The 144179-nt window shown below is 40.5% G+C and overlaps 1 protein-coding gene across 1 annotated transcript; it reads right to left on the bottom strand.

Annotated features, from left to right (window-relative positions):
• Nucleotides 1–42605: 42605 nt before the first annotated feature.
• On the bottom strand, nucleotides 42606–115438 carry ubtd2 (ubiquitin domain containing 2). Its single transcript, XM_059990194.1, has 3 exons — nucleotides 115258–115438; nucleotides 65459–65695; nucleotides 42606–45675 (listed from the first exon to the last, which is right to left on the bottom strand). Exons 1-3 carry the CDS (start codon nucleotides 115325–115327, stop codon nucleotides 45278–45280), a joined length of 705 nt encoding a protein of 234 aa, XP_059846177.1. The 5' UTR covers nucleotides 115328–115438; the 3' UTR covers nucleotides 42606–45277.
• Between the last annotated feature and the right edge of the window lie 28741 nt (nucleotides 115439–144179).

The raw sequence follows: 144179 nt of genomic DNA, 5'->3' as shown, positions 1-144179 counted from the left end.
AAATCAAGGAGCTTCAGAAAGTTGCAGGCATTTGGCTTTTATGAGGATAAAGACCTAGAATCTACCCTCTGTGCATTAAGGTTAATGCATGAACTTCAGATGGGAGACAAAAAGCTGCTTGTAAAAGTAATACAATGACCAAAGCCCAGCTGGATGAATGGAAGGCCAAAATAAAGGAATCAATGGAGATATGAAAACAGAGGAGTCATCAGATGATGTTATGGATGAGGAAACTTTGAGGAGAAATCCTCCACAGCAAGTAAATGGCCTAAATGGGACAATTTAAAATTTACTATGCAGTGGATATCTGTATATAGTAGTCACATTATTATAATATACTGTGTATATAGTTGAGATGAATTCTCTGTTGAGTTGTCGCTAACAGCTAAGCAGGGAGGAGTGTTATGCATTTAATATTTCAGCAATATTTCATTGATCTTGTATATAGTTTGATTAAGCATTCTTGTTCATTTAAATAATTCATCACGGGTTATATATAAAAATAGCACATGTCATCATGCTACCATGTGATATGTACACACCTCACTTAAAGTAATCACAGAGTTAGACCCACATTTCTGACTCCCATGTCTTCCTTTGAATTAGCTTAATGTTTTGAAGTTGGAAAACAAAGCATGGGTTTGATGATTTTGAGGATTGATAGATTTTTAAACACATTAGGATGATGAAGTATCCATGCTGTGATTGTAGATTTCAGCTGTTGTAGGACTAAGCAGGAATACTTGGCGATTCACATTGGAGCTGCATGCAAGGAGTTGGCACTCATCAGCACCATCTTAGGGAGAGAGGGAGAGAGAGAAGAGGGAAGGAGGGAGAAGACAGGATGAAGTGAGAATAAGAAGAGGGAAGGAAATAGAGAAAACAGAGGAAGAAAACTCGAGGAAATACAGATGGAAGAAATGAGTGGAGAGAGAAGGTGTTTGAGAATGAAAGGTAGCATAATTTGATGGTCTGAACTGATTGCACAACCTATAGACTCACTTTCAAGGACTCTACAACTCATGTTCTCAGTATTATTTAACCGTCTACCTATCTATTTATTCTTTTTCCTATTATTTGTTCTGTATTTGCAGTTTGTCTTCTTTTGCACATGTCAGTATTTGTGTGTAATTTTTCATAGATTGTATTGCATTTCTTTGTTCTACTGTGAAACCCTGCAAGAAAATGAATCTCAGGGCAATATGTGTGATATATATGTAATTAGATAGTAAATTTACTTTGAAATTTGAACTTTGACCCTGCTCACTCTCTCAGAACTGGTGCTGCTGTCTGCATTAATCTCTCTCTGTCTCTCATTTTACTCCTTTATGCTTACTCTCTTTGTCGCTTCCCCAATTTTTCTGTCTTTAACACTATCTCTATTTTCTTTATCCTTTGCCATACTTACAGTTCTTGGAGGTTATTGTTGTGTTTTGCAACTCCAAAACATAAAACAAATTGAAAGAATGCATGGAATCAGGAGTTCTGTGTTTTTAGTTCTCTCATTTTTATTTTAAGTAAGGCGTACACTTATGATACGGTGGAGTATTAACATATGCCATTCATGTACTTTTACATATAATCTGTAATGAATCATAAAAACAAAGATTGCTTAATCAAACAATATTAATCAAATACCATTGAAATTCTAAATACTCAACACTTCCCCCTGCTTAGCTAAAACTCCAACTCAATATGAAGTTAATCTCAATATATTATACATATATACACATACACACACACACACACACACACAAATACTATATAATACAACTACTATATAGACATCTAAAGCTTAGTAACTGCTAAACTGTTCCATCCAGGGTTAAGCATTTAACCACTGTGGATGATTTCTTACTCTTCTGGAATAATGTCTTTCTTGACAGGGTGGATGGGGGAGGTCACTCTGCCTGGCAGGTGAGACTTGTGGCTGTGAAACAATCTCAGGTTTGGGGGCCTCCTCTGTGATGATTGTAGGAGTTAACTCTGGGACTGCAGCAAGTTCTTCTGACAGCTCCGGACACTTGTTTTTCTCTCTAATAATTGACTCTGCTCTCCTCTTCAACTCATCAATATGTCATCTCCACATGTCATCAGGTACAAAGTTCACTGTGTAGGAAAGTGGTCCTGTTTTATCCTTAATCTTTCCAAGTACCCACTTTTGATCACCTCTGTAGTCCCCTGCCAGGACACTCTGTCCAGGAGTTAAAAAATGAAATTCCTTGTTTGAGGAGCCTTCAATTAGTCTCAGCTGTTTATCCATCATACTGCTTCTAAGACTGTGGCGGAGAAGATCTGAGTGTGAACATAAGGGATGACTCAGGAACATTATTGCTGGTGAGTTTTTGGTGTGGTGTGTGCTGCATTGTGATATACAAGGCCGAGATGAATGGATTTCTGATTCAGTTCCAGTGTAGTGGGTTCTGCTGACACTGCTCGTTCTTTAGACTCTGGATAAACATTTCCACAAGCCATTTGTAGCTAGGTAGTATGATGCAGAAGTGATGTACCTTTTTCCATTATTTTCAGGAATGACTAAAACTATTCCACAACAAACTGGGGTCCTATGTCACTGGCTAGGTGTTCTGGAACACCAGTCCTTTGTCACTGGCTAGGTGTTCTGGAATACCAGTCCTTTGTCACTGGCTAGGTGTTCTGGAACACCAGTCCTTTGTCACTGACTAGGTGTTCTGGAACACCAGTCCTCTGTCATTGGCTAGGTGTTCTGGAACACCAGTCCTTTGTCATGGGCTAGGTGTCCTGGAACACCAGTCCCTTGTCACTGGCTAGGTGTTCTGGAACACCAGTCCTTGAGAAGAGGCTTCTTAACACATTAACAGTGTATGAGGCTGTAGTGGAGGCTATTGTGATCACTTCTGGCCTCTTTGTAACTGCATTCACAACCACCGAGAAATTTGTGCCAATGAATTGTCTGGCAAATCTACATGAATCCTTTGCCAGGGCATTGCAGGCCATTTCTGTGGATGGAGAGGCACTGCTTTTGGCTTCTTCTGAACATTTTGGGATCCTGAACAGTGGATTGCAAGTTGTTCCATTTGCTGATCTATCCCAGGCCACTAGACAGAGCCTCAAGCCATCACATTCATTTTGACCATGCTTGGATGACCAGCATGTAGCTCCTCCAACACTTTAGCTCTCTACTTGAATGCTAGAACAACTCTCGATCCCCATTTAAGGCTATCTCTCTTTGGGAAAATTCATCCTGGTGCTGGTCAGAATGGGGGATCTGGAATTTTTGCAGCATGTTCCAGTCATTCTGAGTGGCCACATAGACCTGAGAGAGTGGGAAGGGTTTGATTCTGGTTTCCTTCTGGATCATCTCTGCAGTAACAGGGAGACTTTCAATTTGATTTAGGGAGAATAAGTCACGGGGAGTGTCTATTTTGTAAATTTTTCAGGTATTTTCTTTTCCAAGGGTAAACGGGACAATCCATCAGCATTTCTATGATTAGTTGTCCTGAATTTGATCTTGTAATTGTGTCCTCCAAGGAACGAAGACCATCCCTGCATTCATGCTGCTGCTGTTGGTGGAACATACTTCTGTGAATTGAAAATGGACACCAGCGGTATCAGTATTGAGGGCACTGGTTGAAATGTTTTACACCACAAACCACACTCAAGGCCTCACTGTCAATGTGTGCATAACTTTTCTCTGCAGCATTAAGGAAACATGATACAAAGGCTCTGGTCCTTCACTTCCATCACTCATAACATGTGACATGAGGCATGGCATCACAGGGAAGCTTCAGTGGACAACGCGGATCATGAGGTCTGTGGACAGAGTTTGACATCACCATTTTCTTTACATTTTGAAAGCTACCTAATGCTGATATTTTCTTCCATGCCTGTAGTAATGAGTTCAAGGGGTAATGCACTGTGGTCAGGTTTGGCATGAACCTGTTATAGTAATCCTAAAAAAGGACCACAATTGTGGTACATCCTTTGGCCTTGGGGCACTCACCACTACCCAAATTTTCTCAGTACAATTATGTAAATCTTGCGCATCAATAGTGTGAATGCAGTAAGTGATACTTGGTTGAAACCACACACAGTGGTTGAGTTGCGCTCTGAGCCAAAAATCTTCGAATATTTTTGACACTGTATTGAGATTTTGGAGAAGTTCCTTGTCATCCTTACTGATAACAATTATGTCAGGGGCCAGGGCAACCTTGCAAGACCTGGACAACAGCTTTTTGCCAGAATGCAAGTTCAAAGGTTTATTTGCCATCAAGGTATTTATTCAGTATACAACACTGAGATTCTTCTTCTCCAGATAGCCATGAAACAAAGAAAAACCATGGCAGTCAGTTTAGAGAGAACCAACAAATCCACACTACCCCGCATGAAAAATGAACGGTAACACGATCATCAATTCCCCCCCCCCCAAAACCCCTCCCCCACACAAAACGCAACAAGAACATTGGCCCCCAAACTACCTCTCCCCGTACTGAAATTAACAAAAACACAAATAGACCATCAACCTCCAAACCATCATCCCCCACCCCTCCACCCCCTCACATGAAATGTAACATGAACACTGGGCCCCAAATTCCCCTCTCCTTGCACAAATAAACTAACAAAAATGCAACAGTTATATTGACCCCTTAGACCACTCCCCCACTCTGCACAAAAAAAAGAGAAAGAATGGGTGAAAACACAGAATATTAAAACATAACTCTGAAAAAGTCCATAGTCCATAGGCACAGATGCTACTCCAAAATTGAACTTATTATAGCATTGAAGTCCTTTCTGTGTGTCAATGTTGAGAAAGATTTTGGATTCTTCTATTTCTATCTCTAGGTAGGCCTCAGCTAAGTCCACTTTGCAAAAATGTTTTCCTCTAGAAAGGTTTGCAAAGATATGGTCTATCCTGAACAGAGAATACTGATCTACTTTCAGTACTGGGTTGATGATGATATTAAAATCACCACAAATCCTTACAGACCCATTCTTCTTGGCTACTGAGACTATTGGTGTTGCCTATGGGCTCCACTCAAACTTGCAAAATGTTTCTTCAGCCTCCATGTGATCCAGCTCACTGTCTACTTTATCATGGATGACATAAGGAACAGGACAGGTTTGCAAAACTTGGGTGTGTCATTTTAACTTAACTCCATTTTATTATTGATAAGTTTGCATTTTCCGGTGCCATCCTTGAACACTGCTGAGGCCTTATCCAGTACCTTTCTCAATTTGCTTTCAGTTGAATCTGTTACAGGGATTGTGGCATACAAATGGTGGATGGATCTCTATTTAAGTTGTAGTTGTCTCAGCCATTCATGACCCCACTACGCTGGCCATCCTGCTTTTAACACTTCCAAGCCCAATGTGGATTGTTGGTTATTGTATTTCACTGTTACAAGTGTCATTTCCACAGCCCTACACCATCATCATCCTCAGACACCACACTCAGGATGGAGGAGTACCATCTCATATTCTCTCTGGGTAGGCTCCAACCTCATGGCATTAAGATCAATTTCTCTAACTTCGAGTAATTTCTTCCCTTTTCCTTCTCTCTTTTTGCTATTCCCCATTCTAATTCCCGCTCACCCCTTCTCTTCACCTGCCTATCACCACCCCCGGTGCCTCTTCTCCTTCCCTTTCTGTCATGGCCCACTGACCTCTCCATTCAGATTACTTCTTCTTCAGCCCTTTATCTATTCCACCTACCATTTCTCAGCTTCTTATTTCATCCCAACCTCCCCACCCATCCCACCTACCTTCCCTCTCACCTGGTTTCACCTATCACCTGTCACTTACTTCTTCTGCTGCTCACCCCCAGCTTCTTATTCTGGCTTTTGCCCCTTCCTTTCCAGACCTGATGAAAGGTCTTGGCCCAAAACATCAACTGATTATTCTCCTCCATAGATGCTGCCTGAGTTCCTTTAGTAGTTTGTGTCTGTTGCTGAAGATTTCCAGCACCTACAGAATCTCATGGTTAAAATATTGTACATGAGCTGAGACGTTTAACTGTCAACATACTGGCTGAGTTAGAATTGTACTCAGTCAAGTTTAAATGGAAGTTCTTTTCAGCAAGGTCACTGCAAGGGGAACTGGAGTCTTGGCTGTTCTTTTTCTGTACTTGATATCTCATTCTCAGCTGTTGGCAATAAGGAAAGAAAATTTCAGTTCACTCTGCAGATCTTAAATGACATTTCTTGGCATAAGTGATTTGCTGCATCTGCATTTACTGTTCTGCATTTGTTAAATATACTTTGTTACATGCAGAACAAAGCTGAGGGTGAAGCAACAAATTCACCATGATGCAGCAGCTGAGGGTGAGGTGGAAGATGGGATGTCTAGACCAATGCCATCTATGTACAGCAATGCAGGCTCTTACCAGGTTGTATTGATGCACCATAGAAAGTACTCTGTCTAATCACAAAACAATTTGGTACAACAACTGTTCAGCATGTGACCACAAGAAACTGCAGAGAGTTGTAGGCACAGCTCAGCTCATTTTGGAAACTAAATTTCCCTCCATGGACTCTATCTTTCTGACTTCCTCAGTAAAGCATCCAGCATAATCAAAAACTCTACCTACCCTGGACATTTTCTCTTCTCCTGTCTCTCATTGGGCAGAAGATTAAAAATCCTGAAAGCATGTACCACCAGGATCAAGGTCAGCTTCTATCCCACCTCTTGTACAACAAGATGGTCTCTTGGCCCCAAGATCTACATCATTTTGACATTGCATTTTATTGTGTACCTGCACTGCACTTCTTCAACAGCTTTTACACTTTATCTGTGTTGTTATTGTTTTACCATATTCTAGCTCAATGCACCGTGAAATGATTTGACCTGTATGAACAGGATGCAAGACAAACTTTTACAATATCAACACTAATACCAATATCTGTACATAGCAACCTGCTCTCCCCACTGTCTTTCCCTTCCAATGATATCTCCCACGGGCACATCCCCACCTTTTCCCAATTGTAATAATGGGGGTCATTGTTCCCTTTCCATGACAACCACAGTGACAGTCTTCATAAGAGTTTTAAAAAGATTAACTGTAAATCTGGTAAAATAATGCTAAAATTATATTGTCAGATGTAAGGAAATACTGCAGCATTGTTGTAGTCATTAATACCATCACTTGAATCACAAGAACAGAGTTTAAAATGTTCTGTCTTTTACAACTGTGCAGAATAATTCAAAAGGAACTAAGCTGTTACATTAATGCTGAGCATCACATCTTTGAAAGATAAAAAAAGGAAAATCAATCTACTGTTGTTGAAAACATAAACTGCATTCAAAAAGGTTCTGGATAACAGACTGCAACTCTAGCTACATTATCAAGCTTTTCTTTTCAGCCCCAGATGCAGAAGAGATGTACTGCATGTTTAGCCTTTATTTTCATTAATCTATCTTTAAAGGTGGGCTGGCCGGTGGTGTAGTGGCATCAGCACTGGACTTCAAGGCGGATGGTCCTGAGTTCAAATCTGGCCGGGTCAAATCTGGACAGCAACAGTATCTGCGTGGAAGAAGGGCTTGGTAATCTACTTCCGTATCTTGCCATGAAAAGCCTAAGGACAACTGCATTATCCGTAAGGTCACCATGAGTTGATGACGACCTAATGGCACTCAACAACTACAACAACATCTTTCAAGGTGCAGAGTAGAGTGAGAAAACTTATGGTTTTGGGACAACCGAACAGTTGTTTAAGAATATAGGAACATAAGAAACAGCAGTACCTGCTCCACTATTCAATAAAATCATGGCTGATCTGACCATGGACTCATCTCACCTTCCCGACTTTTGCCCATAATCATTAATTCCTCTACTATGCAAAAAATCTACCCAAACTTGTTTTAAAAATATTTACTGAGGTAGCCTCCACTGCTTCATTGGGCAGAGAATTCCACAGGTTCACCACTCTCTGGAAAAGCAGTTCCTCTTCATCTCCATCCTAAATTTACTCCCCTGAATCTTGAGGCAATGTCCCATAGTTCTAGTCTCATCTACCATCGGAAACAACTTTCATGCCTCTGTCTTCTCTATCGCTTTTGAAATTTTATAAGCCTTTTGCAATTGTACATGCTTCTATAAGATCTCTTCTCATTCTTCTGAATTCCAGTGAATACAGTCCCTGGCAACTCAAATTCTCCTCATCTCTGGAATCAACCTGGCAAACGTCCTCTTCACCACCTCCAAAGCCAGTATATCCTTTCTCAAATAAGGAGACCAGAACTGCATGCAGTACTCCAGGTGCAGCCTTATCAGCACACTGTACATTTGCAGCATAACCTCCCTGCTCTTAAATTCAAGCTCTCGAACAATGAAGGCCAACATTCCATTTGCCTTCTTGATAGCCTGCTGCACCTGTAAACCAACCTTCTGTGATTCATGTACAAGCGCCCCCAAGCTGTTCTGATTAGTAGCATGCTGCAAAATTTTATGATTTAAGAACAGTAATAATTGAATCTTCCATTTTTCCTTTCAATGAGGATTACCTCGCATTTACCAACATTGTACTCCATCTGCCAGACCTTTGCCCACTCAGTTAGCCTATCTATATCTACCTGCAGACTCTCTGTATCCTCTGCACAATTTGCTTTCCTACTCAATTTAGTGTCATCAGTAAACTTAGATATACTACACTTGGTCCCCTCTGTCAGATCATTAATGTATATCGCAAATATTTACAGGCCCAGAACCAACCCCTGCGGCACACTGCTCACCAACCAGTATCATGTATCTCAACTCTCTGCTTTCTATTGGTTAACTAATCCTCTACCCATGCTAATACATCACTGCCAACTCTATGAATCCTTATATTATGGATAAATCTTTTATGTGGCACCTTATCGAACACCTTCTAGAAACCCAAGTAAATAACATCCATCTGTTTCCCTCTATCCACTGCACTCACTATATCCTCAAAAAACTCCAGTAAGCTTGTCAAACAGGACCTGCCTTTGCTGAATCTATGCTGCACTTGCCTGGTGGATTCATTTCTTTCCAGATGCCTTGCTATTTAGAAACATAGAAAACCTACAGCACAATACAAGCCCTTCAGCCCACAATGCTGTGACAAACATGTACTTACTTAGAAATTCCCTAGTGTTACCCATAACCCTCTATTGTTCTAAGTTCCATGTACCTATCCAGGAGTCTCTTAAAAGACACTATCTTATCCACCTCCACCACTGTTGCCAGCAGTCCATTTTATTAATTCACCACTTCCTGCATAAAAAAACTGTGCCCTCTTGTGTTAGCCATCTCAGCCCTGGGAACAAGCCTCTGACTATCCACACAATCAATGCCTCTCATCATCTTGTACACCTCTATCAGGTCACCTCTCTTTTTTTAATGATTTCTTCTTTAATGACAGCTTCAAGCATTCTCCCAACTACAGATGTTAAACTAACTGGCCTATAGTTACCTGCCTTTTGCCTACATCCTATTTTGAACAGTGACATGACATTCATCTTCTTCCAGTCCTCTGGGACCTGCCCAGATACCAGAGAATTTTTGTAAAATATCACCAAAGCCTCTACTAAAACCTGCACCATTTCCTGGGGACTTTACTATATTTAGGCCCTCAAGTTTGCTCAGCACTACCTCTTTAGTGAAAGTTATTGTGTCAAGGACTTCACCTCCCATTACATTCATATTATCTCTCTTTGGTATGTTAGACATGTCCTCCACTGTAAAGACTGACACAAAATAGTCATTCAAAGCCTCGGTCGTTTCATTATTACCCAAGATCAATTCCCTCTTCTTGACCTCCAAGGGAACTCCGTTCACTTTAGCCACCTTTTCCCGCTTTATAAACTTTTACTCTCCATTTTTATATTTTTTGCTAGTTTTTTTTTATAATCTATATTCCCTTCATTTATTGCTCACTTAGTGGTTCTCTGTTCCTTTTAAAAGTTTTGCAGTCTTCCAGTTTCCCACTACGCCTGGTGATTTTGTATGCATGAGCTTTTAGTTTGATGCCTTCCTTTATTTCATTAGTTACCCAAGGCTGGCTCTCCCCACCCTTAATGTCCTTGTTTTTAACTGGAATATACTTCTGTTGGGCTCCGTGAAAAATCTCTTTGAAAGTCTTCCACTGGTCCTCAACTGTCCCACTACACAAGCCTGCATTCCCAGTCTACCCTCCTCCCTCATTCCATTGTAGTCTCCCTTGTTCAGGCAGAATGCACCAGCTTTAGATCGAACTATTCCACCCTCCTTTTTTATGAGAAACTCAGTCATTCTGTGAACACTCTTTGCAAAAGGATCCTTAACTACAAAATCACTGATTTTACCTGTCTCATTGCACAGGACCAGAACTAAGATAAAGCATTCCTCTGTAGGTTCAGTAACATGTTCTATGAAATCTTCCTCAAGACTGCTTTGACCAACTTGATTCGCCCAATCTATGCACAAGTTAATGTCCCCCACAATAACTGCTGTTCTGTTCTGGTATGCCTCAGATATTTCTCTGTTTATTGCCTGTGCCACTGTGATGTTATTATTTGGTGGCCTATAGATGACACCCACCAGTGATTTTTTTTTCCCCTTTACTATTCCTAATATGGTTTCACTGTACATATTAAACAAATTGGGGAGAAAACACACCCTTGTCCAATGCCCCTCCAGATTTTCATAAATTGACTCACTTCTCCATCTATTCTTACAGCAGCAGTTTGTTCTCAGTACAGATTTCTGATTAGGCAGAGGTCTAAAATAAGAGACATCTTGGGAATCAAAGTTGGTGGTGAAAACATCAATAATTTCAGATATGTGGATGACACTGTGTTAATTGCAAATACGGAGGAAGAACTACAAAATTTAATTGATGAAGAAAGTTGTTGAAGAAAGTGCAAAAATGGGTCTATCTATTAATTTCAAAAAGACAGAATGTATGGTGATATCCAAAAAGAAGGAGAATCCAGTCTGCAGGCCGAGAATAAACGGGGAAGACATAAAATAAGTACAGAACTTTTGCTGCTTAGGAAACTGGGTGACATCAGATGGCAGGTGCCACATGGACATCAAAAGAAGAATAGGGATGGCAAATGATGCCTTTACGAGAATGAAGAGTATACCGACCAATACTAAACTAGGCATGACAACCCGCCTCAGAGTACTGAAATGTTACGTTTATCCAGTTATAGACAATAGACAATAGGTGCAGAAGTAGACCATTCGGCCCTTTGAGCCTGCACCACCATTCTGAGATCATGGCTGATCATCTACTATCAATACCCGGTTCCTGCCTTGTCCCCATATCCCTTGATTCCCCTATCCATAAGATACCTATCTTGCTCCTTCTTGAAAGCATCCAGAGAATTGGCCTCCACTGCCTTCTGAGGCAGTGCATTCCACACCACCACAACTCTCTGGGAGAAAAAGTTTTTCCTTAACTCTGTCCTAAATGACCTACCCCTTATTCTCAAACCATGCCCTCTGGTCCTGGACTCTCCCAACATCTGGAACATATTTCCTGCCTCTATCTTGTCCAATCCCTTAATAATCTTATATGTTGCAATCAGATCCCCTCTCATTTTCCTTAATTCCAGTGTGTACAAGCCCAGTCTCTCTAACCTCTCTGCGTAAGACAGTCCGGACATCCCAGGAATTAACCTTATGAATCCACGCTGCACTTCCTCTACAGCCAGGATGTCCTTCCTTAACCCTGGAGACCAAAACTGTACACAATTATGTTATATGGCTCAGAATGTTGGACAATATCTAGTACAGTAATATGAGGAAATGAATTGAAGCGGCAGAGATGTGGTTTTTGAGGACGATGCAAAGAATATCATGGACCAAACAAATATCCAACAAGGTTGTCATGAACAGAGCAAGCACAAAAAGAGAAATAATGTATGTGTAACGTTCTCCTTCGCAGCACAGTATGAGATCACGAAAAGGCAACGTGACTTCATTGGACATGTGATTAGGAAAGAGAAGTTAGAACGCATGGTAATTATGGAAAAGATTGAAGGGAAGAAAGCAAGAGGAAGGCAAAGACAAATGATGATGGAGACAGCAGCCAGAGAACTGGAAATGAATACCAATGTATTGATCCACTTGAACCGAAACAGGAGTGTGTAGGCCGTGGCAGTCAAAGCTCAAACTGGCATGGCACCTGATGATGATGATAATGACTATTCCTAATCTCTACCCAGCTGGATTCAATATTCTGCTCCTTGGATCGTCTCTCACTATCACCTTGATCTCATTCTTAATTAAGATCTCCCTGACCTTCCTGCCTATCCTTCTATATTACCTGATATTCTTGGATATTTACCTTCCAATCCTCTCTACCCTGCAACCATGTTTCTATATTGGCCACTAAATCATACCCCTTTATACTGATTTGTGCCACTAGTTCATTGATCTTGTTACAAATACTAGGGCGTTCCGATGGATTGCCCTTACTCATTGTGCTTTTAAAACCTAATAATATTTGTCTCTTTTGCATTGACTTCCTTGCACTCCACTGTTACTTCTCTCTATTTTAACCTTTGATTTTACTTTAGCTTTATCTACACTTTTCACTTCTACTTTATCCATACTTCTTCAGTCTGTTGAACTCACCCCCTGGTATTTAGTTTGAAGCCCTATCCACAGCCTAGTTATGTGATTCGCCAGGATCCAGGTCCCATCATGGTTCAGGTGGAGCCTTTCCCAGTGGAAGAGTTCCCTCCTTCACCAATACTGGTGCCAATTTCTATTGAATTCAAACCCACTTCTCCCACACCAATTCTTGAGCCACACATTTAACTCACTGATCTTCTTGACCTTGTGCCAATTTGCACGTGGCTCCAGTAGTAATCCGGAGATTATCATCTTTTTGGTTCTACTTTTTATTTTGTCCCGAGCTACTGCTCAAATTGCCTCAGCAGAACCCCTTTCCTCATTCTACCTATGTTGTTGATACTCACATGGACCACAGAAACTGGATCTTCCCCTTCTCACTGTAAATTCCTCAGCAGGTAAGATAAGATGTCTCGAACCCAGGGACCAGGCAGGCACTACAGGATGCTCTATCCCTGCATCGGAGAACTCTATCTATTCCCCTGACCATACTATCCCCAATTACAACTACAGTTCTCTTGTCTCCCTCCTATTGAATGGCTCCCTCAACTACGGTGCCACAGTTAGGTTGCTCGTCCTTCCTACAGCACGCACTCCCATCCGCACAGGGAGCAAAAATCTCAGACCTGTTGGACATGCTCAAGGACTGAGGCTCCTCCAGCCCTGTCTCTTGGATCCCACTACCCACCTCACTCGCAGTCACACCCTCTTGTCCCTGACCACAGACCAAATACGAGGCAGCTAATCTAATGGGTGTGACTGTCTCCTGAAACAGAGCATCCAGGAAACTCTCCCCCTCCCGGATGAGTCGCAGTGTTTGAAGCTCAGATTCCAGGTTATTAACACTGAGCCCAAGTTCCTCGAGCAGCCAACAGTTGCTGCTCATGTAGTAATCACATTCAAGTTAGAAATTCACCTCCACTTTCAAGTTTATAAGACATAGAACATAGAAATTTACAGCATAGTACAAGCCCTTTAGCCACAATGTTGTGCTGGGCATGTAATTTATTCTAAAATTTCCCTACTGCATAGCCCTCTATATTTCTCAGCTCCATGTACCTTTCTAAGTGTCTCTTAAAAGACCCTATTGTATCTGCTTCCACCACTGCCACTGGCAATGAATTCCATGTGCCCAACACTCTGTGTGATAAACTTAACTCTGACCTTCCCTCAATACCCATTTCCAAGCACCTTACCACTACACCTCCTTACGTTAGCCATTTCAGCCTAGTGAAAAAGTCTCTGGCTATCCACACGATCAATGTCTCTCATCATGTTATACATATCTATCAGGTCATATCTCATCCTCCGTTGCTCAAAGGGGAAAAGGCCAAGAATACTCAACCTATTCCCATAAGGTATGCCTCCAATCCAGGCACCATCCTTGTAAATTGCCTCTCTGTGGTACTCTCTCTATATTACTCATATCCTTCCTGTAGTGAGGTGACCAGAACTGAACACAACACTCCAAGTGGGGTCTGACCAAAGTCTTATATAGCTATAACATTACCTCACAGCTCTTGAACTCAACCCCATAGCTGATGAATGCCAACACATCGTATGCCTTTGTTGCAACCCTGTCAACCTGCACAGCAACTTTAAATGTTCTATCGACACAGACCCCAAGATCTCTCAGATCCTCCACACTGCCAAGAGTCTTACCATTGAGATTATATTCTGTTTTCAAATTGGACCTATCAAAATGAACCACTTCACACTTAACTGGGTTGAAGTCTATCTGCCACTTCTCTGCCCAGTTCTGCATCCTATCAATGTCCCGCTGTAAACTCTGACAACCCTCCAGACTATTCACAACACCCCCAAGTTTTGTGTCATTAGGAAACTTACTAATCCACCCTTCTACTTCTTCGTCCAGGTCACTTATAAAAATCACAAAGAGGAGGGGCCCCAGAAAAGATCCCTGCAGAACACCACTGGTCGCCAACCTCCATGTAGAATACAAATCATCTACAACCACCCTTTGCCTTCCCTGGGCAAGCCAGTTCTGGATCCAGAAAGCAAGCTCTCCTTGGATCCCATGCTTCCCTTTAACTTCTGAAGAAGCCTCGCATGGGGAACCTTATCAAATGCCTCACTGAAATCCATATACACTACATCCTCTGCTCTACCTCCATCAATGTGTTTTGTTACTTCCTGAAAGAATTCAATCAGGCTCGTAAGGCAAGAACTGCACTTGACAAAGCCATGCTGACTATCCCTAATCAGATTATGTCTCTTCAAATGCTCTTAAAACCTGCCTCTCAGGATCTTCTCCAAAAACTTGCCTACCACTGAAGTCAGACTCACTGGTCTATAATTTCCTGGGTTACCTCTACTCCCTTTCTTGAACAAGGGAACAACATTTGCAACCACCAGTCCTCCGATACTTCTCCTGTCCCTATTGATGATGCAAAGATCATCGCAAAAGGCTCAGCAATCTCCTCCCTCGCTTCCCACAGTAAACTGAGGCATCTCATCCAGTCCCAGTGACTTTTCTAACATAATGCTTTTCAAAGCTCCAGCTCTTTCTTAAGGTCTATATGCTCAAGCGTCTTAGTCACAATTGCCAAGGTCTTTTTCCCTGGTGATTACTGAAATAAAGTATTTATAAGTACCTCTGCTACCTCCTCTGACTCCATGCACACATTTCCGCTATCGCACCCGACTGGTCCTATTCTCACATGACTCATCCTCTTACTCTTCAACATACTTGTAGAATGTTTTGGGGCTTTCCTTAATCCTGCTCATGGCCTCTTCTGGCTGTCCTAATTCCATTTTTAAGCTCCTTCCTAGCAACCTTGTAATTTTCTAGAGCTCTAACAGTACCTAGTTTTTTCAACCTTTCGTAAGCTTTTCTTTTCTTCTTAACTAGATTTTCTACATTCTTTGTACACCATGGTTCTTTAACTCTACCATCCTTTCCCTGCCTCAATGGAACATACAATTGCAAAACTCCATGCAAATTTCTACCATGCATTTCCCTGAGAACATCTGCTCCCAAGTTCCTGCCTAATAACATCTTATTTCCCCCTACCCCAATTAAATGTTTTCCTAAATTGTTTGCTCATATCCCTCTCCAGGGCAATGATCTAAGAGATAGAGTTGTGATCACTACCTCCAAAATGCTCTCCGGCCGAAAGATCTGACACATGACCAGGTTCATTTCCCAATACCAGATCAAGTACAGTCTCTCCTCTAGTTGGCTTATCTACATATTGTGTCAGGAAATCTTTCTGAACACACCTAGCCATCTCCACTCCATCTAAACTCCTTGCACTAAGGGCATAGGAGCTGAATTAAGCCATTCAGCCCAGTGAGTCTGCTCCACATTTGCATCATGACTGATCCCAGATCCCACTCAACCCCTTACACCTGCCTTAAATATACACACCCACTTGGCCTCCACTGTAGTCTGTGGCAGAGCATTCCACAGATTTATTACAGGCTAAAAAAAAAATTCCTCCTTACCTCAATTTTGCCTTCTTGTTTTGGATACCCCCCATCTCCTTTTATCTCCTTTTGGAAGACAGTCTGCTTTACCCCTTTGAACTAAGGCTGACCAAGCGTGCTATTCTTTGGAATTAATTGCATATTATTTATAACAAATTTCTCTCACTTATTTGCAAATTCATAAAATGTTCAAATCCTGCTATAAATTATTTGTATCCAATTTCATCTTTATATCAAATACAAAGTGAATTGAAATAATTTTCTTCAGAACTTATTTGACATGGAAATAATATTAAATTATCATGATCCTTATTCATTTAAGAAATTGAATTTTTGAGTGTTTTATGTCCAAGAACTTTGGGTTTATGGCTCTTGCAAACATTACTTGCCATAAATTTCTGTAATGGTTTAGCATTTGAAAAGAAAGGACATGAAAGGATATGGAGAAATGTTATGGAAGATGAAAACTAACTTTCATTGCATTATCATCAGCACAGGAATGCTGGGCAGACTGGGCAATCATCCTGTGGTTTAATGAAAAGCTATATTTTCCGTCCAAAATGGAAAACAATGGAATGACCAAAGTTAAAATAAGGTAATGGTTTAGTTTTTGTGAAAATATCTCTATAAGGTTCGGGTCAAAAACAATTAAGATGGCTGAGGAACCGGACCTACATTTATTAATGAACGCAATCTGAATGCCTGGAATGATTTGAGACCTCTTATTTTCCAGTAGTCCATTGCAAATTTCTCCAAACCTCCTGTGATAATTTAAAAAATAAAATTGCTTGAAGCAGTATCATATACAATGAAACAATAAGAATCATTACAATGAAATCACTTCATAAATGCATTTATGAAATCTGTATGGAATTTGTACAAGAGAAACAGAATATGAAAGCATACACCCTGCATTTGGATTAACTATTCTCACATCTGGGAACAAAAAATGATCACAAATAATTTAATCTGTCCTCCCTTTGGCTGGTATTCTTGTGTAAATACTTCTCATGGGAATAAAAGTCAGAAATGATAATCCCACTCCAAATTCATTTTACTTGTTCACTAAAGGAATCAGGAACAGATAAAAATACTCATCCTGCCCCACAGATGCAACCACATAACTTAGTGCAGATAAGGAAACTAATGCAGGAATACTTCCAGGTTTAAATATAGCTTCTAATTATAACCATATAACAATCACAGCAGGAAAACAGGCCATCTTGGCCCTCCTAGTCCATGCTGAACTCTTAATCTCACCTAGTCCCACCTACCCGCTCTTAGCCCATAACCCTCCACTCCTTTCCTGTCCATATACCTATCCAATTTTACCTTAAATGACACAACTGAACTGGCCTCTACTACTTCTGCAGGAAGCTCATTCCACACAGCTATCACTCTCTGAGTAAAGAAATACCCCCTCATGTTTCCCTTAAACTTCTGCCCCCTAACTCTCAAATCATGTCCTCTCGTTTGAATCTCCCCTACTCTCAATGGAAACAGCCTATTCACGTCAACTCTATCTATCCCTCTCAAAATTTTAAATACCTCGATCAAATCCCCCTCAACCTTCTACGCTCCAATGAATAGAGACCTAACTTGTTCAACCTTTCTCTGTAACTTAAGTGCTGAAACCCAGGTAACATCCTAGTAAATCGTCTCTGCACTCTCTAATTTATTGATATCCTTCCTATAATTCGTTGACCAGAACTGTACACAATATTCCAAATTTGGCCTTACCAATGCCTTGTACAATTTTAACATTACATCCCAACTTCTGTACTCAATGCTCTGATTTATAAAGGCCAGCGTTCCAAAAGCCTTCTTCACCACCCTATCTACATGAGACTCCACCTTCAGGGAACTATGCACTGTTATTCCTAGATCTCTCTGTTCCACTGCATTCCTCAATGCCCTACCATATACCCTATATGTTCTATTTGGATTATTCCTGCAAAAATGTAGAACCTCACACTTCTCAGCATTAAACTCCATCTGCCAATGTTCAGCCCATTCTTCCAACCGGCATAAATCTCCCTGCAAGCTTTGAAAACACACCTCATTATCCACAACACCTCCTACCTTAGCATCATCGGCATACTTACTAATCCAATTTACCACCCCATCATCCAGATCATTTATGTATATTACAAACAACATTGGGCCCAAAACAGATCCCTGAGGCACCCCACTAGTCACTGGCCTCCATCCTGATAAACAATTATCCACCACTACTCTCTGGCATCTCCCATCTAGCCACTGTTGAATCCATTTCATTACTCCAGCATTAATACCTAACGACTGAACCTTCTTAACTAACCTTCCATGTGGAACTTTGTCAAAGGCCTTGCTGAAGTCCATATAGACTACATCCACTGCCTTACCCTCGTCAACATTCCTCGTAACTTCTTCAAAAAATTCAATAAGGTTTGTCAAACATGACCTTCCACGCACAAATCCATGCTGGCTACTCCTAATCAGATCCTGTCTATCCAGATAATTATTAATACTATCTCTAAGAATACTTTCCATTAATTTACCCACCACTGATGTCAAACTGACAGGTCTATAATTGCTAGGCTTACTTCTAGAACCCTTTTTAAACAATGGAACCACATGAGCAATACGCCAATCCTCCTGCACAATCCCTGTTTCTAATGACATCTTAAAGATCTCCGTCAGAGCTCCTGCTATCTCTACACAAACTTCCCTCAAGGTCCTGGGGAATATCCTGTCAGGACCTGGAGATTTATCCACTTTTAAATTTCTTAAAAGCGCTAGTACTTCCACCTCTTTAATTGTCATAGGTTCCATAACTTCCTTACTTGTTTCCCACACCTTACACAATTTAATAACCTTCTCCTTAGTGAATACCGAAGAGAAGAAATCATTCAAAATCTCTCCCATCTCCCTCGGCTCCACACATAGCTGACCACCCTGATTCTCTAAGGGAACAATTTTATCCCTCACTATCCTCTTGCTTTTACTATAACTGTAGAAACCTTTCGGATTTACTTTCACCTTATTTGCCAAACCAATCTCGTAACTTCTTTTAGCTTTTCTAATCTCTTTCTTAAGATTCCTTTCACATTCTTTATACTCCTTGAGCAATTCCTTTACTCCATGCTCCCTATATCTATTGTAGACATCCCTCTTTTTCCGAACCAAGTTTCTAATATCCCTTGAAAACCATGGTGCTTTCAAACCTTTAACCTTTCCTTTCAACCTAACAGGAACATTAAGATTCTGTACCCTCATAATTTCACCCTTAAATGACCTCCATTTCTCTATTACATCCTTCCCATAAAACAACTTGACCCAATCTACTCTCTCTAAATCCCTTCGCATCTCCTCAAAGTTAGCCTTTTTCCAATCAAAAATCTCAACTCTAGGTCCAGTCCTGTCCTTCTCCATAATTATATTGAAGCTAATGCTATTGTGATCACTGGACCCGAAGTGCTCCCCAACACATACATCTGTCAGCTGACCTATCGAATTCCCTAACAGGAGATCCAATACTGCCCCATCTCTAGTCGGTACTTCTATGTATTGTTGCAAAAAACTATCCTGCACACATTTCACAAACTCTAAACCATCCAGCCCTTTTACAGAATGAGCTTCCCAATCTACGTGTGGAAAATTAAAATCTCCCACAATCACCACCTTGTGTTTACTACTTCTGCTATCTCCTTACACATTTGCTCTTCCAACTCACGCTCCCCATTAGGTCGCCTATAATACACTCCTATCAGTGTTACTACACCTTTCCCATTCCTCAATTCCACCCAAATAGTCTCCCTAGAGGAGCTCTCTAATCTATCCTTCCAAAGCACCGCCATAAGATTTTCTCAGACAAGCAATGCAACACCTCCTCCTCTGGCCCCTCCTACTCTATCACACCTGAAGCAACTAAATCCAGGAATATCTAGTTGCCAATCACACCCTTCCTGCAACCATGTTTCACTAATAGCTACAACATCATAATTCCAAGTAGCAATCCACGCTTTAAGCTCATCCATCTTTCTTACAATGCTCCTAGCATTAAAATAGATACATTTAAAATACTCTCCACCTCCTACTCTCTTTTCATCCCTAACAATGCATTCAAATTTATTATCCTTTTCTTTCTTCTCCCCTACATCTTCGGGCTGAGCGCATCCCTTCTCCATCACCTGCCTTTCCTCCCTCACACACTGTCTATTTACTTGCTCTACTGGTGAACTAACCTCCTCTCCCATAGTTTCTTCAAATTGATTCCTGCCCCCCCCCCCCATCTTACTAGTTTAAAGTCTGCCCTGTAGCCCTAGCAAACCTCCCCGGTAGGATATTGGTCCCCCCAGGATTCAAGTGTAACCTGTCCTTCTTGAACAGGTCATGCCTGCCCCAGAAGACTTACCTTCCAATGATTTACTTGATTTATGTGATTTTCACTGAAGGTGTACAGTAATACACAGCAGCTTTTTTTGTGTAGAACTGGTTAGCTTTCATGGGTGACAAAAGATTACAAATATGTAATGACACTAGCAGATGCGTAATAAAGAGAGCAATGAAATATAATCTTTTAGGATCATTATCAGTAACACAAGACAAATACTGCAAATATCTGAGCTCTTCCACAACCCAGTCTTAAAATAGTAATCTACAGTGAATGTCAGAACCATGTAAAGGATGTCTGGACTAGAAATAGCAACCCCTTTCTAACATGCTATTCCATTACATTTACACTCCAGAATCTACTGGACAACGTGGAAATTTGCCCAGGTTACTCTTGTCCACACAAAAGAGAACTGATTCAGTATAGTAATTTGCCGTTTACAATAAAAGTGATGAGAAGTTTGAACAGTAGTGCCTTCCAGAGGTGCCGAGTCACCAATAACCAGCTCACTGATGCTCTGTGTAGCTTCACCTATATTCTGAATCAGATTATCACTGCCTTGTATGATGTGAAGTTTCTTACGTATGTGGCAAATACATTAAATTCCTTGAGATTATCAAGTGAATAGAGCATGGAACATAGGATGAGGGGAGATTTGATAGAGGTGTACAAGTTATGAAGGGTATAGATCAGGTATATGCAAGCAGGCTTTTCCCACTGAAGTTGCGTGAGACCAGAACTAGAGGTCATAGATTAAAAGTGAAAGGTGAAATGCTTAATGGAACCTGAGGGCGAGCTTCTTCACTCAGAGGATAGTGAGAATGTGGAGTGAACTGCCAGTGGAAGGATTGGATACAGGTTTGATTTAAGAGAAATTTGGATTGGTACATGGATGGGAGGGCTATGATCAGGTTGACGGGACTAGGCAGAATTACAATGTGGCACAGATCAGATGGGCCAAAGGACCAGTTTCTGTACTGAAGTGTTCTATGACTCTACAACATAAAATAGTACAGCACAGTTTGACCCTCTGGCCCATGACAATTTGCTGATTTATATAAACTTACTCCCAGATCAATCTTGACCGTTCCTCTTACACAGTCCGTACTCCTCCATTTTCCTTACATCCATGTGCCTCTCTGAGGGTTTTGTCAATGTTTCTATTGTACCAACCTCTACCACACACCTCTAGGCACTTGCCTCTCTCCGTGTTTTAAAAAAATCACCTCTGACAAACCCCCCCAAAGCTTTCTTCCATCCACCTTAAAAAAGATATCCTTAGGTACTGGCCGTTGCTGCCCTGGGTGAAAGGTGATGGCTGTCCACTCCATTTATGCCTTTTATCCTTTATACACTTCTGTCAAATCATCTCTTATCACCCTTTGATCCAAAGAGAGAGTCGTAGCTTACTCAACCTTTCCTCATAAGACGTGTTCACTAATCTAGGCAGTATCCTATTAAAGCTCCTGTGCACCCCCACTAAAGCTCTCATATCCTTCCTATAATGAGACGGCCAGAACTGAACACAATGCCGTGTATGGTCTAAACTGAGTTTTACAGAGATGCAACATTACCTCGTGGCTCCTGAACTCAATCCCCTAACTAATGAAGGCCAACACACCTATACCTTATCCACTTATCAACTTGCGTGGCAACTTTGAGGGATCTATGGACCTGGACCCTAAGATCCTCTGTTCTTTCACCGATAAGAATCTTCCATTGACCTCGTATTCCATCTTCAGAAGTTTGATCTTCCATTCCTCTGCCCAATACTACATCCCTAATCAAGCTCAAGTTTAATTGTTCAACCATGAATACAACCAAATGAAACAGTGTTACTCTGGGGCCAAGGTGCAAAACACATTACCCACAGTCATTCACAGCACAAGGCACATACAGCACACATACAATAGGAGTAAAATACAGTCACACAAAAACAATCGTCCAAATACATGAGTCAGTTCATGAATGTTGCAGTGGTATGCAGTTGAACACAAAACAGTTTGTCTTCTGCCGACTGAACAGAGGGGCCGGCACCAAGTTCATCATGGATGTCGGTCCACACTGCCTCCAGGACTCCAGTGGAACGCCTGACTCTGATCCCTCTCCTGGGCGGCTGCAGACAGGTGACACTACAGCTTGAGGTCCAGACCTTACCATAGTCAAGGGCACACAATTCTTCTCCCGTCCAAACCGGCCGTTCACCAATAAACCAATGAATTGTACTTGTAGCATTCCACACCACCAACATACCCAACGGGGTCTTGCGATCACAAGGAAAGTCACTGAGATGATCACTCGCTATTGGACTGCACACAGCCTCTGCACAGTGGCTCAGATGCCTAATTGATGGAGGCCAAAGCATGAGCCGTGACACTCCCAGCTCTGTCCGTTTATCTGCCAATGAGTAATTTGCTGTGGGATTGACCTGAAGTATTTTAAATTCTTAATGTCCAGGAGGATCTTGCAATTGTAACAAATACATTAAAAAAAAGACAATATCACCTTTGGTTGACCCCACAGAAGCCGCTGCATCCGAAAGCATCGTCACCTTAGTGGAAATTAAATAATTAACTGATAGCAATCTTCTACTCTATCCACAATACTTCCAACCTTTGTGTCATCTGCAAACTTACTCCACCTCTCCACATCCAAGGTCATTTATAAAAGTCACAAAAAGTGAAATCCCTGGAACAGATCCCTGCGGAATACCAATAGTACCACACCTATCTGCCACACATAGCTATACAAGTCCTCGGAGTGCTGTGTTCAGTCCTGGTCACCTCACTACAGGAAGGGTGTGGATACTATAGAGAGAGTGCAGAGAGATTTACAAGGATGTTGCCTGGATTGGAGGGCGTACCTTATGAGAGTAGGTTGAATGTATTTGGCCTTTTCTCCTTGGAGCAATGGAGGATGAGAGGTGATTTGATCGAGGTGATGAGAGGCATTGATTGTGTGGAGAGCCAGAGGCTTTTCCCCAGGGCTGAAATGGCTAACATGAGGAGGCATAGTTTTAAGGTGCTTGGAAATAAGTACTGAGGGAATGTTAGGGGTAAGTTTTTCACACAAAGAGTGGTGGGTGTGTGGAATGCACTGCCGGCAGTGGCGGTGGAAACAGATACGATAGGGTCTTTTAAGAGCCTCTTAGATAGGTACATGCAGCTTAGGAAAATCGAGGGCTATGCGATAGGGAAATTCTAGGTAGTCTCTAGAGTAGGTTACATGGTCAGCACAACATTGTGGGCTGAAGGGCCTGTAATGTGCTGTAAACTTCTGTGTTCTGTGTTCTTCTGTAGGCACGCCAGTTCTGAATCCAGGCAGCCAAGTCCTCAGTGCAACAAATGGAATAATGAGGCCCCACGTTGGTCACCCCCAGATATCAGGACAGTTATAATCCAAAAGTGGACCAAACATGGATACCAAGACATATAGAACAGCAGCAGGATCTTGCATTACATATTTATAGATCCCAGAAGGAAGGAAGACTCATAAGTAAGATGGTTAAGAAGGAATATCTAATTTTTGTGTTTAGCCGTTGAGGTACTGAATTTAAGGGCAGGGAGGGGACACCAGAACTATCTGAGCCACGGATAGAATACTGTATCTAGTTCTGGCAACAACAAAACAGGAAATATGTGGTGGAAAGTGATATATATGAGGAGAGACCACTCGGATTAAGCCGGCAGGTGGTGTAATGGCATCAGCATTGGACTTCAAGATAAGTGGTCCCAAGTTCGAATCTGGCCAATTGCAACTGTGCTGTGTTGAGTGTCAAGCTAGCAACTCAGCCTCGTAAAAAATTGTTCCCCGCTGGACTCCCAGGATTGAGGCATTCTCTTGTGGAAAAGAGATACTGAAGACAGTTGCCATATTGTGAAATCATGAAAGACGTACTGCAGGGTGAACAGAAGATAGTATTTCTTATTTCAGTCCATCCTTTCCATTGCAACACGGTATGCAACAATAGTCCTCAACAATTATGCACTGATTAGAGTAGAACACTGTAGCACAGAAAACAGGTTAGTCGGCCCATCTAATAAGGCACAGGAGCAGAATTAGGCAATTCAGCCCATCGAATCTGCTACAGCATTCCATCATGACTGATTCCAGACCCCACTCAACCCCATCAGCTGCCTTCTTGCCTTTTCCTTTGATGTTCTGAGTGATCAGAAAATGATCAACTTCTGCCTTAAATATACCCATGGAATTGACCTCCACTGCAGTCTGGCAGAGGCAGAGCATTCCACAGATTTATGATTGTCTGGCAAAAAAAATGCCTCCTTACTGTTCTAAAAGGTACCTCTTCTACTAGAGGGCTATGCCCTCTAGTTCTGGATACCCCCTACCGTAGGAAACAGCCTCTCCACATCCACCCAATCTCTGCTGAGCTATTATTTTGTCTAGTCCCATTGACTCACACCTAGATCGTAGCCCTCCATATCCCTCCCATTCAGGTACTGTCATAAGTCAGGTGTTGAATCAGGACCCAGCTGCAGGGCACAGACACTGGAGTCCCGGAAACAGGACGAGACGGAACCCGAGGACAGGATGGGATGCTGTCTAGGCAAGGGAAGCAGGACCGGGATGAGGAGCCTGGGGTGGACTCCGAGCCCGAGACTGGACAAGGACCCAGAACCAGGATCATGCCTCAGGCTCAGACCCCCAAACCCAGGCGAGGACGTGACGAGGCTTGGCTAGGGACATGGGGACTTGAGGCTTGGGTCGAGGCTGGAGGCTGCAGGCGTGGGTCGAGGCTGGAGGCTGCAGGCGTGGGTCGAGGCTGGAGGCTGCAGGCGTGGGTCGAGGCTGGAGGCTGGAGGCTTGGGTCGAGGCTGGAGGCTGCAGGCGTGGGTCGAGGCTGCAGGCGTGGGTCGAGGCTGCAGGCGTGGGTCGAGGCTGCAGGCGTGGGTCGAGGCTGGAGGCTGGAGGCTGGAGGCTTGGGTCGAGGCTGGAGGCTGCAGGCTTGGGTCGAGGCTGGAGGCTGGAGGCTGCAGGCTTGGGTCGAGGCTGGAGGCTGCAGGCTTGGGTCGAGGCTGGAGGCTGCAGGCTTGGGTCGAGGCTGGAGGCTGCAGGCTTGGGTCGAGGCTGGAGGCTGCAGGCTTGGGTCGAGGCTGGAGGCTGGAGGCTGCAGGCTTGGGTCGAGGCTGGAGGCTGGAGGCTGCAGGCTTGGGTCGAGGCTGGAGGCTGGAGGCTTGGGTCGAGGCTGGAGGCGTGGGTCGAGGCTGGAGGTTGCAGGCGTGGGTCGAGGCTGGAGGTTGCAGGCATGGGTCGAGGCTGGAGGCTTGGGTCGAGGCTGGAGGCTGCAGGCTTGGGCCGAGGCTGGAGGCGTGGGTCGAGGCTCGAGGCTGGAGGCTGCAGGCTTGGGTCGAGGCTGGAGGCTGGAGGCTGCAGGCTTGGGTCGAGGCTGGAGGCTGGAGGCTGCAGGCTTGGGTCGAGGCTGCAGGTGTGGGTCGAGGCTCGAGGCTGCAGGCGTGGGTCGAGGCTCGAGGCTGGAGGCTTGGGTCGAGGCTGGAGGCTGGAGGCGTGGGTCGAGGCTGGAGGCTGGAGGCGTGGGTCGAGGCTGCAGGCTTGGGTCGAGGCTGGAGGCTGGAGGCTGGAGGCATGGGTCGAGGCTGGAGGCTTGGGTCGAGGCTGGAGGCTGCAGGCGTGGGTCGAGGCTGCAGGCGTGGGTCGAGGCTGCAGGCGTGGGTCGAGGCTGCAGGCGTGGGTCGAGGCTTGGGTCGAGGCTGGAGGCTGCAGGCTTGGGTCGAGGCTGGAGGCTGGAGGCTGCAGGCTTGGGTCGAGGCTGGAGGCTGCAGGCTTGGGTCGAGGCTGGAGGCTGCAGGCTTGGGTCGAGGCTGGAGGCTGCAGGCTTGGGTCGAGGCTGGAGGCTGCAGGCTTGGGTCGAGGCTGGAGGCTGCAGGCTTGGGTCGAGGCTGGAGGCTGCAGGCTTGGGTCGAGGCTGGAGGCTGCAGGCTTGGGTCGAGGCTGGAGGCTGCAGGCTTGGGTCGAGGCTGGAGGCTGCAGGCTTGGGTCGAGGCTGGAGGCTGGAGGCTGCAGGCTTGGGTCGAGGCTGGAGGCTGGAGGCTGCAGGCTTGGGTCGAGGCTGGAGGCTGGAGGCTGCAGGCTTGGGTCGAGGCTGGAGGCGTGGGTCGAGGCTGCAGGCGTGGGTCGAGGCTGGAGGCTGGAGGCGTGGGTCGAGGCTGCAGGCTTGGGTCGAGGCTGGAGGCTGGAGGCTGGAGGCGTGGGTCGAGGCTGGAGGCTTGGGTCGAGGCTGGAGGCTGCAGGCGTGGGTCGAGGCTGGAGGCTGCAGGCGTGGGTCGAGGCTCGAGGCTGCAGGCGTGGGTCGAGGCTCGAGGCTGCAGGCGTGGGTCGAGGCTCGAGGCTGCAGGCGTGGGTCGAGGCTCGAGGCTGCAGGCGTGGGTCGAGGCTCGAGGCTGCAGGCGTGGGTCGAGGCTCGAGGCTGGAGGCTTGGGTCGAGGCTGGAGGCTGGAGGCGTGGGTCGAGGCTGGAGGCTGGAGGCGTGGGTCGAGGCTGCAGGCTTGGGTCGAGGCTGGAGGCTGGAGGCTGGAGGCGTTGGTCGAGGCTGGAGGCTGCAGGCTTGGGTCGAGGCTGGAGGCTGCAGGCGTGGGTCGAGGCTGGAGGCTGCAGGCTTGGGTCGAGGCTGGAGGCTGCAGGCGTGGGTCGAGGCTCGAGGCTGGAGGCGTGGGTCGAGGCTCGAGGCTGGAGGCGTGGGTCGAGGCTGGAGGCTGGAGGCTTGGGTCGAGGCTGGAGGCTGGAGGCTTGGGTCGAGGCTGGAGGCTGGAGGCATGGGTCGAGGCTAAAGGCTGCAGGCGTGGGTCAAGGCTGGAGGCATGGGTCGAGGCTGGAGGCTGGGGTCGAGGCTGGAGGCTGGGGTCGAGGCTGGAGGCTGGGGTCGAGGCTGGAGGCTGGAGGCTTGGGTCGAGGCTGGAGGCTGCAGACTTGGGTCGAGGCTGGAGGCTGGAGGCTTGGGTCGAGGCTGGAGGCTGGAGGCTTGGGTCGAGGCTGGAGGCTGGAGGCGTGGGTCGAGCCTGGAGGCTGGAGGCGTGGGTCGAGCCTGGAGGCTGCAGGCGTGGGTCGAGGCTCGAGGCTGGATGCGTGGGTCGAGGCTCGAGGCTGGAGGCGTGGGTCGAGGCTCGAGGCTGGAGGCGTGGGTCGAGGCTGGAGGCTGGAGGCGTGGGTCGAGGCTCGAGGCTGCGGGCTTGGGTCGAGGCTGGAGGCTGGAGGCTTGGGTCGAGGCTGGAGGCTGGAGGCATGGGTCGAGGCTAAAGGCTGCAGGCGTGGGTCAAGGCTGGAGGCGTGGGTCGAGGCTGGAGGCTGGGGTCGAGGCTGGAGGCTGGGGTCGAGGCTGGAGGCTGGGGTCGAGGCTGGAGGCTGGGGTCGAGGCTGGAGGCTGGGGTCGAGGCTGGAGGCTGGAGGCTTGGGTCGAGGCTGGAGGCTGCAGACTTGGGTCGAGGCTGGAGGCTGGAGGCTTGGGTCGAGGCTGGAGGCTGGAGGCTTGGGTCGAGGCTGGAGGCTGGAGGCTTGGGTCGAGGCTGGAGGCTGGAGGCGTGGGTCGAGCCTGGAGGCTGGAGGCGTGGGTCGAGCCTGGAGGCTGCAGGCGTGGGTCGAGGCTCGAGGCTGGATGCGTGGGTCGAGCCTGGAGGCTGGAGGCGTGGGTCGAGGCTGGAGGCTGCAGGCTTGGGCCGAGGCTGGAGGCGTGGGTCGAGGCTCGAGGCTGGAGGCTGCAGGCTTGGGTCGAGGCTGGAGGCTGGAGGCTGCAGGCTTGGGTCGAGGCTGCAGGCGTGGGTCGAGGCTCGAGGCTGCAGGCTTGGGTCGAAGCTGGAGGCTGCAGGTGTGGGTCGAGGCTCGAGGCTGCAGGCGTGGGTCGAGGCTGGAGGCTGCAGGCGTGGGTCGAGGCTTGAGGCTGGAGGCTGCAGGCTTGGGTCGAGGCTGGAGGCTGGAGGCTGGAGGCTGGAGGCTGGAGGCGTGGGTCGAGGCTTGAGGCTGCAGGCGTGGGTCGAGGCTGGAGGCTGCAGGCGTGGGTCGATGCTCGAGGCTGGAGGCGTGGGTCGAGGCTGGAGGCTTGGGTCGAGGCTGCAGGCGTGGGTCGAGGCTGGAGGCTGGAGGCTGCAGGCGTGGGTCGAGGCTGGAGGCTGGAGGCTTGGGTCGAGGCTGGAGGCTGCAGGCGTGGGTCGAGGCTCGAGGCTGGAGGCTTGGGTCGAGGCTGGAGGCGTGGGTCGAGGTTGGAGGCTGCAGGCGTGGGTCGAGGCTGGAGGCTGCAGGCTTGGGTCAAGGCTCGAGGCTGGAGGCTTGGGTCGAGGCTCGAGGCTGGAGGTTTGGGTCGAGGCTCGAGGCTGGAGGCTTGGGTCGAGGCTCGAGGTTGCAGGCTTGGGTCGAGGCTCGAGGCTGGAGGCTTGGGTCGAGGCTCGAGGCTCGAGGCTTGGGTCCTGGAGTTTGGGGAACTCAGTGGCTGGAGGTAGGGGCTGACTAGGAACTGTACATCAACATGGAGCCGGGACTTATCCTCCAACAAGCTGGGGCTCATCTATCACTCCACACCAAGGTGGGGCAGGACCATCTGGCGGGTAATGGCAGAACGGCCTGACTTACCCGACGGAGGCAAAGACAAGACAAGACAGATCCCCCCACAGGGCAACGGCAGAACGGCTGGACTTTCCCCACGTGGGCAAGGACTAGAAGAGACAAACACCAAGGAACGACAGACAGCTCTATCTCTGCATCGGGGCTGCTCCGAGTAGCCATTACGGCCGGCAGCCTTGGCTGACTACAGAAACAACCAGATCCCTACCTGGCTCGGAGTGGCTGACGGCCACCCAGCTGGCCGGGAAACAGCTGAATCCCTACCACAATGGCCGCTCCAACTGCTACCAGCAAGTCTCCCAGAAGCCATGATTCTCCAAAGCGGCCCCAAGGATGGCAAGAGTCCATTCTAGCCTTCCACCAGCCATCTGTGCCATGAGCTGCTTGACAAGACAACCCCCAACCACACTCAATGCCAGGACCACTTATTCCAATATAAGCCTCAGGTGTTTCTGGTTGTCCAACCGCAGCAAGGGACCGCCGGAAAACCTGGAGTCCGCGGACTGGACCACGGACTTCGGAATGAACCACCACATGTACTTATCCAAACATCCAATAAATAAAAACATACTACCAGACGAGACATGCGCAGGCATCATCCCTGATTAAGATGGCAGAGTTTGGCATAAAAATGTTGGTTATAATCAATACCTGTACCCGACAAATGATTAATTCACAAGTATGTCACAAATACTTGTGGTTGCACTTAACTCCCTCCCTTTTGTCTCAGTCTTGACCAAAGCATAGAGACAGCAACACTCCCTGCTTTCCATTGCCCATGTTCTGGGAAAAGGGATTACAGTTAGACGGAGGCAGCAAAGTATCAAGTTACAGCTTGCGAGCCGCAGTGACTGTGTTGGATTTTAGTTTGAGAGCTTTGGTCTAGCATTTATTAGTTTCCTTTTGTTCTGTACAGTTCTTAACAAAGCTCAGTGAACTGTTCATTCTGCTGCTATGTCTCTCCCTCTGCACTTCGACCTTTACTGTACACCATGTCAAAATGTTGAAACTGAACCTGCATCGACCACTTCTCACCATCCTCTGAGTGAAGAGGATCCCTCTCATGTACTCCTTAAGTATTTTATCTTTCATCCTTAACCCATGACCTCTAGTTCTCATCTTACCCAACCTTAGTGGAAAAAAGCCTGCTTGCATTTACCCTATCTACACCACTCACATTTAACACCTCTATCAAATCTCCCCTCATTTCTCCCATGCTCTTGGGAATAAAGTCCTAACCTATTCAACCTTTCCCTAAAACTCAGGTGCTGAAATCCCAGCAACACTCTTGAAATTTTTCTCGGTGTTCTCAATATTATTGCTATCTTTCCTGTAGGTATGGTGACCAGACTGAACATGATACTCCAAATTAGGCCTCACCAATATCTCATATAACTTCAGCATAACATCTCAACTCCAATACCCAATATTTTGAATGTGAAATTTATTAGTTTTATTTCAGAGTTCACTGTTTGGCAGTACCACAAGGGTTAACTACAAAGGGATTGCTTATAATGTATTAATTATCCATTTACATCTTGTTTGAAAACAGTTGTGACAATTAAGAGGCAGTTACTAATTGAGATTTCCTGATCTTCAAAAATTCCTGTTCTTTATCTTGAGTTATGGAACAGCTCTAGCAACACTTCATGACTCATCCTCAGAACTGCTCCAGTGTCATTCTGAGGCTGTACTGACCAGTAAGACGTCCTATTTTTCAGATGCAATAGAGAGCCTATGGTAGTATTTTAAAGTGCTGGGGAGTTATCCAAGTGATCTGCTGAATCACTACTGCTGACAAAACCATACATTGCTGATGGTGAAAAGGTTGCATGTAATTCTGCATAGCATTTCTGTTTCCTTTGTTACAATGACCACATTTCATGGAAAAAGTACTTTATTGGTTGTAGTATACTTTTGGATATCCTGTAAGGTACAAATCTTTCTTTAGTGTTATTGCACACTGCCTCTAGGCAACAAGTATTTAAAGCAAGGCATCCGATATGAGCTGTGAGCGTTGTGCCTCGGAACTGAAGGAACACTCGGTGAATACATGGTGAAGAGGAACTATAGAATATATATGTATTATTTGTTACAAGTCCAAGGGATTATTTCAACTCACAAATCCAAAGTTTGCTTGTCTTGATTGGTTTAATACTATGCCCCTTATACTCAGAGAAAGGGATAATTAATAGAATTAAATAACTTGTCTACTCATTAAACTCTTCAATGTATAATTACTTGATATGATCATTTGGTCCTTTCCTGAAATATTAAGCACAACTTCTTACAATGCAGTTGGATTTTGTGCACAGAGCTTGAGTGGGATTATAGATGGGAGTATATATATATTTTCTAAAAATTCAAGTCACAGCTAGAATTTCCAGTATATTGAGATGTAATTGTAAGCATCTTCAATGCACAACCTATCATGCAGCTTTTGAAGATATTTTCTAACTTATATAACTGTCAAGAATGCTATACCTGTCACATGACATCAAGAGATTTTACAGCAATAAAGTTTGAACATCTTGTAAACATCCAACTTAAAAACGCTAATGTATCAGGTTATGCTATCATTGAAGATGGAGCTGTTTCTTGAGTGCCTCCTCCTGTTAGCTGTTCAATTATTCAACACCATTAATGACTCAGCACGGCAGGATTGAACTGCTTTGACCTGACAAATTGGTTTTGTGATTACTTAGGCTCTATTACATATTGCTTTGTTTTCTGGTTAGTATACATATGTTCAGCTTTTCCCATGTTGCTGTCATTTTTTTTGTGTGTCTAGTGTCCTTCTCCCAGCATACTCTACTCTGCTGAGTAAATGAGTGTTGCTCCCTTACCTTGTTAGGAACGGCAGAGTGAACTGCATGTTGGAACATAAGGCTACAAATTGTTGTGGTGTATGGATGGCCAAATTTGATCTGCTTGATCTGTTCTGAATTAATCCCATAATCCCATTTCACATGATAGTTGTGCCATAAGAGCATAGATGATCAGTTTAGATTTCTCATCACAGGGCAGCACACCATTTCCCAACTGCTACAGAGAAGAAACACGTATTACTTACTAATTATACACTCCACATGCTCAATATATTTAGCTGTGAGTTTTTATTTGACTTGCGAACAAACAGGTACTTTTCTGGCAAAGATGGGAAGCCTTCAAGTGTGAAATTTGAGAGTACGTTCCTGTCAAAGCTCAATGTACATTTATTATCAAAGTATGCGTACTACATAGAACCTTGAGATTCATCTCCTTACAGAGAGCCAAACTAGAGAAAAAACCCAATAAAACCCATTAAAAAGGAAGACTGCCAAACATCCAATGTACAAAAGAAAAGAACAAATTGAGCAAACAATAAAAAAAGAAGCAATTAACATTCGGAACTAAAGTCCATGAAAGTGAGTTCACAGCCTTAAAGACCGTAACCGTTGCAGCCGGTCCTGAAGCCCATTAGTTGCAGGCCACAGCCTCTGTTCGGTGCAGAGATGAGTAAACCTCACTCTCTGGCCCCAACACCCTGAACTTTTCAATCTGGCACAGCGCTTAAATCGGCCAAACATCAGCTCGTTACTCACTCTTGGTTCCTGGCCCTGCCGCTTTGATATGCTCTCAGGTCCGGATCGCACCGCCATGATTTGGTCCACATCTGACTTTTCCAATCTGGACCAGCACTTAATTTGGTCAAACATCGACTTGTTCCTTGCTCTTAAGGTCGGGCCCTGGCACCTTGATTCTGCCTCGCCTCAGGTCTGCTACTTCGAATCGGCTCTAAGTCCACTCCAGCAACGGGCAAAGATTGGCTCAATCCCCACTCTCAGGCATGTGGCCTTCTGCCCCGATTTGGCCAGTACATACCATGCTGCACCTTTGAGCCTTCAGCTTACACTGTAAAATTGCCAGGTCATACAGGCAGCTCAAAATCTCAACTCTGAAAGGGAGTTGATTGCAGGCTATTGATTGCAGTGATTGTTGTCTGGAAGAAGTGTGTTTAATGGAATAGTTAGTAGATTTTTCTGCCAGTAAGGCATCTCTGAGTTTCACCAGCACCATCGTAAATGGATCTATAATTAGTCCTAAACTAGTCAGAATAAAAGGCAAGAATAATATGCTTAGGGAAACCTTCATTTTCAAGAGATAGTCAAGTCTGAAAAGGAGGTGCATGGCAGGAGTAGGCAAGAAGGAGCAAATGAGGTAGTTGAAGAGTATAAGAAATGCAAGAGAATACAGGAGGAAATCAGGGTGGCTAAAAATAAAAGGCACAAGGTTGCTCTAGCAGACAAGGTGAAGTAGAATCCCAAGGGCTTCTGCTGATATACTAAGAGCATAAACATATTAAGGGAAAAAGTTGGTCCTCTGGATAATCAGACTGGTATTCTATGTATAGAATCCAAAGAGAAGGGGGAGATTTTAAATTGATTTTTTTTCCATATGTATTTGTTCAGGAGACAGACACAGTCTGTAGTAGTGAGGCAAAGCAGCAGTGAGATTACAGAGGAGATGATGTTTGTTGTCTTGATGCAAATTAGGGTGGATAAAACCCCAGCCCTCAGATCCTGCCAGAGGATTGGAGGACAGCTAATGTTGTTCTGTTGTTTAAGAAAGGCTCTAAGAATAAACCAAGAAATTATAAGGCTGGTGGACCTGACATCAGCAGAGATTCTAAGGGACCGCATATACAAGTATTTGGACAGACAGGGACTGATTAGGGATAGTTAACATGGCTTTGTGTATGGTAAGTCATGTCTAACCAATCTGACAGAGTTTTTTGAGGAAGTTACCAGGAAAATTGATGAAGGCAAGGCAGTGTATGCTGTCTACATATACTTTAGCATGGCCTTTAACAAGTTCTTGCATGGGAGGTTGGTCAAAAAGATTCAGTCACTTGGCACTCAATACGAGGTAGTAAATTGGATTGGACTGAACATTGGCTTTGTGGAAGAAGCCATAGAATGGCTGTAGATGGTTGGCTCTCTGACTGGGGGCCTGTGGCTAGCAGAGTTCCACAGGCAGTGGTGCTGAGTTCAGAGTTGTATGTCATCTATATTAATGATCTGTAAAATAATGTGGTTAACTGGATCAGCAAATTTGCAGATGGAAGTGCTATGCTTGGAGGTGTAGTGGATAGTGCGGAAGACTATCAAAGCTTGCAGTGGAATCTAGACCAGTTGGAAAAATGGTCTGAAAAGGGCAGATGGAATTTAATCCAGACAAGTGTGAGGTGTCACACATGGAGAACCCACCCGAATAGGTCTTACACAGTGAGCAGTAGGGCACTGAGCAGTGTGATAGAACAGAGGGATCTGGGAATACATATGAATAATTCCTTTAATGTGTCATTCCAGGCAGAGAGAGTCACAAAGAAAACTTTTGGCACCTTGGCCTTCATAAATCAAAGTACTGAATACAGGACACAAAATGCTGGCAGAACTCAGCAGAGAAGAACGCCCTTAACTCCTGGTGGAGCCATCGGGGCGTCGTCATGACAAGCTTTCTGCACTGATCTTTTTGGTGATGGCTCATCATGTGGCGTTTCTGTAGCGTTCTCCAGTTTTTTTTTTTTACGAGGTCAAGTTGCTGGCTCGACGCTCAACCCAGCACGGATGGAAAGCGTGCAAGGGAGCCGGCTGCATTCGGAGTCCGGCGCTGATGCCACTACGCCACAAGCCGGCCTCTTAGAATGCCAGCATTTTGTGTTTTTATTTATTTCCAGCATCTGCAGATTCACTCGTGTTGCTATTGAATTTGGGAGTTGGGATGTTATGTTGAAGTTGTGGAAGATGTTGATGAGGATCAAATTGCAGTACTGTGTGCAGTTTTGGTCACCCACGCACAGGAAAGATGTCAATGATATTGAAAGAGTGTAGAGAAAATTGATAAGCATGTTACCAGGACTTGAGGCCCTGAGTCATAGGGAAAGGTTGAGTAGATTAGGAATTTATTTGCTGGAGTGTATTCTATGACTATGTCTCTATTGCATCCCTTGACACCATTTTGGGCCAAAGTTTTTTAAAGTTATCTACTAAACTAAATTATATTAAACTAATATCTGCTGAAACACTATTATTGAAACATCTGGAAGAAACTGAGCAAGATTATATCTTGTGAATGATTCAAAAAAATGAAATGGAATCCGATGATTTACAAAAGTGAAGCTAATATTTTAAAATATTTGATTCAAAGATTAAAAGTACATTTATTATCAAAGTATGTATGCAGTATACAACCCAAAGTTTGTCTTCCCCACAGGCAACACACAAACAAGAAAAACACCTAAAGAAAACCATGGAACTCGTTCAAAGAATAACATCAACCCCCTCTGCCCCAGTGTGAAAACCAAAAAAACAAATCATGCCATTGGCAGTAAAAAGCAAGCAAAAAGCACAGCATATAAAACACAATATCAGTAGAGTCCAGGCTTATTCAGTTCAGCTCAGTTTGTTATCTAACAGGACATCCAGATCAAAATTGCCTAAATTAGCAACAAAGAAAAAGGAACAACCAGAAACACATCATAACGTGAACTACAAAATCCAATCCACAAACCACATCGATTAAACCTTGCCCAAGTCCCAGAACTCCAGCACCATCCTCTGACAGCATCGAGGGAGAGAGACCATTCAGACACATTGGAAGACCAGTGAGTGAGAGGGAGAAAGAGAGACCATCACACACAGACACCGTCCTCCGGCAGCAGCGAGCGAGAGGCTGGTAGATGGCTCTGAACACTTCCTCACCTCCACACTCACCTTGATGATCTCAGTCTTCCGTAGTGCATTACTCAGTGAGCTGTCTTCAGGCTCCTTGGCTTCAAAGCTATGTGTCTTGCTCAAAGCTTCGGGGAGAGCAAAGCGCCAAATAGGCCCGAAAACACACCATCAAAATGTAGATCCTAGGCTCCAACTGTAGCTGACCCACTTTTGAAAGAACGAGAAGGCATAAAAGAAGTGAAAGAAGTAGTTTTGTGAATCGTCTGGAGGATGTCGCTGTTAATTGCATTGTTCACCGGCGCCATCTCCTTGTTGCATTTCTTATGGATTCATAAGGAAAATTGAAACCCCTTTTCAATTTTAAAAAACAAATTCTCTTCTTTCCCTCTCCTGATGGCATTGGTGCTTATTGCTCCAGACACAGGAATTCCTCCATCTGTGCTCATCACAATTTTCAGGTAAATTCATTTACCAGACGGTGCCCCCATTTGGACAAAGTGATACTGCAGCTTATATTTTTTACTAACTGATCAGAGATTTATTTATTTAATTCAGTCATACAGTTCCTTAATTTCTAACTTTAATATATAACAAGTTTATTTCCAAGTTCCTTGCAACAAGATTTTTGTTTTGTAAACACTCCTTCAGGAAAGGGTGAACAGGACTTGTGCAGAGAATTCAGCCAGGGATGTTATTAGAACCCTTACTTTTCACAGTACATTGTGTAGAGTTTAGGAGCCATTCTTTCTTTCATAATGGGAACTCTAAACAGCTCACTTGTGCTGTATGGCATAACCATCATATGAAATGAGATTAATTCAGAACAGGACAAGCAGATCAAATTTGGACATCCATACACATTAAGCCTTCAGCAACAATAAAATTATATTGTACAGCAATTTGTAACTTTGTGTCCTAATATTTAATTCACTCTGCCATTACTAACAAGGCAAGGAAACAATACTATATAGCTATATGAGCTATTAAGAGCACACACCCAGCTTCCTCCTTTGTCAAATGACAGATATCTTCCAGTACAAGAAGACATTACCTGAGGTGGAGTTCACACTTCTGCCAACACAGCTTCTGGATGTCAAAGTAATTCATCATTCAACAAATGGCTAGGATCGCTAAGCATCTTCAGTGTAGCAATGAACTTGCTCTCCTCTCTGAGGGCAACATTCAGAATCCCTTCATTGGTACTTGATCATTGCTTTTCACTCATTTGCTAGCGAGCATAGAGTGGTACTTGGGAGGCAAACAGCAACCAGTGAGATAGAACTATATATAAGAATGTCAGAAACAGGTGAAGCGCATTGAAGGCAAAATCCGAGACACACAAGGAGAATTTAGTTGAATTTTAATGCAAGGTTGGATGCTTTAGCTTATAAATTTAGTTTGGAATGATTTTGTTAGCTTTAATTTTGGCATTATGGACAAGCAGACATTGAGATAGTCTGAGGGAAAACAAAGTGTATAATTGTTGGTGAATAAAGAATTTGGGTTGTACTTATTGGAATTGGATTTAGGATTGCTCATTTCTAGGCAATAATCCTCTCTAAAAACTTCTCAAATTTGAGGCTTTGAAATACCATAAGAGCATAAGGTATAGGAGCAGAGTTAACCCATTCAGCCCATCAGGTTTACTCCACCATTTCATCATGGCTGATCCAGTTATCCTCTCAGCCCCAATCTCTCACTTTCTCCTTGTATCCCCTTATACCCTGCAAAATCAATAATCTATCAACCTTTTCTTAAATATACATAAAGACTTGGCCTCCACACCTACCTGTGTCAAAGAATTCCCCAAGTTTACCACTCTCTGGCCAAAGAAATACCTCCTCATCTCCATTCCAAAAGGACGCCCGTCTATTCTGAGGCTGTGTCCTCTATCTTCGACAATCTCATTATGGGAAACATCCTCTTCACATCCACTCTATCAAGGCCTTTCACCATTCGATAGGTTTCAACTAGGCCACTCCTCATTCTTCTGAATTCTAGCGAAAACAGGCCCAGAGCCAAACACTCTTCACCTGATAAGCCTTTCAATCCTGGAATTATTTTCATGAACCTTTTAACCCGCTCCAATGTCTGCATATCCTTTCTAAAATAAGGGGACCAAAACTGCTCACAATACTCTAAGTGAGGCCTCACAGGTGTCTTGTAAAGCCTTAACATTACATCCTTGCTTTTATATTCTAGTCCATAAGACCCAGAAGCGATGGAAGCAGAAGTAGGCCATTCAGCCCATCGATTCTGCTCTGCCATTCAATCATGGGCTGATCCAATTCTTCCAGTCATCCCGACTCCCCTGCCTTCACCCAACACCCTGTGATGCCCTGACTAATCAAGAATTTGTCTATCTCTGCCTTAAACACACCCAATGACTTGGCCTCCACAGCTGCTCGTGGCAACAAATTCCACAGATTTACCAGCCTCTGACTAAAAGAATTTCTCCGCATCTCAGTTCCAAATGGACGTCCTTCAATCCTGAAGTTGTGCCCTCTTGTCCTAGAATCCCCTACCATGGGAAATAACTTTGCCATATCTGATCTGTTCAGGCTTTTTAACATAAGTAATGTTTCTTTGAGATCTTCCTCCCCGCCCCCCCCCCCCCCAATTCTCCTGAACTCTGGAGAATACAGCCCAAGAGCTACCAGACGTTTCCCATACGGTAACCCTTTTATTCCTGGAATTATTCTTGTGAATCTTCTCTGAACCCTCTCCAATGTCAGTATATCCTTTCTAAAATAAGGAGTTCTTAGGCACTCGTGAGACCAGAGTCCTCTCAGTAGGGTCCTCTCGACATGAATGCTAACATTGCATTCACCTTCCTCATCACTGACTTAACCTGCAAGTTAAACTTCAGGGAATCCTGCAGGACTCCTAGGTCAGTTTGGAGTTTTCTATTTAGAAAGCAGTCTATGTTCTTATTTCTATTACCAAAGTACATGAATATACACTTCCCGACCACTAACTTGTCCATTCTCATCTAAATCCTTTTGTAGCCCCTCTGCTTCCTCAACACTACCTACCCCCTCCACTTATCTTTGTATTGTCCACACTTGGTCACAAAACTATCAATTCCGTCATTGACATATAACGTAAAAAGCAGTCCCAACACAGATCTATGTGGACCATGAATAACCAGCAGCCAACCAAAAAACACTCCCTTTAATCCCACTCTTTGCCTCCTGCCAATATTCTGTCCATGCTAGTATATTTCCTGTAATACCATGTTAAGCAGCTTCATGCATGGCACCTTGTCAAAGGCCTTCTGAAAACACTACACAAGACCTACGGAGTCTCCCTTATAGAAGCATAGAACATTACAGCACAGAAACAGGCCTTTTGGCCTTTCTTGGCTGTGTCGAACCATCTTTCTGCCTAGTCCCACTGGACCATATCCCTCCATACACCTCTCATCCATGTACCTGTCCAAGTTTTTCTTAAATGTTAAAAGTGAGCCCGCATTTAAAACTTCATTTGGCAGCTCATTCCACACACCCACCACTCTCTGTGTGAAGAACCTCCCTATGTTCCCTTTAAACTTCTCCCCCTGCACCCTTAACCCATGTCCTCTTGTTTTTTTTCTCCCCTCGCCTCAGTGGAAAAAAGCCTGATTGCATTCACTCTATCTATAACCATCATAATTTTATATACCTCTATCAAGTCTCCCCTCATTCTTCTACGCTCCAGGGAATAAAATCCTAACCTATTCAACCTTTCTCTGTAACTCAGTTTCTCAAGTCCCGGCAACATCCTTGTAAACCTTCTCTGCACTCTTTCAACCTTATTAATATCCTTCTTGTAATTTGGTTACCAAATTATCTACCCTGTTTATTATTTCTTCAAAGAATTCCAACAAATTTGTCAGGCAAGATTTTCCCTTGAGGAAACAATATTGACTACAGCCTATTTTTATCATGTGCCTTCAAGTACACAGAGGCCTCATCCTTAATAATCGACTCCAAGATCTTCCTGACCTGAGGTCAGACTAACTGGCCTTCTCTCTCTCCCTTCTTGAACAGTGGAATGATAATCACAATTTTCTAGTCTTCTGGAAATACACACAGTAACTAATTCCATATAAACTAGTCAAGAGCTATATAATGATAGAAATTAGTCAGGGGCTAATTAATTATATGATGCAGGAAGGGAGTCCCTACTGTTGTTAAAGGTCAGATCCTTTGTACAAGTTCAACAACTTAGCTGAAACCATGTGTTAAACGCAAGTTCTGCAGTACTGGTGGCTCTGAATTGTATTATAAACTAAGTATCACCATCGCCAGTAAACACCACACGTACAAGAGCTATTTGGAATTTCATGGTCAGCTTGACAACATTTAGCAATGGTACACAAACCACATATCAAATTATTTTATTAAATTTATTTTGTTGTTCTTGCACATTTACTTATGAATCATTTGTTAATTTGTTTGTTAACTTGCGCTTGCCATCATCACGTAATATACTGTGCTGCTATTTATCCTGGAGTTTATACCCTGTGTATCAGCTGGAGCTTGAAGAAAACTGTTGCTGAAGCACCCAAACATTAGGGGCTCCACAGTTGAATTTTATAACTTGAGCATCAACTCCAATTTAGAGCAAGCACATACCAAAATAATTTCTGGCAAAGAGAAGCCTAGGAAGATGTACCACACTGCTTCAGGGTCTCAGCCTGAAACATTAACTACTTATTCATTTCCACTCTCAGTTCCTCCAGCATCTTGTGAGAGACACTACTAAATTTTACATTAAGACATTAGGCAATAAACAGTTAAATTATTGTTTTAAGACTTAAGATATTACACACACAAATATCAGTGTAACCTTAATTGAAGAAAAAAATAAATACAGAGCTGAATATAAATCCTTGGAACCTTCAAATTCACTTCAATGATGATGAAGTACAGTCACTGCTACAAGACAAAACATGTGGACAGAAAGCTTACAGAGGAAATAAAAGGATATATAGGAAATCTTTTTGGCAGTACATATTAAGAATCAATGTTAGAACACATTATTGCCTTACTGCTCAGTGAGTCTTTGCCTCTAACTTTACATTGAAATAATGGCCAACTCCAGTGATTTTATGATATTATTTAAACATGTGAACTTTAATACCACCAAAAAGGATTTGCTTGCTAATACATACACCAGCATCTCTTCCAGTTTGACATCAAGCCAGGTATTGAAAGGAAATAGAGGTCTAGTACAACAATCATAGATGCTGCAAAACAACCTTTTGTGAGGTATTAGTATTTCTAAAAGATTCCCTAGTACTGATTTTAAAATTAGGTGGCCCGTACGAGAGTATAACATTTGAAAATTTGCATTTTCAGCTTTGTATATTTAATTTACCGATACAGTTCCTTCCTTCCTTATAGACAGTGGTGGGAATTGAACCCAGGTTGCTAGCCACACTACTGCGGCATCCACACAAAGTATAAAAATAGCAGGTATAAAAGTAGGCATAAAAATAACAAGTAGTGACCATAATCTTGCAAAATGAAGTATGTTTGCAAAGTGATGATCAATACCTGTTATTTTCATGACTACTTCTGGGAAAGTAACCTCAGATTCATCCCATCAGGACTGGGTGATTTAGTCACAGTACAGCAGGTCTCTCTGATACCATTTCTATCAATTTTTAGCCTGAACAGTTTCTTAACTACATCTTTCTCACATTTTACATCAGTCTTTTATCAAAACATTCATTATCTTAGCCCATGCCTTCTGTCTCAATAAGTAGAATATCTTTACCAGTTCCCAATTACTATGCCTACCTTTTCTTACAACTCCTTTACTGGCATATGTCTATTAATAAAGTTGCTGGATTTTCTACCTTTGCCACCTTTTTTGCTTTGGCACTTAGTCCCTTTTATGCTTCCTCTCTGACCTTTCTACAATGGACTTCAAACCAGAGAATTAAGGACAATTTTGCTCCTCAACTGGAAGTTGAGATATTACATAATATTTCATGGTCTGAAAATAGTCACAGCTCCTGCAACTGTCCTCTACATTTACCGTATAGCAATTGTAAAGTTTACTTTCCTGCAAATTTCACAGATTGCTTTTTCAGATACTCCTTATTGGTATGGCCTTCAGGTTTTTTTCATTAATATGCTTAACTTTCATTAGCATTTGTTAAACTGCTACAACATGCCTGCTTGTATTTGTAATTTTGTAATTGTCATTTTATGTATTCAATTTTGTTTAGGTAGGGAAGCTGACATAAGAAATGACATTGTTCTCTCATGATCCATATTATGAAAGGGTTTATTGTAAGAGGGTATTATCATACTTGTAAATTTGCTATCAACAAATCAATTTTTTAAAAATTACTCAATAAGTTCTCACCTATATCCATTAACCGATTGACAAAGGAAATTATTTCCCTAGTTTGTCTGCAATCACTAAATATCAACATCTGCCCAACCGTTAAAATACTTCAAGCAAACTGCCAAACCAATGCAATAATGCCCCAGCGCATGTAACTTTAGGTCCCAGTTCAGTCAAATATGTTAAGTTTATTCATTGTAAATGTATTCCACAAAGTTTGTCTTCATGGAGCTACCACAGCAATCTTCACGTAATTCATCATAAAGTCATAAGCATATAAAGCAATTTATTTGTACGAGTTGATAACTAATATCACAAAGACATGAAATTTATATTTCTCCATTTTTGGTGGGGGTTGCTGAAGGGCGATGGAACAAGTTAGAGGTGTGGGTGGCAGTGATGCCTGTGCATCATATATTCACCAATTCCCTGACTAATCAGGTAAACAGCAGAAACCCTGCCAGTTTGAATTTCTTGACAAGGTGGAGGCTATAGTTGAACTGATAAGGCAAAGTAAATAAAATGTTCGGATGCTGAAATTTACAGAATAATTTAACACAAACAATAAAAAGGGAAGTTACAGTTTATTATAATAGTTGTTCTTTTTCTTAACCCAAAGCAGAAAACCTTTAAAAGGATTAAGATGAAAAGCTGATTACAAGAGCATTCCTTAGGATAATCAAATAACTGAGAAAGAGTTGGAGTTTAACTGCAATTCAGAAAACTGACTGATGGGCTCCAATTACAAATATTTGGTTTATTTGTGCATTATAAAACATCCATTACCAAACATTCACTGGTCTTTTATGACAAATAATCATTTATTACAATGTACAGATCTTACAACAATGTACTGCACATTAATAGCACAAACTGCATTGGAAAGTGTATAAAGTATCAGAGGACACTGCCCCAACGTCATCTGTGAAAATTCAAATGTACAGATACAAAACATAAAAAACTACTGTTCCTTAAAGAGGAAACAGCAAATGCCTGCAGCATGGAAGTTTGAAAATGATTGAAACTTCATTATATTAAGACTTATCTTGCAACTTTGTATGGAAGATATAAAACCAATTCAATAGCCCAAGTCTTATGAACTACAAAAGAAATGCTTAAAACATTTCAATATATAAAAAACAGTGACTCTGATGTACAGCAGTTAGTTGTGCTTTATCAAGGGATAATTACCATGTTTGCTCCAGTTCACATAATATACTATGCTATAAAGCATTAAGGTCAAGAAAATAAATACTACAAAGAAAGACTGAAATAATGTGTTTAGCAACAGCTTTTGGTCAGTGAGACTGAAACTTTTAGATGATTAGTTTGGGAAATGAGAAGTGGGACCTGCAAGAAGTAGTATGCAAGGTAAATCAATTATTAGATTTTACGTTTGTTCCAGACAATCCCCAATATAACAGACAAATGTTACTCATAATATTTAATGCTTTGGATGACAAAATGACAATGCATAAATGAAAACCAACTATATTTGCTTATGTTCTGCATTACAACATTCCTCGTACAAATTAGAAATCTAATACCAAATTATTAAACCTCTAAATAGAACACAAGGCTCAACAATTAATAGTAGCCCAATCTACCTTTCAGCTGGACAGTTATGCACAAAGTAAAACCCCTACTTTTCAATAGCTCAGGCACAATATTGGTGTATGCGTATATATAATCTGATCCCAAAGGAACATTCTTTTTTATTGAAATTACATAATGTGCTTACTGAGAATATTATTCTAAAGGCCCCCAAATTAGCAATAAAAACAAAGAAACATGCATGAAATATATCAAATATAATATAAAAGATCCTTTGGAAGTAAATATATGGCATCACAACTTCCCACTCCTAAAAATAATACTAACTCTGAAATTGCCAAATATTTAATTCATGTGTCAAAAATATTTACCTCAATGATTTTCTGAAATTAAACTAACTTCTATTTTCTAAAAATACAAAAATCATTTATAGCTTTAAACTATATATAGCAGAGAAATTAAATAAATGAAAAAGTATTTCATCTTAAAGGTTGAATGAAAACTATTGAATCTCTTTTACATCTATCACAGGATACAAAAGAAATTGAACAAAAGATATTTTACTATTGGCCAAATCTAGGTTACAACTGCGGTTGCTTCAGCTTAAAATTATACACTGCAGTTCTTGGAATGCTTTAAAAGTTCAGCTCGCTAATAAAGTTCAAAGTAAGCAGCCCACAGAATGTTGCCGCAGTTCTCTGGCACAATCACTATACATTACTAGCTTTCAAAAAAGTTACTAAAATTCAAAACTAAAGTTAGCAAGTAACAAGTATATGGCTGCCAATTAGTTGATCGAGTAGAATGACTAATTAGCTGTGGACTAAGTGAAGGTTCTTTTCCTCCTCCATCATTTGTACACCGACAATGCTGCTTTACAGAAACAGACACACAAGACTGTTAGTAGACCATTTGACCTTTGCTGTCATCTACAGTTCCAATCCATTATGATCAAATCCATGCAGATGCACATATGAAGAGTCATCAACAGTAGGAGAGGGGAGAAATCTCTACAATGGAAAGAAAATCTGAGTTTTTACCCTCTTGACTAATTGTAATGTTTTAAACGTCCCCCCCACTTAATCATGCAACTCAGCAGCAACTGACGCAAAACTATTTCTAGTACCAAATAAGAACTTTAGCTTTTCTACATCAATAAATTAGTTTACCACTGATCAAGATGGATAATTCTCCACACTAATGCATGCTGAAAATTAAAAAAATGTTCATAATTTAACTCCAAATGATTCAGTCTCACTGACATTATTCCTGAAGGAAAACCTAATGTCAAGATTGTATATAGTCTTATGATTTGACAGTATGTGTGCATTATTTAAAATCAGCTACTTATGATTTCTAATAAAAATCCAACATATTGTAGGAAAGTAATGCAGAAAATGATGGCCACACATTTACAGCTAGATTTGTTTCATTGGACAACTAACTGAAAGAAATCTATCTGGGTCAGATATGCATTCAACAAAGTCTTCCAATAAAAAACAAATCCTGGAAGATTCTCAATGAACTGGAGCCTCTCCTGAGTCACTTTCTCAGTATAAACTGCTGTGTTCTACATTTCAGTGGATCAACAGGATCATCATTCTGGAAGTCCTCAAACAGGGATGTGTCGCAGGTGATATTAAATGAATGTTCTAGCGTAGAAAGAAACAGTCAAAGAATTCGAAGGGGTCAATTTTCCACAGGAGTAGGAGTCTGCAAAGGTTGGCTGATGATGACCTGCACCACATAGTCCTTGGGGATTTTCAGCTCCTCAAGTTTCATTTTGTCTGTCAATGGTCGGCCAGAAAAGAACCATCTCTGGCTGGAGGGCTCTACTCCCTCTGCTGTGTGCAAACGTCGCTTCATGTGATAGACTGTATCTGTACTGCGGACAACAAGCTTCAAGTCTTTCCCCGTGGAAAGCCGCAGCCGTAGCTGACATTCTTGTCCAGAATTTGGTGATGGTTCTGGTATGTCCAGAGTCTCCAAGTCACTCTTCTCTTCAATCATGTTGATTGGAGGTGCAAGGCAATAAACTGGAAGTTGATATCGATTTCCAAGTTCATCATAACATTCTGTAAGAACTCCTGTGTGTGCAAACAAGAAGAAAAAAATCAGTCGTGTCACAGACCCGAGGACATTTTTGTGCAAGTAAGCATTAAAACCAAGGAACTAAAGCTATTCTCCTAAGCAGTTTTTCCAAAGTAGAAAGCTGAAATAAATAATGGGATACTGGGAAGAAACTTCCATTTAAGAGATACCCATCTGGGAATTCAATTGTAGAATGCTCTATTTTTTCCAGTATAAAGCAAGTGAAAATGTTTTCCTTATGTAGTGAAATAGGTCAATGTCTAATTCTGCATTGTCTGCAAGAATTTCCAGAATAACAGGGTTCATGGGGTGATGTTATACCCTGTGCAATAAATCATGTAGATCTACTTCATCTTGAACATTTCTGCATCACTACAAGCCTCTCCCAGCACTACTATTCTTGCTTCATTGTAGTAATTAATCTACTGCCCTCGTTAACTTAATTCTAATCACCCAGGCACACCATCTTAATCCCTACACCTCCCAATCCCTTTGATTTACCCTCCTACAGAGGAAGTCCTGTTTCTCCCACTTCGTGGCCCTTCCATGCCCCAAATCTCAAACAGCTTCATCCTTCATCATCACCTTTTATGTCCTATCACCTTTAGTCTTCAGCTGCAATCCTGGCTTTTCTCACTGATCCCCGACTGTTTCCCTGCCCCTCAGAACACAAGGTTCTCGCCTAATGATTCCTTCCAAAACCCCATGGCCTACAACAAAGGCCTGATATTTCTTTCTCACAAGTCTTCAGCGCAGACAAAGATTCAGCCAAGGATCCCATGAAACAAACCTAACATCATGTTAAATGAAGTACACTTTGACATATCAAACCACATATTACAAAACCCAAGTTATTAAAATTTGTTGAAAATATTGTGGGCAAGTATCTGATTTACATGTTAATCCAGGCATTATGGTCAGAACAATATTAACCACAAAAGAAGCAGGAAATACCAGTTCATACATATGCAGAGGAAAGAATGGTTTTGATACAAAATATTAACCATCCTCTCTTCCCCGCCTATATGCCACCCCAACAGCTGACTCATGTGCAGTATAACAAATGCATTTTAGTCTTACTGCAGAAGTTAAGTAAGCACTGTCATACTTCTGAAAATCATTTCAATTGTTTAAAATCATATAATCATTCCTTAATCAAATTTTGGATACAACATTAAGAATTTGTAATTGAGGGTCAATCATGTCTCTCAAATATTTTCAGCAATTCAAAATGAAGAAGCAAGTTCAAATTTACACTATGAAAATATTTTTTAAAAAGCCCAACTTGGAGATATTGGGACAACTCACTGCCATTAACCACTTTGATATAGCTATGCATGGCAAACATTTCCAAATTCTACAGATGACATTGCAAGGAGAATAAGAATAGCCTTCATGCCTACTGCAATGGTACATGGGAGTTAAAAATAAAGATGGAGAAGTGTAAAGTGTTACATTATGCTGACAGTGACAAAATACAATTTCAATTAAATGGTAGAATTCTAAAAGAGGATCAGAAACAAAAATACTTCTGTGAATTTGCAGAAAAATTTAAAAGGCTGCAGCCAAGTTAAGAATGCAGTTAAAGAACAGGGGATCCTAATTTTTCTAATAACTGGGAGCACGAATACAAGGAAGCTATGAAGGCAATAGAGACAGCAAAGAAAAACATATACAAGAATAGTTTCCAAGTTGAGGGATTTGTGTTATGAAGGCACACAGGAGAGAATGGAATGGTTAGGTTTGCTTTCCTTAGGGCAAAAAGAGGAGAATTTATGATAAGTAAAATCTTGATGGGTTAAAGAGGAAAATTAGAGGGCAACAGGTCCTAATATGGAAATAACTAAAGGTCACATTTAAAATGATTTGCAAACCATCCAGGAGTGATGCGAGAAATTTTATTTTACAGTAGTGAATAGTTATTATATGGAATAATCTGTCTTTGTGCTATGGAAATAGATTCAATTGTAGCTTTCAAAGCAAAGATGGGAAGGTAAAAATTGGAAGGAACGAAAAAATTGCAGAGCAACGTGGAAAGAGCAGGCAATGCCACTTATTGGATTTCACTCTAAGAGACCAGCAGATCTGACTCTCTGATACTACGTAGAAGGAAAAGCTTAACAAAAAATTATGTAACACATTATTTTGAAAAATTCAAGGTTAGGTAATAAAGAGAACTAAAGCAAAAAGAGATTAAGAAAAAACAGAATTCAATTTCACTTTAAATAGTTTAAACCTAAGTTTAGTGATCATTCAACCATGAATACCCATGAGTAGAGCCAATGGAAACAGTGTTCCTCTAGGGCCAAGGTGCAAAACACAGCATCAGTCATACACAACAGCAGGCACATACAAGATAGCAAATAAACATAGTCACACAAAAAAATATTTAACTCAAGTCCCTGACTGATATGTCCTGTAAATTGATGGGTGCATAGGTTCTTGGCAGTCCACAGATGAATAGACGTACATAGTCCAGCTTGTCATTCCACTGACTGGAGGGCATCACCGATGGAAGGGGCCACCGCCTCTGATGTCTCTTTTCCTGGGCTGCTACAACAGGCAAACCCACAGCTTGAGGCCTAGTCCTCACTACACAGAGGCCATACAACTCTGCTTCATCGGTCTCACCAATAAGCAAGGGAAATGGACTTGCAGCATTTTACATATCAATGCCCACAACAGAAACATTCAAAGCAATCACTTGCATTTAGAGTGCACCCATCACTTTTGCGTACCAACTCAGATGCCTTCCTGTGGCAGGCAGCAACATGGTCTGCACCAAATCCAGCTCCTCCACCAACGAACAGTTCTTAAGGAAATACATGTTATGGATTCAAAACTATTTGAATGATTACTGAACTAGATTATAAAATGACATCTTTCCTCCTCAATCTTTTATTTGTTACTGCTCAGATTAACAAACCTATCAATCAATAAAATCTATTTGCAACTTTTGCAAGTTGTTGCATTCAGAGCAACAGCTTTTTGAATATTGATGTGCAGTTAGTAACTTGTTTGGCCATTTACTATTTACAGGTATAATAAAGGAAGCAGACTCTAGCAGAGTGGCCATTCAAGGGAGTGGCTGTGTTTGAAGTATTGATTTAGATTCTACTGTGGTTTAGATTGAGGCCGAGCAGGAAGGTGCAGGTGACGGGTTCCTTAGAATTATTCTTTCTGTTAGAACAGTTGGGATGTCAGTTAGGGCAGTGGTCTGCTCCTCCTGCAGGCTGTCGGAGATCAGAAAGACTGCTAGTGTTCCTGATGACTTTACCTAGAGTACAAGGACCCAGCTGCAGCTTTTGACTGACACGTGAAGGAACTAGAGATGGAGTTAGACATACACTGAATTGCCCAAGATGCTGAAAGCATCACAGACAAGAGTTTTAGTAAGGTTAAGGTGATGACCCCCAAGACTGCAAATAGTTGTGTAAGGGGAAAAGACAGTGTTGGATCCCTCTATGGCTACTCTATGTCCCTTAGGATACTAGAATGATCCATCAAGGCACAATAACAGTAGCCACATTAGTGGCACTCAGCAGGAAAGCTAGAAAGAGATAGAGCAAAAGCAGAGGTTGTGGTCCACACTGGCACCAAAGACCTGGGTAGAGGTGAGGATAAAGGTCCTATGCAATGAGTACAGGGAGTTCAGAGGAGGCCGAAAAGCAGAACCTTGAAAGTAGTGATCTGTAGATAACTCTCAGTGCCATGAGCTCATCAGGGCAGGAATAGAAAGATAGAACAGATAATGTGTGGCTGACGAACTGGTGCAGGGGGCAGGGTTCTTGCATCATTGTAACCTCTTCTGGGGCAAGGGTAATCTGCATTACAGCAACGGATTACACCTTAACGGGAGGGGAACCAATGCCCTGGTTAGGAAGTTCACTCATGCCACTCAGGGGTGAGGTTTAAACTAGCTTGACAGGTGAAATGGGAAACAGTGTACCAGGTCAGAAATGAAAGCGAGTCATGTCTTACTAGCTTGATTGAGTTGTGCTTTGTTTTTTTAAAGGTGACAAAAGTAACTAATGATGGTAGAGCTGTTAATGTTATCTATATGTCAAGGCCTTTAACAAGGTACCGCTTGAGAGACTCATCCAAAAGATTAAGATGTATGGAATCTACGGTGATTTAGGCTGTTTGGTTTCAGAATTGGCTGGCCCACAGAATACGGAAGGTAGTTTTTGGTGGTGGCGTGGTTAGTGTACAAAACTGCAAGCATGTTAGCAGGATATAGATCAGTTGTAGATATGAGCTGAGAAATGGCAGATGACATTTAACACAGTCAAATGTGAACTGCTGCACTTTGAAGATGTAAAGTAACAGTACATTGTTTATGGTAATTCCCCTAAGAGTGTTGAACTGCAGACGGATCTTTGGATCCAAATAACTCCCTAAAAATGGCTACACTTTCAGTGGTAAAAGTGGCACATGGTTTTATTAATCAAGGAACTGAAGCAGAAAACTCAGTAAGTTATGTTGCAGCTTCATAAAAGCCTAGTTAGACCACAAATGGAGTACTGAATTAAATTCTAGTTGCACAATTATAGGAAGGATAGAGGCTTTGGAGAGGGTGCAGATGTTTACCAGAATGATGCTTGCTATAAGGAGGGGTAGCACAAATTTAGATTGTTTTCTCTGGAGAGGCAGAGGGGAGATCTGAGAGAAGGTTGTTAAATTCCTAGAGGCACAGACACACAGCCAGTATCATTTTCCCTTGTCCCAGGTTTGGAATGTCGAATACCAGAGGGCATGCAATTGCGGTTAAGAAGGGCAAGCTCAAAGGAGATGTGTGGGGCTGTTTTTTAAAAAATAGTTGCACACACAAAAACTGGTGGGTGCCTAAATGCACTGTCAGGTGTGGTGGTGCAGGAAAATATGGAGTTATCCGTCATATAGATAGCACATGACATGCAGAAAATGGAAGGATATTACACTGTGTAGGTGAAGGGCCTGTTTGCGCTGTACGACTCCACGCATCTTAAATAAAAGAAAAAGTACTGGAAACAGTCAAAAGGTCAGGCAGAATCTGTGAAAGAGAAACACAGTTAATGCTTTGGTCAGTACACGGAACTGATGTAACACAGATTTGGCTGTCACAAGGGCAGGAATGGCTGCTGGGTGTTCCAGGGTTTAAATGTTTCAAAAAGGGTCAGGGAAGGAGGAAAAGAGGTGGGGGAGTAGCATTGCTAATCAGGGATAGTATCATAGCTGCAGAAAGGGTGGACGTTGTGGAGAGATTATCTACCGAGTCAGTGTGGGTGGAAGTCAGAAACAGGAAGAAGTAATCACTACTGAGACTATTCTATAGAATGTCCAATAGCAACAGAGACACTGAGGTGCATATTAGGGGGCAGATTTTGGAAAGGTGCAAAAATAACAGGATTACTGTTGTTGATGGCTTCAACTTCCCTAATATTGATTGGCAACTCCATAATGCAAAGTGTTTTGATGAGGCAGAATTTGTTAAATGTGTCCAGGAAGGATTCCTGACATAATATATAGACAGGCCACTAGAGGAGAGGGCATACTGTATCCGGTACTAGGCAATGGAATTGGACAAGTGACTGATCTCTCAGTGGGTGAGTGTTTCACAGACAGCGAACACAACACATAGGATCACATGGCAAGGGGAAGTATTTATGGGAGGAGGGAGGACAAATTATGATGCAATTGGCATGAACTTGGGAGCATAACTTGGGAATGGATGTACTCAGGGCAATGCACAATGGAAATGTGCAGGTTGTTTAGGAAGTACCTGCATGGAGTTATTGTAGGTTTGTCCCATTGAGGCAAAGAAAGGATGGCAGGGTGAAGGAACCATGGTTGACAAGAGGTGGAATATCTAGTTAAGAGGAAGTAAAAAAGCATACTTCAAAGTTAGGATGCAAAGATCAGACAGGTAGCCAAGAAGGTGCTTAAGAATGGACATAATAGGTCAGAAGGGGGCATGAGAAGGACTTGGTGAGTAGGATTAAGAAAAACCCCAAAGCATTCTACATGTATGTGAAAAACAGGAGGATGACTAACATGAGGTTAGGTCCGATCAAGGATAAAGGAAGAAACATGCTTGGAGTCAGAAGGTTATTAATAAATACTTTGCTTCAGTATTCACCAGTGAGAGGGTCCTTGATAAATGTGAAGTTAGTGCAGAACAGGCTGATATGCTGAAACATGCCAACATTAAGACAGAGGATGTGCTGGGACTTTTGAAAAATATTAGGAGAGACAAGTCCCTGGGGCTGGATGGAATATACCCCACATTATGATGGAAAACAAGGGACAGTGCAAAAGGTTGTTGCATGTTACAACAGGACATTGATAGGCTGTAGAGTTGGGTTGAGAAATAGCAGATGGAGTTTAAATAATGAAGTGATTCATTTTGAACTTGAAGACAGAATACAGGGTAATGGCAGGATTCTTAACAGTGTGGAAGAACAGAGGGATCTTGTTGTTCACATCCATAGATCTCTGAAAGTTGCAGTACAAATGTAGGTAAGAAGGCATATGGGTGTGTTGACCTTCATTGCTTGGGGCATTGAGTTCAAGAGCTGCAAGGTAATGTTGTAGCTCTATAAAACTGATTAGACCACATTTGGTCACCTCATGATAGGAAGGATGTGGAAGATTTAAAGAGGGTGCAGAGAAGATTTACCAGTATGCCACTTCAATTATAGAGAATACTGAATGAGTTTAGATTGAGAAAGCTAGGGCTATATTCTTTGGAGCGAAGGAAGTCAAGAGGTTCAAAGATAAAAAAATCTGCAGATGCTGGAAATCCAACCAACACACACAAAATGCTGGACAAACTCAGCAGGACAGGCAGGACCTGAAATGTCGACTGTACTCTTTTCCATAGATGCTACTTGGCCTGCTGAGTTTCTCCAGCATTTTGTGTGAAGATGAGAGGTTATTTTACAGGGTGGAAATAGGTAAATATAAGGTGATATAACTTTAAGATGTTTCTTGGAAATTATAGGGGATATCAGAGATGAGACCTTTTACTTAGTGGCAGGAGGGTGGAACTGTCAGAGATGGTGGTAGAGAGAGATACATTAGGGACATTTGTGAGATTCTTAGATAGACTTATGGATGAAAGAAAAATGGATGATTGATCAGAGTAGGTTAAAAGGTTGGCACAACACTGTGGACTGAAAGACTCATACTTTGCTGTAAAGATCTATGTTCTATATTCAATACAAAAATGAGTATTAATCTAGACTCCCTCTTTGGCACTTGTTCCACAGAAAGGATACATTCAAGTACTGCTTTTGAGCTATTGCCTCTACTACCCTTTGAGGTGAGTTCCACACCTCCTATCCTCTGGATGAAAAAGATAATTATCATTACTTTTGTAATTCTTTTATCATTTGCTTTAAATCCATGCATCCTGAGTTCTGGCTTCCTTGTTTAAGGAAATAGATCCTTATTTACTTCCTTTTGGCTCCACCATAATTCAATTAAGTCTCCCCTCTGCTGCTTCTGTTCCAAAGAGAATAATCTCATCTTATCCAATTATTCCTTATTTGGTAATATTTTTCAGTCTTGACAACATTTTTACAAATCTCTCCATCCTTACCAGTGAAACCTCTTTTTCTGTACTGTGCTGTGCAGAACATGGCGCTCCTAAGAATTTGCTTACCACTGTCAACAAGGTTACTTACTAATAGTTATCCTGTTTTTGCACATCATGGATTTTAAGTAAAATTCATGCACAAGCAGTCCTACAATCTTCAACCACCACTCCTGTAGCCAAGGATGACTGAAAAATAATTGTCAGAGCCTCTGTAATTGCCTCCTTTGCTTCTTTTAATGCCCTGCTGCAATGAAACTGAATGGTTTGCTGAAATTTGTAAACAAAAATTGTGGGTATAAAAGTGCTTTTGGATATTTTGAGTGCAGTTTTGAAGTACTTTTGCTTAATCATGCTGAAAATGAACAATTCGTAACAGATGTCTTGCCCTGAACTGGAATTTTTTTTGCACTCAATTTGAAGAACCAATTATTTTAAATAGCAATCCCTGTACATCTCAAGACCAGAAAATTAATTCCTTTTGTCTTCATATCAATTATTATGAACTTTATAAACAAAAAAATTAAAGATGAGCTTTATTTGCCACTTGTATATCAAAACATAGTGAAATGCATCATTTGCATCAAATCAAATCAGCAAGGATTGTGCTGCGCATCTAATGCCAACATAACTTAGTAACCTTAACCCATACGTCTTTGGAATGTGGGAAGAAACTGGAGCACACTGACAAAACTCTCAGTTACAAGGAGAACATACAAGCTTCTCTTGGACAGATGCAGGAATTGAACCTTCCTCTTACAGCTGGCACAGTAAACCATTGCACTAACCCCTATGCCAATGTAGTGGGCCATTTGGGACAAAATATCTGCTAGCTTGGGATTAGGTATTGTAGGTATTCGGCAGTCTGAATTACCCATCTGCTTCAGGCAGGTTTCAGTTACACCTGTGCCTAAGAAGAATCTGGTAATATGCCTCAATGACTATTGTCCAGGAGCACTTGCATCCACAGGGATGAAGTATTTTGAGAAGTTGTTGATGAACTATATCAATTCTTACCCAAGAAGAAACTTGGATTGGCTCCAATTTGCCTATTAGAGCGACAGGTCCACAACAGGATGCTTTTTATCAACAACATTTTGGCATTCAATACCAATATCCCCTCAAAACTAATCAATAAGCTTCAAGTCCTTAGCCTCAATACCTCATTGTGCAAGTGGATCATCGAGTTCTTCGCTTGCAGGCTCCAGTCAGATCAGATTGGCAACATCTCTTCCACGATCTCCATCAGCACAGGTGCACCAAAAGGCTGTGTGCTTAGCCCCCTGCTCTACTCGCTTTAGACTGAGACTAAGTACAGCTCTAAATCCCATACTCAAGTTTACTGACACCACCATCGTAGGCCAAATCAAAGGTGATGATGGATCAGCATGCAGGAGGGGGATTGAAAATTTGGCTGAGTGGTGCCATAACAACAATCTCTTACTCAATGTCAGCAAGATCAAGAAGCTGATTTGACTTCAGGAAAAGGAAATCAGAAATTCATCAGTTAGTCAGATGTGTGGAGGAGAGCATACTGACTGGCTGCGTCACAGTCTGTGTACAGAAATACAAATGTGAACCAATCTCGAAAAGAAACCCATTGAACATCTATTGAAACTAGTGAATCTAGTTTTAATGGATCTTGAAAAGTTTTCTTTTTAAGAATGGGTGTGCGACATTTACCTTTGCAGTTGTGTAAGGGAATACAATAAACTAATGTTTATGTTAATTAGCCCCAATGAAGATCTCAGAATAAGATCACAAAATTTACTAGGTGTATTAACTTATAGTTAAAGAGATATCTTTGCCAAGTGATTCCAAGATCGGCATATGGATGTAAAACAAAAGGAAGGGTAGGGGCTGCATAGGAGGAAAGAGTTAAATTCATTGTGGAGTAGGTTTATATTGGCTGACACAACATTGTGAATAAGAAAACTGGAGGGTGAATTAGAAGGGAAGGGCTAGATTGATCCTGGATAAAGTTAAAAGGTCAGTACAACAACATGAAGCCAATATTGTGCTGCAATGTTCTACAAATCAAATTGATGAATTTTGTAAATGCCACCACTGATTTGCAATGAATTGCAAGTTGCTAATACCAATTAATTTCATATCTCACAACTCTACACCAGCTCCACTCAATTATACAGTCCAACTGATGTCAGCTGAAATTTCAATAGACTATACTGAACTGTGTGCAATTCCTTCAAATACAAACCAGTGCAAAACGATTAGAGAATATGAAGTACAAATCATCTCCCAAGAGTGTGCTGCCCTGGCCTAAACATACTACACCAGAAGTCAGACTCCACACATATTGCAGAGACTCCTAGAATAACTCAATCACCATTGTGAATTTATGACAATACAGGCATTCTGGAAGGCTGCAAAAATTAAGCTGGTTCTTTACTGCATAAGGACACCAATTAAATTAACAAGGTACTGATGTGTTCCAATATAATAAATGATTGAACAATTAGTTATTTAATAATGGGGTGGTTAAAGGCAGGCTGGACATAGAGTGCCTATAAAAAGTATTCACCCCCTTTGCAAATCTTCATGCTTTGTTTTACAACATTGAATTGCAGTGGATTTAATTTGCTTTTTTTGACACTGATCAATGGAAAAAGGTCTTTTTCTGTTAAAGTGATAAAAGATCTCTGCAAAGTGATCTAAATTAATTGCAAATATATAACTTAAAATAATTGATTGCATAAGTATTCAGCCCCCTTTAATACGACACATCAAATAATCACTGGTGTAGCCAATTGGTTTTAGAAGTCACATAATTAGTTAAATGGAGATCTCTTTCTGGAGACCTGTGTACAGTCAAGGTGTTGCCATTGATTGTAGTGAAAATACACCTGTATCTGGAAGGTCCAACCGCTGGCGAGTCAGTATCCTGCCAAAACCACACCACAAAGACATAAGAACACTTCAAGCAACTCCGCAAAAAGTTTGTTGAAAAGCAGAAGTCATGATATGGATATAAGAAGATTTCCAAGTCACTGAATATTCCTTAGAGTGCTGTTAAGTCAATCAGGAAATAGGAAGAATGTGGCACAGCTGTAAATCTGCCTAGAGCAGGCCATCCTCAAAAACTGATTAACCGTGCAAGAAGGGCCTAGTGATGTAGGCCACTAAGAGACCTACAATTCTGGAGGAGTTACAAGCTTCAGTGGCTGAGGTGGGAGAGCCTGTGCATAAAACAACTGTTGCCTGGCTGTTTCACCGATCGTAGCTTTATGGAGTGTGGCAAAGAGGAAGCTCACATGAAATCTTGGTTAGAGTTTGCTAGAAGGCATGTGCGAGAATCTGAAGTCATCTGGAAGAAGGTTCTCTGGTCTAATTAAACAAAAAAATGAGGTTTTTGGCCATCAGACTAAATGCTTTGTTTGGTGTAAGCCAAACACCATACATCATCAAAAATACACTGTCCCTACCATGAAGTATGGTGGTGGCTGCATCATGCCGTGGGGATGTTTCACTGCAGCAGCCCTGGAAAGCTTGTGAAGGTATAGGGCAAAATGAGTGCAGCAAAATACAGGAAAAGCCTGGAGGAAAACCTGATGCAGTCTGCAATAGAATTGCAACTTGGGAGATTTGTTTTCTGGCAAGACAATGACCCCTAGCATTAAGCCAAAGCTACACAGGAATGACTTAAAAACAAAAGTTGATGTCCTGGCGTGGCCAAGTCAGAACCCAGACCCCAATCCAGTTTGAGAATTTGTGGCTGGACTTGAAAAGGGCTGTTCACTCATGATCCCCATGCAATCAGATGGAGCTTGAGCAGTTTTTAAGAAAGAATGGTGAAAAAAATTGCAGTGTCCAAAGCAATCCACACAGGCTCAAGGATGTAATTGCTTCCAAAGGTGCATCTACTGAATACTGACTTGAAGGGGGTGAATACTTATGCAGTCAGTTATTTTGTGGTTTATATTTGTAATTAATTTAGATCTCTTTGCAAAGATCTGCTTTCACTTTAACATGAAAAAGTCATTCTGTTGATCAGTGTCTAAAAAGGCCAAAGTGAGTCCACTGTGATTCAATAATATAAAACAGTAAAACCTGAAAACTTGCAGGGGGGAGGGGGTTGAATACTTTTTATAGGCAATGTATTGTGTGATTTTTAATAGATTTTCATGCTATATTAACCTAGATACTGCTCAAATGCATCAATGAATATTTAAAGAACACAGATTTAGAAGTCCTGAACAATTGTGCTGATTTAGTGGATGCAAAAGAATGGAAATATGGAGAGAATTAATCAATTTAACTGATGCAAAATCTCTTCCTAACATTTATACAAATGATAAACAAGAAATTCTGCAGATGCTGGAAATCTAGAGCAACACACAAAGTGCTGGAGAAACTCAGGTCAGGCAGCATTTATGGAGGGGAAAAAAAGTGGACATTTTGGGGAGGACCCTTGATTGGAACTAGAAAAGAACTGACAACAGTGAAGACTTCTTTAGCAAAAAGCTTTCTTCATCAAAATTTTTAAAAACTACAACTTTTTTTAATGAATATGAACCATTAAATTACTTTGGTACTGCATCTCTTACTGATGCATGATATTCAATGGGAAGAGAACAACATATATTTGCATAACACACAGCATAAAGCTTGAAGAACAGTTAAACTGTTGGACCACAGATCCCAGTCTGATTTAACATACCATGCTCTAGTCAACAAAAACACAATGTAACATGGTGTAGTAGTTAACTAAGTGGGGAAAACCCTACACTGGAGGAAAGCCAGAGTGCCTGAAATTGAAAACAGTTACTAGATTATGTCTGAACAAGAAATAAAAGAAATCATCTCTGCAAAATGTTTCAGCTATAATGGACTAGGAAGTAATTTGACACTGTAGATCTATTAGGCAAATTTAAACTAAAATGTAATCTAACACTCATTAACTTTCAAAAGGCATGAAGGATGGAGAAAGTATTAGATCCTTTTAAATAGTGAAAATAGTGAAACAAAGTAAAATTCCTGTAATCTTTGAAAATTTCAGTACACACCTGAACAGAAATCAAGCTTGGGGCAAGAACAAGTGAAAAGATCATTTTTTTCCCTCCAGCTGGCAAGGACAGTCAGTAAATGCAGACTGAAGGGGATGGAGGAAAAGTTAGCTGACTAACTGATTTGCGGTTCTATGTTCCCATGCACAAGCAAAAGTGCAGGAATAGGTGGATATAAGCAGAGGAAAATGCTCAATAATCAGACAAATAACCTTTACATCAGTCATTACACTCTTATAAACAGACCATCTGGCAATGCAAGTCAGAAGTGGGAAAAAATGGAGAGATTGAAAAATGGAGAGATACAAATAAAATCAAAATCAGAACATTCATACCATACATAGAGAAATGGAGTTTGAGAACAAACAAGATTTTGGAATATTCAAATTAACATTTAGATCAGTAAAATATAAGAAACAACTTTGTAGGGAAAAACCTAAAGCTGAAACTAGATACAGAAGTACAATGTAACATGAAAAACTATCCAATGCTTTCCCAGCATATATGATGAATAAACTCTTCTCATGCTTCCAGCCAGGTACAGGTATCGATTATAACTGACATTTCAGTTTTTGGTTATAATCGATACCTGTACCCAGCTGGAAACTCGAGACGAGTGTATTCATACAAAGTAACATTATAACACAGCTTATACCAAAAGATGTTCCCTAAGAATCAGAAAGATGTGGATCCAAACCAAAAATCCTGAAACAAAGTGTCATGCCCATGGCAAAAGCAAAAAGTAAAACTCTCTAATCTTGGAATGAAAGAAATTTAATTGCACGCTCCCTATTTTGGAAATGGGCGGAACTATAATCCTAAATCAGAGAACACGTAAACCACAGCTGATCTCAGTAAACTACAGGATGTGGAGTCAACAACAAAACTTGAAAGGAACACATTGGTTAGTAAGGGAGTATTTCAATATAAAGCAAACATTTTGATGAAATGGTTGGATATTTAAGATTTTGAACATCACACTTTCACCTGATTCCCATTTAAAGCCAATAAAAAAGCATCCTCAAATAAAGCACCAATTCATCAGTAGATAAAACTTGGAAAAAAAAATCAGGAGGTGCAACTGAATGGACTAAAATCTGTAGGAAGAGTGAAATCCATTCACGTGAGGAAACAATCTAGGTGATGGCTAAGGACAGCAAAACTCTTTGGAGAAGAGTTCATCTAGTAACTGGTCAGAAATGCTAATTTTAACATATCCACACCATCTGGTTGAAGCACATTCCAATGACTATCTTTAAGTTTGCCATGAAGTGTTTCAGAAAAGAGAATAGAGACCTACAGAGGTTGCAAAGAAGTGATAAGCTCAACAGACATCATCCTAATCAATGGAAAAATTACAGTGAACACGATCTTTATGAAGCAATGGAAAGAACAAGAAAGTTTAAGAATATTCCATAGATCTTGATTCATGGAGACAAAGCCTTTTGTAAAGTTTTGAAAAGCCCTAGCAAAGTGGTCAGTAATGCTCCTTGGTTTCTTCTTGGAGTTAGAAACAGGAAATATCAACAAAAACACCAGCATAACAGAAACTAATGGTAATTTACTATAACCATGCACCATGCCAAAGTGCAATGGCCACAGCCATGTTAAAAATATGAAGTGTTATTGGCAATAGAAACTACTATTCTTGCTACAAATATAAAAACGGATCATCAGAGTTAAAAGAGCATGCTATACCATTAATCAGGGCAGGGGCTGGGACATATGAAGAAGTCTAATTAACATAATTGTTCTGGAAAATAAGACTCAGCTCATCTCTTGTGGGCCAAATGCTTATTTTCAAAACTAGCAATGTCCAATTGTTCGGTCCAACACTCACTGCTGAACCTGGGATACAGCCACCATTTGTCTTAATTCCAAATAATTCTGAAATAGCAAAATTCCAACTCGTAGGCAGTGTGTGAAGGAAGTGCATGATCCAACAGTGGAAATGATTGGCTTGGACGTTTGTTGTGCGGCACAAGACCTTGTTGGACACTAATAATGTAGAATACTGTGAGTCTGATTCATTGACGGAAGACCAATGGTGGCGGAGTTGCATTGCCTCAATTGTTGCAGGGACAGGGCCCTTACACCTTGGGGTCACCAGTTGTGGCTGCTGGTGAAGGAGACACCGGAATTGGCTGTGCATTGGCGAATTCCGTACTGTGCTGGGGGCTGGATCCTCCTGTTGCTGCAGCTCTCCAGTGTTTGCTCCCAGGAAGATAAGTTGGATTGCATTCGTCTGTGGTTGCACTTGTGTGAGGTGAGGAACTGCTGCAGCTTGTTCTTTCAGAAACATGGCTCCATGACAACATCCATGCATCATCAATCTACAGGCTTTTGGCTTTTATTAAGTGCTTATTTCAATAACTCATGGATTTTGGCTACATTAATTTTAATATTACCATTACTATTTGGTAACCATATTCTTCTGCTATCATAATTATATGTGCTGTGTGTGACTGCCCCACAGGAACACTGCTCTGTTTGGTTGCATTTCTGTGTATAGTTTCATCTCAACCAACAAACACAATAAAATAATTTGATACAAGTAGAGCTTGATCCATGCTTCCTCAAACATTGCAGAGTCTACCCTACAGGTATTTTATTTTTAGATGTTTAGAGTTCACAGAATGACCATCACATTCTACAATTCTAGACAACAGGCTCTAAAATGTCTTGAATCAAACTTTTCAACATACCTCACTCAATCTGGTAAAGTTTATTGCACGTGACTTGATAGAGGAACAGATGGCTTGCTGGATTATATCTGTCAGGCAATGTTCCAAAGAATCGTCAGGATGTGTCTATGTATAACCCATCAAATAGGAAGGGCCTTAGATATTTGCTAACCTACATAGTTAAAAGCTGCAGGACTGGCTCATTTATATTTCCTCTGGCCAATACAGATCCCTTCCTTTAGTTATTATTATTATTATTATTATTATTATTGAAAACAACATCTCTATTTTACCATTTCAAGAATATTGAAGAGGATACCTTGACTAGGATCAGAACAGTAGCTCCAAGAACAGAATGATTGAGACCAATCTTTTTTTTTACCAAGCAGCAAATCATAAAAGCAAGAGATTCTCTAGACGCTGGGAATCCTGTGCAATACATAAAATGCTGGAGGAACTCAGCAGGTCAGGTAGCATCCATGGAATGGAATGAACAGTTGACACCTTCGTCAGGTCTGGAAAGGTAGGCCTTTCTCAGTAGGCAGTGTTGCCAAACTTACAAGACAGAGGACCAAAGAATAGAATTGTTCTGCCAGTGTATTTAAAACCAACTCAAATTCCCTGATCTATTTTCAGATTCTAACTGTAATATTTTACTATCACCAATATATCAGAGAATTCATTATGAAATCTTAATGAAGAACAGTGAACTCCATACCATACCAAATTACTTAATCTGTTATTTTCATGAGGTTATCATCTTGTGCTCCAAGGCTTTTGTTTAAAATTAAGCATCCTAAATCAACATCTTCCCTTTGCCTGCAGTCCTCCAGGGTGCTGTGAGGAGGGACGCGTCTCAAATTGACCTACCTCTCTGCTTCTCCCACCAACTATCCATCTTCATTCCAGCCTCCTTCCATGAATAACAGCACTTCAACGTGACAGTGCTTTTGACTTTGTAAAGCCAGAAATCACAATTAAGCATGGCAGGGGATAGAAACCACAGCAACAGGACAATGGGTGGTAGGTGGAGAACAAGAGATATGGTATAAATAGGAAAACTAAAAGCAACAGCAGCAAGGGATAAGCTGGTAAAATGGTGGGACTGATGGGCTGAAATGTTTCTTTCTATGTTAGTAGTATTATGGGCAGTGAGGATGAACTCAGAGTCTGGATCAGTACATAAAATGATGTTGCCATTATAGTAACTTGGTTGCACAAGGGACAGGACGGGTAACTCAAAATTCTTGGGTTTCTGAGTTTTAGATGTGATAGACTGGGGTCGGGTAAAATGATAGGTAAAAGAGGTGCAGGGTTTGCACTACTAATAAGGAGGAATATCACAGCAGTACTCAGAGGACACATTGAAGGACTCATTCACTGAGACAATTTGGGTGGAATGCTGAAGTAAAAAAAGTGCAATTACTCTGATGGATTATATCATCGGCTTACCAGTAGCTGATGAGAGGTGGAGGAACAATTATATAGACAGATTATGGAATAGTGCAGAAACACTAGGGTTGCCATAGTGGGGGACATTAATATCCCCAGTATTAAAAAGAACTTCCTTAATACAAGATGTCGGGAGGTTTCTTCAGTGCATCCAAGATGGGTTCTTGAAACAACATGTGGGGACTCCAACTAGTAAAGAAAATGTACTGGACCTAGTTTTGGGAAAGAGCCTGGTAACGTGTGTGACAAACTTAACAGTGGATAAACATTTTGGGAATAGTGACCACAATTATGTTTTAATATAGTTATGACTGAGGATGAGGTAAGGTACTAAATTGGAGAGGGCAAATTATGACAGGATAAAACGGGCAGCTGCTATTAGACAAATCCATGTTGGATATGTGGAAGTTGTTTAAAGACCAGCTGAGCAGGGCTCAGGATTTGCAAGGACAAGCCTGGTAAAGTAAGGGAACCTCAGATGACCTGAAGAGTTCTAAATTTAGTCTGGAAGAAAATGATAAGGTTTAAGTTGCTAAAATCCGACACTGCTCTGGTGGAATATAAAGATAGCAGGAAAGTGCTCAAGCAGGTGATTAGGAAGGCTAATGTAAGCCATGAAATGTCCTTCGGTAACAGGATCAAGGGGAATTCCAAGGCACTTTACACTTGCATAAAATAAAAGAGGACAACTAAGCAGAAGATGGGTCCACTCAAGGATAAAGGAGGGAGTTTATTCTTGGGAGTCATTAAATGGCAGTAGCTCTATACAAATATTTTGCTTCAGTCCTCAACTAGGAGGAAGATTTGGAGATAAGTGAAGTCCGAGTGGGAAAAGTCAATGTACTGGAAACACTGAGATCAAGGATGACGTAGTGGGGTCTTCTGAAAAGCATTAAGGTAGATGACCCAAAGGCTGATGGTATATATCATAGAACATTAAAAAAAAAGGAAGTGAAGATATTGCTGGAGCTCTGACAAAGACCTTTGTGTCCTCATTAACAGGTGCCAACCTGGACAGTAGCAAATAAGACCACAAGATACAAAAGCAGAATTAGGCATTTGGCCCAGAGTCTACTCTGCTACTTCATCATGGCTGATTTAGTTTTCATTAAACCCCAATCTCCTGCCTTTTCCTTGTATCCCTTCATGCCCTGACCAATCAAGAATCTTTTAACCTCTGCCTTAATATACATAAAGACTTGGCCTCCACAGCTGCTGTGGCAAAGAATTCCACAGATACACAACTCTCTGACTAAAGAAATTCCTCAATTTGTTCTAAAAGGACGCTCCTCTGTTCTAAGGCTGTGTCCTCTGGTCTTAAGACTCTTCCATTATGAGAAACATTCCGTTCACATCCACTCTTTCAAGGCCTTTCACCATTTGATAGGTTTCAATGAGGTTACCCCCCATTCTGAATTCTAGTGAATACAGGCCCAGAGCCATCAAACACTTCATTTGACAAGCCATTCAATCCTGGAATCGTTTTTGTGAACCTCCTTTGAACTCTTTTCAGTTTCAGCACTCTTTTCTAAGAGTTCGAAATTGCTCACAATACTCCAAGTGAGGCCTTGCCAGTGTTTTATAAAGTCTCAACATTACACCCTTGTACTAGTCCTCTCAAAATGAATATGAACATTCCTCACATCAGACTCAACCTGCAAAGTAACCTTTAGGGAATCCTGTACAAGGACCAAGTCCCTTTGCACCTTTTTTTTTGTCTTTTATCTCCATTTCTTTTCTTATTCTCCTAATCCAAGTCCTTCTATAGCCTCTCTACTTCCTCAAAACTATCTATCCCTCCATCTATCTTCATACTGTCTGTAAACCTTGTAACAAACCCATCAATTCCATATAACGCAAAAAGAATCGGTCCCAACACTGAATCCTGAGGAATACCAGCAGTCGCTGGCAGCCAGTCAGAAAGGCTCTCTTTATTCCCACTCTTGGCCAATCAGCCTTGCTTTATCCATGCGAGAATCTTTCCTGTATTACCAAAGGCTTTTAACTTGGTAAGCAGCCTTATGTGTGGAACTTTGTCAGAGGCCTTCTGAAAATCCATCAACCGATTCTCCTTTGTCTATCTGTTTGTAATTTCTTCAAAGAATTCCAACAGATGTGTTAGGCAAGATTTTCCCTTGAGGAAAACATGCTGACTCAAGCCTATTTTATCATGTGTCTCCAAGTACCTGTTTGGCGGTCTGTATACAACTCCCATCAGGGTCTTTTTACCCTTGCAGTTATTTAGCTCTGTCCACAATGATTCAACATCTTCCAATCCCATGTCACCTCTTTCTAATGATTTGATTTCATTTTTTTTAATCAAGAGAGGAACACCGCCCCCTCTGCCTTCCTGCCTGTCCTTTTAATACAATGTGGAGTATTCTTGGACATTAAGCTCCCAGCTATAATTTTCTTTCAGCCATGATTCAGTGCAGGTACAGTTGGCATAACTCTGTGCAGGGCAGGTTATGCCTAATTTGATTAGGGTAACATAGTGGATGTTATCTACACAGACTTTAGAAAGGTTTTGGATAAGATCTCTCAAAGTAGGTTGATTCAGAAGATAAAGATACATGGGATCCAGAGTGAACTGCAGGTATAGATTCAGAGCTAGCTTACTTATGGAATTCAGTGAGAAGGAGGTGGAAGGTTATTATTCTGGCTAGGTCCTCGTGACCAGTGGTATTCCTCAAGTATCTATGCTGGGACCTCTTTCGTTTGCAAAATATATATCAATGATTTGGATGAAAATGTAGATGGGTGGATTAGCAACTTTGCAAGTGACACCAAAACTATTGGTGCTGTGCACAGTGTAAATGATTTTCAAGAATATATAAACTGCTGCTACATTTCTGAAAAAACATTTCTAATTTTGAAGTGCCATTTGAACCTCAATTAATACTAATGCAATTATTTTTAGAAGTGATATATGACACCATATTATTCAATTCTTTCATAAGGAAAGGCTAGGATTTTTCATCAGCTAACATGTACAATGACTTTCATAACCATATTAGTAACACTGAGAATACTGAGAACCTACCATGTGGTAGCATTATACTTGCACCATCAATGATTGCCTGAGCAAGTTCATGATCATTGCTTTCAAAAGCATGTGCTGCAGCCTTGAGGGCATCCCATATCTCCTTCCGACCTTCAAAAGCAGGTGCTGTGTCCCAAAATTCATCTCTCTTACTACGCAGCTGTCCATCTGTCATTGGATAATCACTTTTCCATTTTGGCTTCTCTTTTTTTAGCGGCTGATTGCGACCCAAAGCCACTACAACAAAAATGCAAAAAAAAAATCAGCCAATACTTCATACAATTGACATGCAAAGTAATATAATACATTTCAAAAGAAACATACAAGATTAGCCTTGAAGACTGGCAAACGATACAGCAGGATATAGATCCGTTGCAGATATCAACTGAAAAAATGTAGTTTAACCTGCCCGAATGTGAATGTTGCACTTTGGGAGATCAAATGCAAAGGGACAGTACACTGTTAGTGGCTTGATCTCAACAGTGTTGATGTCCAGAAGAATCATGGGGTCCAAGTCCATTGCTCCCTGAAAGTGTTAGGCAGGTTGATAGAGTGGTAAAGGCAACATATGGCACACTTACCTTTATTAATCAAGGAACTGAGTTCAGAAGTTGGGAAGTTATGTTGCAGTTAAAATAGACCACATCTGGAGTACAGTTCTGGTTTCCCCATTACAAGGATGTAGAGGGTGAAGAAGAGGTCTAACAAGATTTGAGGGCTTGCACTGTAAGGTGTTTGGACAAACTTGGATTGTTTTCTCTGGTGCAGCAAAGTTGAGGGGAGATCTGATTAGGTTATAGATATGGATAGGGAGCCAACATCTGTCCCCAAGGGTTGAAAAGTCTAATACCAAAGGGCATGCATTTAAAGTGAGGGGGTAAGTTCAAGGGAGATGTACAGAGCAAGCTTTTTAGATATTTTTAAAAAACACCGTATGGCGGGTGCCTGGAATGCACTGCCTGGGATTGTGGTAGAGGCACATACAATAGAGGCATTCATGAAGCTGTTAGTTAGGCACATCAGTGTGAAGGAAACAGAAGTCTATGGACAATGTTAGGTAGAAGGAACAAGTTACGTTGGATATTTGATTATTAATTTAATTTCAGCATTACATTGCTGGCCTAAGGGCCTGTTCCTGCACTGTATTATGTCCTATATTCTAAGATACAATTTCTAGATCTTCGAACATTTGAAGGGTACGGGTAAGGGTAAGGGTACGGGTTAGGGTCCCTTGTCCACTTGCTCCCCCCATACCTTCCCACCGATCTCCCTCCTGGCACTTATCCTTGCAAGTGGAACAAGTGCTACACCTGCCCTTACACTTCCTCCCTCACCACCATTCAGGGCCCCAGACAGTCCTTCCAGGTGAGGCGACACTTCACCTGTGAGACGGCTGGTGTGGTATACTGTGTCCGGTGCTCCCGGTGTGGTCGTTTATATATTCGTGAGACCTGACGCAGACTGGGAGACCATTTCGCTGAACACCTGCACTCGATCCGCCAGAGAAAGCAGGATCTCCCAGTGGCGACAAGTTTTAATTCCACGTCCCATTCCCATTCAGATATGTCTATCCATGGCCTCCTCTACTATCAAGATGAAGCCACACTCAGGTTGGAGGAACAACACCTTATATACCAGCTGGGTAGCCTCCAACCTGATGGCATGAACATTGACTTCTCTAACTTCCGTTAATGTCCCTCCATCCCAGTGTAGCAAAATATGTAGATAGGACAAGAGAGAGAGGTACGTCATTGGGGAAGTAAGGAGAGGTAGCTAAAATAAGGTGCCAGGCCACACGTGGAGACCACAAGGAAAAGGGAACCTACAACCACAAGACAATGTGCTTGGCAAAATATTTTAAGGATACCCATTTCAAGTGTCCTGAAGTACGTCAGTATTCATTTTAGGTATTAGAATTTAGCAAAGGTTAAAGTGTGAGTATTTCACCTGCTTAGCTATGCAATAGCCAATCAATTGATGAATTCGAATCGGTAACCATATTTGTGAATGTAGTACCCTGCTTTTGGGTATAAGTATGACCTTTGTAAACCGACAAATTGGGAGTTGGCTACCTTACGCCCGAAGTGTGTGGGGCTGCGAACTCCTCTCTGAATAAAAACCGTTTCAGAGGTAATTTCGTGTCTCTGGTGTTTTTCCTCAACTGAGCAGGTAACAGTTACAGGTCGACACCTCCTTCCCCCAACCCTGACATATTTTGTTGTTTGCCTGTTCTCCATTTCCCTCTGGTGTTCCCCCCCCTTTCTTTCTCCTGAGGCCTCCAGTCCCATGATCCTTTCCCTTCTCCAGCTCTGTGTCACTTTCGTCAATCACCTTTCCAGCTCTTAGCTTCATCCCACCCCCTCCGGTCTTCTCCTATCATTTCGCATTTCCCCCTCCCCCCCACTACTTTCAAATCTCTTATTATCTTTCCTTTCAGTTAGTCCTGACGAAGGGTCTCAGCCCGAAACGTCGACAGTGCTTCTCCGTATAGATGCTGCCTGGTCTGCTGCATTCCACCAGCATTTTGTGTGTGTTGCTTGAACTTCAAGCATCTGCAGATTTCCTCGATGTGTTACCACAATAGTGTACAGAACAGGAGTGTACATGTCAAACCTTGAAGTGGATGGGTTATAGCAGCAGACCAAACACATTCAGTGGCCACTTTATTAGGTACCTCCTGTAGTCACGGAGTGTATCTGATAACCAGTCCTCCATCACCCTCAGTGCAAGAGAATTTCTGAGATTTCAATTCTCATTAGAAATTACAATGTCCCTCAATTTTAAGTGACAGGCCTCTTACTTTGTAGTTATGTTTCCTTGCTTGTGCCTTTCCCCAGTATGAAGCAACAGGCATCAGTCCAAAAACTGTAAAATCGATTTCATTCACATTGTGTTAACTGGATGACTAACAACAGCATAAATACAAACATCATTCCAATACCCAAGGATTTTGCAACTTCATACTGCTGTTCCAATCGACATTAATTAATAAAGTTCAAAGTAAGTTATTTATCGGAGTACATATATGCCACCATATATAAACCTAAGTTTCATTTTGTTGCAGGTATTTATAGTAAATAAACAATAGAATCAATAAAAAGCCACACACTAGTACAAACAACCAATGTGCAAAAGACAGCAAATAGTGCAACTACAAAAAGGAACAAAACAATAACAATAACAAGTAAGCAAGCAATCAATACCAAAAACATGAGATGAAGAATTCTTGAAGGTGAGTTCATAGGTTGTGGGAACAGTTCAGTGTTCGGGTAAGAAAATTTAAGTTACTCCCTCTGATTCAAGAGCCTGATGATTGAGGGATAATAACTGTTCCAGGTGAGTGAGAGTCCTGAGACTCCTGTACCTCCTATCTGATGGCAGAAGGGCAACGAGAGCATGCCTGGATGGTGAGGGTCCTGATAAAGAGCCTAAAAAGTTGACTGTTTATTCCTTTCCATTGATTATGCTTGACCTGCTGAGTTTCTCCAGCATTTTGCGTGTATTGCCTCAGATTCTCTCACGTTGGTGGGCGTCCTTGATGATAGATGCTTCTTTCTGGTGACAACTCTCCATATAGATGTGCTCAGTGGTGGGAAAGAATTTAGCTGAGATGGACTGGTTGTATCCACTACTTTTTGTAGGCTTTTCCATTCAAGGGCATTAGTGTTTCCATACCAGGCTGTAATGCAATCCATTAACATACAGCGCTCTCCACCACACATCTATGGAAGTTTGTCAAAGTTTTACATGACATGCCACATCTTCGCAATCTTCTGAGAAAGTAGAGGCGCTGCCGTGCTTTCTTTGTAATTGTACTTAGATGGTGGACCAGGACTGATCCTCCAAAATGATAACCTGAGTTGTTGACCCTCTTCTCCTCTGATCCTGATGAAAACCTGGTCATGGACCTCCAGTTTGCTCTTCTGCTCTTTAGCCTTTGCCTGTATGCAGGTAGGAGGTTGTCAGCCAGATGATCAGATTTCCCAAAATGTGTTCTAGGAGTGAAATGGTAGGCATCCCTTATGGCGGTACAACAGTGGTAAAGTGTTGAGACTCATGGTACTGCAGGTGATATGCTGATGAAAATTAGGCAGAGATTTCTTCAAGTAAGCTTGAACGAATTCCCTGGCCATGATTTAAATGGCATCAGGGCAGGCTGTTACCTGTTTGCTAATGGCAGCACTTAATACATTGAGTGCTTGTTTAACATCGGCCTTTGGCAATATGTAAACTGTTTTCAGGATAATAAGAGAATTAACAGGATGAAATGAGATTGGACCTGGGAAATAAAGAGAAAATATAAGCTGGTTCTTGCTTCCTGCTTAGTGGTCAAACAGTACCCACAAACACTTACTGTAGATGCTTTCATTATTACAAATCCATCTTCAATAATGACAGCCTTAGATTCCATTAGCACCACTAATCTGTTTTGAGTGAACTTGACGTTGTGGAAAAGGTAAAAAGCCCAAAGATTCACAAATGTCTCGAGTGGAGAAATTTCTCATCACAATCCTAATGTGTCTATTCCTTATTCTGTAGTGTCCCTTCAGAATTTTGTAAGCTTAAATGAGATCTACTTATGAATTCTTGCAGAAATGTACACTTTTTTTAAAATAAGGAGATGAAAACTATATACAACATTTCAAGTGCAGTCTCACTGAGACACTACTTAGGCCCTCTCCTCACTACCACCACTGGTTTCAGAAGCCTTAGGTCCCACATCACCAGGTTCAGGAACAGTTATTACCCTACAACTATCAGGCTCCTGAACCAGTGTGAATAATTTCATTCACCACTATTCTAAGCAGATTCTATAGCTTTCCAAGACACTCTACAACTCATGAATGCTGAGTTCCTCTAGCATTTTGTGTGTGTTGTTTGGATTTCCAGCATCCGCAGGTTTTCTCATTTTTATTTTATTTGCATAGTTTGTCTTTTGTACATTGATTGTTGTCAGTCTTTATGTAAAGCTTTTCATAAAGTTCTATTGTATTTTTTTCCTACAAATGCCTGTGAGATCGGTGGACTGGACTACAGCCTATACAAATCTGGATGAGTATGCCACAGTTGTTACCGATTTCTTTAAAACCTGTGTGGATGAGTGTGTGTCTACGAGAACTTGCTGTACATTCCCAAACCAAAAGCTGTGGATGAACCAGGAAGTACACTGCCTGCTGAGGGCGATGTCTGTGGCAATTATGTCTGGTGACTCAGGTCTGCAGAAGAAAACCAGGCATGACTTGAAAAGGGCTATTTCAAGAGTGAAGAGACAACTCTAAGCAACATGGATGCACGTCAACTCTGGCAGGGTTTGCAAGACATTGCTTCTTACAAAGCAAAACTTAATAGCTTGAATGGTAGTGATGCTTCACTACCAGATGACCTCAACACATTCTATGTCTGATTTGAAGGGAAGAATATAACTCCAGAAGTAAAGATCTACACCTGCTACAGCCAGTGACTGTCAGCAAATAATCTGTCTTGGATGCCGATGTTAGCCGAACCCTCACAAGGCAGCAGGCTCCAATGGAGTACCTGGCAAGGCTCTGAAAACTTGTGCTAACCAACTGGCAGGAGTATTCAAGGACGTTTTCAACCTCTCACTGCAATGGGTGGAAGTTCCCACCTGTTTCAAAAAGGCAACAATTATACTATTGCCTAAGAAGAGTAGTGTGAGCTACCTTAATGATTATTGCCCTGTAGCACTCATATCTTCAATGATGAAATGCTTTGAAAGGTTGGTCATGGCTAGAATGAACTCCTGTCTCAGAAAGAACCTGGACCCGCTACAATTTGCCTATTGTCACAACAGGTCTATGGCAGACACCATCTCAGTGGTTCTTTACATGGTCTTAGATTCCCTGGACAATGCAAACACCTGCCAATTTTGGTAAGCTAATGAACCTGGGTCTCTGTAACTCCCTCTGCATTTGGATCCTCGACTTCCTAACCGGAAGACCAATCTGTGAGGATTGGTGATAATATCTCATCTTCACCGATGATCAACACTGGCGCACCCCAAAGGTGTGTGCTTAGTCCACTGCTAAATTTGCTCTATGCCCATGACCGTGTGACTAGAAATAGGTCAAATTCCATCCTGGAGATACAGGGTGTACAGGAGCTACATATACCATCTAGTTGAATGGTGTTACAGCAACAACCTTACACTAAATGTCAGTGAAATGAAAGAACTGATTTTGGACTTTAAGACAAGGGAACACAAACCAATCCTTATAGAGGGACCAGAAGTGGAGAGAGAGAAAGAGAGAGCAACTTTACGTTCCTAAGTGTTAAGATCTCGGAGGATCTAACCTAGTCCCACCATACTGATGCAGTTATAAAGAAGGCAAGACAGCAGCTATATTTCATTAGGAGTTTGAAGAGATTTGGTTTGTCAACTAAAACACTCAAAACTTCTGTAGATGTACCATGGAGCATACAGGTATCCCTTGCTTTTCGAAAGTTCACTTTACGCCACTTTGCTTTTATGAAAGACCTACATCAGTACTTGTTTTCGCTAACCGAAAAAAATCTGAAGAGGATTTTCACTTTTACGAAAAACTGCAAAAAAACGAAAATAGCATTCGCCGTTTGTTTTGCAGCGAGCCGTTATAGAGGCAGTGTGTACCCCGAGTAGCGAGAGTGGCGCCGCCTAGCCCTTTCCCCAGGAACTACACTCAGCATCTTAGCATCAAGCCGCCATAGCTTTGAACTGTGTCTGTGAGCATCTGTGCTTTATCTCGATTTATTTTGTTCATCCGTCAGCAAGATGTGTCCTAAGGTATCAGAAAAGCCTAAGAGAGCTCATAAGGGTGATACGCTTAGCGTAAAAGTGGATGTGATTAAGAGTTTTGATTGTGGTGAACGAAATAAAGACATTGCGCATGCGTTGAACTTGCCTGCGTCTACCATTTGTACTATTTACACGCAGAAAGAAAGAATCTTGAAAGCTGCCGATGTTACTATTGGTTCTGCTAGTAGCAAAGTGGTTTCTTTTAGTCGGCATCCAGTAATGGATAACATGGAAAGTCTATTGCTTAAGTGGATTGATGGGTGTACAAAGGTCATTTTTGGATCTGGGAATGCTCAAAAATTTTTCCCATATAAATTAATAGTAAATGCTTCTTCGCTTTACGCCATTTTGGCTTACAAGAAGTTTCATAGGAATGCTCTACTTTCGGATAGCGGGGGAAATCTGTATTCTCACATGTTGCATCCCTGTCTGGTATGGGGAGACTACTGCATAATACCGTAAGCTACAGAAAGTTATAAAATTAATCAGCTCCATCTTGAATACTAGCCTCTGCGGTATCAAAGACATCTTCAAAGAACATTGCTGCAGAAAGACAACATCGAGTATTAAGGACCCCCATCACCCAGGACATGCCCTCTTCTCATTGGTACTCAGCAATTCAGGAACAGCTTCTTCTCCTTCTCTTCCATACAATTCCGAAATGGACATTGAACACGCGAACACTATCACTACCTCACTTATTAAAAAAAAAATTATTTCTGTTTTTGAACTTTTTAAATCTATTTAATATACATACAGTGGCATGCAAAAGTTTGGGCACCCCAGTCAAAATTTCTGTTACTGTGAATAGCTAAGCGAGTAAAAGATGACCTGATTTCCAAAAGGTATAAAGTTAAAGATGACACATTTCTTTAATATTTTAAGCAAGATTACTTTTTTATTTGTGCGGTATTACACCTAGGTCATTTCAAACAACACTATCCATTCTCTCACCTTTCTAAAGAAAAACTCTGGTTTTGTGTTTTGTACGCTAAACTGAGTAACTTCACACTTTGCTGCTTAATCGACCACATTTTAAACCCATTTACACAACTTGTCCAAATGTTCTTGGAATCTTTTACATCCTTCTCACTCACAAGCCCAGCTGAAAATAAGTAATTTGGTAGTTCCTCCATTGATATAGACCACAAAAAGCTGGTACCCAAGCATCAATCCTTGTGGTTTTCCACTTATCATAAGTTGGCAGTACAACACTAATTTAACACTATTCTCTGCTTTTTTTCAGATAAGCAATTCTTAATTCTCAAATTTATTACTCACAATCATGCGGATTTTAATTTTGCTGACTTTCTGAGAACTTATCCAGTCTTTAGAAAATCTAAATGTACCACATCCACTGGTTCCTCTTATCTGCGAGTTACTTCATCAAATAATACATTCGTCAGACATCATCTGATTAAATTTTCTTATATAAGATTCCGAGAACTTTTTAGAACTTCATGATCCATTTAAAGTGCCATAACAAACTGACTATGAATCACTTTAAAATGATTGTGATCAACACAGTATTATTAAGTTACAATTAATCTCATGATCCATTACCACGCAAAGGAGATTTTAAGTTTGCTTTCAGACAGGAGGAAATATCAAACATATTTGCTCATCTATTGATAAGTGTAGAATAATAAGAAAAATTGATTCAAAACTCACTCGACTTCAATTAAAACTTTTCTTACATAAAAACAAAAACAGAAATATTGCAGAAAGTTATTCCCATACTTCTATAAAATAGATTTAAAAAAACAATGAACTATAAAGCTAAACATGATTCTGAATTTGACTATCCCGAGAACATAGATAACAGGACAAAAAAAAGTGGTGATTCACATCAACATTTGAAAACAGGCAATGCTGGTGAAAGACGTCTCATGAAGAGAGAATATTTAGTCCCATTGACTTCAGGATATTCCAAAGCACCTTACAACAAATAAGTACCATTTTGACAAAATATTTATTGAGTTAGAGTCATACCCCTTTCATTCCACTATGTTCACCCTGACTTTTCTGCCTATTCACACTAATCACATTTGCTTGCACTAAATCTTGTTTATTTAAACATCTGCCTAAATGCCTCTAGTAGGTGTAAGAATTCCATCTGGAAAGGTAAGGAAAATGGAGATATTAATAACAAGTTCAAAGAATTAGCCTATAATAAGTTTGGGTATTTATAAAATGAAAGGAAATTAGTCTACATCAAGCTACTCAATGACATTCTTCAGATAATTAAAGGAAAATTATTAGTGACTGCATAATTTTTCTAATCTCAAATGTCACTAACACTCTGCTAAAATCCAATGTCAATTCAATTGACTGAAAGCTTTCCACTTTTGAGCAAGCAGTTCTCAAATCAATAAATAGAAGCCATTATGCTTCTGTGTGCCACTTATTTAACTCATTAAGTTACCAATACTCCCAGTGTTTCCTTCCCCACTAATCCACCCCAAGTGTCTGTTTGTTCACTTTTTTCATCCCTACCTCATGTTACCTTGACTCATCACCTTCCCCTATCAAGGTCCATTTGCCTATTATCTCTCCCTCCCTCATCTGGTTCCACTTATCACACATCAGCATCTGCCTCACTCCTCCCTTCCCCCACCCATTACTTTTCACTCATCTGAAACCAGCTTCTATCTATATCAACATTATTCCTATTCCACCAGACTCTATCCATCATCCTAAACACCTTCCAGCTTCTCCCTCAGTCTCCTTTCCACTCCTATAATGGCCATCCCTGTCAATGCTCTCAGTCCTAATGTGGTGTCTCAACCTGAAATATTGACCTCTTTGCATCCATAATTTCTCCACAAGTTTAATTTTTGCTCCAGGTTTCAGTATTTGTAGTTCTCGTGCCTCTAGGTTATATATACAACTAAAATAACATTTCACCCAGTTCTAAAAGCTGATTTAAAACTGTTTCATTTGCTATTCCAAGTCGGTAAAATTGATTGCTACCTGCTAAAATGCAGTTTTCAGTATGTCATACAATATTCTCTCCTTCCCAAACCCTCTTCTCTGTTTAGTATGATAAAATGTTTAACTAACTTCCACCGCCCCCCCCCCCCCCCCCCACAAAACAGCATTTTAGTATGAGAATTGCCAATTACAACAAAGAACTTGAATTTGGCAGTTTCAACAGTCTACTTTTCCCCACTCTCAACCATGTTTATGGCAAATGGGATTTGATTATGTTCCTAATTTCATGTGAGTACATTTGTGCTGGCAGGAGCAGCTGTGTACAGCGATCTATTACTGCATTTTACAGTTATGCATAAACTTTGTTTTTTTGTCATTTATCTGTCAAATATTGGAAATTAAAAAACTAACCCAATTCAAATTTGTTAATAGCTTCAAACCTAAATGTGGAAAGTAATGCATGATATCCCCCCCCCCCCCCCCCCAAGGGCAAGGGGTATTACTGGTCACTGTAATTAGATTCTAGTTCCTGAGGAGAACTTTTGCAATGAACTGCTTCCAAGGCATTGACCCTGATGCACTTGCCTCCACTCAGAGGTTGAAGGTAGTGAAAAGTTACATACCTGTACATGACATTTTTCCTCATGTCAGATAAGGTAACCCATTACCCCATGAAAACCATTCTGATCAATATTTATTTTATTTTTTTTTATAAATCATTAATTTCTACTACATAAAACAAATGCCGCTACAAGTTTTTTTTGTAATTTTTTTTGAAGTTCATCAAAATTTTCTATAAGATGTATTTCAGATATTGTACATATATATCATAGTCATATGCCACAAATTTCCACATAATATTTATCTGAGGTATAGACTTATAAAAAAGAAAGGAAAGAAAGAACAAGCGAAAGGAGAAAAATATTTACAAGTAGGGAGTGATCTTTTTTTTAACAACATATTCATTGATTTATGAGAATAAAATCAGGCCTATGAGGTGCTATGCAGTTAAACTGTTTTCCCCAGTATGAATCAAATTGTTCCAACTTATGATTAACAGATGCTGTTATTGTCTCCATTTTGTAAATGTCCATTGTAATTTTCATCCATGCACTTAAGGTTGGGCTCTCCTGTGATAACCATTTCCTAATAAGAGTCTTTTTACCAGCCAACAGTATATTCATTAAATATTTATCTCTTTTCAACCATTCTTGAGGTATATGCCCAAAATATATGGTCTTACTTTCTAAGGGTATTTCACATTTAAAAATGTCTTGTAGGGTACTGTGTATCCCACTCCAATAGTCTTTGATAACGGGGCATTCTCAGAAAATATGATAATGGTTTGCATTTTGATTTCCACAATTTCTCCAGCAAACAGGGAGATAACTATCATAATGGGATTTCTGAGAGGGTGTAATAAAATATCTTATCCATTGGAAATCCCTCCATTTCTGTGAACTGGTACACTTCCATTAATACCTCCATACTATTGTCCATTCTTCCTCAGATATAATTATCCCTCCTTCCTTCTCCCATTTTGTCTTAATGTATGAAGTCGAATGTGTTTTAAGATTTGACAACCCCATATATATACTTGAAATGATTCTACTACCATTATCTGAATTATATGCTTTTCTAAATAGCTCTATCAAGCATGTACTTGCCTTGGTTACATTTTTAAGCGTCTTATTAACATATTGTCACATCTGTAAATACTGATAAAAATCTAGTTTTTCTAATATGTGTTTCTCTTTAAGCATTTCAAAACTGACCAGTGTTCCTTCTTTCATTATATTGCAAAGAACTGTTATTCTTTTAGCTGTCCAGTCCTTAAAACTAGCGTCCAGTTTATTTACCGTAAAATCTGAATCATATGCACACCATTTAAGAAATGCAATATCTCCCTCTAGTTTATATTCTTTTATAATAGTTTTCCATATTTTAATAGTCCATTTCACCCATGGGTTATCAATAGTATTTATGTACCTTTGTAGGTTGTTATCAGCCAAAATTGCCTGTATGGGGATGGGAAGTACCTGCTCCTCCATGTTTTTCCATTGAGCGTCATATGATGGGTTGCACCAACATATCACTGGTCTCAACTGTGCTGCAAAATAATAATCCCCAAGAGAAGGTAGGCCCCATCCCCCCGAGAAGGTAGGCCCCATCCCCCCTTTTCCTTGACTAATTGCAAAGTTTTGAGATGAACTCTAGGCCTTTTACCTTGCAAAATATATCTTGATAACATTCTGTTCCATTCGTTGAATTGATTTTGATTAATCTCTATTGGCAGGGTTTGAAAGCGATATAACAGTCTGGGCAGTATATTCATTTTAATAGGTTCAATCCTTGAACTGAAACTTAAAAAAAAAGTATTAGGTTCCATCTTGTTATATCTTCCTTAATTTTTTTTATATATATAGGCTGATAATTACATTCTGATAATTTTGCCAGGTCTTTTGGAATAATGCCCAAATATCTGAAAGACTCTGTTTGCCATGCCCAGGGATATCTACTTTCAATTTCTCTTGGTGGGCTATGGTTATATGAAAGTAATTGGGTTTTATCTATGTTGAGCTTGTATCCTGATAATTGACCATATTGTTCAAAGGATTGCATCAAGTTAGGTAGAGTATGTTGGTTGCCCTTGAAAGATCAAAATGTCATCCGCATAACAAGCCAATTTATGCTCTGTCCCTTTAATAGTAATTCCCGATATCTTCATTTTGTCTGATGTATTGAGCTAATGGTTCCAGATATAACGTGAAGAATAGCAGTGATCATGCACAACCCTGTCTCTTGCCCCTTTCTAAGATAAGACTAGTTGATAAGTATCCATTGATTTTAATCCTAGCAGTAGGGTTGTCATATAGTGGCTGTATAGTGTTAATAATTGTGTCATGGAAACCAAACCTATGTAAAAATGCATTTCAGCATCCACGCTTATCACTATTGTTTTGATATTTTTTGTATATGATCCATAATGTGAAGTGCCCTTTGTATATTGTCTTGTGTTTGGCATTGTTGTATAAAACCTGCCTGATTGATATGTATCAGTATGGGTAGAAACTCTACTAATCGTTTGGCCAGGACGGAGGTAAATAATCTAATAATCTACATTAAGAACAGATATTGGTCTAAATGACCCACATTCCATTTTATCCTTGCCTTCTTTCGGTATAGCTGAGATTATTGCTTCCTTCCAGCTGGGTGGCATTTGTGCCTTTTTTAGGGCCCAGTTCAGAGTGGGGAGTAAGACTAGAATTAACTTATTTTCAAATTCTTTGTACCGCTCTGCCATATACCCATCTGATCCTGGTGATGCCATATACCCATCTGATCCTGATCCTGGTAATTTAAGCCTACTAATTGCAGCTTTTAGTTCAACTTCAGTTATGTCAGCAGTCATCATTCTATTTTGTTCTTTGCTTAAAGTGGGTAACTCTAGAGAATTCAGGAAGTTGTCAATTTGGGTTATGCTTCCCCCTGGAACTTTGGAATATAGGGTTTTGTAAAACACTTCAAAAGCTTCTTGAATTTCACTGAGCTTAATTTTTATCATTTTTTTTCTTGGATTCCTAATTCTATGAATTGTATTTTCTGCTATTTTTTTTTCCAGTTTCCATGCCAGTATTTTCATAGACTTAGATCCACTTTCATAAAGTCTCTGTTTCAGAAAGATTAATTTTTTTCCTGATTTCTTGCATAGCCAAACTATTAATTTCATTCCTAATTTTTAAAATTTCCTCTAATGTATCCTGTGCCAAATTCAATTTGTGTTTTTTCTAGTTCTTTCAGCCTATTTTGTAAATCCTCTAATGTTTTATTCCTTATTTTTTTCTTATATCGAGATATCGCTATAATTTTCCTTCTTAAGACAGCCTTCAGAGTATCCCGTTGAATGGGAGGTGAAACCTCTCCATTATCATTGAATTCTAAGTAAAGACCAATTTCTTTTTTAATTTGTTCCTTAAAATAAGGATCATTGAGTAGACTTGAATTTAGTTTCCAAATAGTAGTCTTTGGTTGTAGGTCAAAATCAACAGATAAATATATACGTGCATGGTCACTTACATGTATTGTCCCAATTCCACAGGTGTTTATTTTGTTTTTGTCTTACCTAAATGTTATGAAGTTGTCTATTCTTGTATATACAGAATGGGGGGGGGGGGGGGGCAGAATAATCAGTGTAATTCCTTCTGTTGGGGGAAAAGGTCCCTCCATATATCAATTAGACCAACATCCTCAAAAAGTTCTTTAATTTTCCTATGTAAGGATTTTGCTTCATAGGTTTTTCTATTTTTCTATTTTCTAACTTTGGTTGTACAGGTAGTCCCTGAGTTACGAACGTCCGACTTACAGACAACTCGTACTTACGAACGGAGGAAGGTTGCCGTCCGCCATTTTAAGTCATTGCCGTTGACACTATGTTAAGTGTGTAACTTTGTATCTGACAAATTTTTCTTAGCAAGATTCACCCTGACCCCACCCACCATTCCAGTTGGCTGGTCACACAGTGAGATCAGCGCTGGGCTGGAGAACGGAGTTTCCCGAGTTCGATCCAGTGACAGACTGCTCCCGTGCTGGGTTGATGTCAAGCGCGCAACTCGACCTCGTAAAAATACACTGCCACATCCAGTTTAAACTAAATATTGTGGAGGATCAAATACAATACCCAAACCCAGCACACCCCCACTTGTCCTATTTAACCTATCTCAGTGCGATGGACTTTCGGTCCAAGGGAATTAAATGCTGTGGTTCTTAGGACCTGGCGGAGGTCGGGGCCCGCTGTCCGCAGTGTTTCTGTTCCGTTGATGGGAAGCGATTGCAATTGAAAATAAAGCGCTTGGAAACAGTTGAAACACCATGAGTCATTGGAAAAGCTTTAGGCTACAGTCGATCAATGATCGGAACAATTTTAAAGGATAAAGTGAGAATAATGAAGCACGTGAAAGGCCCTGCCCCAATGAAAGCTACAATTATTACTAAGCAATGTAGTGGTTTAATTATTGGAATTCGTACTTTTCTTAAGTGTTTTATATGCATAGAAAGGTAAAATATAGACTATATACTAAGACAAACATTTGACTAACTGACGCTAAATAATACCGGATGTACTTGTTCCAACTTACGTACAAATCCGACTTAAAGACGGACTCGCATGGAACTCGTACGTAACCTGGGGACTGCCTGTAATTGTAAATTTAATTCTCCCACACATATCAGCAGTCCTTCTGTTTCCATTGCCATATTAGTAATTTTCTGAAAGAAATCATATACTTCCTGGGGGTGTGAAAATATTCAATAGAGTAACTGAATTGCCGTCTATATTCCCCCTTACCAGAATGCATCTGCCCTCCTTATCTCCTATTTCGAATACTTTTTCAAAATTTAGCTTGTTTGAGGTAAGAATAGCAACTCCTCACCTATGTCCTGATTTATAGGAGGAGAAAAACAAATTAGTGAAGTCCATTCTCTTTAGTTTTCCATGGTCATTATCACAAGTGAATTTCCTGTAAATATACTACATGGGCTTGTTTCTTCATTTTCGATAGAATTCTACTACGTTTGATTGGATTTAATAGTCCATTTACATTAAAATAAACTAATTTTACTTTGTCCTGAGCCATGCGTTTTATCTGTCGATATCATTGAAATTAGCACAATAAAGCTTAATCGATCTACTCCCTGAACAATAAAGAACCAAGAAATGTGAATAATAAAAAAAAAAGCAACAAAGGTGTGATTCCAAGGCTGAGGTCTCTAGTAGATTACCCTGGGTTAAGCGAGAGGAATCATCTAGCTGTGGGGGAATAGTCCCTCCTACCTGTGAGCTGAAGGCCCCCATTGCAGTACCCATAAAAGTAAGTGAACAAAACTATATCCGTTACATAGAAAATATCTCCGTGTATTCCTCCTACATATATTCTCATTTAGGTGGGGAAAAAGGAGTGAATGAATGAATAAAATTAATATAAAATCCACATTATAGTAAGTATTTCTCGAGATAGGTATATCACTGTCTATTTTTGCTTCTGTTTAGCTTCTCAACACTTTTAAAGTTAGCCAAACCTTATGGTTCTTCTGGAGGGAGTGAAGGTTGTCTTCAGAAAATTCCCAGTCTCTTGCTGATATACTTCTCTCACTCTCCTCCCGTTCCCTACTTTCTCGGTTCTCTCAGTATTTCCCAAGCAGAGCGGGATAACTGCTCAAACCAGACTTTCCCTCGGTTTGATCCTGCTGATGGGCAACCCTCTGTCCTTCGTGCCTGTAGTTGCCTCTTCCACTGTCACAAACAGTTGGATCCCATCTTCATAAAATATCCGCAGTTTAGCAGGGTACGGAGTTTGAAATTTAATCTTTCCTTGCTTTAATATTCGCTTTACTTCAGAGTATTATTTACGTCTCTTTAGGACAACCGAGGGAAAATCTTGATTGAAATATATTAACTTACCGTCGAAAAACACCCTCTTCTTACCCCAAGCCCTTCGTAGAACCTCTGCCTTGCTATTGCATTGAAGGAATCTAATTACTATTGAGAGTGGCTTATCTTCTCTGTTTCCAACAGGCCGCAGGGTGAGCGCATGATGCGCCCTCTCAATTTCAAGCTCCATAGTCGAAGGAATCTCTAGCATGTCCCGCAGCAAACTCCATCATAGGCAAACCCTCTGCTCCTTTGGTAACATTGTATATCCTGATATTTTTCCACCGTGATCTTCCCTCCTGGTCAAGCAGTTTACTTTCTTGCTGTTTTAATATTTTTATCATCTTACTTAGTATCTTCCACATGATCTTCCACTTTCTCAATTCGAGTTTTTGCCACCGCTATTTTTGATTGACCTTGGCAAGCTCTGACTTAATATAATTTAGTTGCAGTTTTATATCTTTTTGGAACTCCTCCCGTATCTTTTCCAGAATTTTTATCATATTTGCCGCTTCACCAGAACAAGGCCCGTCGTCAGCCTCGCTACCACACGCTCGGGTAGGAGAGCTGCTCGCTGTACCCCTCTCGTCCACAGGCTCCGCAGTCTTGCTTTTTTAAAATCTCCATTCTTTTTCCCCATCCTTGCCCCCACCTTATCAATTCAGATAATTTCAAAAGATCTTATTTGATAGATTAACAGGGCAAAATATGTGTTTTTTCCGGAGGAGCTATTGACTTAAGCTGCCATTCTGGATGATGATGTCACAGGAACCCCTGGTGCTATAAGTTTTAAGCAAAGTAAATTTCAATCCATTTCCAAACTAAGGGTTTTTTTGAGTATAATTTTGGAGAGACAGGCGAGAAAAATTTCTCTTTTCATTATATTTTCTTTAGATGACACAATTGCAAGGCAATGGTATTGGCTTTTGAACATATTTTCTGAAATTACCAGTCAATTGATGTTAGTCATTGAGGGTAACAGCTAGTTCAAAGCAACACATTAAATTATTTTTGGTTTTTATGTCCCCACCACCCCCAAGAAAAAAAACATCACTGAACAATGATTAAATAGCCTATCCCTGCCAAAGATGCTCAGATTGACTGTATTATGGTAAATGTTAAGCCCTCAGATTTATAACATTAGTACTGTCAGTTTCACTCATCTGTACTAATGCAATACAAATCACGTCTGTTTCACCATCTTCTCCACGTCAACCGAGCAGCAAATGCACAAAATGAGTGTTTGCTTCGCCCTCCAGCATGACTCAGATTTCATTGCAGTTCCACAGGTGTTGAGAATCCATCAATATATTGTGTGAGAAAATTCACATTAAAGCTAAATAATGAGTCCTCAAACATCTACACCCAGTAGGAGTTGATGAAACAGAAAATGCGAACAGGAGCCTGAGCCAGTTGCCTGTCTCACAGCCTCGGTGCACCGAAGTAATTACGGTCCTTTCACTGTTACAGGCTAATTCCCCAGAAATAATTATCTATAATTTGCTGTCAAAATAGCAATGAGAGGAAAAACACTGCTTGCTGTTATTAATGCATAAATACAACTGCAACTTCAAATAAGTGCAAATAGCAGTTAACTGGAAAAATCTGAAGTTCACTGTTTAATTTACACAGACAAATCTTTAACATTCATAGTCCTCACATCTCAATGGTGGAAGAGAGGAGATTGAGAATATACCGCCTGGCAGGATTGAAGGAGGTTGTAGCAACAGCAGAAAACAGGGAAGGGAGAGCTCCTGAACGCAGTATGGTTATTTCCTGCAAGCCAACCTCATCTTATCTCAATTTCAAGAAGTGGGCATGTGCAAGGCAGGTGGGTTCCTATATCAAAATAATACTTTCATGACTTTCTAGCATTTTGGAGTGAGGGGAGCAGATAAAGCCAAAATACGTATGTGATAATAAATGACAAGAACAATTGATTGTATTGTAAGTTCTGCATAGAACAGTGATGAGAAAGCTCCAACAGTGAAAAATGACACCAACTACTAGATAAGTTTATCTTGATGGAGAAAGAAATAATTGTTAAGAGGACAATTATATATCATAGAGGAAACATTTTAAACTATATCCAAGTATGAGGCAATAAATCAATTTACACCCTTTAGGTCCTCTGCACAATGAGTTGCGTAAAAATAAAATCTTAAGCAGCTATTAAATCAGTTAAATATAATGCTTCAAATGCTCATTTCTAAAAAAAAGGTTTAAATATACCTCTTGGGTATGCACATCATTAAAAATGGATTGATATAATGCCAATTCACTTCAGGAAGCCAGTTCCCTTTACTTCTAGATCTATACTACAGCAATATAATCAGTTAATGTCACCAGCTGATTTGAAAAAAAATAGAACCAGTTTTTCTAATGATCACATATCATCGGTAAAGTTTAAGTACTTACTTCTGCACAAGTGCATTTATAATTATTTTCTAATTAAAACAGCTAATGTAGATGATACTCCAAGATACAATTGGGTAACAGCTACCAGTCTGCAAGCAGCAATTGGTTGACTGAAACATTAACTTTGCTTCCCAAACAACTCCTCTCCACGCAGTAAAATTATTTAGACAGTAACTTGAAAATGCATAGTTTAAGTATTTAAATTAAATATTGGCAAGATTAAAAGACACCTATAAAGATTTCCTGGGCATACTTTATGACTGATTAAATTAACGGTTTGGAGTTGCCTCTGGCTGATGTTAAAGTAACACTGCAAGAGCAAAGCTATCCCATTAGTCATCCCAGAATAAGGCAAAGACCGGCCATAACATTGATTGCAAGTTTAATGTTATGCTAAAAATTCATGATAGCATGCAATCCCTGCCTCTAACCCAATCTCTCTCTAGCACTGTTTGAAACTGAGCAACTGTGTTGTCATATCTGATCTTATGATGAGCCTTGCTGCATTTTCATTCCATCACTAAACAATCATTTGCACCTCTGTAACTTTGCCTAACACTGGTTGGCTTAATACATCTGTTGCTGAGACTTGCATGTTTGTAGTTTCAAGACAAGATTCTCCAAAAATATAAAAATAAATCCTTCTGTATTAACCTGCACTATGCCCATCACACCATGACCCTACAAAGGCATCCAATAGGGCAACTACTCAAATTTAAGTCTCATTTTTAATGTTGAAGTTCATTAATGACTTCATACCTCCCTGTCTTAGTATCCCCAAGATGTATTTCAATTCTGGTCTCATGGTTTCAAATGGTACTACATGTTTTTTTGTGCCTCTAACATTCCTTCTCCTTTCAGATGCTCTACATTTGGTTATCATCTTTGTTTTATACAGACGCGTGTTAGATTTTGAGAGATACACACTGGGGCAATTTATGGTATCAAATGCTCTTTTCAAAAAATAAGTTGTTGTAGTACATCACAAAACCTAGGCCTGGAATTAACTCAAAGCTATGCCTAGATAAGACTAAAAGACAATGGAAAAAAGAGTTTAAAAGGCAACTCCTCAATAGTGCCTTATTAGCATTAGTGTCAACTATGTTGTATGCATGTAGTTAATCAAGAGCAATTAAAATTTTAAGACATCAATGGCATGCACTCCAGGCAACATGACACTCAAAGGTAGGGAAGAGGTGGGAAACGTTTGAAAAGCAAACATGTGAGGGAGACAGGATTAGTGTGGGGAGTGAGTGGGGATTAAAGTCATAGCTTTTGGTAAAAAGTTCTGGATCAGTCATTAAGTCGAGTCTGACTCTTCGTGATCTTATGGATTCCTGCACAACGAACCTTCTGGTTGGAAACTGCTTCTCTAAGATCCCCCAAGGTCATATGCATTGTCAGAGTAAAATTATCTATCCATCATACCCTCTGTCGTCCTCTCCTCCTTTTAACCTCTGTTTTACCTAGCACAGAACTTCTCTAGGGAATCCTGAATTCTCATGATGTGGCAAAAATATTTGAGCTTTTGTCTCATAATCAAGCCTTCTAGTGAGCAGTCTAGCTGTATTTCTTCAAGTATTGACTTGGATCTTCTTGCTGTCTAATGAACTCTTAACACTTTCCTCCAGCATCCAAATTGATTCTTTTCTATTCAGCCTTACTAATAGTCCAGCTCTCACAGCCATACATCACAATTGGAAATACCATAGATTTGACTATATGGATCTTCATAGACAATGATGTCTCTGCTCTTCAGTATTTTATCTAAATTTGCCATTGCTGCCCTCCACAGAAGTAAGTGCTGTTTAATTTCATGGCTGCAGTTACCATCTATAGAAATCATTGAGCCAAGGAAGACAAAATCTGTCACTGCTTCCACTTCCTTTGCAGGGCTGGTCAACATAATCTTGGTTTTCTTAATATTGAGCAACATGCCAGCTTTTGCACTTTCTTCTTTCACTTTGATTAGAAGTGTCCTCAGATCCTCCTCACTTTCATCCATTAGAGTAATATCATCTGCATATCTGAGGTTGTTAATATTATGTCTGGCAATTTTGATTCCAACATTTGAGACCTCTAGACCAGCATTCCCCATGATGTGCTCAGCACACAGATTAAATAAGTAGGTCGACAGTATGCAGCCTTGTCGTACCGCTTTCCCAATCTTGAACCAGTTTGTTGCTCCTTGTTCAGTTGTAACTGTTGCTTATTGATCTTTGTACAAATTTCTCATAAAGCAGATCAGATGTCTAGGTACACCCACTTCTTTAAGGAGTTGCCATAGTTTATTATGGTCCACACTGTCAAAGGCTTTAGTCAATAGAACATATATAAATACATCTCTGGAATTCCCTCATACATTACAGCAGGGTCATCAGGAAATTCTGACTGATATAAAATATACAATTCTTGAAAAGCTTTATTTATCTCATTATGATTAACCGTCACAGTACCATCTCGTTTACAAAACTTAATAATCTGGCATTTAACCAAAGCTGTTTTCAATTGATTAGCCAATAATTTACCAGATTTATCACTGTGTATTTAAAATTGACTCCTAGTTTTAATTAAATGATTTTCAATTGAGGATGTTAATAATAAACTATGCTCCATTTGAAGTTCAACCCTCTTTTTATAAAGCTCCTTACTAGGAGCAGTAGAATATTTCTTATCATTTTTTTAATATCTTGTCAATCAGCTTAAGTATTTCATTATTAGTTCTTTTTTCAATCCAACAGAATGAAATAATTTGTCTACAGATATATGCTTTAAAAGCTTCCCATAGTAACCCGCAGGAAATTTCTTCTGTAGAGTTTTTGGAAAGAAAAAAATCAATCTGTTCCTTAATAAAATTAACAAAGTCCAAATCCCGAAGTAGGACAGAATTGTACCTCCATTGTCTAGTATTAGAAGATGTAGCCAATAACTTGATAGAAAGTTTCAAGGGTGCATGGTCAGAAATGGCAATGGAATCATAGTTACAATCAGCAACAAATGGAATTAAATGAGAATCAATATAAAAAAAAAGTCTGGCTCTAGATCGATGAGTGAGTCATTGCAGGTGTCTTCACTGTTGGGATCTTTCCTGTACAGTTCTTCTGTGTATTCCTGCCAACTCTTTTTAATGTCTTCAGCTTCTGTAAAGTCCTTCCCTTCTTTGCATTTTACTATACTCATTTTTGTATGAAATATTCCTTTGATTTCTCTAATCTTATTGAATAGATCATTTTTTTCCAATTCTGTTGGCTTTTTCATCTTCTTTGCATTACACTTCCTTAGCTTTCCTATTATCTTCTTGAACCTTGCATTCAGTTGGAGGTATTTATTCCAATCTCCATTGGCCTTCGCTTCTCTTTGCTGCTCAGCCTCTTGTAGAGCCTCCGCAGAAAGCCATTTCGCTTTCCTGGTCTTCTTTTTGGTTACAATATTTTATGTTGCCACCTCTTGTATAATGCCCCTTAGTTCTATCCATAATCCTTCTGGCTTTTGCTCTACCAGGTTTAATCCATTGAATCTGTTCTTCCCCACCATGGCATATTCCTGAGCGATGCCATCAACATCAAACTTTGCCGGTACGTTGGTTTTCCTGATGCTCTTCAGTTTCATTCTGACAATGCAACAAGCAGCTCATGGTCTGAGCCACAATCTACTCCTGGTCTTGTTTTAGCTGACTGTATAGAGCTCTTCCATCTCTGATCACAAAGTATAGGTGGAATTGTATCCAGTCACTGATTTGATATTTTTGACAATTAAAGCCACTCCATTCTTTCTGCAGGTTTTCTGTTCACAGTAGAAGATCTGGTAATTGTTTGATGTTAAGTGAGCTATTTTGCTTTAGTTCGCTATTTCCCAATATGTCAATGCTTAGTCTTGCCATCTCGTTTTTGACATCTACTTTACCTTGATACATTGACCTTACATTACAGGTTCCAATGGTATATTTACCTTTACAACATCGGACCTTCTTTGCATTTCCAAGCACATCAGCAGTTGGATGTCCTTTGGCTTTAATCCAACCACGTCATTAGCTCTGGTACTACTCATACTTGTCCTCCATTCTTCTGCATTAGTATGTTGGTCACTTTCAGACCTGCAGGGCTCATCTTACAGTGTCATTCTCATATATTTCTGGTTACTTCTATTCACAAGGTTTTCTTCACAAATTACTGGAGTGGGTTGCCATTTCCTTCTCCAGTGGAACATATTTAAGTCTGACCTGTCCATCTTGAGTAGCTGTACATGGTGTAGCTCAGTGTCATTAAGATACACAAGCCCCCGACCACGAGAAGGTAAAGGTCCATGAAGAGAAAGTCATCCTTATGCAGAGCAGTACATCTCTAGGGAAGCGAATTTTTAAAAATTCCTATTGTTACATATGTGGGAGAAAACGTAGAGGTAGTGGAATCCCAAAACAAAGCTTAGGGCAATAATTTCCAATTGTGTAGTGACACAGCTCATATATTTTAACAAGAATTTGCAGCAAGTTTTAAGATGGGCAGTTTTACTTCAATCACACCCATCTGTCTTTTGAGATGCACGTCTCAAACTACTCCAAAAATGTTAGTCAACAACCATGTAATGTCATTCCATAGCATCTGGGAAAATGACACCACTATTAAAAGGTATCCTAGATCTGCTAAAAATCCATTTTCTGCTAAAACTTGACTGCTATTTAAATGCATGAACTGAGTTGTTTCCACTGGAAAACCTGCCTTACACTACTACAGAGATAGCAAGTCATAAATCATGCAGAGATCATATTCACCACAGTCATCTCCCTTGGGTGAGGCAATGAAAATCAGTTGTGTTGCCAGCAATATGCCCGAGTCAAACAGTAAATAATTCCTCTGTGCTTTCAAGGTACTTGCAGCCTTCTTGATACTGAGTAGATATTACTTTCTTATAGCAAAGGTATTCAGACATACAGAAAATTGTGAATATGCGCTTCATTGTCTTTCAAAAGACAAAGCTGAATAGATGTTATTTTACTGCTGAATAGTTGAATTGTGCAACGGCATATCAATATTAATAACAGTCACTGAACATAAGCAGGCAGAGGCATAGTGTGTGGAGGAGGGGAATGAAAAAAGTGGACGTAATTAACCTGCTGGGTCCACTTCAGCAAAAAGAGAGGGTTAATCCCTTATCCCAACTCACAGTCTGTAGCAAGTTCGAATACTGAACAGCCATAATCTGGTAATAACACTAATCTTAAATTTGTAATGTATACCAATTTTCTGAGAAGCAGTAGACTTGTAGGCTACGGACATCTTTGACAAGTCTGCCAGGGGTTCATAGAATGTGAGTTTAAAGTGATAAAACATCAAAAATGAACCTCAACATTCTGAACAATGGATTCCTGCTATCAAATCACCAGAGTATAGCTTGCAGTAAGGAATTAATGAGTAATTAAACTTTTCTCCTTTAACCACTCAAATAGGTTAGTAATTTCTTGCAGAAACACACAAAAGCAAACAAGTTAGAACATAGAAATCTACAGCACATTACAGGCCCTTTAGCCCATAATGTTGTGCCAATCATGTAACCTATTCTAGAAACTGCCTAGAATTTCCCTACTACATAGCCCTCTATTTTTCTTAGCTCCATGTACCTATCTAAATCTCGTAAAAAAACCCTATTGTATCCACCTCTACCACTGTCACTGGCAGTACATATCATATATCACTGAGTGAAAAACTTGGCTCTGACATACCCTCTTGTACTTACTTCCAAGCACCTTAAAATCATGCCCCCTCAGGTTAGCCACTTCAGCCCTGGGAAAATCTTCTGGATATCCACATGAGCAATGTCTCTCATCATCTTATATATGTCACCTCTCATCCTCTGTTGCTCCAAGGAGAAAATGCCAAATTCACTCAACCTATTCTCATAAGGCACACTCTCCAATCCAGACAACATCCTTGCAAATTTTCTCTGCACTCTCTCTATAGTATCCACCTCCTTCCTGTAGTGAGGTGACCAGACTCCAAGTGGGGTCTAACTAAGATCTTATATAGCTGTAACATTACCTCATGGTCCTTGACCTCAATCCCACGGTTGATGAAGGCCTTCTTGACAACACTGTCAACCTGCGCTTTTGTCAATACTGTCAGCTGTGCAACCCACAGCTTTGAGTGTCCTATGGACACAGACCCCAAGATCTCTCTGATCCTCCACACTGCCAAGAATCTTACCAATAATATTATATTCTGTCTTCAAATCTGACCTACTAAAATGAACCACTTCACATTTACCTGGTTTGAACTCCATCTGCCACTTCTCAGCCCAGTTCTGCATCCTATTGATGTCCCAATGTAAACTCTGGCAACCCTCCAGATTAATCACAACACCCCCAACTATTGTGTCATCAACAAACTTACTAACCTACCCTTCTACTTCCTTATCCAGATCATTCATATATTAAAAAAAATCACTAAGAGGAAGGATTCCAGAACAGATCCTTGCAGAACACCACTGGTCACTGACCTCCATATAGAATACAAACCATCTATAACCACCCTTTGCCTTTGGGGGCAAGCCAATTCTGGCAAGGCAAGGTCTCCTTGAATCACATGTGTGCTCTCTTTTTGAATGAGCCTTGCGTGGGGAACCTTATCAAATGCCTCACTGAAATCCATGTACACTACATCTACTGCTCTATCTTCATCAATATGTTTTGTTACATCCTCAAAGAATTCAATCAGGCTCATAAGGCAGTACCTGCTCTTGACAAAGCCATGCTGACTATCTCTAATCAGATTGTGTCTCTCTAAATGCTCATAAATCCTGCCTCTCAGGATCTTCTCCAACAACTTGCCCACCAGTGAAGTATGATGACTAGACTATAATTTCCTGGGTTATCTCAGCTCCCTATTTTGAACAAGGGAACAACATTTGCAATCCTCCAATCCTCTGCTACTTCACCTGTCTCTATTGATGCAAAGATCATCGCCAGAGGCTCAAAAATCTTCTCCCTCACATCCCACAGTAGCCTGGGGCATGTTTTGTCTGGAGTTAGTGACTTATCCAACTTAATGCTTTTCAAAAGCTCTACACATCTTCTTTCTTAATATCTATATGCTCAAGCATTTCAGTACACTGCAAGTCATCTCTACAATTACCAAGGTCCTTTCCCCGGTGAAGCAAAGTATTCATTAAGTACCTCCGCTACCTCCTCTGACTCCATGCACACATTTCCACTACTGCACCTGATTGGTCCTATTTTCACACAGCTCATTCTCTAGCTCTTCACATACTCGTAGAACACCTTGGGGGTTTTCCTTAATCCTGTTCACCAATGCCTTCTCATGGCCCCTTCTGGCTCTCCTAATTCCATTCTTGAGCTCCTTCCTGGCACCCTTGTAATTTTCTAGAGTTCTAACAGTACCTAGTTTCTTGAACCTTTCATAAGCTTTTCTCTTCTTAACTAAATTCTGTGCCTGCGAGGCTGGATTCGATGGAGCTTTCATTGAGTGCTGAGTCTACGAGGCTGAGTTGGGCGGCGCCGTGGAAGTCCATAGCGGGGGTATTCCCTTCTGCCGCCTGTGTGGGATGACGAGTCTATTGGGGACACTGAGGACTTGTGGAAACTGTGTGGTGGTTTCTTTTGAACAGTCTTTTAACATCTTTGGACTATGTTTACTGTGCCCATGGTCTGCTTTTTATCAATTACGCTATTGTTTGCACTGTTGTAACTATATGTTGTAACCATGTGGTTTTGTGCAGGTCTTGTAGCTTTAGTTTTTGGTCTTGTTTTGTCTGGTGGGATTGAAGCTCCTTTCCGGGGAACGCACTAAGATGGTAGCGTGATATTAATACGCCGCAGCCTCTCCGGACTCTGGATTGGGGATTGCCAAACATTATGTGGATTTTCTGGTGTAGTCTGTTTTGTCATGTGCTTTTGTGATATCATTCTGGAGGAACGTTGACTCATTTTTTAACCACATTGCATTTGTGGTTTCTAAATGACAATAATCTGGATGTGAACATCATAATTCCACGTATTAATCTATGCTCTAAGTTCATCTGCTTTGTTGTAGATACACTTTGCACTAAAACAGACACAGCTCAAACTATCTAGCTGAGTGCATCTTTGCTCTATCATCTGATTATCCTTCCTCACAAACTCCCAACGACCTGCCTCTACTTGTGTATCAACCGCCCCATCATTTGCTTCTTCACTTCGGTTCTAAGCCCCCCTCGCAAATCAAGTTTAAACTCTACCCAATTACATTAGTAAACCTCTCTCCCAGGAGATTGGTTCCCCTCCAGTTTAGATGCAACCCTTCTCGCTTGTACAGGTCACCCCTTCCCCAGAAAATGTTCCAATGATTCAAGAACTTGAAACCATGCCCCCTGCACCAAATCCTCAGCCACTCATTTGTCTGTGCTATCTTCTTTTTCTGACCTTCCCGTGCTCATGGCACTGGGAGTAGTCCAGAGATGACCACTTTGGAGGTCCTGCTCTTCAGCTTTCTTCCCAACTCCCTAAACTTACTGTACAAGACCGCTACTCCTCTCCTGCTTATATCATTGGTACCAATATGTACTACGACCTCTGGCTGCTCACCCTCCCCTTCAAGAATATTCTGCAACTGGACCCTAGCACTTGGGAGGCAACACACTATCCTAGAGCTTCCTTTGCTCCCACAAAGTCTCCTATCTGTCCTAACTATCAAGTTCCCTATAATTATTGCTCCACCTGACTTCACCCTACCGAGGCTCAGGGTGCTGTTGATTGGTCACTCCCCCCTCAGCAGTATCCTGATGAGGGGAATGGCCATGTAGGAACACTGCACTAACTTATTTCTTCCTTTTCCTCTCTCGGTGTCCAACCATTTAGTCCCCGAATTCTGCACTCTGGCTTTAACCACCTACTGAAAAGTATCAAATGCTCTGCCTCCCGGATGATCCAACTCCAGCGCTTCAATGCTGATGAAAATATCTACTTTTGAGTATAAATTAATGCTGAAGTTCATAAAGTTAGATATCCTCCAAGCAATATTCAGAGAAGGCTCAAGTCACTATTGGGCCAACTTAAAATATTTTCTGGTGAGAATAGAAAGAATGTACAGGCTTGGATAACTAAATCAAGATGGTTCAAAGTAACATAAAGAATAGTACATATCTCCTCCATTACATACATAGATCAGCTGCAAATTTAAACAAAAAAACCTTTTGTGCTCACTTTAGAAGTTAACCTATTTACAAGGAATTGAATTAAAAGAAAATTAACCTTGAGAGAACCTCAGGTTAAATACTAAAGGCTCTTTCAATTGGCTAAGACAACATTATAGGGAGACAACTTGGAATTATACTGAAAAATGAAAACATTTTTCCTATCAAAAACTTGTTAGAGCATGAAATGCATTACCACAAATGGGTACTATAACAAACTCAATTACTCTCAAGGAAGAGAGATAAATATAATTAGTTCTGAAATATGTTGCAGATAACAGTATTTCTGTTGTATCCGATATCCATTACATTTATGAAAACACACAGATTTGATAACATCTAACTAAAATAAGGACAACAGCACAAAGAAACCTCTTCAGTTTTAAAGAACTGACTCATTGAAGATTTGTATCTCAGCAATGTTTCTATTATTTTCATATTATTTCAGATTTAGTATTCAGCAGTATTTAATAATTTAGGCAAATCATAATATTATAAAACAGCAATTCAGCAAAAGTTGTTTTAATCTTTAAAATACACAACATTCCTACACCTGACAGTTGATCTTCTAATAAATCCCTGTCATTTTCATTTGCTTCACAATTTTTTCACATTTCATATTATCTATTTAATTTCCTGTGTCAAAAAATTGGTTGCTAAGTAGTGCTACTGTCCCCAACATTAAGACTTGAAATAACTAAAATCATGCTTGCCACCAGACACTCTTCTTTCTTCTATTTGTGATTATCCATCCGTCGTGAGCCAAGGTAAATCAATGCCACATGCAAGTCCTCAATCTTCCATAAATAGACTGAGGAATGAGGGTGGGATATTACTGAAACCCATTCAATGTTGAAAGCCCTTGACAGAGTGGATGTGCAAAGGATGTTTTCTATGGTGTGGGAGTCTAGGACCAGAGGATACAGCCTCAGAATAGAGGGGCATCCTTTTAGGATGGAAATCAAAAAGTGGTGAATCTGTGAATTCTTTGCCATAAGAGGCTGTGGAGGCTAAGTCATTGGGTATATTTAAGGCAGAGGTTGATAGATTCTTGATTAGTCAGGGCATGGGGAGATATGGAGAGAAGGAAGGAGATTGGGGCTGACAGGGAAATAGATCAGACAATGAAATGGCGGAACAGACTCGATGGGCCAAATGGCCTAATTCTGTGCCCATATCTTATGGTCTTGTGTATAGCTTCTATCCTGTTGCTATAAGACTACTCAAGACCTCTCATAAAGATAAACACATGACTAAGGAGAAGCAAAACTCAAACTGTACAGTAATATTTCTTTTCAAAATCGCTTTTCCCAATTTAACAGAACAGTAAATTTAACCCCATCACACCATGAAGATATTGAAATAAGCTCAGGTCCACTTAAGAGGATTTTCCCAGCTGTGACTAGAGATATAACCTGTACTTGAATTGCTCAAGTGTTTAACAGGTTTTCTCCAGTTACTGTATATAAATTGCCTTTCTAACGGCCTATAGAGGCTAGCATGCGTCTATAATCTAAATAAGCACAACTATGTCATACAAAATTTAGATATTTTCAAAATACCCAGATTATTTTTCTTCTTTACACTAATACAATTTGAAACTCTAGTACAGCAGCTTTGGGATTTGACCAACGCCGGTTCCCAGAAAATGCTTCAATAACTCATTAATTAAACATACGCTTGCCTGTTCACCCTGCCTATTTATTGCAATGCTATAAAAAGCAGAATAAATAAAACAGAAAATAAAACTATTAATGTCATTAGAAAGTCCTTGTTTCTAATATGAAGCTACAATTGTGAAGTTGTCCTATAATTTCATTTATATTTAACGGTTATGAAACATAAGCTTAAGAAAATCAGAAAATAAATTTATTGTTAATGCTGCCGTACATTCACTTCCATTATGTTCTAGTGATTAATGGTAGCTCAATAACAATAAGGTCAGCAGGTATCTGAACATCTGGGACAGAGGTAGTGAATTATCTATACTATATTGCTCTTCACTAGTCTTCTCAACTATATTCTAGAACAACTGTTTCAAAGTGGCTTGCTTCATGTACAGTACTTTAGTTTTTCTTAAAAACATGGACAGACATAATTGCTTGTTTAATAATAAACCCCTTCCAGTCCTGCAATCAAATTTCTCATCAGTTGGATATACCTACCAATAGAAATTCTTTCTTTGACATCCTTGTCTGCATATTTTTAAATCTTTTTATGTCTTGCCTTGTTGAACCATTTATCACGAACATACACTCATCAATATTTTCTTCTGTCACCCCTTTGGTTATTTCAAGACACTTTCAGTCTTTCATACCCTCAGCATACTCCACCAATTTTCAGGTAATTTACTTAACACTTGAAACTCTAACTTTAATGAAATTACGATTCTTATCTTCCTCTTCGTCAAACATTACGATCAGCCACAGTTTGCAGCAGCCTCCCTGCTTTATCTAAGGCTGAAGTGAGTAACTACACCACATCCCTAGGTTAAACTCCTTTACAAATGATGAAATAGTCTTCTGGTTACTCACTGCAATGAGGAAACGGTGCATGAATTCCGACCTGTATTTAGCTATTTCAAATAAGACTTTATTTTCAACTGCATAGAGTTGTATTTTCCAAGTACTAAAATATAAAATCTGGTTATTTTGTCTGTTAAAACAGTTAACATTTTGACTACTTAACCAGAACAAAATAGTTCAGAAATACTTTCATAGCACAGACTTCCTCAGATTATTTCACTTATTATTTCATATTCAGTGAATTTCAATAATTTTGCAAATAATGATCTCCAATGATTGTTAAGGATATGAAGCTTAATGTCACACGTGGTACTCTGTAGGGGCTTTGCTATGAATGAATACAAACTGTTCTTTGTGTGAATTGGGACAAGTGGCCAATATTTTATGCAATCTCAATGAGTTATATACCACAAAATTTAGTAAACTTGAACCTGTTTGCAGGAATAAATAAAACTAGATTTCATCCTGGCATATCCCCAAAGAATTGGGATCATCTTATATCTTTGCCTCCAAGCTTACTTCTTTGCCCAGTCTTCACCTCTCCGTGAAGCACTCTCCATCACAACTGCAAGTTTCCTCTGTTCCTTCTCTGGCCTCTGAGTCTTTTAAATTGCCAAGTCTTGGCATTCTACTTTTCCCACGCCATTCACTCTAACTTCCTTCCCCCCCTCCCCTAAAATTATTAAACAAAAAACTGAAGGGAGGTGTTCTTATTGTTTGAAGTAGCAACCTCTACTGGTTGACTTCACAACTCACTCTGGGCCATGATCTCACCACAAAACATCAGGTGATTGTTTCCTATAGATTTAATTATGTCTTACCTCCCCCCCCCCCCCCCCCCCGGAAATAGTTTTGTCACAGCTTCCAAATTCAGTTTTGCAAACGTGCGGTCTTCTTGAACCTGTTCACAAAGATGCTTAAGTAAGGTCACAGACTGGATGCTTTTCTTGCATAGAACGTATTTCTTCCTTTATTCTCCTTCTTGCTCTTAATCTAACTACATAAATCCACAGAATTTTGGACATTCTTCTCGTTTTACGTTTTCTGCAAATGGGTTTTCAATGAACATTAATTGTGTTATGCAATTAAGATCCCCAAAATATTTGCCATCTCAGAAAGAAATTAGTCCATGTACAGTCAGCCCTCCTTATCCGCGGGGGATTGGTTCCAGGACCCCCCACGGATACCAAAATTCGTGGATGCTCAAGTCCCTTATTTAACATTTAACATTGCGGTGGTCTTTAGAACCCAGTGGAAACCTAGACTTTATTTAACATGTCTCCGTGCGGTGGACATTAGGACCTGGCGGCGCAGATCTGAATCCACAGTGTTTCTGTTCACGAAAATAATCACGATTGCGATTGAAAATAAGGTGAAAGTAATAAAGCAATCGTAAAGAGGTAAAACGTCATCGGTCATTGGAAAAGCATTAGGCTACAGTTGGTCAACGATTGGAACAATCTTAATGGAGCATGTAAAAGACCCTGCCCCGATGAAAGCTACAATTATTACTAAGCAACGCAATGGTTTAATTATTGAAATACGTATGTTTCTTAAGCGTTTTATATGCATAGAAAGGTAAAATATGTACTATATACTAAGAAAAACGTTTGACTAACTGACGCTAAATAATACCGAATGTACCTGTTTCGACTTCAAATCCGATTTAAAGATGGACTCGGGAACGGAACTCATTCATAACCCGGGGACTGCCTGTACTTTTAAGTCATTTCTAGATTACTTATAATACCTAATACAACATAAATGCTAGGTAAATAGTTGTTATACTGTATTGTTTAGGGAATAATGACAAGAATAAATAGTCTGTACATGCTCAAGTAACGAGTGCTGGAGACAGAACTTCTGGGTTTTCCTGATCTGCAGTTGGTTGAATCCGTGCGTATGGAATCCGCGGATAAGGAGGAATGACTGTATTAATTCACAGCCTGTAAAGTACCACGACTAAACTATTTGGGCATTTGAAGCTTTGTATCCTTACTATTCATGTGTAAGAGCCAGTTGCTTTTTTTGAACAAAGCACCAACAATATCCCTTCACCACTACCGTCCTCCTGTCTGAATATGTAATCTTCAATTGTTTGCATGATTTGTATTTTTGTTCTCTTGCATATTGAGTGCTGGTCTTTTATTTTTATTTTTCTTCTTTAATTGGCTTCTTTCAGATTTCTTGCTTTGAGGCTACTTGTGAACAAGCAAATCTCAAAGTTGTATAATTTATACATTCTTTGATAATAAATGAATCTTGTATTTTAACTCCAATTACTTCCTTGAGATGGAGTTCCAAAGAGAAATGGAATGGCCATCCACATGCTTATGAGTCTTGACTGCTACTGATTCCCAAAATACCTTGCCTACACTTCCTCTATTTCTACTCAATTCTTAGTTGTTTCCATCTGTGCTGCATGTTTTTTTTTTCTGATGACATCACCTTCTACGTGACTGTCTGGACATTACCAACTCTACTTAACCAGAACCTTGCCCCTATCCATTTTATTTTCTCCCTTCTTCCTTTTCTCTTTACTTCCAATTCATTCAGCCTCAGTGATCCACCTCCTAACATGCTGACACCATTGCATTCCTCTTTCCATGCTTACTAAAAGGATAATTCCCTCTGGGATACTCAGTCACTCCTCCAAGTCTAACAATATCCACTTTAATTCCCACATCAACTTCCCGGCCAACTGCAGAAAGATTTACTACTTTCGACTCCTCTTTTCTCACTACACCCCCCACCACCCCAAAGAAAAACAATTTCTACAAGAATCAGCAATTTCTCTGCACTTCTTCCAATTTAGCATATTATCTTACTGTTTACCTTTGCTCTGGGAAAGACAGATACTGATTGGATGATTATTTTCCAGAACATGAAAATTAGAAAGAAACTGAATGCTGAAAAATTTGAAATAAAAACAAGAAATGTTGGAAACACTCGTACAGCACCTGTGTAAAGCACCCAGAACTTCAAGTCACCCGTTACAGCAGTTCACCATCTCTTGCACTCTGATCTCTCAATCCCAACAAATCTCAAACTTGAAGAATAACCCATTTTTCAATTAATCACACTGATAAAAATAACATTATTCAGCACTTTCTTATACTTGACCCCCAATCAACTGACTTTTGCAAATACGTAAGATCTGTTGATCAATTAGCCAGGTAAACCTTTGCTGCATTCTTTTTTCCCTTCATATGCATAATATTCCAGATGTGTCACTAAAAATCAATCAACAGAACAATTTCTGACAATCAGTAGGGCATTTCTGTCTTTCTTCTCCATTCCTATTGGAATACAAATTAATATTGTTTGCCTCCAAAACACCTTCATGTTAATTTTCAGTTATCTATGTACAAGGATGTTAAACCTCCTCTGAATACCAACACTTTTGGATTTCTCATTTAAGAATTTTCTATTTTCTTGCTGGATGACCTTTGACTTTATTTAATCTACAACTTCCTCATCCATTCACTTGACACATTTTACCCCCTGAAACTTTATCCTCTCAGCCAAATCACTGAAAATAGTCTGAAAATCTTTAAGTCCGATGTCCATCAATTCATTGGGCACACCACTATTCATAACCTTCCAATGTCTATTTTATTTCTATAACTGTTAGCTCTGATTTTATTAAATTGCTGTCTATTTAAGGTCCAAATATACACCAGTTCCATTACCTAATCAACTAGTGATACTGTCAAATAATTAAAAGATTAGACAAATATGACTTCCCTTTTTGTCAATTCACACTGATTCTGCTCAAGACTATAATTATTTTTCAAGTACTATCAGTTCCTTAATAATAAATTCTACCCTTTTCATCCATTCCTGATGTAGTTATTGGCTTCCTGTTTTCGCTCTTTCACCTGCATAAATTGTTCAATTATAAATGCCATTTTTCAACTTGCAAAAAATAACAGTGGAAAATAACTGTAAAGAGGGTTTCTTCTTTTTTGTTAACTAGCAGGAATGCTAATTTACTGATAACGAGAATGGTATTCCTTTGTAAACCAAATGGGGATTAATGTTCTTTCTTCTGAGTCTGTAAGCTTTTGTTGACGGGCTTTTGGGGAGATTGGTGCGAGGGGGTCGAGAGAGAGGACGCAATGGTCTAAGCTGGGCGAGGATCGGACCCCAAAGGGGGGTCCGAGGCCGGGAGATTCTCTGGGGGGGGGGGATGAAGCTAGATGTGTTTGGTTGACCACTCGGAGGGTCCTGAGCTGTTTGGAGAGTCCGAGGAGTTCGGAGGGGATCGAATGGTGGCCAGAAGACTTCAGAAATTGAGCTCCAACGGCTGTGCACGAAGTGGTTTGGACTTTGATAAGTTTGGCGCCTTTTCTTTAATTTTCTCTTCATATGTACTGTATCGCTATTAATCACTTAGTTATAGTAACCTTTATAAATTGTACTCATTTAATCGCATATGGTGTACTGTCTGTTTTTGGGTGAGGCGGGGACATCACACAGCATCCACACCAGCTGATTACCCAGTTTGGCGGGGCCGAAGGCTGCTCCCCCTAGACGAAACGAGCTGAGCAAGCCTGAGGCGACCCAGGGGGTTACATGACTATCAATGCAATTTCCATTTCCGTAACCACCTCTTAAATTCCTAAGATGCAGGTCAGCAGTCTTATGGATTTATTGGCTTTCAATCCCTTTAATTTCTCCAATACTAATATTCTACCAACACTAATTTCTGTAAGCTCCTTATTTATTCCAGACCTTAGTTATCCCCTATTAACAGGTACTTTGTGTTACCTGTGAAGACACACGTTTAATTTCTCTGACATTTCTTTATTCCCCAATATAAATTACTCTCTCAGAACAACAGGTTGGAGTGTTTACTCAGATCTTTAACCTCTCACTTTCCTCGAATTCCTCACTTACAGACCCCAGTCAGTTCAGATTGGCAATACCTCCTCCACAATCTCAATTAGCACAGATGTACCACAAGACTGTGTGCCTAGACCCCTGCTCTACTCATTTTACACTTATGACTGTATGGCTAAGCACAGCACCAAGGCCATATTCAAATTTGCTGACAACACCACTGTCAGACAGTGGAGGAAGATTGAAATTCTGGTTGAGTGGTGACTCAACAACAGCCTCTTACTCAATGTTAGCAAGACCAAGGAGCTGATCATTGACTTCAGGAGGAGGAAACCAGAAGTCCAAAAGACTTGAGGATCAGAGGTGGAGAGGGTCAGTGATTTTACCTCGGTGTTATGAAGAAAGCACAGCAGCACTTCTACTTCTTTAAGAGTTTGTAAAGATTCAGTATGACAACTATAACTTTAACAATCTTTATAGAAGTGTGGTGATGAATAGATTAACTGTCAGCATCATAGGTTAGTATTGAAACAAGAAACAAAAAAAAATTGTTTGAACAAAAAATCCTACAAAAAGTAGCAAATATGTCCCAGTCCATCATGGGTAAAGTGCTCCTAACCATTAAGCATATCTACATGGAGCGTTGTCACCAGAAAGCAACATCCATCATCAGGGAACCCGCCAGTCAAGTCATGCTCTCTTCTCATTGCTGCCATCAGGAAAAAACTACAGGAGCCTCAGGACTCACACCACCAGGTTCAGCAACAGTTATTATCCTTCAACCATCAGCTTCCTGAACCAAAGGGGATAACTTCATTCAACTTCACTTGTCCATCACTGAATTGTTCCCACAACCAATGGACTCACTTCTGAGGACTTCGTCTGAAGCTGTCAATATTTACTGCTTATTTAATTATTTCTTTTTTTTTATACCGGTACTTTGTCTTTTGCACACTGGTTGAACCCCCAGTTGGTTATTGTATTATGGATTTATTCAGTATGCTTGCAAGAAAATGAATCTCACGATTGTATATGGTGACACATATGTATTTTTATATAAATTTACTTTGAACTTAAATAGAAATACTTTTTTTAAAAAAATAGACTCCATGAATTCCGCCTTCACACTATTGCTGCTAATTTGATTTGCCAACTCAACTTAGCATTGGTCTACTTAGCACTTCTGGCAACTTTATTCTCTCTCTCCCTCTCTAATAATATATAGGTTTTTTTTGCAGAAGGAGTTGAACTCGATTTGAACACTATGATTTAACCATTTATGTTTTGGGTCCTGTTTATTATTTATTGTAACTCCTGCACTGTTCTGTGCACTTTATGCAGTCCTGGGTAGGTCTGTAGTCTAGTGTAGTTGTGTGTTTTTTTTCTCTGTGTTGTTTTTTTTTTACATAGTTCAGTCTAGTTTTTTTTCTGTGTCATGTAACACCATGTAAAACGTTGTCTCATTTTTACTATGTACTGTACCAGCAGTTATGGTCAAAATGACAACAAAAGTGACTTGACTTGAACAGAGGGCAGGAAGGTCTAAACTTAAAGTGAATTGCTTTGAATTGTTAAATAAAGATTAAATTTAATGTGTATTCTCAGCATTTTGAGCTGTCATTTCTATGTCTTGATGGGAGGCCAACAATTGGTTCAATACTGTGGCTTCCAAGTTCAAATAATAATTGTATACGTTATGCGTGCAGAAAACACCTTAAAACAATTAGAAGACAAATTCTAAACAGATATTTGATGGAAAAAAAACCTTAAATTCTTCATTGCAAAGTCACAGTTAAAGGCTTTTAATACAAACTTTCATGTTGTCCTGCAGGCAGTGGCTTAATAAAATTGATGTAATACTGTTGAGCACATAACAATTGCCAATTCCCCTTATTTTCCATAAACCAGCAGATATTTTTAATTAAGTTTCCCCAAAAACTGTCAGCTTTCATAGGATTGGTAAAGACGCTAATCTGGCACCTGAAGCTGTCTACTTGTGGACAACATGGTACAGTGTCATGAGTTTAGCCGTTTGTTTACACAATAAATCATGCTGACTGCTGTCAGATGCAAGCCACCATAAAACTGTTTTTAAGAATAGAAACAGATAGTTATTACAGAATATTAATGCAGGGATGTGTGCTTAGCCCACTGCTCTACTCTCTCTACACCCATGACTGTGTGGCTAGGCCTGATGAAGTGCCTGGTAAGGCTCTGAAAAACTGATCTAACCAACTGGCAGGAGTATTCAAAGATATATTCAATCTCTCACTGCTATGGTTCGAAGTTCCCACCAGTTTCAAAAGGTCAACAATTATACCGATGCCCAAGAAGAGCAGTGTGAGCTGCCTTAATGACCATCATCCAGTTATATTCACATCTACGGTTAAAATGCTTTGAGAGGTTGGTCATGACTAGAATCAACACCTGTCTCAGGAAGGACCTGGACCCACTGCAATTTGCCTATCACAATAGGGCTACAGCAGACACAATCTCAATGGCTGTCCATGCGGCCTTGGTTCACCTGGACAATACAAATACCTATGTCAGGATGCTGTTTATTGACTATAGCTCAGCATTTAACACCATCATTCCTACAGTCCTGATTGAAAAGCTATAGATCCTAGGCCTCTGCACCCCATTCTGCAACTGGATCCTCGACTTCCTAACCGAAAGACCACAATCTCTGTGGATTGGAAATAACATCTCTACCTCACTGACAACCAACACTGGTACACCACAGGGATGTGTGCTTAGCCCACTACTCTACTCTCTCTACACCCATGACTTTATGGCTAGGCATAGCTCAAATGCCATCCATAAATTTGCTGATGATACAACCATTGTTGGCAGAATTTCAGATGGTGAAAAGACATACAGAAGATATACGAGTTAGTTCAGTGGTGTTGCAGCAACAACCTTGCACTCAAATGTCACCAAGACCAAAGAACTGATTGAAGATTAAGGAAGGACAATTTGAGGGAACACAAACCAATCTTCAGAGGGATCGGAAGTGGAGAGAGTGAGCAATTTCAAGTTCTTGGGTGTTAACATCTCTGAGGACCTAATCTGGTCACAACATGTCGATGCAGCTATTAAGAAGTCAAGACAGAGGCTATGTTTCATGATGAGTTTGAGAAGATTTGGTTTGTCAACTAAAACACTCGAAAACCTCTATAAATGTACTGACTGGCTGCATCAACGTCTGGTATTGGGGCGGGGGGTGGGGGGTGCAACTGTGCAAGTTCGAAGTTACTGCAACTTGTAAAACCAGTCAGTTCCATCATGGGTACTAGCCTCTGGAGTATCCGAGACATCTTCAAGGAGCGGTGCCTTTGGAAGATCCATCATTACAGACCCTCACCACCCAGGACATGCCCTCTTCTCACTGTTACCATTGGGAAGAAGGTATAGAAGCCTGAAAGCACACACTCAGCGATTCAGGAACAGCATGCTGCCCTCAGCCATCGAACTTCTAAATGGACATTTAACTCATGAACACTACTTTTTTATTTTTGTTTTTTCTTGCACTGCTTATAAAAACTTATAAAACGTATAAAATTCTAAAGGGATTGGACAGGCTAGATGCAGGAAGATTGTTTCCGATGTTGGGGAAGTCCAGAATGAGGGGTCACAGTTTAAGGATAAAGGGGAAGCCTTTTAGGACCGAGATGAGTGGTGAATCTATGGAATTCTCTGCCACAGGAAACAGTTGAGGCCGGTTCATTGGAAGTTAGATATGGCCCTTGTGGCTAAAGGGATCGGGGGGTATGGAGAGAAAGCAGGTACAGGGTTCTGAGTTGGATGATCAGCCATGATCATACTGAATGGCGGTGCAGGCTCGAAGGGCCGAATGGCCTACTCCTGCATCTATTTTCTATGTTTCTACTTATTTTAATCTATTTATTTATATCTATCTCCTTATTGTAATTCAGTTTTTTTCTCTATATTTATTGGTCAACTATTTCACTGGACTACTGCTATAAACAAATTTCAAGACATATGCTGGTGATGTTAAACCCAGTTCTGATTCTGGTTAAGAACTAATGTTGCGATTAGGAAACTAGAAAATATCGAGGACAATTAAATAAACAATGAAGAATGAAAGAATACTTGTTACACTCTCCATGAATCAAGCTTGAATTTAGAACACGAGAGATTGAGGATTTAAAGTTACATCTTGTCAAAACTATGTTTCTGCATTCTTTTAAACACTGGTTTAAGAAACATTTTGCTAGAACTGGGCCTGTTCATAAATTACTCTCCACACTATTAAATTAATTAGCATGACAAACTTCTGCTAAATGTGATCTTTTGCCAACTCTTCAAATTAAGCTTGTTGGTGCAAGAGCAATAATAAGCATTTTATATAAGTTTGTGTGCTTTGTTTTTGAAAAAGTAATTTACTCTGAAAGACTCCTTTTCAGTTGCATAAATGAGCTACAGTTATTCTTAATTAAATCATGTTTATAAACACAAAGGAAACGAAACAGCCTAGTTGAATTGGTTCATAGGAGTTTATATACTAACAGTTAGACAAATAAGGTTTGAGCGAAAATTTGAACTGTAATATCTGCTTAGAAAACCAGATACTTTGACCACAATTCATACCCAGATTGCCAGTTGTGGCTAAGGCAGAAATTCTGGTAATGTCTTGTTTTGGGTCCCTTAGGGACAAAGAAGTCCAGGCTCTTGATATTTGACCGATCACTAGGTTATAGGCCCTCTGTTATCATAACAGGGTGAGGTAATCCAATGACTTCACACAACTAAAATATTTTAAAGAATAAAACCCACATCTAACAAAATTGTACATTACAAAACTCTTGACAGCATTAAAATATTCCAAGGAACTTGGCAAAGCTATAATCAGACAAAAACATTTAAATCTGAGCCAATGGAAGCATCATTAAGATAAGCAAGCATAAGGAAAATGTCTTAAAAAGAGCAAGTTAAGGCAAGACTGAAGCTTAGGAAAGGATTTCCAGAGCTTAGAGCTTTAAAAGCTAGTCACGCACATCTATGGTGCAATAGTTAGTACTTATAATGTATGCATAAAATAGTAAATTTATAAACCTCATCAATGAAAATGTATGTGTCAATAGGATGGTGGAACTATAGTGCAGATTCACTATTTTGATATTTCAATAAATTATAGAAAGCAACAGATGATAATGTCAATACATGCATTTTTTTTTACTACTGCCTCAGATCATCTATTGCTGAAATACTCATCCAAATTTACAGAATAAAAGATGGTTTCTACCTTCTACCTCTGTAAACTGGTCAGAAAATATATTGTTTCTAATATCCAAGTTCAAGAAATAGCTGACAATCTACACTGATTAAACCAAAGCCTCGTTTCATAATTTTCATCCATGTTTACAAATATTCTGTAGCATCACTCACCCTTCCCCCCCATTAGCAACTATGCTCATGAAGACGACCTCCTGAATTCCTTTTCAAATCCTCTGTATTGTCCCTCATTACATCCTTTATAACTTTTTTCTGTCTGCTTAAGCTTTTGATCATTTGTTGAAATATTTCACTCGGTAGAAATTTTCTTTGTTGATTTTCCCATTGTGCTTTAAGTTTTACTATTGTTTTGATTCAATATAAATACAGATTATAACTAAAGTGGAAGCAGGTGGTGATATTGATTTGTGAGCAATACACTTTTCATTATGGGACCTCAACTTAGAAAAAAAAACACCAGTTGCCCAATAAATTCAATTAGTCAAAAATAGAAACAGTATGATTATGGTTAAATTCATTGAATGTACCAGATAGGGAAATATAGTATAGCATCTTCCAATTTCTGTGGTCTCCTGGAACTTAATTAGTTGCTCAAAGAATGACAGTGGACTGAGCTTTCAGAAGTGGTGTGGCTAGCTAATAATTGGGGAGATGGAAAGAGTCAAATGAAACATCACAAAGGACCAGGAGGCATTTTTCTGTTTTTCGCTTTCCACTGGCAAAAAGAGTGTACTAAATCAGTTGAAAACAAAGTGGTAAAGTTATTGTTCAGAACATACAAAATTAGGAACAGCCGATTTGGCCTCTCAAGCCTTTCATTAATAACTATGGCTGATACGCTGTAAGCCTCAAATCCTCTTCTGTGCCAGTTCCCTATAGACCTTGATTCCTTGATTTCTCAAAAATAAATCTACTTCCATTTAGTTATCAGTAACCTAGCCTTCTTGTTATAAAGCTTCATAGATTCACCACACTCTGCAAGACATTGCCACGCAACACAGTTAGAAAAGACAGACAGTCTCCTGATCTTGTAACTACCTCCCATTAGTGGAAGTATCACAATGTTTACCTTGCCATGTCCCTAAGATTTTACATACTTCAATAAAATCACCCTCACCCCTCATTATACAGAGCCAATTCTTTTAGCTGCTCAGTCCCAGGAAGTAGCCAACTGAAAATCTTTCAGATTTCTTAAGTAAGGGGAGGAGATTTGTTGGTCATTAATGACTTGCACAATTGTAACAATATACTTCCGTTTTTAAGCTCCAAGATGATAGACACCTTAACTTGTACTGACATGAAATGATGGATGTTTATATTTACTTCACTGAAAGAAAATGCAGGCAATGGATCGGATGGAGTCACATGTTTCATTAACCAATTAAATATTTTGTTCAAGTTAAGAGAAATAACTCCCTTGTTGTTGTGGATGATACACTGAATAACAATTAAACCTGAACTTGTTTCTGCACAGCAACTTGTATTCAGGTTTAGCTACTGCACAAAGTGCATCAGAATTCACCATCCCAAATAAACCAAGTTCAATGTAAGTTAATTATCAAAGTACATATGTTACCATTTACAACACTGAGATTCATTTTCTTGTGGGCATCCTCAATAATTCCATATTAGAATAATAATCACAATAGAATCAATGAAAGACCAGATCAACTTGGCATTTAATTGATGTGCAGAAGTGAACACACTGTGCAAATACAAAAAACAAGAAATAATAAAAAATAAAAGAGCAATAAATATCAAGAACATGAGTTGAAGAATCCCTGAAAGTGAGTCCATAGTTTGTAGTAACATTTCAGTGATGGGGCAAGTGATGTTATCCTTTTTGGTTCAAGAACCTGATGGCTGAGGGGTAATAACTGTTGCTGAACCTGGTAGTGAGAGCCTTGAGGCTTCTGTGCCTTCTTCTTGATGGCAGTAGCAAGAAGAGAGGATGATCTGGGTGGAGGGGGTCCTTGATGATGGATGCTGCTTTCATGCGACAACGCTCAATGATGGAGAGGAGTTTACCTATGATGAAATGGACCATATCCACTACTTTTAGTAGCTTGGTACGACTTACTACTACTAGTAGTACCGTAGCAGCCATGTTGTTGACATTGCCGAGGTATTACTCAATTAAGATGTGTAGCCCTGCCAAAAACATTGTACTTTTAAAAATACAGTGGAATTATATACAGGTGACTATAATCTCTTAATATATGTCCATTAAAAGCAATGCGGTATCAAATGGCCAAAGATTAAGTCAAAGCATATACTCTAATTTTAGAGAACCCAATGGTAAACATCTCAACTACAATTTTAAACCAGGGTGAGTCAACTTTATAAACAGACAAGGTAGATATATTAAAATCGAATTTTTCTGCAAAACTTTGGAGGGATCAATCTGCCAAACTGAATCAGGAGGTCAACAGGTTCATCAATTTTCTTGAACTGCATATATTGCAACTGCAAGGTCATAAGCATGAATATATTTTATTGGGTACTGTTAGTTATCGCTCAGCTTTCTCTTTACTCAAGAAGCTTCCTAACCACAATTGCTCTCAAAAGAAGGGACAAGAAACCATTATTTTTTTTCAACAATTAATAGTGTTTAGAGTGAAGCTACTCATGCAATGATGTTGGATAGAAAGTTCTAGGATTTCTCGAAGTTCTAAAAATATATGGTGTTTTTATTTCATTGACTGTAACACAATCAGAATCAGGTTTAATATCATCAGCATATATTGTGAAATTTGTTAGCTTAGCGACAGCAGTAAAATGCAAAACATGATAAATTTAGAAAAAATAAAATCAATTTCAGTAAATGTTTTATAAATAGTTTAATTAAAAATAGTGCAAAAACAGAAATTAAAAAGTGTGATAGTGTTCATGGGTTCAATATCTATTTAGAAATTGGATGACAGAGGGGAAGAATTTGTTCCTGAATCTCAGTGTGAGCCTTTGGGCTTCTGTAAGTTCTTCCTGATGTTAACAATGTGAATAGTACAGGACTATAGCTAGGGTGCCCAAGACTTTTGCGTAGTACTGTTAATCGTCAGTGTGGAGCAGAGAGTGAGTTGGTAAATCTGGTGGGATGGTGTGAGCAAAGGACGTTGGGAATGGCGAAGATGGACAGCATTGGGAGGGGCATGGGACATACGGCAGAGAACGAATGCCGAGCCTCCGGGGTGGGGGGAGGACGAGGGTGGTGACATGGGTGCATACACACCCAGCACCGAGACACCAGGCAAGGTCATTTAACTCCAAACAACTGGCTTATTTTGATTATACAATGTCTCTCTCTGGTCCTTCCAACCCCCTCTCCTCTTCCAACCATCATTTCCCCTCTCCCTGTCCCCTTCCCACACTCCATGCACAATAGCACCCAGGTTTATCATTCATATGTGTCATGGAACTTGTTTTTTTTTGTAGTACAGAGTAATACATAAAATTACTACAGTTGTGCAAAAATTTTGGGCACATAGTGCCTAAGACTTTGCACAATGCCATATATGGCTCAAACAGAAAAATGGTGGTGGTCTTTCACCACTATTCTGAACTTAGTCTGCCAACTATAGACTCACTTCCAAGTACCCTTTACAACTCAAGTTCTCAGCATTAGTTTTATTTGCTGTTTATTTTTTTCCAATGGTGTTTGCCAGTCTTTATTCATGTAGTGTTTTCATAAAATTCTATTGTATTTCTTTTCTCCCCCATAAATACCTGCAAGAAAATGAACCTCAAGGTAGTATGTAGTATAAAATTCTGAAGGAACTCAGCAGGTGAGGCTGAGACCCTCCTTCAGGACTGGAAAGGAAGGGGGAAGGTGGTAGAATACAAAGTTAGGGGAGCAGAAGGAGGATCTGGAGTATGCTCCAGGGATGTATATGGAGTAACTTTTGACAATTCATATGTGATAGGAGAATGATATTTCAAATCAAATGAGGATGGTTAGATGACAGAAATCTGCAAGCATCAGAAGCACTCATATTTAAGTAGCTTGTGTATACTTAAAGAGTTGTGAGCATCAGTTACAGGCCTACTTGTAAAACATCAGAGTAGACCAGATAGGTCTTTTTCAATCAACACACTGTAGTTCTGACGGAATGAATGGCCTCTGTGCATCAATTTTTGTGCCATTTTGTGAATTGAATATATTGCACAGAGGAACCACTGCAGCAATTCATGATGATGAAATAATGGTCATCACCACTGAGCTTGGTCCAAGTCAAGCAGGTGAAGAATTTTCCACTGATAGCTTGCATGATTAAATGTAAAAGATGTAATAACCAGTGAACAGAAGGAGTAATACAGGCCACTTGAACCTTTGAACCTGCTCCAACATTCTTCGAGATCAAAGTTTACCTTTTATCCCAGAGTGGTCATTACGGAGGGAGATTTGGATGTCTCGGGGCAGGAGAGGCTGCTGACTGTGCCGGGCTTTAAATGTTTCAAAAAGGAGGGGGGGAGAAGAGGTAAAAGAGGTGAGGGACTTGCATTGCTAATCAGGGCTGCAGAAAAGGAGGAAGTAATGGAGGGACTGTCTACTGAGTTATTGTGTCTGGAATTCAGAAACAGGAAGGGGTCAATAACTATACTGGGTAATTTTATAGACCTCCCTCACCCTCATAGTACAAAAACATCGAGCAGATAAGAAGGTAGATTCTGGAAAGGTGCAACAATAATAGGCCTGTTGTGATGGGGGAGATTTTAAACTTTCCTAATATTGACTGGTATTTCCTTAGAGCAAGGGGTTTAGATGGGTGGAGTTTGTTTGGTGTGTGCATGAAGGTTTTCTGACGTAATATGTAGATAAGACAACTAGAGTGCTGTACTTGATCAGTATTAGAAAACGAACCTGGTCAGGTGTCAGATCTCTTGGTGGGAGAGCATTTTGGAGGTAGTAATCACAACTCTACGAGAGTGGTGGAGAGGGATAGAAGCAAAAAATTTGGGAAATCATTTAATTGGGGTAGGGGGAAGTATGCTATTAGGCAAGAACCTGGGAATCGTAAATTGGGAACAGATATTCTCATTGAAATATACGGCAGAAATTCAGCAAAATGTCCAGGGGACATTTGCAAGGTGTTCTGCATATGTGTTTCACTGAGGCATGGAAAGGATGGTAGGGTAAAAGAACCATGGTGTACAAAGGGTGTAGAAAATCGAGTTAAAAAGAAAAGGTTATGAAAGGTTCAAGAAACTAGGTACTGTCTGAACTCTAGAAAATTACATGGGTGCCAGGAAGGAGCTCAAGAATGAAATTAACAGAGCTAGAAGGGGCCATGAGAAGGCCTTGGCGAGCTGGATTAAGGAAAACCCAAGGTATTCTACAAGTAAGTGAAGAGCAAGAGGATGAGCTATGCGAGAATAGGACTAATCAGGAGCAATAGCAAAAACATGTGCATAGGGCTGGAGGAAGGAGCAAAGGTACTCAGTGACTACTTTGCATCAGTATTCACCAGTGAAAAGAACCTTGGCAATTGTGGGGATGACTTGCAGTGGACTGAAATACTTGAGTGTATAGACATTAAGAAAGTGGATGTGCTGGAGCTTTTGAAAGGTATTAAGTTCGGTAAGTCACCAGGACCAGGCGAGACATACCACAGGCTACTGTTGGAAGCAAGGGTGGAGATTGTTGAGCCTCTGGCAATGATCTTTGCATCATCAATAGGGATGGGAGAAGTACCCGAGGACTGGAAGGTTGCAAATGTTGTTCCCTTGTTCAAAATAGGGAGTAGAGATAACCCAGGAAATTATAAACCAGCAAGTCTGACTTCAGCAATGGGCAAGTTGTTGGAGAAGATCCTGAGAGGCAGAATTTATGAGCATTTGCAGTGACATAATCTTATTAGAGATAGTCAGAATGGCTTTGTCAAGGGCAGGTCTTGCCTTACAAACCTGACGGAATTCTTGAGGATGTAACAAACACATTTATTAAGGTAGAGCAGTGGATGTTGTGTATATGGATTTAAATAAGGCATTTGATAAGGTTCCCTGTACAAGGTTCATTCGGAAAGTAAGGAGGCATGGGATCCAAAGAGACCTTGCTTTGTGAATCCAGAATTGGCTTGCCCTCAGAAAGCAAAGGGTGGTTTAGATGGTTTGTATTCTGCATGGAGGACAGTGACCAGTGGTGTTCTGCAGGGATCGATTCTGGGACCCTTCGTCTTAGTGATTTTTTTTATGAATGACCTGGATGAGGAAGCTGAAGAGTGGGTTAGTAAACTTGCTGATGACACAAAATTTAGGGGTATTGTGGATAGTCTAGAGGGTTGACAGAGGTTACAGCGGGACATTGATAGGTTGCAGAACAGGGCTGATAAGTGGCAGATGGAGTTCAACTCAGATAAGTGTGAAGTGGTTCATTTTGGTAGGACAAATTTGAAGACCGAATACAATATTAATGGCAAGACTCTTGGCAGTGTGGAGGATTAGCGAGATCTTTGGATCCATGTCCAAAAGACACTCAAAGCTGCAGAGCATATTGACAGTGTTGTTAAGAAGGCATATGGTGCTTTGGCCTTTGTCAACCATGGGGCTGAGTTCAAGAGCTGTGAGGTAATGTTACAGCTATATAAGACCTTAGTTAGACCCACTTGGTCTGCCTTCAGTTCTGGAAGGATATGGATACTATGCAGAAAGTGCAGAGGAGACTTACAAGGATGTTGCCTGGATTGGAGAACATGCCTTATGAGAATAGGTTGAGTGAACTTGGCCTTTTCTCCTTGGAGTGACAGAAGATAAGAGGTGACCTGATAGAGGTGTATAAGACGATGTGAAGCATTGATCATGTGGATAGTCAGAGGCTTTTTCCCAGGGCTGAAATGGCTAACGAGGGGGCACAGTTTTAACATGCTTGGAAGTAGAAACAAGGGGATGTCAGAGTGGTGGGGTCATGGAGTGCACCATGAGAAACAGTGGTAAAGGCAGATACAATAGGGTCTTTTAACAGACAATTAGATAGGTACATGGAGTTTAGAAAAATAGAGGGCTATGCGGTAAGGGAATTCTAGGCACTTTCTAGAGTAGGTTGCATGGTCAGCACAACGCAGTAGGCTGAAGGGCCTGTAATGGGCTGCAGATTTCTATGTTATTTTCTCACCTTATCCCCATATCCATTGTTCACTTTATTATCCAGAAATTTATCATATGTTCTGCATATAACTACGAAAAGGCATTCACATCCTCCTGAGTTGAACATTCAAAAATTTACTACACTGCTACAGGAACTTTTCTTCCTGCTAAGTGACCTATTTCTTATTCTCAAAATGTGCTTTCTACATCAAGATCCATATTCTAGAGAAAAGCACTGCAGGGCACTTGTTGCCACAAGTCTACCAATGACAGTCTTCATTTTGAATTTATACCTTGCACTTATGTCAAATATAAATTACCTGTACACTCCTCATACTTGCATAAGAAATAAAAGGATAAGGAACAGGGGTGGGGGTGTGCAGGATCAGGACATGCAATCTTTGGATATGGTCTGCCATTTATTGGCGTGACAAGTGATTTTCTACCACAGTGCCATTTCCCTGCCCTACTTACAGATCTCTCAAATCCAGGAACTGTGTTGCTATTAACACAATGACCAAGGTTCCACAATTCTTGTCAGAAAGACTGCCTTCTAATTCAATAAATTTCTCATAAATGTCTATTCTAAACAGACCACTTCTAATTCTGAGACTGATCACTGGTTCTAGATGCCTCATCCAAGGAAATATTTTCACTCGCCATTCCTTCAATTTTCAATCCACATCAAGATATTATTCCAATTCCTTTAACCTCTCTGCCCAACTCCAGCATGGGGCAATAATAAAAGCCTTCTGAAGATCAACATGCATTGTTCCCCTCTTTCCCCTCAAAGCAGTTACTATCATCTTATTCCATAAAATCAATTATTTTGTGCATGGCGGTTTTGCTATTTGGACCCCCATGTTTCAGGAGTTATCAAACTGGTTCAAAATTTGAGCAAATTCCAGCGGATAACATTTTTGATCACACTTTTCACACCATTAAGGAGCTAGCACCAATTCTAGCTACTATTTTGGGGGGGGGGGGGGGGAGTTCCCTTCAGGTCAAACTTTGTTTGACAGGTTGTACTCATACTCACCTAGAAGAGGAATATTTACTTTTATTTGATATTTAGTGAAGAATTGGGATGGGATGCAATTGCTCAGGTAGTCTTTCCATCTGAAAAGGGGCATAGTAAAAAGTAACAAACTCCTAACCCAAAGCTTCAGAATGCCATGGGACTTCTTAAATTCAAAGCTTGGGAGTCAGTGAGGAAAAATTTAGAATGCAAACTATAATACCTTAGAAAATAATGGCTTAAATATAATGCACTCGTAAAACACATTTCCTTTTTAAGGATCAATAATCTGCCATTTAAAAAAACCGATTTAAGAGTATAACAAAACAACTTCTCACCAAGTAGTTTTGTTATTCATGAAAAAAGTTAGCTGGCCATCATTTTTTCCAAAAACTTTGTTACCCTACTGAAATTTCACAGCAAATCAAGAGAACATTTGGAGAAAACTTTTTGATAGATTTTCATGGTCAAAATGCCAAGAATTAAAAAAAAATGTAGTACTGTAAAGCAGATGCAAGACCTTTTTCCTTTTCAAAATCAATTACTAGTTTAATTAATTTCTTATTAAGCTTTTATTTCTGAACTTTACAGCATAAACAAAACTACAAAATTGTACAGCTCGCAAGAGGCCCATGTCATGAAGTCAGGTTGTAGTTTTAAGAATAGTATCACCATTATGAATTGGGTTGCTAGTCGCAACTTTACAGCTTACATCGTGTTTAACAAAAATATACCAAATAAACGCTTCATAAAACGTTACAAATCTAAACATGCATTTTATATAAAATAGAAAAGAGAAAGGTGGGAATGCAGATCAGTACTTCTAATTACACACTAAATTGTGAAACATTGGAACAATTTTCTAAAAGAATGGAGTAACATTTCTATCACTTTTAAAAACTGTCTCTTTTAGGTTTAATGGGGAAAGGAAGCATCATGCTTTAATGTGAGCAGCAGAGAGACAAAGGCAAAAGATTCCCGTGAGCTTCCAGCCACTAGAAGCCATCCCGCGGTCGGTAAGAGGAGCATCTTTCTGATCGAACATCAGCCCCAGCCTGAAACTAGGGAGGCGAGCCGACGAACGGAGAGAGATACATCCTCCTGCACTTAGCCCGGGCTGACGGAAGGAGAGACTCCGAGGCTGTGAGGTTGGCCCGGGCCGGACCGGGGAAGGGAAGGGGTTACGGAGCCAGTGTGAGGCCCATACTCAGACTTTCACACTCACACCACCGGGGAGACCCAGAAACACCAGCCCAAAAAACTAACCAAAATATCAACTTGAAAGGGGGAGCATTGTCGCCGCTAACCACCACCGGTTTCTCTTACCTCCCGTGCCGTCCGAGTTTTCGTTCAAGCTGCCCGAGGAGTCATGGTGAGAGCCCACACAACCTCCCATGGGTGAGCTGTTGTCACTTTTACAACAGACCAACTACCACCCGCAGCCTCAGCCGGCACTGGCTTGCTCAGCCGCGCACTCCCGCGGCTCCTCCCCCCCAGCGCGCGGCCGCCGCCCGCGTCCCCGAGCCCTCGCCTCCTGCGGGCGCGGCCCCGCGACCCACTCCGGCCGGACGTCATGACGCTCGGGGACGACGTCAGCGTGTTGGAGATTTGGCAGAGTGAAGGAGTCGAGTGGAGTGCTGCTCCTTGCCGGATAAGTAATTTTACTCCCAAGCCTTCCCTCCCATCCAATATATCAAAATATCATGGTACAGAAACGGCCCATTCAGCATGTTCTTCAATAAAATTCCTGCATAGCCATCTCTTAGTATTTAACAATCTGCAGAAAGAAATACTGTATACTGACCCAGACAAATGTGCATGATATCCATAGCCTGGCTGCTTTTTCTCATGCATTTTCTGGGTCGTTTGTTTGTAACTTTGTGGATTCTGGTGGATGACCAGGCTGAAATGTGAACTGTATTATTTTCTGTAGGTGGGGTGAGTAGTTTTTGGGATAATGCTCTCCTTCCCTTTCTCATTCAAAGTTCCTCTTTCTGATGTTGCTCTTTACGTTTGCTCTTTGCAAAACTAAAGCCAAATGAAGACCTGAAGCCCTATCCAATATAAATAGCCATGAATAAAGGGAGATTTTACTGTAACTTCCCAATCTTCAGAGACTGGTTCACGTCCCTGTTTATTCTCACAGCGAACGCAGCTGCCAATACCCACTATATGTGCAGTAGGTCCCCCTCCCTACCAAAGATAAGATATTTCCTGCTAGCAAAGTAGTTTAAACACATGTTTATTCGAACAACATTCTTAAAACAAATTTAAAACTCACAGAGGATTTCTATCTTATAAAAGACTTATAAATCACAAACAATTTCTGACACACAAAGGATTTCTAAAACACGGATTCAATTCCTATGACATGCCCATGAGGAACAGACGAACCAGTCATCTGTTGAAGAAATTGAAAGTAGAGGAATGGACTCTAGTTCTTCCTGTGTTTCTTTCACACTTGATGTTGCTTATGCCATTCCTAATATGCTTGAAATGTTCTCTTTGTTTAAACAGTTTCTTTACCATAGGTGACTTCACACCCATGAGATATTCTTTCATATACCTTTTAGCACGAATGGTCTAAGAGCTTTTGGAGACTCAAATCCCAGGTACCCACAATTAATGGCATGAAGCTAACTTCCCTGAGTACATAATCCTTTCAGTTTACTAATAGATCTCTTATTGATTTGGTAAGTGATAGTCTCCATTTGGTCTGCAAGCTTACTAAACAACTTAGCCAATGTTCTCTGATTTGAAACAAGCTCAATTAAATAACCAATGTCTTATATTGCACCTCTTCAGAAACTAGCCTTATGCTATGAGCCAGCAAGTTTGTGGCTCTATAAAGCTGATTTTCCTACTTACGTTAAGAATTGAAGATTGGCTCCCATTTATGACTGGAAGCTAAACAGTTGGAAGTTTAATTTACAACTGTTTGATCTTCACAAGTTGCAGCTACTGAATTTAGAAAGCTAAGTTTGGCAAAAAAAAAGAATCCCCTGGCCTAGAAAGTGAATATCCATCACAATGTATGACCTCTATGTTCTGAATGTTTTAACAGTGCTTCTTTCTATAGATGCTGCCTGACCTCCTGCATTCCACCAGCATTTTGTATGAAATAATTGTTACTGTGGATCTGATGCAGCATAAAAAAGATAATAAGCATAAAAAGCAATAAAAACAAAAAAAATGGAAGCAATTCTATAAAACACAGCAACTTACATACACATAGATTGAATGTACATAGTGATACCGGGCAATGTGTATGTGATGGTGGCGGGTTAATGGGTGGAGGTGTTGATCAATCTAGTGGCTCAGGAAAGTAACTGTTTTTGAGTATAGTGGTCCTGATGTGGATACTGTGTAGCCTCTTCCCTGATGGGAGTGGGACAAACAGCCCATAAGCAGGGGATTCTTCATGATAATGCTGGTCTTTTTTTTGGCAGCTTTCTGTATATCTGTTTTTGATGTTGGGTAGGTTGGTGCTGGTGAAGCATTGGACAGTTTCAGCTACTTCCTGTCTGCCAAGTGCAGTTTTCGTACCACACAGTGATTCAGCACATTCGCATGCTCTCAACTGCACAGTTGCAGAAGTATTGATATGTACAGACCAGCTCTTTTCAGACTCCTCAGAAGGTAGAGACACTTGTGGGCTTTCTTGAGTGTGGCAGATGTGTTCTGGGACATGCTAGGCCATGCTAGACGTGCACACCCCGAAGCTTGAAACTGTACAGTTTCTTTTCTGTGTCATCATTATAAGAGGGGTGTGAGTGCAGAGTCAATAACCATCTCTTTTGCCTTTTGGACATTGAGGAAGACATTATTTGCCTGGTACCAGGCCTTGAGCTCTTTCACCTCTTCTCTGTGGGCTCATCATTGTTGGTCACTGTTGTGTCATTGGCAAACTTGACACTGTAATGGGTTGTGTTTTGGCACTTGTGAGCAGAGTGCACCCTCCAAAGATTACATCCCTACAAAGATTCACTCCCCATTAGGTGGAGAAATGTGCTCTCAATTCCCTATTTTTGAGACTGACTGCTGGTTCTAAGCAACCTAGCCAAGGGGACATATTTTCCTTGTATCTGCCTCTCAAGCCCTGCAAGAATTTTGCATATTTGAATGAGATTAACTCTCATTCAGGGAACATGGACCCAGTCTGGTTAACCTTTAGCATGTAACAATCATCCCAGGGTTCAAAATAATGATCCTTCAGAGCTCTTTCTCTATTACAACTATATTTCTTATATCCAGGTAGGGAGACCAAAGCTGCACACAATATTTCACATGATTCAGCCTCATGAAGGCCCTATATATTTGAAGTAAGATGCTTCTTTCACTCATTTTTTTCAAAAGCCAGCATGCTATTTGTCCTAATTTCTTATTGTAGCTGCGTGTTAACTTTCTGTGATTTGAGCAGAAGAGCTCCCACTAACACTTAGCAGACTCTCACCCTTTTAGAAATAACTCATTTTTCTACAAAATGGATGGCCTAATTTTTCCTATGTTATATTCCATCCTCATTTTCTTAACCTGTGTATCTTGCTGAAGTGTCACTGCCTACACCTCATAGTCCACATTACCAGTCATCTTCTTTGTCATCACATATCTTGGATATATTTCATCCCCTCACTCAGGATTTGTATAGATTGCAAGCATTTAGGCCCCAGCACCAATTGATCCATGTGACATCCGACCAGTTATTTCCTTCCAAGTGGAAAATGACCTCTTCATTCATAATCTATTTTCTCTTTGTTAATCAATTCTCACTCAACACCAATATACTACTCTAATTACATCACACTGGTTCCACCTTATCAATTCAAGTAGTTAAAATATCAAAACATTTCCAAAAAATTTTCAAATATGATTTTTTTAAAATCCACATTGATTCTACCTAATCAAAATGGTCTGCCAGGCAAAGGGATCTGAAGCATGTTGGCAAACTGCATCCAAAATTGATTGGGTGATAGCAGGCAGAGGGTATGGTGGATGGGTGTTTTACTGAATGGGAAAACTAAAAATGATGTACCGCAGAGCTTGACGCAAGAATCTCTGTTGATTGTAATGGATGAGAATGTAGGTGACCTGATTTAGAATTTGTGAATGGCGCAAAAAGCCATGGTTGGTGAAGAAGGTTGTCTAAGAATTCAGCAGGACATACATGTTGATTAGGAAAGTTGGGCAGAGTGGAGGCAGATGAAATTTAATCCAGACAAGTGTGAGGTAAGCACTTTGGGAAATCAAATGCCGGTTGGCCATGTAGAGAGAACACCATGAATTCAGGAGCATTGATGTAAAGAGGGACGTTGGGGTGTAAGACCATAGCTTGCTGAAAGTGGTGACCTGGGTAGAAGAGTAAAGACGGCATTGTTCATGGGCAAGCGCACTGATTATAAACATTGGGACATTATATTGTAGCTGCACAAGAACATTGTCTTGATAGCACCTGGATTATTGTGCACAGTGCTGGTTGCCACCCTCATATGGCATTTGGTAGCAACAGAGAGTACAGAAGAGATTCACCTGGAATGGAGAGCTGTATTTCTAAGGAGAGATTGGATAGGCTGGATTTATTGGCACTGGCATAGGTGAGACTGAGACGTGGCATTACTGAGGTTCATAAAATTATAAGGAACAGAGAAAGATATATCATCAGAGTCCTTTGCCCAGGCCAAAAAGGGTAGAAATAGAGGACACAGGAATAAGATGAGAGAGGAGAAATTTAAAGGAGACATAGAGGTAAGTATTTCATACTGAGAGTGGTTGTTTTCTTGAATTAGATGCCAGAGGACATTTAAAAGACTCTGGACAAGTACTTGGATAGGAAAGGCACAGAGGGATATAGGCCTACAGCAGGCAAATGGGATTAGCATAGATTATCAAAAAGGCTACTGTGTTGAATGATTCTGTGCAAAGATGGAGTGTCAGGGAAAATATAGGGAATGTGTGTGATGGAGTGGGATGTAGTGAAATTGAATAAGCAAGTGGAGTTGGTGCCAGAAGAGAGAGGATGATGAAGGCTTATTAACTGCAGTTGTGTTTGTATAATGGTGTGTATAGAAGGTGATGCATGACAACAAAGGACGGGAAAGAAAAAAAAACAAGATTCCGGTAACTGAAAATCAAAATCAAAAGAAAACCTGTAAACCTAAAATAAAATATTAAAAATGCTGAAAACGTACAGCAGGTCATCGGCAAATAGAAACAAATACTATTTTAGGTCTGGAGCCCTTTATCAGAATAAAATAATGGAACTCTTAGATATAGAACACAGGATTGCTGGAAATCGGAAATTAAAAAAATGTATGCTTGTAGGGCAGGCAGCACTCTGATACAAATCAGAAACCAGTGAATTCAAAGGGCAGTGGAGTTCTCGCTTGGAAGATGAGTTCAAAAGTTCAAACTTCAAAGTACATTTATTATTAAAGTAGGTATACATCATTCAACTTTGAGATTCCTCTCCTTACAGGTAGTCACAAAACCAGAAAATCCAGAGAACCGATTAAAAATAAAGACCAACAAATCCCAAATTTGCAGAGAGAACTAAAACAAATCGTGCAAACAATAAAAGTAAGCAAGTAGCATTTAGAACAAAAGTGAGTCCTCAAAAACGAAGTCCAGAGCAGGCCCACAGCCTCAAATTCAGTTCAGCACAGAGTGGAGTAAATGTCCTGGAGCCCGCAGACACAAAGCCTGGAGCAGTCAGAGCAGGCCCATGGCCTCAGCCTCAGTTCAGAACGTAGCAGAATAAACATCGCAGAGCCTGTGGACACAAAGCCCAGAGCAGGCACACAACCTCAGCCTCAGTGCAGCAAAGACCAGGGTAAGTATCATGGAGCAGTGAGCAGAACCGACCTGACCCCCGCCTCTGGTCCTGACACCCTGTCTTTTTAATCCATCTGTCCCAGTGTGTAAATTGTCCAAACATAGGGTCATTCCTCACTCTAAGACTACAGCCCTGCTGCAACAAAATGCTATGAGCTGCTTAACAAGGTAAAACCCCATGGTATTACAGGACAAATACTGGCATGGATAGTGGAATGGCTGACAGGCAGGAGGCAGCGAGTGGGAATAAAAGGGACCTTTCCTGGTTGACTCATGGTGTTTCTCAGGGGTCAGTATTGGGACCGCTACTTTTCACAGTCAATGATTTAGAGAATGGAATTGAAGGCTTTGTGGTAGAGCCTGCGGATGATACGAAGAATGGTGGAGGGGTAGACAGTGCTGAGGAAGCAATGTGATTGCAGAAGGATTTAGACAAATTGGAAGAATGGGCAAAAAATGGCAGGTGGAATACAGTGCTTAGAATGTATGATAATGCGTTTTGGTAAAATGAACAAAAGAGCAGACTATTATCTTCATGGGGAGAAGGTTCAAACATCAGAGGTGCAAAGGGACTTAGCAGTCCTAATGCAAGACTCCCAGAAAGTTAATTTAAATGTTAAGTCTGTGGTAAAGAAAGCAAATGCAATGTTGATATTAAGGGGAATAAAATATAAAAACAAGGAGATAATGCTGAGGCTTTAAAAGATACTAGTCAGGCTGCACTGGAGTATTGTCAACAGTTTTGGGCCCAGAAGGATGTGTTGTCATTGGAGAGAGTCCAGAGGAGGTTCACAAGAATGATTCTGGGAATGAATGGGTTAACATCTGAGGGGCATTTGGCAGCTTTGGGCTGGAATTTAGAAGAATGCAGGGAGATCTCATTGAACCCTACCAAATGTTGAAAGGACTAGAGAGGGTGGATGTGGGGAGGATGTTTCCTATGGTGGGGTGTCCAGAACTAGAGAGCACACTCTCGAAATTGAGGGGTGACACTTTAGAACAAAGGTAAGGAGGAATTTTTTTTTAACCAGAGAGTAATGAATCTGTGGAATGCTCTTCCACAGACAACTGTGGAGGCCAAGAGAGTGGGTGTATTTAAACTGAAAATTGTTAGTTTTCTGATTGGTCAGAGCATCAAAGGGTTGGCGAGAAAGCAGGTGTATGGGGTTGAGTAGGATCCGGGATCGGCTATGATGGAATGGCAGAGCAGACTCAATGGGCTGAATGTCCTAATTCTGCTTCTATGTCTTATTGTCTTATAGGCCTGGACCCTACTGCCACATTTCAGGCTGTACTCGACCTTTTCAAATCGGCCTGGTGTTTAGGTAGATCAAACCTTGCTCTCGATTTAGGTGGATGGGCCCTAAATCTGCTTCTCTTCCACTCCAACTTTGCTCCGTTCCACTCGCCCCCAACTTCTCCTCAAATATGCCTCGACCTTACCTCTACTTCTCATCAAATATGCCTCAACCTTGACCACAATGAGCAAAACAGTTCTGAATTGACTTACTGCTTATTAGTTGCCAACTATCAGTGACACTAGCAAGTGACACTATTTTAAAACTGTTCACTCTAAGCATAGTGTAGTGTTTAACAGCCGCATGACGTGCACTCTACTGAAGCTAGTTAGAAACTGTTTAGCAACAGTCTCCTGGTCCAATTAAGCAGCAGAGTGTCCCAAGTAAATAAAGGGGATCCTGGTTATGTTCTCAATTTGTTTTTGTTTCTTTAAGAGATATCCCAAATATGTGACTGTTTCAATTAACTGCTGGCCCAATTAACCAGAATCCAATGTACTTGATTATTTGTGCTTTACAAGGATCTACTACCTCTGCCTTAAAAATATTCAAGGACTCTACTTCCACCATACAAAGCACTCAACAGGTCAGGCAGCACCTGTGAAGAGGAAATAGACTGTCAACATTTTGGGTCATCTGAAGAAGAACTTCATCTGAACTATGTCTAAAGAGACTCGTATCAGAACATCAACTGTTTACTCATTTCCATAGATACTGCTTGACCTGCTGAGTTTCTCCAGCATTTTGTGTATTGTTCCAGATTTCAGCCTTTGCAATCTCTTGTGTATCTAAAGACTCATGACTATCTGAAACACAAATATTTCACCATGTATCATTCTTAAAAGGGGAATCACTTATTTTTAAACAGTGACACCCACTTCCGGATTCTCCCAGGAGAAGAAACATTTGTCAAGGTCCTCAGGATTTGATAAAGTCCCTACTCACTTGACCAGCTTGTAACTGCCATGCTATTATCTGAATCAAGGCTGAAGCTGTGTCTAATTATAATCTACACTAATAATTTTGAACAAGGTACCAAATGTATTTCATCCAGATTTTCTGACAATACAAAGATATGTGCAAAATCAAATTGCAAGAAAGTGGGAGGAAATTACCACTAGAGTATAATATGACTAAATATGAGGTGATCCATTTGATATTAAGAATAGAAAGGCAAAATATAATTTAAATGGAGAGAAAATTGAACTGTATAGAGCAATCTGTGTGTTAATATGCATGAAACTAAGAAAATTAGGAAGACAAACAATGGCTTTAGTACAAGGGAGGTGGAGTATTAAAGCAGGTAAGCTTAACTCCAGCTGTACAGTGAGTTGCTAAAACCTAAGGTACTGCAGAGAATCATTGGCTATGATTCAGGAAAAGGTCTGATGACTCACTGGGATGGATGGCTTGTCATTTTAGGAAAGGTTGAGCTATTTAATTTAGTAGAATGACAGGTGACCTGAGTGAAGCATAGTCTGTGAGGGGAATTGATTATAGTTAAAATATTATAATTCACCATCCCACTCTGATCCCTTACACTGTTTCAACAAAGCACTAAATCTTAAGAAATAGCATCCTGAGTTGAGGGTCAACTAATAAGCAGTAAGTCAATTCAGAACTGTTTTGCTCATTGTGGTTTTAAGCATTCAAGCTTGGAGATACAAGAAGTTCCAAGTTCAAAGTAAATTTATTGTCAAAGTACATGCACATATGTCACCATATACAAACCTGAGTTTCATTTTCTTGCAGGCACACTCAATAAATCCATAATAGAATCATAATAATAATAGATTTATAATAATCATAATAGAACCATAATAGGAGTTGCATGCCATCTCAGACAATGTCTCCCATGCACTCCATAATGTACTGGTTAGGCACAGAAGTACATTCAGCCAGAGACTCATTCCACCGAGATGCAACACTGAGCATCATAGGAAGTCATTCCTGCCTGTGGCCATCAAACTTTACAAGTCCTCCCTCAAGGCATCAGACACCCTGAGCCAATAGGCTGGTCCTGGACTAATTTCCACTTGACATTATTTACTTATTATTTAATTATTTATGGTTTTCCATTGCTATATTTCTACACTATTCTTGGTTGGTGCAGCTGTAACGAAACCCAGTTTTCCTCAGGATCAATAAAGTATGTCTGTCTGTCTGAATCAATGAACGTCTGCACCAACTTGGATGTTCAACCAGCATGCAAAAGGCAACAAACTGTGCAAATACAAAAATAAAGAAATAATAATAATAATAATAAGAAGAAGAAGAATAAATATGCAGAACATGAGATGAAGAGCCCTTGAAAGCGAGTCCATAGTGGGAACTTTTCAGTGATAGGGCAAGTGAAGTTAATCCTGTTTAGTTCAATACCCTGATGGTTGAGGGATAATAACTGTTCCTGAACCTGGTAGTGTGAGTCTTGAGGTTCCTGTATGTTCTTCCTAATTTTTAGCAGTGAGGAGAGAGCATGTGGTGGGGATCTCTGATGATAGATGCTACTTTCCTGTGACAATGCTTCATGTAGATGAGCTCAATGGTAGGGAGAGCTTTATCCGTGATGGACTGCGCTGTGTCCACCACTTTTTGTAGGATTTTCTTTTCAAGGGCATTGATGTTTCCATACCAGGTGTGATACAGCCAGACAATATACTCTCCATTACACAGCTATAGCAGTCTGTTAGATTTTTAGATGCCATGCCAAATTTTGCAATCTTCTGAGAAAGTAGAGGTGCTGCCATGCTTTCTTTGTAATTGCACTTATGTGCTGGACCCAGGACAGGTCCTCTGAAATAATAACACTGAGGAATTTAAAGTTGTTAACCCTCTCCACCTCTGATCTTCTAATGAGGACTGGCTCGTGGACCTCTGGTTCCTCCTCCTGAAATCCTTGGTCTTGCTCACATTGAGTAAGAGGTTGTTGTTATGGCACCACTCAGCTAGATTTTTAATCGTCCTCCTATATGCTGATTTGTCACCATTTTTAATTTGGCTATGACAGTGGTATCATCTATGAACTTGGAGCTTGGAGCTGTGCTTAGCCACACAGCCGTAAGTGTAAAACAAATAGAGCAGTGGGCTAAGCATACAGGGGCCTAAGCCTTCTGCTGATGGAGATCATGGAGGAGATGTTATTGTTAATCTGAAGTGACTGGGGTCTGCAAGAGAGGCAATTGAGGATCCAATTGCATAAGGAGGTATTGAGACCAAAGTCTTGAACCTTATTGATTAGTTTTGAGGGGATTTTGTTATTGAATGCTGAGCTGTATTCGATCACAAGTATCCTGATATGTGCATCTTTGCTGCGGACCTGTTGCTTCAGTAGGTAAATTGGAGCAGATCCAAGTTGGGATTGAAAGTGAAGCAATTTCACTATTTCAACAAGTTCAGAATGATGAAGAATTTGAAGGTATAGACAATCTTGAAAGTTACAATGAAAATGAAGATTTGGAGGATGCATGCATCAAAAGCATTGTTTGAAGGCAGTCCATTGTCTGCACTAAGCGTCTGTACTGATGTTGTTCATTTACAGTCAATCAAAAGAATATGGCAGCATACACTGGATGAACTCATTGATAAATATTAGGAACAAATACACAGTTTTATAGTACTGTTGTAATTTTGGTTGTATTCTAATTTATTCAGTGTTTCATTTAAATACATGAATTGCTCTGGGCGCAGAGCTGATTTGAAGAGCTTGAGAGCTGCTTTGGGATATATGGCAAAATTTAGGCCCAGAGTGAGCCACTGGGTGGCTTGTTTGGAATCTTGTTTGGAACTAGTTTAGCTCATGGTGGAGTGGCGGAGCAAACTCAATAGGCCAAATGGCCTACTTCTGCTCCTTTGTCTTATGATCTTGTTTGGGTGGCATGGTCTTGGCCCTGAGCCCTTTGCAGTAGCTGGGTCCTAGTGCGAAATATGTTCCGCTGTTTAAAGAATTTAAACGCTGGCCCAGAATGGAGGCAAGAGCCGATTTCGTTCACTCTCTGCGATGTTTATTCCTGTCTCCAAGGTGCTGGAGCCTTTTGCTGTTTGGTTAATTTAAACACCCGCCCAAATAGACTGAAAAGACAGGGTGTTGAGATCTGAGATGAGAGCCAATTTCACTGGCTGTCTGCGATGGTCATTCCTCTCTCCATGTCACTGAGGCTATGAGAACTGCCTAGGCTGCTGTGCTCTGTGCAAGCTCATATGATGAACTGATATGTGAGGCTTTGGACCTATTCCAGGGTGCCCCGGGGTTTGAATCTGAGGACTCAATTTGGTTTGGTATTGTTGTGTCTGTGCACAACTACATATCAATTAAATAAAAGCACACATGTGAGAAATGGATTTAACTGGTGTATTCACATTGCAACGAGAGAGAGAGAGAGGATAATGTGCATGCATAGACAACAGTGCATGTGCAGACAACAGATCAACACGTAGTGCTAAGGGAAGGATCATTACTGTAAAAGAAATAGATCCATACTTTACATTTCCTTCCATTTCTCTCTCTTTGCGTGCAGACCATACTCACTCAGCCTGGTAAGCACTTCACCAAGGCTCTGGGGGTGCTCTTCATCAGTTTTGCCAGTCACGATAATATCATCAAAGTAACACTGTGTTCCTAGGATATCTTTGACCACAGTCCATTGCTCTTTTCCAAATTTTTAACTATTTCCATAAAACCGGCTAATTAGGGAAGCTGCTTAAACATACTGGTCCCGATGTGTCCCAATTAACCAGAATCCTCTGTATCTGTATAACTGTGTCTTTAAGGTACTGTAAGTAAATGGCAATGTGGATCTGAGGTTACAATCAGATTAGTTGTGCCATTATTGGATAGCAGAGCAAAGTTGAGGAACTGGTAAGAATAACAGAATGGTAAGAATAGCAGAATTAAGCAGATGAATGTGTGGCTAAGTAACTGGTGCAGGGGGCAGGACTTCAAATTCTTAGATCACTGGGATCTATTTTGGGGAAAGCATGACTTATACAGAAACGATGGGTTACACCTGAACTCAAAGGGTACTAATATCCTGGTGGGATTATTTAATATAGCTGTTAGGGAGGGTTTAAACTACGGTGGCAAGGGGAAAGAAACCAGAGTATTAGGGTCGAGGAAGAGGAAAATAGAAATAAGTCAAGGATACTGTGCAGCAAAGATGGCAAGAAGGACATCATTTGCTGTGTGATAGAAATATAGCAAAATCAGTTACAGGTACTGATCTAAGTGTACTATACTTAAATGCCCGTAGCATTAGAAATAAAGTGGATGGCCTTGTTGTACAGCTGCAGGTTGAAAGATATGACATAGTGGCCATCACTGAGTCATGGCCAAATGATGGATGTGATTGGGAGCTGAATGTTCAAGGATACACCATGTATAGGAAAGTAGGTAAAGGGGGTAGCGTGGCCCTGATGGTAAGCAATGATATCAAATCACTATAAGAAGGGACATAGGATCAGAAGAAGTAGAATCCCTATCGGTTGAGTTAAGAAATGGCAAGGGTAAAAAGACACTAATTGCAGTTATAATTAGGCCTCCAAACAGCAGCCGGGATGTGGACTACAAGTTACAGCTGGAAATAGAAAAAGCGTGTCAGAAGGAAAATGTCAAGATAATTATGGGAGATTTTAATATGAAAGTGGATTGGGAAAGTCAGGAAGATACTGGATCTCAGGAGAGGGAGTTTGTAGAATGCCTACGGGATGGCTTTCTGGAGCTGCTTGTCCATAAGCCCACCAGGGGTTCGGCTGTTTTGGATGGGTGCTGTGTAATGAACCTGAGGTGATTAGGGAGCTAGAGGTAATGGAACACCTTGGAGGTAGTGATCATAATATTATTGAGTTCAGTTTCAAATTTGAAAAGGAGAAGCTGGTATCAGGTGTATCAATATTTCAGTGGAAAAAAGGAAATTACAGTGGTATGAGAGAGGAACTGGCCCAAGTTGATTTGAAAAGTAAGTTAAATGGAGGGACGGTAGAGCAGAATTGGATGAAATTCTTACAAGAAATAAGGGAAGTGCAGGAAAATATATTCCAAGAAAAAAGAAAATCATAAAAGGAAAAATGACACAAATGTGGCTAACAAAAGAAGTTAAGGCTAAAATAAAAGCAAAAAAGGCAGCGTACAAGGAAGCAAAAATTTATGGGAAAACTGAGGACTGGACGAATTTAAAAAAATTACGGAAGGAAACTAAGTAAGTCATTAGGAAAGAAAAGATGAATTATGAAAGGAAATTGGCAATTAACATAAAAAAGGACACTAAGAGTTTTTTACAATATATGAAGAGTAAAAGAATGACACGGGTAGATGTAGGTCCTACTGAAAAGGATGCTGGAGAAATTATAATGGCTAACAGAGATGGCAGAGGAACTAAATGAGTATTTTGCATCAGTCTTTACAGTGGAAGACATTAGCAACATACCTGATAGCCAGAGTTCTCAGGGAATAGAATTAGGTGCAGCCAAGATTACTAGAGAGAAAGTACTTGAGAAGCTAAATGGACTAAGGATAGATAAGTCTCCCGGACCAGATGAAGTGCATCCATGGGTTCTGAAGGAGGTGGCTTTAGAGATTGTGGAGACATTGGAAATAATCCTCCAGGAATCAATAGACTCTGGCACGGTTCCAGAGGACTGGAAGGCTGCAAATGTAGTCCTGTTGTTTAAGAAAGGGGGGAGGCAACAAAAAGAAAATTACAGACCTATTAGTCTGACAATTTGGAAAATTATTGGAGTTGATCCTCAAGGATGAGATTATGAATTACCTTGAGGTGCATGACAAAATAGGCCCAAGCCACCATGGCTTCATGAAGGGAAGATCCTGCCTCACCAACCTATTGGAATTTTTTGAGGTAATCTCGAATAAGGTTGATGAGAGGCTGTGGATGTTGTGTATTTGGATTTTCAAAAGGCCTTTGATAAGGTGCCATATAAGAGGCTGCTTAATAAGATGAGGGCCCATGAAAGTACGAGAAGGATATTGGAATGGGTGGAGCATTGGCTGATAGGCAGATTGCAAATAGTGGGAATACAGGGATCCTATTCTGGTTTGTTGCTGGTTACAAGTGGTGTTCCACAGGGGTTGGTGTTGGGGCCTCTTCTTTTTACACTGTATATCGATGATTTAGATTATGGATTAAATGGTTTTGTGGCTAAGTTTGTGGATGACACCAAGATAGGTGGAGGAGCAGGAAGTGTTGAAGAAACGGAAAGGTTGCAGAGAGACTTGGTCAGTTTAGGAGAGTGGGCAACGAAATGGCAGATGAGGTACAATGTTTAGAAATGTATGGTTGTACATTTTGGAAGAAGAAACAATTGGACAGATTATTATTTAGATGGGGAGAAAATTCTAAAATCGGAAGTGCAAAGGGACTTGGGGGTCCTAGTGCAGGATACCCTAAAGGTTAACCACTAGGTTGGATTGACAGTAAGGAAGGCGAATGCTATGTTGGCATTCATTTCAAGAGGAATAGTGTATAAGAGTAGGGAGGTGTTGATGAGGCTCTATGGGGCACTGGTAAGACCCCATTTGGAATACTGTGTGCAGTTTTGGGCCCCCTATCCTAGAAAGGATGTGCTGATGTTGGAGAGAGTTCAGAGAAGGTTCACGAGGATGATTCCTGGAATGCAGGGACTAACATATGAGGAGCATTTGTTGGCTCTTGGATTGTATTCATTAGAGTATAGAAGAATGAGAGGGGATCTCATGGAAACATTTTGAATGTTGAAAGGGTTGGACAGAGTTGATGTGGAAAGGCTGTTTCCCTTGGTGGGTGAGTCCAGGACAATAGGTCACAGTCTTAGAATTAGAGGGTACCCATTTAAAACAGAGATGAGGAGAATTTTTTTTAGCCAGAGGGTCGTCGATTTATGGAGTTCGTTGCCACATACAGCTATGGAGGCCCAATCATTGAGAGTGTTTAAGGAGGAGATTGATAGGCATCTAATTAGTTAGGGTATCAAGGGATATGGGAAAAAAGCTGGGAATTGGAACTAGACGGGAGAATAGTTTAGCTCATGGTGGAGTGGCGGAGCGGACTCAATGGGCTGAATGGCCTACTTCTGCTGCTTTGTCTTCTGGTCTTGTGAACTGGGAAGCCTACTCCTTTCCCAAATTGTATAATTGCATGACAGTTAATCTTCAATCTTAACCTCAATGTCGTGAGTTCTTGTCTTGTTAGTTAACTTGTATGTGGCAGCATACTGAAGACCATTTGGAATTTCAATTCACTACATTTATGGTTCACCTTTATTCAGTCTGCTCATTAAATCCTTAAGTGTCTCTCATGAATTTGTAAAACATGATTTCTCTTTTATAAAGCTACAGTATGTTGATTATGCTGAATTCAATTATGATTTTTAAAAATATTCTGTCATTCGTTCTTTAGTGAGTGATTTCAGCATCTTCCAGGACCTAAAGAACTCTAGGAAATCATGAACCTTATACTCACTATCTTTGTTGCATTTTTTTTTACAGGTCCTAGGACATAGATTGTTTTGCGTTAAATTTTCAATGGAAATTTACAAAAATTGGATCAATAGGCCAAGCAGACAACAGCAACAGATTAGATGAATCTCAATAGTGTGGAAATAACAAGGTAAAAAATATCTAAAAATCACTAAAAAATAACTTTGAGCCTTATAATAGGGTTTGTCTTGCATTGTATAATTAACATTTGGCACAATGTGCATAATGAATATATTAATGAGTTATCTTGATGCCTTACTTGAAGATGTATGGGTTTTGATTAGTAAAGTTTTTCCTCATCTGTGAGTACTTGGGATCACTAGACAAGTATATTCTGTCTCAAATTTGAACTCTATTTCCCCAAAATATATTAAGCCTTTGATCTTGTTCTGTGTTTGCAGTACTTGGTCTCATTCTCTAAGTTCTTGAGCTAAGAGATAAATAAGGCCAATAGGAAGAAAACAAAATGGAAAAAAATATGTTAGCAAACCATTGCAGCAAATTATTTACATAGGGACAATGCACTATAAAAAGCATGCACATTCCGTTTCAAAGTAAAGTGTTTTTAACACTCCTCCAGAATTTACTACAGCATTAAAATATTTTTTGTGCAAATGAAGAAAGGATTGCAGACAGGAAGTGAATATATTAATAAGTCTTTCAACCACACGTAAGTGAAATTAGTCATTACATGCAGCAGCCAACAAAAATTAACTATCCCCTAATTTTTCAGAAGAAATATTGCATATTAGGACAACCATTAAGTAAGTTCAAAATTTAAAAGCTCGTTAATAAATAGTCGAGTTTCAGTATGTCTAATAAATCATCTTGTTTTTCTACAATAATGTAATTTCTTCAGTGCTGATGCTGTTCCTGCATAAGGAAATTAGTGCACCTTGAAATAAACTCTGAGTAGTTTTGACAGTGTTAGATTTTAGTTCAAATACATTAATTGGAACGTTTACAGGTTTTTGCAAGCACAATTGCTATTATAGTTTCTGAAAGGCAGAATACCTGTTAAATTAGTGGAATATTTCAGCTTATTGCAAAGTACAGGACTCTCACAAGATTAGTGGGAGTGGACCTCATTCATTCCACAGCAGTAAGCAAGTGTGACTGCAAAGTGATGAATATATTCCTACAGCTACTGGAGACAGGAAGAAATTTTGTGTCTACCCACTTGGAGGCTGAGCAGCTGGAATCAGAATTAACTCTATGGCAGCAGTTCAAAGCAATACATGATAATAGAGGGAAAAACTGTGAATTACAGTGAGCATATATATCGAATAGTTAAATTAAATAAGTAATGCAAAAACATAAATTTAAGAATAAGTAGTGACATAGTGTTCATGATTTCAATGTCCCCTCAGAAATCGGATGGCAGATTGAAAGAAGCGTTTCCTGAGTCACTGATTGCGTGCCTTCAGGCTCCTGTACCTTCTTCCTAATAGTAGCAGTGAGAAGAGGACATGTCCTGTGTGGTGGAGGTCCTTAATGATGGGTGCTGACTTTTTGAGGTACTGCTCCTTGGAGATTTGGATACTACAGCAGCCAGTTCCTCTAGGTCCTTCTGTCCCACTTCTCTGTAAAGGAGGCAACAACACCTTCCTGAAGGGAGTTGAATCTGTCATTGAATATGAAAGTATGACTTTCCTGTGCTCCTCAGCAAATGAGGCCAAGGAATTAACATCACACCTCTTAGGTCGGCAATCCTCTTGCACTTCTACCCACCCAAAATCTACACAGTAATAATTCCTCTTATGTTGATAAACTACAGATATTTTTCAGGACAATGGACAATTGAACCAATGCGTAAAGTTAGGTAGCAGTGTCACGCATAGGGGAGGGGCTGAATTTATATGGATTCGAGTTGGAATAAGTAATTCATATTTTTTGACACTAACTGATAAGGAAATTACTTAGTAGATAAAGATAGTACTCAGCAAGATCTTAGAAAGACTACTGGCAGGTTTTTTAATGTTCAACTGATACATGTTTTCAATCTGCTTTTACACAATCAGAACATGTTCATCTCTGAATTTGATGGTAATTTTAAAATTTTAAGGAAGACATCTTTATTATTACTAAAACAGGTAATTTAACATCAGCGAGCAATCCAGGGTGCCTAGGGGTGACTCGAGTAGCAGCAGTACTCTCAAAGGATACGATTAAATATTCTCATTTCAGCCTGATACAGCTAAAAAGCACAACTGCTTCCAAGGTCAGTACAGTCAACAAAGATGTCCTTATACAGTTAAATGAACTATCGCTGCTTAAAACTGACGGAAACAAATCTGACTGTGGACGGAAGTGCCCACGGAAGAAGTGTGGCTCTAGATTGGGGTTACAAGTGTGTTTAAGGAAACGGGGTTTTAAACTCCCGATACCCACTATCTTGCTGGCAAACGTGCAGTCTCTGGTGAATAGAATTGATGATCTCAGAGCTAGGATGCTGAATCAGAGTGACATTAGGACCACATATGTCCTTTGTTTCACAGAATCCTGGTTAACCCCTTCCTCTTCCCGGATGCAGCGATTCAGGTCGACAGGTTTTACTATACACCGTTAGGATAGATCTATAAAGTCTCTCAAAGCAGAGGTGGAGGAGTATGCCTCATGATCAACTCTTCTTTGTGCACGAGTATATCAGCGCTGTCCCAATTCTACTCACCAGTCCTGGAATATCTAGCAGTTAAATGCCATCCTTTTTACCTACCATGGGAGTTCTCTGGGGTCATTTTGGTAGCAGTATATAGGTTTCCCCCGCTATCCAAAGATAGAGCATTCATACAAAACCGTTTATAAGCCAAAATGTCGTAAAGTGTAGAAGCAATTACCATTAATTTATATGGGAAAAATTTTTGAGCATTCTCAGACCCAAAAAATAACCTACCAAATCACACCAAATAAGCATAGAACCTAAAATAACATGGACATATAGTAAAAGCAGGAATGCTATGATAAATATACAGCCTATATAAAGTAGAAATATTGTATGTACAGTGTAGTTTCATTAATCAGAATGGAGAAGACAGTGAGCCAAAATCGATTTGGAGAAAAAAAATTGGTAAAAAAATTGGTGTACACGCACACAACTGCCTGCACAAGGCTTCACAGTCATGGTAGTCTTTCTCAGGGTAAACACATGTATAAAGCGGGCGTCTTTTTTTTCGTAAAAGTGAAAATCCTCTTTGGTTAGCGAAAACAGGTACTAATGTAGGTCTTTCGTAACAGTGAGCTGTCATAAAGTGAACATTTGAAAAATGGGGGCCACCTGTACATTCCACCTCAGGTCAATGTCAACCAGGCATTAGATGATCTGAGCAGTGGGATCAATATGCATCAAACAGTGCATCCTATCGCCTTCACCATTGTTTTGGGAGATTTTAACTAGACCAGTCTGAAAAAATCACTAAGCAGTTACCATCCACAGATCACTTGCAATACCAGAGGAAGCAACATATTGGACCATTGCTACACCACCATCAAGAATGCCTACCGTGCAATTCCATGCCCTCACTTCGGGAAGTCTGATCACTTGTCTGTACTTCTACTCCCTGAGTATATGCAGAGACTGAAGACTGCAGCACCAGCAGTGAAGACCAAGAATGTATGGACAGGGAAAGCAATGGAGCACCTACAGGACTGCTTTGGACTGGACTGTATTCAGGGATTCATCTTCGAACTTGAGTATGCTGCAGTTGTTACCGACTTCATTACAACCTGTGTGGATGACTGTGTGCCTACAAAGACTTACTGCACATTCCCAAGCCAAAAGCCATGGATGAACTAGGATGTACGTCATCTGCTGAAGGTTAGATCTGTGGCTTTCAAGAGTGTTAATCTAGGCCTGTACCTGAAAACCAGGTTTGATCTGCGGAGGGCTATTTCAAGGGTGAAGAGACAATTTCGAATGAGATTGGAGGCAACATTGGATGCACGACAACTTGGGCAGGGCTTACAAGACATTACTTCCTACAAAGTGAAACCCAATAGCATGAGATGCTTCACTACCCGATGAACTCAACATCTTCTATGCATGCTTTGAAAGGGAGAATATAACTACAGATGTGAAGATCCCTGCTGCAACTGATGACCCTGTGATCTCCGTCTCATAGGTCAATAATAGACTGCCTTCAAAGAGAGTGAATCCTTGCAAGGCAGAAAGTCCCGATGGAGTACCTGGTAAGGCTCTGAAAACCTGTGCCAACCAAGTGGTGGGTGTATTCAAGGACATTTTCAACCTCTCACTGCTACAGGAGGAAGTTCCAACTTGCTTCAAAAAGGCAACAATTATACCAGTGCCTAAGAAGAATAATGTGAGCTGCATTAATGACTATCGTCTGGTAGCACTCACATCTACAGTGATGAAATGCTTTGAGAGGTTGGTCATGACTGGACTGAACTCCTGCCTCAGCAAGGACCTGGACCATTGCAATTTGCCAATCGCCACAATAGGTCAATGGGAGATGCAATCTCAATGACTCTCCAAGCGGTTTTAGACCCCTGGACAACACAAACACCTTAGTCAGGATGCTGTTCATTGACTATAGCTCAGCATTTAATACCATCACTCCCACAATCCTGATTGAGAAGTTATAGAACCTGGGCCTCTGCACCTCCCTCTGCAATTGGATCCTCGACCTCCTAATGGGAAGACCACAATATGTGAGGATTGGTGATAACATATCCTCCTCGCTGACGATCAACACTGGTGCACCTCAGGGGTGTGTGCTTAGCCCAGTGCTTGACTCTCTATATACATATGACTGTGTGGCTAGGCACAGCTCAAATACCATCTATAAATTTGCTGATGATACAACCATTGTTGATAGAATCTCAGGTGGTGACGAGAGGGCGTACAGGAGCGAGATATGCCAACTAGTGGAGTGGTGCCACAGCAACAACTTGGCACTCAAAATCAGTAAGATGAAAGAGCTGATTGTGGACTTCCAGAAGGGTAAGATGAAGGACCACATACCAATCCTCATAGAGGAATTAGAAGTGGAGAAAACTGAGCAGTTTCAAGTTCTTGGGTGTCAAGATCTCTGAGGATCTAACCTGATCCCAACATATTGATGCAGTTATAAAGAAGGCAAAATAGTGGCTATACTTTATTAGGAATTTGAAGAGATTTGGTACGTCAACAAATACACTCAAAAACTAATGTAGATGTACCGTGGAGAGCATTCTGACAGGCTGCATCTGGTATGGGGGCTACTGCCCAGGACCAAAAGAAGCTGCAGAGGGTTGTAAATTTAGTGAGCTGCAATGTACCCAGGACATCTTCAGGGAGCGGTGTCTCAGGTAGGCAGCATCTATTATTAAGGACCTCCAGCAACCAGGGCATGCCCTTTTCTCACTATCACCATCAGGTAGGAGGTACAGAAGCCTGAAGGCACACACTCAACAATTCAGGAACAGCTTCTTCCCCTCTGCCATCCAATTCCTAACTGGATTGAACCCTTGGACACTACCTCACTTTTAAAAATATATAGTAGTTCTGTTTTTTGCATGATTTTTAATCTATTCAATACAATATACTGTATTAAGTATACTGAATGAGATTTTCTTATTTATTTATTTTTATTTTTTTCTTCTATATTATATATTGCATTGAACTGCTACTTTTTTTAAAATTGATTTTTTAATGCATTTTCTACACTACAAACAAAACAAAACCCCAAAAACAAAATAGGAAATTAGTATAGTGCAAGATAAACATACAATAGTAATATAATACAAAATAAAATAATTGAAAAAGCACCCAAGTTGAAGTCGTATAAAGTTAGTGTCCACCCCAACCCCACAAAAAAAAACACCAGACCAACCAAAACAAAATATAGAAAATATAAATCAGAACATTGAAACCCCCAAAACTGTAAATACAATTGAAAACAGAAGATTATAATGCCTACTACCAAAAAAAAAGCTAAAAACAAGGGACTGAAAAAAAAACTTAATTAGAAGGAAAGTTATGAAAAGACCTTAGAAAGGACATTAGGTATTTTGAAGATCTTTTTATCAATAATCGCTTCACATTCTTTCAATAGCTCTCTGCTAAGTTCAATCTACCTAATGCACATTTCTTTAGATATCTCCAAATTAGACATTTTATCAATCCTTTATTTCCCAACCCCTGAAATGCCCGAGAAAAATGCTATGGACTTATTTCTTTCTATTAATCCATTGGGTAAAGGCTTAATATATTTTATTCATAATAAATTAGTATCCTTACGGCGTGCCCCTGTGGATAAAATTAGAATGGCTTGGGAGCATGACTTAAATATCCCTTTATCTGATGAGGTTTGGGACTCGATTCTCAAATCAAATCGGTTAATTCAACTTCTCTTTGTGCTCACCACTGTCTTTTACAGTTTAAGATCGTTCATAGGGCTCATATGTCCAAATCTAAACTATCTTGATTTTATCCTAATGTTAGTCCACTTTCTAATAAATGCAAAAGGCTTCTCTTGTTCATATGTATTGGACCTGTCCTGGTCTAGAGAAATTTTGGAGAGATGTTTTTATAACCTTATACTGTATTCTGAATTGTCACTTAGAACCTAACCCTTTAATTCTGTTTGGTTTCTTGGGTGAGACAGATATACACTTGAGTTCGACTAAATGTCGAATATTATCTTTTGTTTCTCTCTTGGCTAGACGTCTAATTCTTCTTAGATGGAGAGATGTTGCCTCACCCACGCATGCTCAATGGCTTAATGATATCATGTCCTGTTTAGACCTTGAAAAAATTCATTATTCTGTTCTTAATTTGGATATAAAGTTTCATAAGGTGTGGGGAACTGCTGCTTCTAAGTTAACACATTTCACATCACGTGCCGGTGATAATAAACCTGATTCTTATTCTGATTCATTCTTTTTTCTCTGTAGCTCTTCCCACACTCTGCCTCTGAATATATATGTAAGTTTCTGGTTGACAGCTCTCTACCTGACATCTAAATTTTCATTTGTAAAGAAATACCACTCTGCAGAGATAATAAGGATTTGCATTTGTTTAAATAACATCTTGAAATATTTTCTAACCTGAAAGCGAATTAAATTTGACGTTTATAATTGTTGAAAGTATATGTGTACTTCCAAAAGCCATCTGTTAAACAAGTTTATAAATCTATTTATAATATTTATGTGAAAAAAATTAACATGCAGGAATAGATAAGTGACAAATAACAAATATAGTATGGCCTTTATTCATGAAACAGAAGGAAGTTTCATTTCTTGATTGACTATGCCCGATTTTTAGGCGAAAGGTGACTTTAAAGTTTAAACTTAAAGTTAGTCTGAATTGTATACATGTGTAATATTAGTACTGGAACAATGATTGTTTGGAATAATTCACATGACATTATCTTCTAGTTTTCCATCTCCACGCTGCCATTGAAAGTACCAGAGCTGCCCACCACTGAAGCACAGTGTTTCAGGACCAGTCTGTCTTGATCTTCTCTCCATGTTGTTTTTAGGCAAATGATTTGCAAATGAACCATTGGCCTAATAGCCATTTAATTAGAAATGAATACACATAATAAACTGAATAAACAAATGACCAATCACCCAAAATCACAATCATATCACAAATTGAAGAAAAACACCAATAATATTTAAAAGTAAAAAGAAATAGGAGTGCAATCTTTCCTTTTGTCTCTGCAATTTAATGCTGCTTTAAAAAAAATATCTATTGGTTTAACTCCTTTACAGAACTTACATGCTCACATACCATTGAATTAGGTTCATAAGAAGCAGAATAGACATTCAAATAGATTTAATCCCACTTTTGTTTTCTCTTTCTCATTTGGTTCCTTATCTCATTGCTCTCCAAATGTTCAACTAACTGGTTGTTGTACTAATAAAGGTTGCACAGCTGCTGAAACATAACCGGTTGTAAAGTTTGGAATCTCTAAGAAGCAATTCTATTGTACATTTTTTAAAAATCAATGGCAATTCTGTCCAGGCATTACTGTTAGGCTGCACTACCATTCATTGTAAGTGAATAATTTAACAGCTCATCTGACAGTGGGGCCATGAGTCATGACATTAAAAGTATTTCAACTCTTTGGAGACAATATTAATTACTTCTTGTTGCAAATGTTATAGGGTAAGTTTGCTAACGTTTTTCTATGTCAATTTACCAGTCAATTCTAATACACATTTATACAAAACTGAATTTTGTAATTGTGCAAGAAATATTCTCTAGGGAAACACTTGTTCAATTTTAGCTAAAATACCCCAGAAAGTTTGCAATGAAAGCTGCATTTTAAGCATAAATTAATACCTATTTTCAAATTTGAAACTATTTTCATTGTACTTTTTTAGAAAATCCTTAAAGTTCAAAGTAAATTTATTATTAAAGTGTTTATATATATGCCATGATATACTACCCTGAGATACATTTACTTGTATTCACATTAGATACAAAGAAACACAATAGAATCAATGAAAAACTGCACTTAAGACAAACATCCAGTGTGCAAGAGACAACAACTGTGCAAATACAAAAAGAAAAGAAAAGGAAACTAAATAATAATAAATAAATAACTGATAATGTGAGATGAAGAGTCCTTGCAAATGGGTTATGGGAACAGTTCAGTGGTGGTGTGAGTGAAGTTGAGTGAAGTTATCCCATTTGGTTCAAGAGCCTGATGGGGTGGGCACTGAGGCTCTTGTACCTTTCCTGATGGAAGCAGCGAGAAGAGAGTGTGGCCTGGATGGGGTTTGGGTGGGGGTGGTTCTTGATGATAGATGCTGCTTTCCTACAAAAGTGCTCCATGTAGATATATTCAGTGGTAGGCAGGTCCTTTACAATGATCCATGATGGACTGTGCTGTATCCGCTACTTTTTGTAAGCTTTTCCTTTCAAGGGCAATGGTGATTTCATACCAGGCTGTGATACAATCAATCAGTATACTCTCATCATGCATCTATTTAAGTTTGTCAAAGTATTAGATGACATGCTGAATCTTTGCCAACTTCTAAAAAGTAGAGATACTGCTGAGCCTTCTTCAGAATGGCACATATGTGTTGGACCCAGTGCAGATCCTCTGAAATAATAACACTAAGGAATTTAAAGAGCAAACACAAGGAAATCTGCAGATGCTGGAAATTCAAACAACACACACAAAATGTTAGTGGAAAGCAGCAGGCCAGGCAGCATCAGTAGGGAGAAGCACATTTGACGTTTCGGGCCGAGACCCTTCGTCAGGAATTTTAAGTTGCTGATCCTCTCCACCTCTGATCCCAGATCTCAGATCTGATCCCAGGTGAAGACTGGTTCTTGAACCTCTGGTTTCCTCCTCCTGCAATCAATAATCAGCTCTTTGGTTTTGCTGACATTGAGTGAGAGGTTCTACATACTAAATCAGTTGATTCGTGTTTAGGTGAACTGTTAAAAATGTACAAATCTCAAACCTGACATTAACCTTCATTTTGCATTTAAAATAGGCAGTCTATGCTCTTAGGAAACATGATGGCTATTGTAATGAGGCTGCCAGCCTGAGATATTCCCTTTGGTACAAGTGTAACCTTAACTTCTCTTGGAAAACCTAGCCACTGAGAGGAGAACACGAGAAAATCTGCAGATGCTGGAAATTCAAGCAACACACACAAAATGCTGGAGGAACACAGCAGGCCAAGCAGCATCTATAGGGAGAAGTACAGTCAACATTTTGGGTCGAGACCCATCGTCAGGACTAATGGAAAAAATAGACAGTAAGAGATTTGAAAGTGGGAGGGGGAGGGGGAGACCCAAAATGATAGGAGAAGACAGGAGGGGGAGTAATGAAGCTAAGAGCTGGGAAGTTGATTGGCAAAAGGGTCACAAGGCTGGAGAAGGGGGGTATCATGGGATGGAAGACCTTGCAAGAAAGAAAGGGGGAGGAGAGCACCAGAGGAAGATGGAGAACAGGCAAGGAGTTATTGTGAGAGGGAAAGAGAGAGAGAAAAGTTAAAAATTAAAAATTAATGGGGTAAGAAGGGGAGGAGGGGCATTAACAGAAGTTAGAGAAATCAATGTTCATGTCATCAGGTTGGTGGCTACCCAGATGGAATATAAGGTGTTGTTCCTCAAACCTGAGTGGGCTTCATCTCAACAGTAGAGGAGGCCATGGATTGACATATTGGAATGGGGATGGGACGTGGAACTAAAATGTTCGGCCACTGGGAGATCCTGCTTCCTGTGGCGGACAGAGCATAGGTGTTCAGCGAAACGGTCTCCCAGTCTGCGTCAGGTCTCACCAATATATAGAAGGCCTCGCTGGGAGCACCAGACACAGTATATCACAGGTGAAGTGTTGCCTCACCTGGAAGGACTGTCTGGGGCCCTGAATGGTGGTGAGAGAAGTGGAAGGGCAGGCGTAGCACTTGTTCTGCTTACAAGGGTAAGTGCCAGGAGTGAGATCGATGGGAAGGGATGGGGGGATGAATGGACAAGGGAGTCACGTAGAGAGTGATCCCTGCGGAAAGCAGAAATTGTGGAGGGGAGGGGAAAGATATGCTTGGTAGTGGGATCCCATTAGAGATGGTGGAAGTTACGGAGAATTATATGTTGGACATGGAGGCTGGTGGGGTGGTAGATGAGGATGAGAAGAACCCTATCCCTAGTTGGGTGGCGGGAGGTTGGGGTGAGAGCAGATGTGTGTGAAATGGGAGAGAAGCATTGATGGTGGAGGAAGGGAAGACCCTTTCTTTAAAACAGGAAGACATCTCCTTCACCCTGGAATGAAAAGCCTCATTCTGAGAGCAGATGTGGTGAAGGCAGAGGAATTGAGAGAAGGGGATGGCATTTTTACAAGTAACAGGGTGGGAAGATGAATAGTCCAGGTGATAGTCCATGGGCTTACAGTTGACATCAGTAGATAAGCTGTCTCCAGAGATAGAGACAGAGAGATCAAGGAAGAGGAGGGAGATGTCGGAAATGGACCAGGTAAATTTGACGGCAGGGTGGAAGTAGGAGGCAAAGTTGATGAAGTCAACAAGCTCAGCATACGTGCAGGAAGCTGTGCCAATGCAGTCATTGATGTAGTGAAGGAAAACTGGAGGAAGGAAAACTGAGAGGAAAATTCAGGAGAGATGAAATATGTGCTACTAGAGCTTTGTTTTTGAAGTAAGAGGCACAGGAGTACACACGCTGGCTGAATTCCCCCACCCTGAAGTGGATTATTAAGTGCAGGGTACCTTTGGAACCTACTGGATCATGTGAGAGGATCCCCATATATTATTGCTTCCTTGCACTATTTTGTTCAGCTAAGAGTTCGCTGCTCTCAGGAAAGGACCTTAAATGGTAATTCTACCTCTGCTGTTTGACTTTGTAGACAAACACTAAAGGCAATACATATAACAACTCCCTCCTGGGACTGTGGATTTCTCCAGCATCTAGCACCACTCCTATATTCCCACCAGCAGTTATAGACTGTTTAACAATGGTTGCAGCCATTCTCCCTGTCTGACTTGGAGTCAAACTTGTCAATCAGATTGGTGTTCAGGTAGGACTACTGGTGATCAAAAAATATCAGAACCTTTGAGTTTAGGGTTAACTCACACCTTTAACTGATAGAGCTGGCATCGGACATAATTTCTTGCAATAATCTTCGATATGTCAAGGGAACTTAGTCTCTTGTGGTAGAATTAAGTTAGATTTCAGGTGAATCATATTTTGGTTTGCTTTGTCATTTATGCTTTGGAAGAATCTTTGCAACTATTTATTTTTATTCTTTTTTTTTATTTATGCATTTACAGGATGTGGGCATCACCAGCTGAGCCAGCATTTATTGCCCATCCCTAGTTGTCCTTGAGAAGTTGGTGATGAGCTGCCTTCTAGAACCACTGCAGTCCCTGAAGTGTAGGTACATCCAATGTGCTGTTAGGGAGGGAATTTCATGACTTTGACCCAGCGGCAATGAAGCACAACACCGATATGTTTCCAAGTCAGGATGGTGAGTGATTTGGAGGGGCATTTCCAAGTGCTAGTGTTCCCAGGTATCTGTTGCTCTCATCCTTCTAGATGGTATTGATCGTGGGTCTGGAAGGTGCTGCCTTAGGAACTTTGGTGTGTTGTTCCAGTGCATCTTGTAGATAGTACACACTACTGTAACTATCCATCGATGGTGCAGGAATTGGATGCTTGTGGAAGAGATACCAATAAAGTGGGCTGCCTTGTACTGGATGGTGTCAAGCTTCTTGAGTGTTGATGGAGCTGCACTCATCCAGGAGAGTGGCGAGTGACTTGTGAAGGAAAGTTTAATACGTATTGAAAACACATCAGTAGTTCTTAGGCAACACAAACAGCATGTAACAAACAATGCTTGCTTGTTCCCCAGTGTCCCTTATGTCAGCATTTTTCTGGGGCAATCAAAATAGTCCTCTGCATTAGGAGGGCATCAGTGAGCACACAGGTCTTAGTAGCAAGTAGTCCTCAGGCGAGAAACTGCTTAGGCTCTGTCCCAAAAATGCCCTAACAAGTTTTGTCATGAAGCAAAACTGGAGGACAAAGGCTCGTCACGTGAAAAGTGGGGCTGCAATAACACCTAGCACTCACAATATCCCAGACTTACAATGGATCTGCTTCAATTTCAACATTGATCCGCCAGCTAGTGCATGAGAGGCAACATTTCTCTTTAGGGTCATTGGCCTCAGGTAGCATAATTTGACCTTCAGTGTCTATGTAAGTGAGCTGAGATAATAATAATAATAATAATAATAATAATAATAAGAACCATGCTTCTTATAATTATTGCCTACATTCTTAGGAGTGAAATCAGTTGAATGACGACTTGTTAACTGTGGGAGAAAAACACATATCTCTTTCCTTCTAAGCTCTTGGAGTATTGATATTGTGGTATCTTCCCAAAAGGAAAAAGAAAAGATTGGCTTGAACAATAATGTTGAATTTTGCAACCTGATCATTATCAATATGTTGCACAGACTTAGTCCTGAATGGCAATGATTGTATCAAAGAGAAACACAACGGAGCAGGATGTCTAGCATTTTAGTTTGCTGTTATCAGTTATTACTTAACCCATGAAGAAATCCAGATCCTGGAAAATGGGTTGTCCCAAAACTTGCTAAAGTAAACTATAAATTATGCAAATGAATCAGTTTCAGATTATTTGGATTGAAAATCAAAAGAATTATGCTAAATACAATGGATAATTCAGAAAATACTCTTTACATGTTAATCCAGAGAATCTTGAACCTGTCACCACATGAAGAGACTGAGGTAATGAGTTTAGATGCCTTTGCAAAGATAAATAAGGTTAATGGGGGAGATGGAAAAAGAAAGTGATTTTGATATAATGACATAAAATAAGTTTGAAGAAGGATTATGGAGAATGTACAGGAGTGAGAGATGCCAACTAGCAGAGTAGTGTTGCAGCAATAATATTGCACTTGACATCAGTAAGACGAAAGAGCTGATTGTGGACTTCAGGAAGGGTAAGACAAAGGAACACGTACCAATCCTCCTAGAGGGATCAGAAGTGGAGAGAGTGAGCAGTTTGAAGTTCCTGGGTGTCAAGATCTCTGAGGACCTAACGTGGTTCTAACATATTGACGCAGTTATAAAGAAGGCAAGACAGCATCTATACTTCATTAGGAGTTTGAAGAGATTTGGTATGTGAGCAAAAACACTCAAAAACTTTTATAGATGC

This window comes from Hypanus sabinus, chromosome 15 (genome assembly GCF_030144855.1).
Source record: "Hypanus sabinus isolate sHypSab1 chromosome 15, sHypSab1.hap1, whole genome shotgun sequence".
Lineage (NCBI taxonomy): Eukaryota > Metazoa > Chordata > Chondrichthyes > Myliobatiformes > Dasyatidae > Hypanus > Hypanus sabinus.
The sequence above is the reverse complement of the archived record's forward strand: the minus strand, read 5'-3'. Positions and strand labels throughout refer to the sequence as shown.

Excerpts from the sequence above, each read along its gene's own strand:
- ubtd2 (XM_059990194.1), bottom strand. The coding sequence starts at position 115,327 with ATGGGAGGTTGTGTGGGCTCTCACCATGACTCCTCGGGCAGCTTGAAC. Across the intron at positions 65,696-115,257 it reads AAACTCGGACGGCACGGGAG|TGGCTTTGGGTCGCAATCAG; the intron begins GTAAGAGAAACC and ends TTTTTGTTGTAG. Across the intron at positions 45,676-65,458 it reads AAGTATAATGCTACCACATG|GAGTTCTTACAGAATGTTAT; the intron begins GTAGGTTCTCAG and ends TTGCACACACAG.